General features: G+C 42.3%; 2 protein-coding genes across 3 annotated transcripts; both read right to left on the reverse strand.

Moving 5' to 3' along the window:
- Positions 1-29,017: 29,017 nt before the first annotated feature.
- Positions 29,018-60,583, reverse strand: calcrla (calcitonin receptor-like a). The gene is made up of 13 exons (XM_030428706.1): positions 60,266-60,583; positions 42,004-42,112; positions 40,926-41,079; positions 40,359-40,469; positions 39,603-39,715; positions 38,184-38,275; positions 37,970-38,096; positions 37,565-37,718; positions 36,752-36,812; positions 36,466-36,532; positions 34,785-35,003; positions 34,019-34,060; positions 29,018-33,409 (listed from the first exon to the last, which is right to left on the reverse strand). Exons 2-13 carry the CDS (start codon positions 42,076-42,078, stop codon positions 33,191-33,193), a joined length of 1,434 nt encoding a protein of 477 aa, XP_030284566.1. The 5' UTR covers positions 42,079-42,112; positions 60,266-60,583; the 3' UTR covers positions 29,018-33,190.
- Positions 60,584-62,838: 2,255 nt separating this feature from the next.
- tfpia (tissue factor pathway inhibitor a) lies at positions 62,839-108,010 on the reverse strand. 2 transcript variants are annotated; one of them, XM_030427936.1, is made up of 8 exons: positions 107,829-108,010; positions 82,483-82,683; positions 70,758-70,934; positions 69,827-69,889; positions 68,940-69,002; positions 64,832-65,020; positions 63,591-63,693; positions 62,839-63,290 (listed from the first exon to the last, which is right to left on the reverse strand). In XM_030427936.1, the coding sequence occupies exons 1-7, from the start codon at positions 107,971-107,973 to the stop codon at positions 63,626-63,628; spliced, it is 906 nt and encodes a 301-aa protein (XP_030283796.1). In that variant the 5' UTR covers positions 107,974-108,010; the 3' UTR covers positions 62,839-63,290; positions 63,591-63,625. The 2 variants fall into 2 exon arrangements, with proteins under 2 accessions (XP_030283796.1, XP_030283795.1); XM_030427935.1 differs by having other exon boundaries at positions 62,839-63,693.
- Positions 108,011-140,856: the final 32,846 nt, after the last annotated feature.

A 140,856-nucleotide genomic window follows, 5' to 3' on the forward strand; every position in this document is an offset into this window, starting at 1 on the left:
AATAAGAAAAAAGAAAAAAAAGAAGAAGAAAAAAGAAAAAGAAGAAAAAAAAAAAAAAAAAAAGAAAGAAAGGAAGGAAGGAAGGAAGGGAGACAGAAAGAATGAAATGAAGAAAGAAATGAAGAAAGGAAGACAGAACGGAAGGAAGGAAGAAAGGCAGAAAGAAATAAAAGAAAAAAGGGAGGAAGGAAGACAAAAAGAAAGAAAAAAGGAAGAAGGATGACAGAAAGAAAGAAAGAAAGAAAGGAAGAAAGAAGAAAGAAGAAGAAAGACAAAAAGAAAGAGGAAGGAAGAAAAAAGAAAGAGGAAGGAAGGAAAAAAGAAAAACATGAAAGAAAGAAAGGATGGAAAAAGGGAGGAAGGAAGACAAAAAGAAGGAAAGAAGAATTTCCACTGTAATTGTTTGTTATATCGATGGAGGGAGGAATGTGATTCTGGATCTACTGTCTCTCGTCCTCATCAGATAAAACAACCACACAGGTCCTCGGTGTCGGCGAAGCAGCTTATTACGACCCATATCGTTAATTCTTGTTACATACCGCTACACCTCTACAGGCCGTAGTATTTATTACAGGTCTATCATGATTTCAGAATTTGAATCTTAAGAGCACTTCACGGGAAGATCTATGCTAACCTCTAACGGACTGCTGCAAGATGTCACAAGACATGGAGGAAATTATGGAAATGTCGCCAAAATAGAGGAAATGACATCATTCTTTGTTTTATCTCCACCGCTCACTGTCATTACGCCTGTGTTTTCTTCATTCATTCTACTCTTCCTTTGGTTTACTTTCATGCAGGACTGAGCATCAAGATGTTTTTTTTCTTAATGAGGGTTGTTTTTTTTACTTGACAGTTGGCAGGCCTGTAGCTTCATTTTTCAACAATTCAAAAACTGTAAAAACTCATTTTCACACACAGAATGTGATTAATCAACCGTGCGTCTGCAGAGAGACCTCACAATAGGCCTGATGAAGGGGCCACTGGCTGTGTCCACCTTGAAGAGGAGGGACCGACTGTACAATGACTTCCCCCTTGGCTCTTTATCTCCTGTTCCACTGCTAATTCCTGTGAGAAAGCATTCATTTCTTTTGTTACATGTGCCAAAGCCAGATCCTGTCTTCCCCTTTGACAGCTCACCAAAGAAACCTCCCTAATGATGCTGCTTTGTGCTTAAAAACCTTCCTCTTGATGCCGGTAAAGTCTCTCCGCACGACTCCCTTCATATTGTCAGCAACAGATATTTTAAGGGAAGCCCGGCGGGATGTAAACATTTCTGCAACCACAGATGGGTCCGAGGGTTGACATGTGTTAACAAACGTGGTATATCACGTTCACCAGGCTGCGTTACATCAGTGGGTCTTTTGAGGACACCTGAGGACATTTACAGCTGACGACCATAAACGGTTATTTTTCACAGGAAGGAAGTCGGATCATCTTCATCCGTGATCCTGGTGACCAAAACAGGCATTTTAAGCCAAACCATCATGTTTTTCTAACCCTAACCACATGTTTTTATGTGTATAGCTAGCCAGAGCATGAGCACTGCATCGTGAAACGAGATTTACTTTTCAGAACCTAAACAAATGTTAAGTTGCAGTATAAAGACATTTTTTTTTTTACTTATCTGTCATTTTGACAGATATGACTTTGGTAATATTTATTCTGGCAGTTGGGTCAGGAAGGTGAAGGATCCCTCTCTTTTATTCACATTTAAGGGCATTTAGCAGAAGCTTTTGTCCGAAGCGACTTGCAGTAATTCCTACACTGACGGCGATGGCTGCCATGCAAGGTGCCGACCAGCAGATCAGGAGCAGTTTGGGGTTCAGTATCTTGCCCAAGAACACGTCCACCCAGAGACCATGGAAATCGAACCAGTGACCTTCCGAGAACAAGACGCTGGCTCTACCCCTGAGCCACAGCCACCCACATTTCACATTTCAGATTTGTAGTAAGTTATTTGTCTAAAGTAAACGGTACATTTGGATGCTATAGTGTTTAAAGTTTCTATTTCTATTTTTTAATATGTGATGATCTGAAACCTAATGTCCCTAATAGATCTGTAAGATCATTACTGGGGCCAATTCGAGGCCCCTCGTTCATCATCATTCATCGATCGCTACAGAAACGACAGCATGTTCAAACAGTCCACTCATCCAACGGCAGCATGTGATGTTAAAGTCTAATCAAACTGCCTCGTGTCGGGCGAACTGCACTCGACCTTTAACGTAATTTTTTGGCATATCACTCAAAGTGAAATAAATTGAAAATGACACATCTGTCCAAAGTGGAAGCCAAGGCCTCATCTTAAAACAAGAGCACGAGCACCCAAAGTAAAGTCTGTTTAAGTAACCCGGACGGATACAGTAATGGTACTTGACATGAGCCCTGTAGGAGCTGAATGTGCTGAAGCAAAGTTGAAAAAAAAAAAAAAGAAGAAAAAAAAAAAAGTGTGTTCTTGTATTTGTGAAACTCCCAAACATTCAGTTCCCCAAAGACAAGAGGTGATGTGTGTTATTGGCTTGGCCACGCGGTTCATTTCGCAATCGGACTCTCCATCCTGTCTGGTATCATCACTGAAACACTCGGTGTAGAAACGGCCGTTCTTATGTAACGCTAACGTTAGCCAATGGTCCGTGGTCATAAAGCATGTCAGCCTCCCAATGATCTCATCCAGTCCTACCAGCCTTTCCCCTCGGTGCAGCGTGTAAGTGCAGTCGAGCAGAAACTGCCCCGTAATGCGAAAAGAACAACTTTGGGAGTGAAATTACAGCCACTTTTCTATACGCAGGTGAGCCAGCATAATGCAGAATATACATACAGATGAAACAGCAGCCGCTGATATGCTGATTGTGCTGCAGGGAAATTTTGCAACCCTGGACTTTTTGTCTCCCCCTCACCTCCCCTCTCCCCGTGACACCGCCATCTCCCAGACTGAACTGTACCACCGTTATCTCTAGACAGCAGGGGGCTGCTGGAGGGGTAGAAGGGAAAAAAAAAAAGATCAAATTTCAAACTTCAAGTTGAGCATTTTTTTATTGCCCTTTGGCTCTTTTTGTTTCCCTGCCAAAGCTGATTTTAGTTTTCTTTTTCAAATATCCACAGCTGTCTCGCTGAAGCCCCGCTGGATTTGGGACACATAATGCAGCAACAAAGAGAGATTTAGCTTTGTCACAAAATAATTCATTCTGCTTCAAACAAAGAGGAAAAAGGGGCTGTCTTTTTCTAATGAGACTTCAATGAGAATTCAGGCAGGTCGTCACCAAACGGCTCCATACAAAGCATTCTTTCACTGACGGCAGGTCTGAGAACAAACGCGAGCGTTTCAAAATGAATCTCCTGCTCGTTTCATCTTTTAGAAGACCGTCTGAAGTGAATTCATCTCCGTGTGATTAACTGTTTACAAATTGCCTGAAAATCAACAAAAGAAAACGCTCTGTTGGGTGTTGCCTCTGAATTTAATGAGAAGCATTTGATGTGTTCAGAGGTCGGCTAACGTAATGTGAAACACTAGCGTTCTCGCTCAGCCGCAACACAAAGCAACCGTCCTCTAGTTATTTGTGCAAATTAGACAGCTGTTGTGTTCTTGCAGTCCATGTGAACATATTCATCTCAAGCAGCCATTTGCACTGTTTGGTACTTCACTTAATAAGAACCTGCATCTCGTCGAAGCCGAGCCGAGCTGTGCAGACTTTAGCCGTAAGCTAGCTGACAGTGTGTCGGCGTGCGCAGCTTTTATGTTTGGATGGAAACATTTTAAATCAAGAACGTCTTCTCCTGAATTCCTGCAGCCTGTAGGGGAAATTTAACTGAAATAAAACTGACCAAACCCTGAAACAAGCTCCGGTTTGGTATCACAAGACAACGCTGTGTGTGTGTGTGTGTGTGTGTGTGTGTGTCAAGAAAGGCAGGTGCCACCATGAAAAAAATGACTGACTGCATGCATGATTGTGTCTAAGGGTTCAGAGCAATCAATCAATCAATCAGCTTCTACTTACAGTATCCCCAAGAGGTCATCGAGGGTTAACTCTTATTTACAACGACATCGAGTCGAACAAAACAAAAGAAAAGCGCTAATCAGGAGAAACTGACGTGCAAAAAGCCCCTCACCGTAAAACCAGTCGCTTTAGACTGGCTCATTTAATAAAGATTAAAATGACATTCTGTTATATAAAAGCCCCAAAACTGTCGGTGTACATCTGCTGTTAGAGATATCCTGTAAAATACAATGTTGGAAAAGCAAAGAAAGCCGCAGAAGGCAAACAGAGCTCACTGGTAGAGGCTGTCTTGGCACTGAGCTAACAAAAATCCAAAGATGCTCTACGATGTAATTTAGATTTAACCAAATTATTGTTTCCAGTGTGTGTGGCATAAACTCTTCTTCTCTCCCAGATTAACAGTAGTATTCTTTCTTGACCAGATTATCTCTCAAATGATTCAATTATGCAATAAAAACCAACAGAAAAAGTATAAAAACTTAACACACCTTCTCACATCTATTTGTGTTATTTACATCAGGATCATCAAAGCGAGCCCGGTGTTTCCGCAGGTTTGCTGCTGTGAAATGTCAACCGGGCCACGCGAGGCAGTAATCCTCACAGCAGTCCACCCCGACATTATCAGCGCCACTTTAGGTCTGAGTGTCGCACATCCCCGGTGTCTGAATTGATCAATAAACATGATTTCTTCAAAAAAAAAATCTCATCCTCATTGTCAGTGTGGCTGCAGTATGAATAAAACCAGCTGTATCTGAAGCCACTGAACCACCAACACAAAAGTGTATTTTCTGAATTCCGTAGTTTTTTGTTTTTTATGACAAATCATTAAGTCTAACTAAATACAAGTTTATGCTCAGTTTGACGTTTCCATCCTTTGGAGGGTTGCACACTGCCAAGCCAACCACGTCCCCGCCCTCCTCCTGCTACCATGTATTGATGTACGGCTAATTGTGCCTCGAGGTGGAGGCTATTATGTTTATTGATCTGCTGTGATGTCAGCCTGTCTGAACCCAGAGGACTGATCCGTGTTGCTGCATTTAAACATGGTAGCTTGTTATCCTGCGTGTTCCTAACGATGGCGATGATCCATGAGCGCCACGCTCGCACGAAGACGTCTCACCTCTTTAAGTTAAGATCATTCACTGCGCGTGATTGATGTTTTATAACCTTTGTCAGGCATTGTACATGTATATGGAGCATCATCACTGTGACTGAAATCAGTGTTACATATTATCTTTACATCTTTGCTTTAGCTACTTCTGAATAATGACAAATCTACGGTGGCCCCATAGGTCAAAATGCAACATTTCAAAAAACACGACATTGATCGATCGGATAATTGATTTGTAAAATGTTTTGTTTTCTGAAATGTTGTGTTTTACTAAATGGTGTTGTGTTTTTTACCATCAGGGCCACCATACTTACCAGTATCATCCTCACCTTGGATACCATCGACCCTTTAATTCATCCAAATCACCTGGACTGCAGTTTTCCCTGACGTGAATTCATGCTGCAGATATTCAGGTTTAATGGACACAGTGTTTTCTCATATTAATGTTTAATGCAACATCACTTCTGGTCACAGCGAAGTGTGCACATATGTGAGCGCTCGCAAAAAATCTCCATAGCCATTACGACTGTAAATCCTGTGCAGGACCTTTCCTTTTTTAGTACTGCGCAGGCCTTGCAGAACCTGCAGTGTGTGATAGGTTCCCTCCCGACCTGGCGGCCTCACAGGAAGAGGCACGACAAAGGTTCAAGCAACATATGCGAGCGGGTCACCAGTTGTCCTGGTAACTTTGCTCTGAGGCCGACGAGCTGAGCTTTTGGTTGTCAAGGTGCTGACATTTATTTTCATTCTGCGGATTTGCTCTCCGTTTTTTAGAAAATGTTTGCACTAATTCATTGTCATGTTTCACCCAAAAGGGCATCTATTATTTATTCTATGTCCCTATATGGTTTAGTTTGTTCCCCCTGTGACTGTTTCTTTATGTGAGAACTTTCTGGCGTAACATCTGGATGCCATTTCACGGAGCTCGGTTTTTGAAGACAGGACCTTCTGCCCTTTCCTGTAAAGATGGTGATGAGCAAAATTCTCTAGTGAAAGAACCAACCCGTGACAGAAGGGAACCATTTTTTTACAGCCTATACTGTATGACAGAAATGTTTTTGTAGCCGATGTATGTTTACATTTGGACCTTTTAAGGGAAACGAATGCCTTCAAATATTTATGCATGTTCAGGTGTTTGTGCAGAAGAACAGTTCAACAGTTTGGTGAATACATTTATTCAGTTTCTTGCAGGAAGTCGGCTGATGTGATGTCTGAGTGGCAAACGTGACACTGGAGTTTAGCTTAGCTTAGCTTAGCTTAGCACAAAGAGTGGAAACAGGGGAGAGCAGCTAGCCTGGCCTTGTCTAAAGCTAGCAAAAGTCCACCTACCACCACCTCTAAAGCTTTACTAACACATGGACACGTATGATTTGCAGAGGGTTATTTATCAGACTTTTTCTAGGGAGTTCCTGCTCCTGGCCAAGAACTAGTGTCTGCTGATTAGAGAGCTCTCTTTTCCTGTCTCAGGAAAGTTTGATTTCTACTGGAAACCTGTGAAGTTATTTTTACTAATTGGGCTTTTCACACTGCACTCAGCCCGCGGCTAAAAGCATTCTTTGAACCCAAAAAGTTCTCAGACTGGCAAAATCCTGGCACATTCGTTCGCTGGCCGTGCTTTGGAGCAGGGATTTCCTCTGAAAATAAATAACCGCGTGGCTAAAAGGTGCCATTGTGAAACGGGGCTCAAGCAAACGGAGCGGTCGCTCGTCATTGTCGAGTGCAAACATTTTATTCCAGTGGACATTTGACCCTGGGCTAGAAAGAAATGCAGCGTGACTCACATACATGTAGCCCTGGGCTTTACAGTGTGTATGTGTGAAAAGCGGGCAAGTTATCCCTGGGTCAACTCTTAGCCCAGGGTTATAGATTATTTTTTTTCATATGATATCATGTGATTAAAGTCTGGAATATGGACGGTATATGTTTAATCTGGCGAAAATGCTTATAGGACCTTGAATAGAAGATTGTATTGTAAACTCTTCAGCTCAAAAATATGGTGGGATGATGAAAAGCAACATGTTTTTCAGTTATATGAAGCCTTGTTTGTGTTTGACATGGTATCTTGCCTTGTGGACTTGTCAGCAGACAGTCGGCACCATGACCGCTTCCTTCCTCTATCGACTCCTTCCCTTTCTTCCGTCTCCTCACTGATGTCTGTCTGTCTGCAACATACATTAACAATGCAGTTTTTTTTCTTTCTTTCTTTTTTAAAACCGTCTTCAAAGTGGAAAACAAGCTGAAGCTCTGTCTGGCGGGCTGACACTGTCTTGCTAGCATCACCGCAAAAATGTACGAGCATTTCCTTCTTTTTTCTCTCGGTTTCCTGTGTTCTCAAAAGGACAGAGTGTGGGTCTTCAACCCCATTTCCCACTTTAAACAACAGACACACCCAGAGTTTCTGTCTAACACAGTTATTCCTGTTCTGCTGTTTGTCCCCTGCTGGTCTGAGAGACTAACGCACATACTTCTTCTATTGTTCTCTCTGGTTTTCCCTTTTTGGCTAGTCGGGGGACGAGCATGGTCATTCATAACACAAGCATCACCCCGAGCAGTCACGGCGCCGTCTTCTGCTGAGAAGGAACAGAACCAGCAGAATGTTTTAATGTCTGTGGGTCGGCCAGAACTGGGAGTGACTGCAATGGATGCCAGGCATTTTTGATTTAAGATTTTGGTGGCTACTTTCAGTGCCAGTCTTATAAACCTTAATGTACTCAGAAACAGTCGAAAGGCCAATATTTTAGTTTAGTTTAAAACATCTGAAAAAATTTAATAACTACCAACATTGCGCAGTAACAACTGTGTTGACATGTCAAAGACGTCTACATGCTGTGCTGCAGAGATATCTCATGAAATTAGCATTGCAGATTAGCCAGTTGCTTACAAAAACAAGTATATGACACCCACTACCCTTACTAAACAGAAAAAATACAATTGTACATTGTCTGAATTCAAAGATCTCTCTTTAAACAAATCAAGACAAGCTAAATTGCCTATTTCACTCAACGTTAAATAGCCTTGAAGGCTGCTGAGAGCATCTGAGCTGAGCCCCGTTGCCCACAGTGACTTCCCTTTGATCCTAGATTTAAATCAATACTCAAGTTAGCTAACTTTAGCTAGTTGCACAGCTAACTGAGCTAACCAATCCCCCAGGAAGACCGTCAGGCATTGAAGCCAATTTTCTAGAGGTCTTTGAAGTCTAGAAGATTTGCAAGATTAAAACATTATATCTTTATTCAAATCGAATAGAGATAAAATGTCAGTTTATAACTGGGAAGTGGAGCCATTTTGGCTTCATGTGCCACTGAGCAGCTTTCATAGGAATGAATGTGGCTCCATGTTCAACACTGTGTCCAGATTTTAATATAACATCCTTGGAGCTAACAACAGCTACTTACAGCCAGTGGCGGAGTTGGTAGTTGTGCTAGTGATATACTGCCCCCTAAAGTTTAAACCTGACACCCTTCATATTAGTATTTGAGAAACTATTTATGCTATGATTCTGATTTGAGTTTCGAGCATGCACAACAGAGCAATGAACATATGTTATTAAACCTGCTAACCATAGCCATACTATCTTTCTGTCTATGTTTGTAGTAACATTTCCCATCCCATGACTGAAAAAGTTCTATTTTAGGACTTTTCTGTTCCAAAATATTGCACTCGACATCTGTGTTTGGACTGAGGGTGGATGCACCTGTTGGTGTCTGAGGAAGTCGCTGTTGTAAAAAGATTTGCTGATATTAACAACTGAGCACCGATTGATTTATAAAGCCAAAGACAAGAAGTTATTTCCTCAAACCTTGGAACACTCGTCCGCTTGGGAAAAAAAATGGCTCTCTATTTTTATCAACATTTTGATGAAAACGTTTTTTTTTTTTTTTCAAAACAAAAATGATATCACAGCTGGGAGAAGGAGAGAAGTGCCAGTTTGGCCTTGGGAGACAAAAACAGATGGTCGAAGTGAACCGCAGCAACATGCCTGAGAAATGCAGTCATTAAGGCCCATTTCATTTTCTGAATGTTGAGCCTGAACAAGACCATTTCATCGCAAGAAGTATTTTAATATTCAACATCAACTAAATTGCCATTTCTTCTTCCAATTGCAGTCATCATACCTTTCATGACTGCATGTGGCGAACCATGCAAATCATCCAACACTACACAGATGAAATAAAAGACTTACAGGCCATTGGTTGAAGGGCTGTAACATGATCAAGTTCAGTTAACGCCAAGAAGTATTCTGAACAAGCTGCAGACAAGACACAGAGAAGCAATGGGTCTCAGCTGCAGAAAGCACAGCGTGTTGCTCAACCAGCGCCAAACTGCTCTTTATTACCCGAGAGACAAACAACAAATTTGTGGCTGTAATACTAAAGGCATCAGCTTTCATTCAGCCAGTACAGACGCTAAATGAGCATTAATGACAACAGAGAAAAGAAGAATCCAAATACTAATTACGTGAAGTCCCCTGATAGTCATTGTTGGGACTGTTCAGACAGTCTCGGATTCATATTGTGGATACGCAGATTATCATCTCCATCTACGTCTGTTTATCCGGGTAAGAGAAAAGGTGCATAATGGTCGGCGAGTGAGCAAAGATAGTTCTCAGCTCGGAGCTGGTCTGAAAACACTGACTGCATGTTATATAATAACTGGGAATTCATGCACGAGAAAGATTCCCATAAAAAATGGAATGTTATCACTCTGAGTATTTTTTTTTTCTCCCCACATCTTCTTGCTTAGTAAATGGACTAAAATTGACCACATCTGTTGGTGCTCATATCCAAGTTCATTAACTGGATTAAAACTGACCCACTTTCCTTTAAACGGAACGATACAGAGGAATCCTACCACTTTCTGAACAGCCAGTATGCTTCTGTAATGTAAATACATACATCGATCAACACAGCACTTCATTAAAACTGCTTCTGAAAATAGTGTGGGAAAGAAAAAGGGGAGGTCCCCAGGGTCAGAAAACCTCATGCCTCTTTTTTTTTCACATGACTGTACATTGAACCATGAGGTTGACTTGACCTCGCTGGATGTATATTCTCCTACTTGTTTTAAGGGGAGGGTAAAGTGAGGCGCATTCAGTTGGACGTAATCTGCAATCTCCCTGCTAGATGCCATTTAATCCAACACACCAGACCCTACAGTCACACCACAACAACATAAGCTGTTTGTTGAGGTTCTAATGAATCAACTAGTGGAATGCTACTTGCTTCAGCGTTGATGTTTCTACTGAGCTACTGAGGGACAATTGAGGGACATTAATTTGCATTTGCAGTCGTAAATAGCGCTAAAAATGTGTAACGGCCCCGGGATACAACAAGCAGTCCACCAACTCTAGACTGGCAGCTCCCAGTGAACATGACCAGTGATAGAACAACACAGAGGCCAGTTTTATGACATGGATTTCAGTTACAAGGTGGTTCTTTTTGGCAACCCGGGGGTTGAATCAGCAAATACGGCCGCTAACTAGCAGCTACTTTTTGCAGTTTGCGATCACTTTTGCAACAAAGCTAGCAGTAAGTTCATCATGAATCATCTCAGTACAGTAGCAGGCCTCCCTCGTTCTGCTGGTTAGCAGTAATGTAAGTTAGCAATTATTTTAGCAACAAGTAAAGCTATCTGTCCAGTTCGGGCCGAGGTGGGGCAGTCGGAGGACATTAAGCAAACTTACCGGAAACAATCCAAAAGATACAAAAAGACCACACCCACCCCAGCCAGAGTCTGTTCACCCTGCTGCCATCTGACAAAATATACAGAAGTATCTGCTGCCGTACCACCATACTACAGAGCAGCTTCTTTCCTCAGGCTGAGAAGCCTCAAAAGTTGTGTTTTTATACGAGTTGTTAAGTTGCATCTTTGTGCAGTCAGTCTGCAGAAACACTCTGCTCCTGCAGCATTATTCTCTTCATACATTTATGGCAATGTCATTATGTTTTACATTGTTGTGCATGGTTATGTATTGGTGAAATGTGGAGAAAGATGTGATTAAAAACTTAACACAATATTTAGTCTGCATGTACTTCAAGGTTAAAGTCATTAGGGTTCAGCTTGCCATTCAAAGACAGTCAAATTGCTGTCAAAAGTACAGTACATTGAAGCAGGTTGGAGAAATAAGACTGACACGTTCTTCTACATTTCGTTACGTTTTTTAAAACAGAGGTTCAGGAAAGCTAATGGGCAGTCAGTGTTCTATGAAAAGGAGGGTCAGGGTTGTCCAGTGTCACACCAGGTCCAAATCAAGGGCACGGGAACTTTTTCAGCACATGCAGGAAGTTTCCACAGGCTATACCCAGAGCAGTCACACCACTTAGGCTGTTAATTCCATTTAATACCACCACCAACTCCCATTTCCTTCCAACAGTTGCTGTGAGTTTGTTTAAGAGGTTGGGTTGGTTCGCTGTATCTTGTTTCACATGACACTCCACTCCGCTCAATGAGCACTCTGGGATGCAGTTAATCTCCGGGATGGATGTTGCGCAAAGTCCTCGAGTCCGGCTGAATGGAAGATAGCAGAACATTTTGCTTCAGTGCTGAATGTGAGAGGGGATCTTGTGTGGACCTGACAATTACACTGGCACACATTGTTGGGACCGCAAAATAAATGCTTTAAATTTCAAACAGGCGCAGGAGGACATTGAGAGTATTTTGCACAGCTTCCCGACACTGATACCTCGCTGCTATCCAAACAATGCACTACACAATGCATGCTGTGGGATGCAACAGGGTCAAGAAGGGTTTTCTGACACAGATTTAACCTCAGCATGGTGTTCACTTCGTTCTGTCAGTGTCCCCTCTCTCGTTTTTCTTGAGCTCCACCTCATCCTTCCTGCCCATCCTACCGAGCGCCTTGAGGACACAAAACGTTCTCATCTTCACTCACCACACCTACATTTCACGGCCAAAGTGCATTCATCCTTCACGAGTCTCTGTGCGGCGGCACTTTTAACATTTTTCCATTCCAGGCTCACCCATATCATCATTTTGATGGTTCGTGATTCTTTGACTTCCTCCTCGTTTTCGGCCTTGAAAGTTCACCAGCACAAAAGCTTGGATTCAAGATTTATTGACACGAAACTGAAAATCATCTAGTACCATAACAAAAGGAAAAATCTTATGTTATTTTGCCTGTCCTCTATTACACTATTAATAATACAGCAATGAGAATGGTACAGGAGACATTGATGTGTTTTATTCTACCAATTTCACCTGCACAGCAGCTCTCAATATGAAAGGCTTTGGTCTAAATCATACATCTACCATGCTGTGCATATACAGACTGACACAGTGTGGCTAGAATAAGCAGTGTGGCAGGTGGTGATTATGATGATTTACTGAATGGAAGGACATTTTGTACATTCAATAAGGTGGAGAGAGGCCTCACACTCACAAAATGCTACAAGAGATTGCGAAGAATATGCTGAGACTAATGTACAACACTGATAATTAGAAAATGCAAATATCAGACCCCAACAGCCCACATTTATTCTTCAATACAATCAAGATTGTCACAAGGTCAGCAAATCACAGAGGCAGGAAACAGATTGTGACAAACACAATGATGCTTACTGTAAATCTTATCGTGGCAGTTATTTGTGACAGAAAAGGGCATGAATAGCTGCATTGTCCCTTGTACAGGACTGAGTTTGGATGAACGTGACCTGCTCTGCCGCCAGGAACACAGTTGATTTAATATGTATTGACCTGTAGATGGTCGCAGACGCCGACACACCAAATGTCCTTCAGGGTTACAATAACCTCAACAAGTCGTCCTCGACGTAAGAATCTAGGTCTTTTGACCCATTGGACTCATTCCTTTGGGCATTTTGGAATATTCTAGAGAAAGACAGTTGATTTTTCATTCTCAGGTCATCAAATCCTGCTACTTTGGGTTGGCGTTGGACCTGAGCTGCCAACCTAGCCCCAACCGGGAATAAGGACTCAAGGGTTGGTAGTGTAGTCTCTTTGTTGGTAAGTCCACCACTTTGGTCCAAATGGAAGAAGCCCAACAAATATTGGAGGGACTACTTGTACCATTCACTACATTATGAATCCTAAATTCTTTGATGACCCCCTGCCCTAACCTAGTGCCACCATGTGGTTTACATTAATGGGTTTTTATGTTTCTACAAATATGGGATGGTTAACCATGATTTGCTGCAGACATACACACCCCTCTCAGGATACATTGCAAATGACTCTGGTGATCCATTAACTATTCATCTAGTACCACAGTCAGGTCAAAATGTGTCAAAAATCCGAATAGATTCAGCCAAATTTTGCATTTATTGCAAGTAGTTTGACGCTCAGGACCAGTAAACGAGACATGTTGGCCTAATTACAGCATAATACTCACTCTGTTAAAATCTAGAATATAACAAAACAGAAATTAAAGAGTTTACATTTTCACATCTGTTTTGTTGCCCGCTTGTGGCTGAGTGGCGCAAAGCAGACGCTAAATCCGCCAATTCCCCCCAGAGAAGCTCTGCACTTCCTTTTAAAGTTGAACACAGTGTAATCTGATGTGGCAGCTGTTTAAACTCCAGATGAGCCTGACTGTTGCCTCCAGGTCCTCAAGCAGTTTTTTGTTAACTGTTTTACTGGCTGTATATTAAAGAGAAATGATCTGGCCTTTGCCATCAGGGCCTGCCAAGATTAAAACAACTTGCAGGAGGAACTCTCTGTGTGTGTCCGTTTTGCAGTCTTTATAGTTTTTTCTATCTTACTTTTTCATATTTTATAATTCTGTCTTCGCCCTTGTTGCTTTAACTACTTTACTGATTTACATTTTCTATTGTTTCTGAAGCACCTTGTAGCTGTTTTGTAGAGTGCTCTGACATACAAAGACAACACAGCGATGATTGAGGTAATGGTTGCAATCGCAAATACATGCTAATACAGTATATTAAATGAAAAAAAAACAACATAAGTAAGCTATCGGTGAGCCAATATTTCATCAAGTAGAGGCATCAAAACAGTTGAACTACTCCATTATAATGACACACCACTTATTATTCCTCTCATCCAATTTTATTGTGTTACTGCTCGTTTCAGGAACCCCCCCGACTAGGATATCAACACATCAACTAACTTCGCAATGCAGAACTGATAAAGCACATCCTGCTGACAACATACACACAAATCAATTAGGGGACATGATTTCATATTTTGTGCATGAGCACTGAGGAGGGTGGTTGGCTGCACTATTCCTGAAACCCCATCAAAAAATCTGTGTGTTGAGTGCTCAAATTCGTGGGTGGGCTGCGGTACCTTTTTGTTTTTTTTTCACATAATGCAACACTGCGAGAGCAAATTCTATTTTCCGTGAGTTGACTGTCACTTAGAGTGGGCTCACAGGTCATGTTAGTCATTGTTGTGATGAGTCATTCATGCTGCAGTGCTGGAACTTACAGGACTAGAACACTGCGTCAGATGCAGAGTTTATTTTCATGCCAGCACTACAGTAGATATCTATTTCGGAAAACCATCTGTGAGTCTGACATTCATGGGCTCTAATGTACAGAGTAAATACATTCATTTAAATTTCACGAGACATGTGATACATCTTCCACGTAGAAACTTTTTCTGGAAGTTTCAGTTGTATCACATGGTCTTTATCAGGGGATTGAGTGTAATCAGTTGTGGTGGAGATGGATGAGTTTAGCAGCTGTAATTGTTTTATCCATGGAGCGGCTAGGACAGTTGGTGTTGCTCCTAGAACATCCCAATTAATGTTGTTCAACGACCATCATTTCTCCAGGACAGCTTTCAAGCAAGCTTTGGTGGCTTCATGGATTGAGTACTGGACTCTTGCACCCAGCAAGCAGGTTTATATTCCGATTGGATGTTTACATTTACATTTTAGGGCATTTAGCAGACACTTTTGTCCAAAGCGACTTACATTAATTCATACATACTTTCACACAATGGCGCTGGCTGACCAGCACCAACCAGCACATCAGTATCAGTATCTTGCCCAAGGACACTTCAACATGCAGGGGACCAGGGGAATCGAACCATCGCCCTTTCGATAACAAGACGCTGGCTCCACCCCTGAGCTGCAGCCGCTACAGTTACGATAATGTTTACTTATTCTTGTCAAACTAAGTTCTCTTGATATTTTCTGTTTCTTTTCAGTTTTCTGCTGCTGTGTCAATAGGTTTGGGCAACAAAATACAGGAAACATGCTTAGGTTAAGGTAACAACACTGCTTGGTTAGGTTGAGGAAACAAAAATATGTGGTTGGTTTAGGCAACAGAAATTCTTAGTTTTTTTCTGGCTAGGTTGAGGCAACAAAAGAACTTAAGTTAACGAAAAAAAAACTTCTTAGGTTTTCGCAAACAATATTTGGTTAGGTTTAGACAATTTTTAACACATTTGAGAGGATAATGTGTGTATTTTTCTGGTCCTTTTTCTCTGAGTAGTTTAAAGCTGTGACATTAAATAAAACCCTGATTGGTCAGTTTCAGTGATGGCCCTAGAGCAAAATTAATCACAATGTTACAGGAACAACAACCAACACAACAAGATCAGCCTGAGCTCAGTGGGATACTGCTGAGCGCTCCAGGAAAAAACTGGTGGGTGAACACCAACATGAACTTGTATGACAAGTTTTTTTTATTTTATTTTAAATTTTAAACACATAAATGGAATGAAGGGTAAAACACACTTGTTTTGGAGGATGTTGCACACTTGTTTATTACTAAATACATTTTTCTGATGGAATACACTCTCTCACCTCATAACCTGGAAGTGCAAATCCCAAACTTGTGTGATAAAAATGTGTTATATAATCACGTGTCTTCCTGATCTAAATAAGATGTTTTAAAGTTTCCTTAGAAGGGAAGACTACTTAGGATGAAAGCTGGTTTGACAGTAAGCAGCAACAAGGTGATTTATAAAGTAAGAAAGCTCCTTCAAGTACTTAAGACTAAAAAGCAGAGCTATTACAAGTTAAGTTATCTCGGTTGATGATGGAGGGTTCTTGTTTCTGTTTTGTGCGCTTACAGTCACTTAAGGCTAAGTGTTGAAGGGATTGAAACAGCAGAGTGTTAGGGTTGGGATTAGAGGAGGTTTTCCATGTAGTGCAGCACACCAAAGGCTTTTAAAGACGAGCGCTTTTCTGTGAATCCCTACCTGACACGTTTACATTCTTCAGTCTGCTCGACCCAAAGTGAGTCAGACCAGAACGACTTCTTTCCTGAGGTTTTGAGTGATGAACTTTTATTTTTATTTTTCAGTCTGTCCTCCAATACAAAGCCTGGCAGCCCTCCCACACTGAAGTCAACATTAATTCAATATCACTTCCTTAATTGCATTCAGTTACGAGCAAAGGGCAGAAGAGGGAGCGGAGATTTATGTAAACAATCCATCCTGTGTTTACAGCGGTTTCTTATCTGGGGTTGTGCAGGAGATTAAAATGACATTTTATTTGCTTTGTTTAGGACTGGAGGAGAGAAAAAAAAAAGGATTGCAAGTCACAAAATCAGAAGGGTTCAATCATAAACATGGGATTAAAAATGTGTTCTTCAAACAATTAAACCATGACAATAGTTCTGCAGCCATGACGACAATTTTTATAGTGTTTGCATTGTTTTGGGGTATGTTTTATTATAACTAATCCATCTTTAAAGTTATATTTAGCCTCACTTTTACATTTTTCATGTGTTGCTCTGCCTGTTACTCATCGGGTTCCCAAGCTGAGGGTCATGTGGTTGCAAGATAAATCTCAGGGGGTTGCAATAAAATAACAAGACTAAAGAAGAACACATAATTTATCAGGTTTCCCTCCTGGCTTCTCTCCATCTTTATTTTTTTTTTTTTAAGTTTTCTACAGTAAAACCTAAAAAGGGAAATAATCATAGAAGAAAAACACCCATATTCTGTGTCACAGACCACCTGGGATGAGGACTTGTGACATAAACGACCCGGCAAATTCTCTTTTTAGTTCCATGCTCTTCCTTCCTCGGACGCATTAATTCCTTTTTATGAAGACATTGGTTAATATTTCACTATTCCCAATTTCACTGCTTGTTATCCCAAAAAACTGTAAAATGTTCTGTATTTTAAAGAAGAAACGACAGTACATTGTATTATTCATTAAGTCAGAGTGCCTCTATTTGAGCTGAGCTTTGCGAGTGCACTCATGTGTACTACATGTTCCAAGGTGCGATGCTCATTCAGCCGATTTGCTGCGCACACCCATCACATTACATTACCATGACGCGGCAGCGTATAACCATGATCTGCTCTCACACTGGCTCTTACAAGTCCTGCAGCGCAATATCTGCTGCGTGGTAAGGTGATCTCTAACGCCGCTAGCTCACGCTGGTATGTTGCTTCTTTTCAACCTGCTCTCTTGCAGAGTGCCGCTGCTCTCTTGGGCTCAGACGCTTTGCTTTGAGGTTGAGATGAAGGATCTCCGAAGGCACTGCCATTCCTTTGTATCTAAATCCACTGCTTTTACATTCAAAATCCACTCATATTACTTTTGTCTTTGGTCATTTTGCAGCAAAATTGCACAGCGTTAAAGCAGCTACAAGGAACTTTCATTTTCTGTTGATTCTGGCGGCCCCTGTGGACAAAAGTGTCGTGTTTCGTTGTTCTGAAAGTGAATGAGAGAAAGAGGCGAGACATTTATAGCACTAAAGCTGTTTGCGGGATTCATGGTGATGCGGTGATCTGTCTTTTAATATCTGTAATATAATGATAGTAAAGCAAATAAACCTTTTTTTAGTGCCTTAGTTTACCGACAGAGCACAGAGGACAGAGTTTTTTTCCTCTGGCTGTGAGACTTCTCAAAACTTCGCCACGAAAATAGTTTTAATTTTATGACCTGAATAAGTCAGAATCCGACTTTGATAACACAGAAATAGCGAGCCGTCTCGCTGCTTATGTTCACATAAGGGCATCCCTATTTGAGCAGCACTTTCTGATAACCCTTTAAGAGTTCCTGGAAGTTCCAGAAAACAGACCAGAGACCCTGATTAGTTCAATTTTTTTCTGTTTGGGAACAGAAAGCAGTAAGTGTGTTTTGCTTTCCCCTAATGTATTTTTTCCCTTCAGTTACCACTGATCCACGCACCGGTATGTGTTACAACTGGGTGGGGAACCATAACTATCTTAATGGCAACAAGCGGAGAGAGAATACACACTTTCGAGGCAGAGGTTCCTCACAATCGCAGGAAGAGTCGTGAGTGCTCGCGGCCCTGACAGTGATCAGCAACCTGGGAAGTCATTTCCTTGTGAGATAGGAGGGCTACACACTCAGCGCGTCTCGTTAGCAGACGTCCTGAGCAGTCGGCTCCACAAACAAGCCACTTCTTTAAATTGTTAAACTATGGCTTGCTGAATGACAGACTGTCGTCGAGGAAACTTTGTTTTGTCTTCATGAGCAACCACTTAAGCCAATGTCAATGTGTTGGACCCTGATGACATCATCTGTACAGTCTAATGTATAAAGCTCTGTATACAATGAACAATAAACATGGGTTCACGTTGCTTTGACCTCATTTTAACTAAATTATCTGGTCCATACAACAAAATGATCATGCAACACAATATTGTCTTGCTACCCCTTTGTCTTTTATTCTATATCAGCAACATGTTGTCTACAGAGAAATCCAACAGAATGAATGTTTCCAATCCTTTTTTTTTTTTTTTAAATACTACACAGTCATAATGTCAACACAGAAACACAACTGATATGTGATGGTGCCGTGCCATCCCCAGAACCCTGCTGCTAACAAAACAAAACCTAGTGCTTGGTTACTGTTCTATCCCTACAAAACCACACCAGCAGTACCAAAGTGTGCATGCCTCTAGCTTAATATCTTGGCTCATTTGTTTTGCTGAATACATTTAAAACTTTACAACTGGAGCTCTTGCTGATGCTGGCGGTGTCAGTTGAGGTGCTGATCTCTTCCGGGTTCCAGGTGACAGATTTAGCATTGGAGTTAAATCTCCAGCCTCTGGTGTCAGATCCAAGGGCACATGGAAGCTCGTCCGGGTGTGTGTTTCATTGCCATGGACACAAATGCACAACATGCGTGGACTGCAGAATTGCACAATATGAAATTCTTCAGGAATAAACACTTCTCTCTGCGCCGCACAAACTCGCAGCATACACACAGTCTGCAATATGTAAAGTTTCATTCATGCAATTCATGCAGGACACACATATGCACTTATGCACATACAAAGCTATCAATACGCACTCACGCTAAAAGCTCCGTCCAAGCTTATCTTTCTATCCTCACTTTCAGCGGCGTCCGTGCCACTGTTAGGATACACCTGTCATCACACTCTCCGGCGTCAGCTGCCAAGCTGCTTTCTGGCTGATGTGCTGGAGCGACTTCCTGGAAGCTCTTCATGCTGGATATAGACGCACAGACATAGCACACTTTTTTTTTTTTTTTTTTAACACATTGACCAATAAAGCTGCCAGCTGCTGACAGGAGTTTTATTAAGAAAGACCAGAGTGGATGTTTAAATGAATCCTGTCCTGCGTTGGACACAACTGAAACTGAAATCAGAGCCTAAAGCATACCACTCACATCTCCCCAACTGTGCTATGCGGCGCTTTAAATGCAGAGGTGCAAAATTAATCCAGAAACGTATCTGCAGTCGATTAATCTGTCGGCATAAACTCACCTGGAAGTTAACAATGTTTGTGATACTTACACGTTTTGTTCAGCGAGATAATCTTCACAGATGAACACCAACTAACTTCTGTAGTCTCATCCAGCCAGATGTTGGCGACAGCCTTTTTTTAAAGACCAGTAAACACTTTATCACTCAAACATAAAGGGTCTTTTATGTCCTAGAACAAAATGTGCAGAGTAAAACTTTTGCACACCTGTGGATCAACAGGCACACAGGAGAACCAACACAATCAGGAAAAAAGCTCCTGCACACTGTTCACCTCATTTGCAATCAAGAAGCAATTTTATTAACATTTTGGTACAAAGAGACATTATGAAGGTCTTTGTACAAATCACTGTTATTACAATTCATTCTTGATTGCAAATAAGGTGAACAGCGTGCCCTGAGTTAGAGCAAAATGTGAAAATCTCTTATTAACAATAAGAACAAAGAACCCATAAAAAAAATAATCCAGTGACTTTGCGACAAGGGAACCGGAAGCTCGAAAATGCTAACTGATTTTCATGTGGCTCTCTATTAAGACCGATATTTACATTTCTGGATAGTTGGCAACCCTCTAGTGGCCATAGCAAGTATTACAACACTAAAGGAGGAAGTCAGGTGAAGTAATATAAAGAGTGACATCACGTTTATCACATAACACATAAAGGTATGTATGTAATATAGGTATGTTCGTTACTGGAGTCATGTTAGTAACGTAAAACAATTATGTTGTCCTAAACCTAACCAACCTAACAGCAAACCTACGTTAAAGGTCTGATACGCCTGTCGCTTGAACGCTGTTATGTCCATGTTGTTTTAGGAACGGTCTTTGGTGTCACTGGCAGTCCACCGATTCTGTCTCCTCGGTGTGAGCATGCGTTGAGATGCAACAGTATCCTCTAGGTCACATTCTCCTAAATCCCCCCCCAAAAAACAATCTCTGTTTCCGGATAAACATTTTACTGCTTGCTCTCACTCAACCCTCCTCTGACAAAAGAATTCAGTTCAGATTACTTCTCACCAACGGGCCAGCTCTCAGTAACACGTCCTCCTCTTCCCTTACTGGTCTCCTCCAGCGACGGGTCACATTAGCTGGCTCTAATCTCCTGCCAACACCGAGCGCTTGACCTGCTAGAAGCAGGGCTTTTTCCATTCCGTCTCAATATCTCTGAAAGTCTGTGCCCCCTGGAGACGTCTTAATTAACCAAGAATATGAACGTTATCCCCCTCTTTATCTCAACTTTATTTATTCATTATGTTATTTTTTTTTAAACTATCATCCGGCCGTAATTTGATTCCCTTGGAACAGAAAACACTGCACTGCCTCGCTGTTTCACGGCCTGTATATTTAAGCCTCCCGGGGTGTTTCCCAAGGAATGGGAAGGCTTGGTGAACCCCTCACCCCACACACAGTGAGAGGGAGAGAAGCAACAGCAGGACTCTCAGATATCTGCACCTGCCCAGGCTTTGATCCTAAGGAGGCCCCTGCTGGGAAGCTAAGTGTATAAAGTGAAGTTTGAGAGGGGTTCATTGAGAGATGCAGAGATGAGCAGAGAAAAAGATCCGGGAAGAGGTCAGACGGAGTCACTCTCAATTTCCTGGTACATTACTTTGCTCAAGTAATAACTCAAATTACCCAAATAGCCTGTCCTACAACCAGTCTGACTGTGGTGTACACCAGCCACTATGGTTTAAACACCATGTATTACTTTGATATTTCAAAACAGGAAAAGCCATCCAGATTATATGAAGAGAAACACAGACAACACAACTCAAAACAAATGTTGCCTCGAGCAAAGTTTCATAACCTCTTCCAGTGAATGTCAACCAGTCGTTACACAAACAGGATTTCTGGACATCAGAACTTGAGAGTTACTCATGTAGTGATGTTGATGCGACGACATGAGAACAGGGTATGAATCATGTAAACAGGTCTCACAGATGGCCGACCGAACAGGCTTTTAAGACAAGTAAGGCACTACGGTCACGCTAGCCTCTGACAGGCTGTACTTATTAAGCAGAGCACGCTTTCAGCTAAATGCTAACACAGCGAGCTAATGAAAAAAGCTGCCATGTTGATGTTTACTGTGTACGATGTTTACTAGACGCACTGTATTAATCTCGCGTGCTAGCATGCTATCATTTAATTATTAGCACTAAAGCAAAGTAAGGCTGACGCAGGTGTTTCTGTCACGTTATGCTATGCTCACAGACTTTTATCTGTTCACCTTGCATTTCCCTTCAGTTTTCTCTCCACCATTGGTGCCTGTATTGCACGAACACCGGCCATGTTGTTAATGACAGAGACAATAAAAACTATCCAAACTCATGTGGTACCAAACCAGGAGCACTAACAAATTGAAGGCCTGGACTGTACAGGGCTTGAGGAGAGGTGGCGTCACAATCAGTGGGAAATTCCAGGAGCTGTGTGATACCGTAAAAAGTCTTGAATCTAGCACATGGATGTGCAGAGTGAGGGTAGACTCCGCTTGATCACAGATCACCAATGGTGTCGTTCTCTCGGGATCATCCCTATGTTCCCCGCTTTGTGTGGAACCGGGGAACATAGGATCCTTTTTTTAAAAAAGGGTCCTATGTTCCCTGCTGTTCACCCAAAGGGTTAGGGTTAGGTTTAGGGTTAGGGTCCTATGTACCCCGCTGTTGCCGTTTGATGAACAAACCGGGGAACATAGGACTTTTTTTAAAAAAAAGGAACGTAGGGAACATAGGACCCGGGGAACATAGGTACGCTCCCGTTCTCTCACATGGGTAAAAAAGTAAAAATAAAGTAAAAGGATATGGCTCTCAAAATATACTTTAGCGGCTGTTTATACACATTGGTGACCCGCTCGAGTAAAGTCTACGTGTGGGAAACACTATGTCGTTGACCAACAAACAGACCAACTGCCATCCCTAAAGCTTTGCTGCTAGCTAAAAACAAGCTAGCACGATTATTATTATTATTCAATTTAACAGCTTAAATTTGCATGTTAAAATGGTTACATTACAATCTCAAGCCCAGTGCAGACCAGGCTTTGCCCTTAAGCAGACAAACAACAGTTGAAACTGACAAAATACGCTCATAAAAGAAAAAGCTAGAGCTGCGAGCCACGCTTAAAGATGACCTAAAGAAGTTATCATACAGAAGATAATGCCACATTCCCAAGTCAGTGACAAACATTCCCTTCAGTTACAAATTCCACTGAACAGCTCAAGATGGCACTTTAACAAGTAAGCATTATGTAGACACAAGCGTTATGGTCGTGTTTTATCATCAGACATATCATAGGTATTAGAAAATAACAAGAACTAGGACAAAACTAGAAGGAAGCCGCTGGGGAAAAGGATGTTTGGGTTGTTCTGCCATTTTGTTGGCAACATGACCCTGACCTGGAAAAGTGTCTCTTCAAAAAGTCTGAATGAATGGATGAACAGATGGATGGAAAGACAGATGGATAGACGATGATGATGATGATAATGATAATAATAATAATAATAGTACATCTAGGAAGCGGTTGAGTGTGGCCAAAAGGAGAATGAGACAAAAGGGAAAACCTGGAGGCAGAGACATTTTACAGATGGGGTCCATGTTTTCTCTTTGAAATAAGTGCAACGTTATCCACCCAAACATTCGTCGGACAAGATGATCTTGATTACAAAGATCCACGGAGTCACATTCAGTCTCGGTTCCCCCGACTCGGATCAGCCCTATCCTCAGGCTACATTCTTCTGAGCTCCGCCCCGTCTGACCTGTTGATAGTTAATTTCCGAGATTCCCCAAAAGGTAAACAATCTTGCCGAGCGTCTTTTCCAGTTAAACTGGCTGTTCTCCTACATATACACAACAGCAGCTATCAGCACAAGACAGGATAAATGTTTTCACTGAGCAAGAGGCCTCCCTTTGTACCCACTTCCTCTGCTGTCATGGAGGGGTGCTGGATGGGGTGATTAGATAGCGACAGGCACACTCGTTGGCGCCTTCTCATCCTGTGGAGCTGCCTCAGTGCGGTGCAGTGAAGGCTTCAGTCGACATGTTGCGTTGAAATAAATAAAGTCATTGCATTGTAAGGGAGGCACTTTTTTTTTTTTTGTCAATGGGAAACTCATGTGCTAACACTGTAACCCCTGGCACTGTGAGGAATGTAACCTCTCTTGTGGTTGCAGTGCATGTCGGTCTAATGACGTGCTGGCAGTTGCTCTCTTTCCACGTCTGGAATGCAGATTCCGATCATTTCTTTGAGCCACTCGCTGAAGTAATGGTTTCAGTCTTGATCTGCTCGTTTCATTGAGGATTTCAGTGAGATCACAGTGACAAAGATGACTGTGCTGCAAACATATTGTGCTTGTTTTTATATAATAAATGACACTTTCCCCCTTGTGCAGCAGAGAAAAATGTTCGAGGAATTCCACTTATGTTTACTGTGACTCACCAAACTCGCTGATGGAGGATCAAATGAAACAATCCACATGATTTAATGTAACAGGGATGCCACTCTGCACAAGTCGAATGATATATTCAAGAGCCGGTGATTGGGTGATATATTTTGTGATGTGTTGTTCTGGAAAAACAGAAGGACCCAAATCCAATTTAGATGGCGCAAATCGGGGTGACAACATCTGGGGAGGCAGAAAACGTCTTAAATTTAAAATATTCACATAAATATAGAAAAGACAGAAAGGGAGATCAAAATAATTGAAAGACAAGAAGGAGTCTGATCCGTCACATAACAAGACACTCAGGAGAATAAGCTTGAAAGCTGCTCAGTGGCACATGAAGTCGAAAAAATTTACATTTCTCGGGTACAAAATTACCCAAATCATCCGCATTGTGCAGCTGAAAGAGCGTGTATGCTAAAACCTTCCACCAGCCAAGAGACTAACATTCGGTTTATGCTCCATTAATGTGAATGGGTATAAAATTATCTAATCATGTACAGTAGCTCCTCCAGACTCTCCTAATGTCACTGGAGCAGATGATTCAGATCCTGTGGGGGTCGTGTCAAATGTATATCTACCATTTTACAGCCGCTTCTTTCACAATGTGACTTAAGGGAAAAAGCATTTTTTGGCCAGTGTACATCATTTGACTTTAACCCAATGTAAAATGGCATCAAAGCTGAGCGATGTGCCCGGGAGCGTGGTTGGGGATTACACTGCGAGCTAGCTATAGCTAACGTACAGCATGTACATCTGGAATATTAGCTGAATTAACACATGTGTGCTGATGCCAATTACCTAAATTACATTCCAATGTGTCCTTTCTAAACCAGCAATAATAATAACTGGGTAACATGGGGACCCCGGAAACAACTTGTGATCACAACATTCAGTGCGTTTACATGCACAGCTTAGTCAGATTACAGCCATAGTTCGACTATGCTACTCAATCGGACAACTGCAATTAACCGAGTATACATGCCGGTGAGAAAATCGAATTACTGGCCGAAAGCATGTCATACCCCGGTACGCTAGGTGGCGCTGTACCCATTTCAACTAGTGGTAACAGAAACACCTCCGGCTGACCTCTTTACGCCACCAGCTGCCTCGGCATTCAAGATAGATGGTGTACGAAGAGCGAGACGAAGCTACATCTTTGTACACTTCGTATATGGTGTACATGATAATTACACAAACTAGGTGCACTCTGACGCTCCATCTTGCGGTGATTTCGGAGGAAAGACGCCGCCGCCGCCGTCCATCTACTTCCGGCTCACGGCCCCGGGGAAAAATCTCGCGCCTGCGCAGAACGCAAAATCCGATCCGATCCGCTGGAAACGTATACATGCAGGAGTAATGCGACTTTCAATCGAATAATCTACGTGGTGTAATTCGACTATGAGAAATCCGATCCGGTCCGATTTTAGTCAGACTAAGGTGTATACATGCATCTTAAAAATCCGATCATAGTCAGACTAACGCAGTAATTGGGTTTTCTTGAGTGTCATGTAAACGCACTGATTGACACATCATCAGCTTTTCATGTGAATGTAAAGTTTCATTTTAGCTCTATTTTGGTCTCCACCAACTCCTAAGAGAAATACAGTATGTGGATGTTGTGCTGCATAATGATCCATTATGTTCACCAGCTGGTAATCAACAGTATTTTTTCTGCTGTTTGGTGCTGAGCAGGTTGTGTACGGTTGGTTTTAAGAGCCAAAAATGACTTAAAAAAGCGTTGAGATGGAACCAGAATGGTCGAGTTTGCTAGGAAGATCCATGAAGCTGAGGGGAGCTGCAGTGTGTAGGTTCATCAGAGCAACCCTTGACATTTGACACATTGTTATTATAAAAATCTCGATTGTAACGTGTTCAATAAAGCACAAATGTCTTGGCTATACATCCTTCGACTACAGCATGTAAGGGACAGGGTGGATCTTTTTATTTTGTTCAATGCTGCATCTGCAGCAGCATGTGTTGGATTCATTTCTGGTGCTTTAATCTATTATTTATTTATATATCAGTGTAAAAAAAAAACCCAACTATCTCACTCTCGTCCAAGAGTGTTAATGAGAGAACAATATAATGGTCCCTGTGTTGCACTTTGTGCACTGTACGAATGTATCACTGCTTTTGAGGCTAAGTGCAGGCGACAGCGCCCTGAAGCAGCCTCTCCTCGCTATTTACCAGCCAGTGGTGTGCAGCCTTAGTTATTCAGGTCACGTACGAGGGAGACGAGCCACCAGCAGAAAGAGAAAAAGACACGAAGATGTCTGTTCACGTAGAAACTACAGGAAGTGCCCCAAAACCCCTGATAAGGGTCATAAGAAATTCCGCATGTCAGCTCAGGCTGGTTAGAGTCAGTGGAGGGGAAACAACCGGTGCAGGGAGTTATAATTGGGATACAGAAGGGGGCTGTTGGTGGAAACATGTCTTTAGCCTCCCGGTGTTCTGCAGAGTACAGTTAGAGAGTCCAGGATGAACTTTTGAACTCGTTCCGAGAGCATTTTGTGAAATGACGGCATGGCATTCTTGTGGAGACTCAACAGCAAATAGGAGCTCCGCTGTCCTGCGCCGGTGGACGTCTTTGTTTTAAAGCAGATACTGGAACAAAAGACAATCACAACAAATCATCAGGATCTCTTTGTGAATGTGCATAAATGCCAAAGCCGAGAGTTTCTGGAGCATGTGGATGGAGCGCCCCCGGTGCTTAATGGAGCAGTCCCACTTTAATAGATCTCATGATTTCATAAATAATATGTAATCACTAAATATTCCATGAGGACCGGGCGAACTTCAACTCTTCATTAATAAATGATCATTTAAGAAGAGTATTTTATTTCATTAAGAGGATTATTGATGTACTTAATTATAAGCCCAACAGTGTGCGTTTAAATATAGATATATCTGAATTCTAATATACAGTGAGAGGAGATTCAGTGAGGTCTAGGACTCAAAGGGGAGTGCGAAGGTGTTATTATGTGAAGGTAAAGTGCAGCGGATATAGACAGATTTGTGACGATCATATGTAGAGTATTCAGAATTCACATGAAGGGGGTGAAAACGTGTACTTTTGGATATTTGTCCGGTTTAACATTTATTCCCTTAGACATGTGAGAAATTAACTATACGAGTCACACCACCAGATAAACGATAGAATAGGTGAGCATCACACCATAGTCATTTTATATCACAACCTGTGTGATGACCTTTTTGAAACTCTGTATAGTCACTGAAAATAAATATTTACTTTATACAATTAAAATTATGATGTAAAATGTGTCTTTTCACATGTTGTATCATATTTTCACAATTCAAAAAAGTAACATGGTGAAAGAAAATCATGTCTTTCGAACTGGAAATTTTTACAAGCTGTTGGCTTTTTCGAGTATGAATGAAAATGTTCTCATGTGAAAATATAAAAACCTCGTGTGGAAGATGTCACTGACTTTCATCACGTTTATCATTATTTCCATCAGACAGAATGGAAAAGGCCTTCTTCCGGATTTGATCAGGTGTTTATTTCAACCCGATCGCCAGAATAAATGTTGGCTAAGTAAGTATCTGCAGAACCACGGATAAGAACAAGATGTTTCTTTATGTTTTTTTGGTTTAATTTTTTTGATTCTCTCTTGTCACACCACTGTGTTTATGCTCTGGTTAGGTTTATACAAAAGAACACTTGGTTGGGGTTGGGAATACATCGTGGTTTGGTTTAAATAATTGATTCATAATCCTCTGGTGTCACATATCTTTTAAATAGATTTGTCTTTGAGTACTCTATGTAAAAGTGATTGGGGAACCTGAATGATGTCCTGCTGTGAATAGAGATTTCTCCAGATCTGGGTCCTCAGCTGAGTGTAATCAGTCCGCTGGGAGTTTATATAAAGGGGGGGGTTGGGTTGGGTCCCCCCCCCCCGCTCAGCATCCGAAGGCCAATTATGTCACGCATGATGGCTATCCCAATTCAAGGGCTCCTCCAAATGCAGCCTTCTTTTCCCTCTTTTTTGAGGACGCATCCTCACATATCCCAAGATTCTTTGCATGCCCGAAAAAGAAGAAAGAAAGGGAGAAAATGGCGACATCGCATGGCGTAGATCGCCACTTTTGCGGGCCTGGGCGGCAGAAATTGTAACGTAAGGGTAAAACATGACAGGAAATGCTCCAAAGGCTAGACCGTCCCATTTAACAACGGTTGACACAGTTAACAAGGTCCCTCCGAAGGACTCGCCTTCGAAAACTGCAGAGGCCGGGTCCTTCGAAGGATGCAGACCCTGAATTGAGACACAGCATGTGTGTGGCTGGTTTATCCCCACCACTACCTTTTAGACACCAAGGGGAACCATTTGTTTTGACCCTTCTTGTGATTTGTGCAGTGCTTTTGTTAGTTTCCCAACCTGCGACTCCCCCCACGTCCTTCAGGTTCTGCAACAATGAAAATAAAGAAAGGGTGTTAGTTCTTTTTAACAGTTACTGGTGGGACTCTCTGCCGTTAAAACACCCGACCTCAGAGCCGCAGAGGTGTCGAATCAGTTGCACTGTGTCCTTAATGATGTCAGTGAGACAAACATGAAGGATATAAATATATTTGCTTGTGTGGTTGAAGATTGAGAACAGATTGGACCTAAAATAACTAAATTAATTTGCGCTATTGGTCACTAATGCGGTAAATATTCACAAAAAACACATTTTTAAACATTAAACCATGAGAAATTCAGTATCCTTGGCCTCGACCAACCATTACATGAAGTCCAAAATGAAGAAAAAAAACATGTGTGACAATATAAACAAAATAATAAGTACTACACTTGACGGCTGGTGCGAAGCCATACTGTATTAATATGCAGATACACACTAGAAAGCATCGTCTTGAAATGATAGAAAGTAGACGTTGTACGTAAATATATACTGTATATATAATGTTTTTCACATCCAGAGAATAAAACACAACCAGTTACATTCAAACAGCAGTGTGGAGTCAATGTGTCAAGACTACCAAAGTTAAATACAGTACAGTATTAACAAAAACTACAGACATTGTCCATAACGCTTTGTGTCATACTTTACAACATGTCACATGAGAGTCATGAGAACATTTCACACATAAATACACAACTTAAATTGGTACGCAGGAGTTACTACATTTTGACAAAAAGAGGGCGTTTCCACCGTTACTGTAGCTTCATAAACGATTATGATGCGTCGCACAGTAAATGACTTTGTTTGCTTGATAACAGATCGATCACTGGCTGTAAATCTGCACGACGACAGTCATGAATGTAGGCCGAAGAGTTTATGATTTAAAATGGAGAAACTGTCCTGCAGATCTGACGTGAAGTACAAAGTGGAGGTGTGAGAACACGGAAACTGTGAGACTGTTCCTGTACCTCGAACATCGGCAGCCAACAAAACTGTCTCATAAAAAATTCCATATGTTTTTGAAAATATGTCCCTTTTTCTGTTTGTGTAGAATCGAACACTTGAAGTCATAACAGTTGCATTTAAAGACTGGTAGGTAAAACTGAGACAATCCAAAATAATCGTAACATATAAATAAGCAATGTGATAAATTTACTGACACTTTGTTGGAAGGTGGTTATTTTGGACTGTGTATCTGAAACTAACAGGGTATCGACCTCCACAGAAAAGGATTAGGGTTCAAATTCTGACTTTTTTACCCTCATAATTCTGACTTTGTTCTCCAGATTCAGACTTTTCCCCTCCAGATTTGAACTTTTCCCCTCCAGATTTGGACTTTTCCCCTCCAGATTTAGACTTTTGTCCTCTAGATTTAGACTTTTCCCCTCCAAATTTGAACTTTTCCCCTCCAGATTCGGACTTTTCCCCTCCAGATTTGAACTTTTCCCCTCCAGATTTGAACTTTTCCCCTCCAAATTTGCACTTTTCCCCTCCAGGTCCAAATTCAAAACTTCTTACATACAAATTCACACTTCTAGTTTCAAAAAAAGTGAAGAATTCTGGGAAAAAAACCTCTGAAAAAGTGGCCCAAATCCTCTTCTGTAGACCTCACAGTTTTAATGCTAAAAAGAACACACATTGAGAATTGTGTTTTTTGTTTGCAATAGTAAGAACACCTGCCCTTTGTAGGGTTGACTGTGAGCCTTCACACATCAGAAATACACCCATCAGTGTCAGGAAACATTTTTTATGTCTGTTCTGCTTATATGGCATCAATAACTCACACAGAGGGAACTTTTCGCTCCTTACTTTCGAACACAGGCAACAACAAAATAAAGATTCTAAAGGTGACGGCAAATTATACGGGCTGATGGACACAGCAGCCCCCAGTTCTTAACTCCGGCCCGTTTTCGACTCCTCCCTTTTTTAAAAACAGACGAAGAACAAACAACTTCTTTATAAACGTCCCACACCCTGTCACATACGACGGTTCATTCATGGTTCAACGCTTCAGAGTATAATGTACTCATAAATACTGTATATATAAATCATGCACACACACACACACACACACACACACGCGCGCTCACACATTCAGTTTATCCACTTTATCCAGAAATTTACAAAAATATTTACATCAGCTCATAGTGACTCACGTTCCCAGCATTGTGGACAATGTGTTGAAATGTTCGAAAAAAAGAAAGAAGAGAAAGTAAAAGTTTGGAGGTTCGGGCTGATGAATAATGACTGAATAATAAATGCTTCACAAAGAATGTTTTTGTTTTTTTGCAGTATTTCTTTTTTTTTTTTGCAGAGCTTCTTGTGAGACATGACAATATTATCACATGAATAAGGCGGCGTTCAGACTGACACAAGCTCTGTGTAAGAAAAAAGTGCAGCTCCCTCATTCGCAGTGAGGTCATTGCTTTTGTTGCAGCGGGCTCCAGCAAAAAAACAAAAAAAAAAAAAAAACGCAGGATAGTTTAAACCGGGCTCAACTGGACGCAAAGCAATCCAGCATCATCTGAATATACCCTGCATTGACTCATCAAATACAAGCTGACACTCCTCTTGACACGCTCTGATTGGCTGATACCTTCGTTGGTTTGGTTGGTCATACCTTTGCCGCAGATGAAAAGTCCAACATGGTATCCTTTCACAGGATTGGTCTGTATATTTTCCCATCAAAATAAAATACTAACATGGGTTAAGTTGAAGGTCGCTATAATTGTTCTTGCTCTCCAAACTCGCTGTGTAACAATCCCTTTGCAGCCCCAAAGCACATGGTGGGAACCAAATTTCACGTTCATGTCTTCAGCCGAAGCGAATTAGCCTTTAGCTACGTGAGTTAGCCAAATAGGGTGAGCATCTTCTCAAGTCATGGCCGTAGCATTCAGGGTTGTTCCAATACCAGTGTGGGAAACTCCTCAGATAGCGCCTAAAATTATAGAATCCCTAACGAGTACAGCAGTATGATACCACAGTGGCCATAAACAAATGTAAACAGTATATGAAGTTCAGTCCACAAGAACTGTATCAGAATTGTACTAGAAAGGAAAAAAATTTACCAGAATAAACTTAATTTTTGCTAGAAAATTCCCCCTTTTTATAATAAACACAAACACAACGAGCTAGCATGAAGATGCTCACTCGATTTGGCTGAATCTATTTTAATTTGTCTGAACTTTAAGAATGTATTTTTGCACGCAACAAGTCCATTTTTACTGTTTTTGCACTACAGAGGGATTTACAGCCAGCATGCTCAGAAGACGTCTTTACAGCCAGCTATGCTTCTTTCAATCACATGTGAGCAGTGTCTTAAAACAACTCTGCAAAATCCAAACCGATCTTTTTTAAAAAGTCATGGACGTATCCCTCAAACTGGCCTCGTATTTCATTTTCCACACCGACGGAGCCCCGTGCATTTCTAACACGGCGCTGTTTTCAGTCTGAACACCTGGAAATGCTTATGTATCGGCTAAATCTGCGTAATTTGAGGAGAGTAAGGCTGAAGACAGCAGTGTATGCGGAATGTGATGCATGCATGTATGTATGTATGTATGTATGTGATGCTCAGAGCCGGGTCTTTACGCGTCACTGTTACATTCGAGTGTAATGAGAAGATATCGGAGTACATGTAATTTCACGACGGCTTCACGGTGATAATATTGTGTTAAAGTTACATTACAGCCAACCAGGTGTTTTTTTTTTGTTTGTTTGTTTTTTTAAAGGATGCAGTAAGGGCCACTTTAACACGCTCCAAACGTTAGCATGACGACATCTCTATTTAAATCAAAGCCCGCAAGCTAACGGCGCGATCTTCAAATCATCCTCACACATAGAAACGAACAAGAAATACAGAGAAATGTGTACGTGAAGCTGGCAACAAGTCATATTGGTATTTTAAATGACTAAATTTGGAAACAAAAAAAGTAGCATGTCAAGTTTAATAAATACTGTATGGTATTTATTTCATTTCATAAACAAGAATACGTTTCAGATAAATTAAGTTTAACATGTGAAAGATATAATATAGCTTTTAATATATTATTACGCACCTGTTAGACATCCTATCTTCGTTCTGGTTCTGTACTGAAATATAAAAAAATAAATGAGGCAGGCGAGGACTTTCTTGGTTTGGCACTAACCATGTCAAAATCTTTTTTTTTTTTTTTTTTACAGTGTAACCAAAGGCTTTGTGTGCACAACATGACCCCCCCGAAGGAAAAAAAAAGGACAGTCGAGGAAGTAAATATTCATCCGTTAAAGACAAAAAAATCTGTCAGGCAGAGAGATCGCAACTACGGTGTGATTATCAGAATGCATCTTTGTCCGGGTGGAAGCAGTTCAGTTGCAAATTGTAGACAAAAAACAGCGCAGGATGAGTTGAGCTCACCGTACAGTCCTGTTAAAGGGCGCCTGTGTCCACATGACAGACAATATCCTTCATGTGGGTGAAAGCCTGGGTATAAAATCCTTTTCCCCGCTCATTCCTTTCCGACATTGTATCTACAGGAAGAGAGTTTCCCGCGGAGCTCCAAACATGCCGTAGTTTATAGGAGGGGGGGTGTCAGGCGAAGGGGCTGTCTGACTTTAGGATGGAGGCGTCTGCGTCGTGGCAGCCTTTGCCGTTCATGTGTTCCGAGTGGCCGTCGATGCTGTAGCAGCCCTGCACCTCGGTGATGGAGGAGGCCGTGTAGGAGGCGGAGCGCAGGGCGTCCGAGTGGTTCAAGCTGCTGCCGAACTGGATGTGATACTGGTTCCAGTGCCTCCTCAGGACTGCTTGGACCTGAGCAGAGAAACCACACATCCCATTAAGATAACGTTCATGTTTCTTTTTGTTTTTTTATTATTGAGATTTGAGAAAGAACTTCACTTCATGCATTTAAGGTACTTAATTCTCTCTGAAGCTCATTCTGACAACATGTTCTGATCAGAGGCCTACATACAGCACATACAGTACCTTATATGCGCCTACGTTTTCTATGTAGGCATCACAAAGTCACCGTTTCTTTGGGCGTATAATGAGCTCAGGATTATAAAAAGAGGTTTTATACAAACCTGAATCTAATAACATCAGATAGCAGTAAAGCTCCACTGTGCATTAACTCCTCTTCTTTATAGCACGGAGGAGGTTTCTAGTGGCTCCTGTAACACACTGACTCCAGGCAACGACAAGCTATTTTGTATGCAGATCAATCACCTGCATAATTTATGCCAATCGGTTTAAAGGGTTTGTTGCTGACAGTAAATAATGTTTAATCCCCTGCAGATCCCCGGAGGACTGAACCTGTCAAGACAGTTCGGCTGATCACACAGAGGAAGTGTTGACGGCTGTGTGTCTGTGCGCATGCAAAAACAAACTAAAACAAAGTGAAAGGGTGTGACCCCGTCTTACTTCTCCATTGAAAAAGCAGAAGATGGTGGCCACCAGCAGACCCTGCAATAGAGAAAAAAAAAGAAAAATATGAGAGAGAGAGCGAGAGAGAGAGATCATGTACATCTAAATAATAGATCTCAGGCACAACAATGAGAATATGTAGTAGTTGGGTCGCGATACGATACCATCACGATATTTTGCCCACGATAACGATAATGTCATGATACAGCGATTCTGCGATAATCGATATATTGCAAGAAATGTCATCGAGCTGTGAGTACATTGTAGTGAGCTTCGACCCCCCCCGACACTGAGATGGCTCAGGACGATAAGGATCAGATAACCAACTGATTTCAGCCCTTTTTAACTCAGATAATGTATGTCTTCCTTCCTGCTGCTCTTCCCTGCGCTACAGCATAAACAAAGTCAAGGGGCTGATGGGAATGGTTGGCTTTTACTGAAAGCCGGGGAAATAATGAGGTTAACATCCCGGCAACAGTTCGTTTTTAGTAAACCTAATGTCTCTGGCATCGGAGGGAGAGACAGCCACAAACATCAAGATCATCAAGATCCATAATAACTGACAAGGGGACTGCACATGCAACAGACAGTAAACTGTGAATACCAGACTAAAAATACACCCCGGGCGTGACATAATGTACAGCTGTTTATGTGTCTTCAATGGAAATGTTCCAGGAAGTTGGAAACAATCACTCAGCCACGACTCGAGCACCTGTCAAATCACACAAAATATACAGAGTGCAACTCAAACCATCGCACCGACCTGGAAATGCATCAGTATGTGCATGATGTAGTCGTATATTTCCGAGGAGACCCGTCCCTCCGGCTTGTAGGGAAGCAGGACGTACTGAATTCCCAGAAGAGGCACCAGGATGAGGGTGGCTCTCACGGCTTTCATGTAGAGACTCGACTCCGCCTGATGGGTCACCTTCAGCTTGGTGATGAGCACTCGCACGATGTTCAGGAGAAAGAACAGATTGACCTGAGGGGGACAAACAAGAGGACGTCAGCAAATCAGCGCAATAACTTCGGTAATAGCTGCTTTTATCAGGTGAAATGCTTCTTAAGACTGAGATATAAATTAATCCTAAGTGCCATTTTTCCAATAATTTTCAGGTTCCTTTTTATTTTTGGTGTCTTCTAGACATGAAGCTATGTTTCCATGCTTTAATGTTCAAGATGTTCACCCTAAGTCTGAACACTCCATTTCAGTGCCTGTCTCTTTAAAAGTGCTTAAATATTATCATCAGAATGTGAGAAACAAAAGACTTAACATTCACGATGTCTATGTACTGTGTAACAGAGATATCTACTGAAGACAGCAAGCTAACCAGCTAGAGCCGATCAGTTCCAGTCCAATGTTGCCTCGCTGCTCGCGGCTGCTCGGAGCTGTACTGCTAACTGAGCTAAACGGCTAACAGCAGCTACAGTTAGCAGTTACGCTGGTGAAACGCTGCTCTGAGTCTGAATTCGGCACATGGCTATTTCTTACATCCTGCACCCCAAGTACGCTCTGATTGGCCAGCTCTCACAGGCCTGAACAGGCATTACCCAACATGTTTCTGCCTCAGATCTGCCACCGTTGTGCAATAAAGTCAAGTTGGATGCATATAGTTGTGACATCACAACCTCATGGAAGTCCTGACTGCTCATTTAAAGATGCAGCTTCTGAATACAGGCTGTGTGGATTGATTGAGCTTATTGGTACTATAATAGTATTCATAAAGCAGCTAGACATGCTTTTACAAACAAAGACATGAAAATCTCGTTTTCTACAATAAAGGATCTTTAATTTCGCAAAGATATTTGCCAGGACAGTTTTTTATGATGGTTACGATTTCTTTAGAAACACATTTTCAATCCTGAGTGTTTTGCTCTGATGATTTTGGAACACCTGACTATTTTGACATGAAACAGAAAAAGTGATGTGCCACATAATTGCACATCTAGACTCTCCAGTGTGACGAAAGTTTAAACAAAAAAATCCATTACGAGGAAACGAAACCGAGACGTTTCCTGGGCTCTGAAACCCGAACAAATCCCTGTAAAAAAGCTTGTTTTAAGTGCTGAACATTTAGTCCTACAGGAGACTTGAGGGACCAGTTTTCTCTGAAGCGTGCCCGGCTGTGCTGATTAGGTGAATTCCTAGAATGCAACATGTTCCTGGGGACCAGTGGGTGGATCGTCAGAGGGGCAGATGCATTGATTTCGTAAGATAAACACAATTATGCGTGCTATCAAACTGTGTCCTGCTTTCAGGCCCCCCGCAGTGTCGACTCCGAACCAGACTCCCTTTTTTTTTTTTTTTTCTTTTCTTTCCATCATTGCACAATAAAACCAGTCAACCAAGAGAAATATGGAACAGATCAGCTCAGTAAATAGACACGATTATGATTTACGTTGCTGTAATTGATCGGTGTTGGGAATAGGCTGAAACTTCTTACCAACAGAGCAGCACAGATGGGACCGTGGATGATGTAGAGTAGCGACGTTTTGGAGCTAATCCAACAGCTGCAGCAGAGAAAAGAGGACGGCAGTTAGTCTGAGCTAACACAACAGCAGCTGAAGCAACAACAATAGAATTCTGTTAGCAAAATCAGCTGCATCTCACTTTTTTTTTGTCTATTCAAAAAGTTTTGTTGTTGTTGTTCGACTGTCATTTAACGCACTTAATTTCAATCACATGAGCTGCGACACGTTCTCTAACAGATCGTGCACGTGAATGCTTACTTGTCGTTGTAGTAGTAACTTCGAGCGACAGCGTGTATGGAAGCAGGGATGAGAGGAAATCCTGCAAACAAACAAACATTTATCATAATTACAGTTACCGTTTAAAGCCCCCGTCCAGTCAGCCTCCTACAGTCGAATGCTTGAGCTTAAGTTTAAAAAAATTTTTGTGACATCACAGATTGTTTGGAAGCCAATCCTGGTCCAATGTTCAGAATGTGTACTGTGGAAACTCGAAGCCTCCAGTGTCTGCAAAGTCTGACTGATAATATTTTTATGTAGACGATGTCGTTTTGTATATCTCTGTGCAGGAAGTCGGCCCCAGCTTCTAATAAGGTTTGTCGTGATATCTCTGTGCAGGAAGTCGGTCCCAGCTTCTAATAAGGTTTGCCAGCCAATAATGTCAAGTGTATCGGTATCGTGAGTGTTGGTTGTTGCTAGTTTGTGGAAATTTTTTTTAAAATGGCTTAGTTCTTTAGTGTGCGCACGTTAGCTAGTTAACGTTAGCAAAGTTAGGTATTGCAAGAAACTGGCAACCACTTGAGGCGGCAAATGAGTCAAACAACAGCGGCGTTGTGGTGTCGATGCAGTGGAAGGGGAGATGGAACGACACAGGTAGTGGCTGAACGTTATCAATAACACTTTTTTTTAAGCATTTGCAAAATCATATCTTTTTAGGATATTGAAGAACTACCAATTAAATTTGAATTAAATGCCATAAGAACGTATACCAGAATTTATACAGAATTTAGAGAGTCCAACATCGCCCTAAACAAATGACTGACGGCATCGACTGAACACGCGATCCTGACTTACCCCAGCCTAAAAGGTAGTACCACATCAGGTGCTGCTTCTCAGCGAACACAGCCACCACGATGAGCGTGTGCAGGTAGATCCCCTCGCACAGCATCCAGAAGTAATTGCATCCAAACAGGTACAGATGGATGAACTGGGACACTTTACAGCTCGTCTGGGGGAAAACACACACACAGACACATAATGAACCTGGTTGGTGACGGTTACATGGTTTTACTCTGCCTCCTGTTATTTCCCCGTGCAGTACTTTTCACAGTTATTACAAAGTGGTGATTCATTTTAGCGATAACAAAAAATGAAAACTTAAACCCTGGTGCAGCTTTTACGGTACACATAACCGCAATTTTTGTTTGAATAGAGAAACTATTATTACAAAAGAAAATTAATAAATCTAGATGAGCTCACTGGATTCCTCTGCACCAGCTCCTGGTTGTTTGCCACGGCCGTCAGCCAGATGATGGTGACCACGGAGTTCAGAACAAAAGAAAAGAAGAGGTTTTTGTGGAGGGTGATCCTTTGGCAGCTTAAACTCCTGCAAGAAGAGAAAAGAGCGACATTACATCAACGAATGAGAATGATCCGTCTGTCAAGCATGTCGCGGCGAGGTCGGTCCACTCACTTGAAGTGGAAGAATATTCCGAGGGAGACAAAGAGGGAGGTCAGGGACAGCCCGTGTCCGATGAGCGCCAAATAAAACAGATTCATCGCCGTCTGGAAGGAAGAAAACGAGACACAAATGAGATCCTGTCGACCTCGTAATGACCGCTCATCTTGACAGACAATCTAAAAAACGCTCTTGAAGAAGAATCATATCAAATAATGACATTTAAATCATGTCAAAGGGTATTTTAAGTTGTACACATGCACACTTTTAACCCTGCTAAATCAGCGTTTTAGTAGATTTCAGCCAAGATGGGCATGAAATGTGTGTACAACTGAGTTATTCAGTTAAATATACAATATGTATAATAAATAACTGTGTGGTGCCTTCACATAATGATGCATGTGATGTGCACATAAATGACATTTAACTCTCGGTCTCTCATCACTGCAGATGTATCGTAACTGTCCAGAGGTTTATTAAAAGGTCGGTGCTAACCGTGACTCACTTCTTAAAGGGATATTCCGGTGTAAATTTAATCCATGGTCTAAATCACCATGAAACTGTGTTAGACTCCCTCTCAAGAGATAAAGTTAGCAGACCGCTTATTTACGGAGTTTTATCAACCTCAGAAACGACCGCATGACAGCAATACATTGCAGTAAATGGATCCAAATATAAACCGCCACCAAAAAGCCACAAATAATGCTCAGAACAGCACCAAACTTCAGCAACAGTAGAAATAAAGTCTCAACACATAGTCCGGGGCATCTAACCTCCGCTAGCTTAGCTGGATTTCTACTGAAAAGCTGACTAAATTTACCACTCTTCTGCAGCAGCTTCCTGTTGACGGGAAGTCCCGACGAGTCGATAACCGAGTGCAGTAGAGTTCCGCGGCTCATGGATGAAAATGTATGATTATGACTCCATGGAAAAGCAATCAAAGTTCATATGTGTCTTACCTGCCAGTTTATAACAGTTATTATCGAGAGCGGACAGGGAAAAGAACGGAATTGAGCATTTCTAACCGCACTCGGTAATCGTCGCGTCGGGACTTCCCGTCAACAGGAAGCTGCTGCAGAAGAGTGGTAAATTTAGTCAGCTTTTCAGTAGAAATCCAGCTAAGCTAGCGGAGGTTAGAGTCCCTGGACTATGTGCTGAGACACTATTTGTACTCTTGCTGACGTTTGGTGCTGTTCTGAGCATTATTTGTGGCTTTTTGGTGGCGGTTTATATTTGGATCCATTTACTGCAGTGTATTGTTGTCGTGCGGTCGTTTCTGAGGTTGATAAAAAATCCGTAAATTAGCGGTCTGCTAACTTGATCTCTCGGGAGGGAGTCTAACACAGTTTCACAGTTATTTAGACCATGGATTAAATTTACACCGGAATATCCCTTTAATATGTGCATTTAATGCCATTTACAGAAGCGACGTACCATTCTGCCTTCACTGGTGTGTAGGCTGCAGCGGGTGTAGTTGGTCCACGTCCGGTTGCTCTCCGGATGCAGGAACCAGTGACCGGTGTCGGTGCAGATCTTTGTAACCATCTCTGCAGGTAAAACACGACACACGGATACAAATATTTAAACCCCGTGGAGTCTCCGAGGACGTCTCTTTTGTATTTATTATATGAGGGTAGATAAACAAAACCCAGGGGCCAAACAAGTAGAGATTGAAATCAAAAGGCAGCGCGCTCAAATAAAGTCAGGAAGTTTCCTTCTGGCAGATAGACTGCCGAAGAAGAGGAAGAAATTCAATAGCTGTCCCCCGTAGCCCCTAAGTTAAAATAATGCTCTGAAACTCGAACAAACAAACGCATTAATCCACATGAAACGATTGAGAGCAGTGATTAGAGCGACTGAATCTAATTATTCGTCTGCGTATCCTGTTGAAGGATGTGTTGCACTCAAGCTTTGGCTCCGAATCTCCCAGCACTTAAAACTAATTTACTGTTTACGTATTCATGCAGAAAACACGACTGCACACATGGAAACAAATGAATAAATACCCATGAACACAAAGAGCTCGTTGCCATGCCAGTTTTGAGGGGCACTTCACCAATTTCACACATGGAGATCAGTTTATTCCCACGTCATGATGATATTCTACCACTACAAGCCTGCAGTGTGGCGTTTAGGGTCCAATAAAATGTATGCTTGGTGCAGATACGCCTCTGGAGCCGCAGATCTTACCCGAAGGATCAAAATCCTGGAAGTAGTCCGGGCAGTGCTGCTCGGTGACGACTCCGGACTTTGTGTCGTCCCAACACAGCCAGCCGTCCCACGTACGATTACACATGGGCTCTAGAACCACAGAAGAAGAGGTATAGGATATGTTACACATGGTGGGACTAAACAGAGTAGAAGATGTTGAGGGCACGAATGAGAGGCAAAACCAGTTGTTTTTCAGCTGTCAGTTAATCCGAAGAAGAAGAAGAAGAAGAAGAAACAGAACCAGTCGCCATCTACAAAGTAATACAGCACTTAATCTGCAAATGGAAGTTTCGAGGGGCGGAAACAGCTGATAAATTGTGAGTCTTACGTTTACTACAACAGAACTTATTCAGAAAAGTTGTTCCAATCTCATTAAGCGCCCATTAAACACTAAACACCCACAAAACCACTTAAAGCGAAAAACTAATGAAGATATTTTAAATCATCCTCTTTCCATCAACCGTCTCCTGTGCAATACTTCAAAACGTGGATGGAAACAAAGTCGCGATCGCTGCCGCTAAGTTGACGTGAAACACAACAAGCTACCGTCTCTGTTGTTGGTGTTGTCCTTCATTAGCTTCTGATAGCACTCGAACTGTGCCGTGACGATCTTGTTCCTGGTGAGCCCCATGTCGTGGTAGCCGCTGTTCAGATTCTGCTGGTGGGTTTCGTTCACCTCCAGGCTCGCCTTCACGAAAATCTGCGAGGAAGGAGAGAAGCGGTGGGTTTTTTGTTTGTTTTTTGTTATCAAAAGAAGTTCTGGCTAATTTCTCATGGAAGACGTTTCTAAATCTTCCCAATCTCTGTGTACATTAAAGATGGAGGACATTTATTTTCAAGATAAAACAGACAAAAATCCCCTTTTTTTTAGGACCAAATACTGACGGTGAGACGGTCCTAACAGCCTACTTACAATGCCAGCAAAAGGGAGTCTCCATTAAAGACTCCATTAAACCCATTAGCTCCATGGAAAACATGACATCTATGCAGAAACACTGCCAACCAGATATGTCCAGCTTTTTATTTATTACACAGCAGACGCCGACCAGAAGCTGCTTTTTTAATCCTTGAAAAGCCGTCCAACATAAACAGACGAAAACAAGTCTGAGCAGGTCGAACGAAGCCACGGCTGAAGAGTAAACTAAAGTCTTTCTAACATTTTCCTCACGCAACATCACATAATCTGTCATGTTTCCACAGCACTACCAAATACAGACAAAACTACAGAGTCCTGAAAAGGCCATAAAGAGAGAAAATACGTATGAAACAAGGCCACATTTTACTGCGTTGATCATTCGATTTGCTATTGCATGCACACAAGATACAACTCAAGTTTTGGTTAATTTATGTGCACAAAATAATTGCATATCCAGCACAATGGGATGTTGTGCATCGTTTTCTAACTGTTTACGATGAAACCTCGCCAACTGCCAAATAATTAAAGTTTGGAAAATAGCAATTTGGTCCAGAAACAAGAAACAAGAAACAAGGCCTGATGAGTCTTTCTGGCTGTCAAACCTCACTGACTACGCTACAAAATGCACACTTCTATGATTCCATTTACTGATTTCTGAATCTGATTTCTCCAATATTTGCCTGTTTGGTTGGTTGCCGGCTGTCCTACCTTTGATAGATTACACAGCAGTATGAGTGCCACCACCCCGCTCCGCCCGATGATATCCATCTTCCTTTTGGCCATGTCAGACCCGGTTGATGATGGACCAGCTGCAGATCTGGAAAGAAGAAGAAGAAGAAGAAACTATGAAGTCCTGTCGTTGACTTCTCCCAGCGCCTTTAATCAAATTAAATGTCGCTACTGCATCACTGTCAATTTAAAAATGAGAATGGATCCAAAGGCCCATTTACAACAACATACTGTAGACAACTATTTGAGTCATTACCCCTGAGAGGTGTGTAAGATTAAAAACATTTGACTTTAAAATTCTCTAGAAATCCCTGCCCTCACTGGTCATTTCCACTCGCATGATTAACTCATAAATGAGATGGAAACAGGAAGTCGTTCTCACTGAGCACACGCAGACAACACACTTAAAGCCAGTGAGAGGACGAGTGGAGGCAACCCAACTGTACGTGACCGCACCAACGACAGACGGATAAAGTGGGAGTAACAGTAGAAGGGAGAGGTAAACAATGGGGAGTGGGAGCAACAGCAATGAAGTGCGGTGACTAGATTCTGTTTGTAAATCAAACATGTACAGATTTAGAATTCCAGCAGCTTATGTACGAGCGATATTTACGTCTGTAGAGGGCAGCAACCTCTAGTGGTCGTAGTAATCGAAGGAGAAAGTCCGGTGAAGAAGTATAAAGAGAAAGGAAGTCTGAACATGCAGGTGGATCAAAAAGACGACCCTCCACATAATTAGGGCTGCAACCAGTGCTTATTTCATTGATCATCTGCAGATTATTTTCACGATCTGTTGATTAATCGTCTATAAAATGTCTTCAGATTAATAGTTTTGCACAACCAACAGTCTAAAACCCGAAGACTCTTCATTCACTAACAGAAAGGACAAAGAAAAGCAGCAAATCTTTTCATATCAGAAGCTGGAACCTGCAAAACGTTTCACTTTTTTTCTTGAAAAAATAACTCAAAACTATCAACCTGTTCTGTTTTAGGTTTGAGGACGTGTTGCCTTAACAGTAAACTTTTAACTGTGTATGTTGAGTCAGTTTGAGTTAAGGTAATTTGGCTTCACGATCAAAGGAACGACAACACAGCTGACAAAATAAGCAGCCGGAACAAAACCGCATCAATCCAACAAGGTTCTGGTTCCCTGACAAAAGACGTGTAAGCACAGCTGAGACCCGAGTCCTCTCACCGCTGCCGTGTGTTTCATCGGCTGTATCTCCTCTGCAATCTATCCTAACAATTCTCCAATGTGACAGCAGTTTTAAATGAGTTATCGGAGGTGTTACTCGTTTCATTTTTATTTTTATTTTTTTAAAGGTGCTGTTTGTATCTCGTCAGAGCAGAATCCCAGACAGGTGTTTTGCGGCGAAGCTGCAGGCCACTGGGATTTCATGTCGCTGCTGCTGCATAACAGATGAGACGAAATCCAAACGGAAGCGTTTCCCCGAGGTTGCACAAATCCGCTTTGCAAAACGTCGAGTGTGCTCAGGTAGATTTAGATAAATCCAGCCTGCCTGCTACAGCTAATGTTAACTATCAAAGAGTGACAGGGCTGCGTCTTCATCACGTCTTTCTCTCTGTGTGCTACTAGACAAAGACAACTTTTGGTTTGTATTTCGATGCCAGTAGTTGCTCTGCAGCTTGTCTGCAGATCTGTTTCCTTCTTTTATTGTGTTATTTTCGTCATGAGTGCTCCTCAGCACGGGCCGACAGCTTCACACTGCCAACCAAGCGTAACCAGAAACAGGTTGTGAGCATTGTTAGAATACCTGACACAAATCTAGGTTCTCGTAGCGGCATCGCTTTCAGTGTGAAACTATTTAACAAGCATTTCTTTTTTTTACACCTCACAGCTGCGAAGTAAAGAGACAGGAAAGATGGGACGGAGAGAGAACCTGAACCCAGGATGACACATGGAGGTGCACGGTATCAGGAGTAGATTACATCCCATTCAGAGGTGCAGTGTAATAACGTCTGTCATACCCCGAAGGAACCAGGTCAACATTTGTATTTGTATCATCTCAAGTCTTCTTAAAATTGGTGGAATGGAAGAGCTTAACCGACACTGCGGCAGCACAACAGTGTCAATACAAGGTCTGTTTGAGCTACAGGTGGTTTCTGTTCAATGAAGCTCGCAAGAAAATTAGTGTTCATCATACGAATTTGATCATGTTATAAAGTTGTTTCTGCGTCCACGGCTAGCAGACGAATCAACGTTCAATATTAGCGATGCTTTTAGCTCCGACACTTGTGACGAGATCAATATGAAGAGCTGTTTTTCTGCCGTAAGCTGTATAAATGAATGAATGAATGAAGGAAAGGGAAGTACATGCACGTTCGTCAGTGATTCAGACACGAGTCGTTTAGTCTCACTAACCGAAGTTGACCTCATGTCGTCAGTGTTGGTGTTGCAACTGCTGCGAGCGCAGATTTCTCCATAAACTTCCATGAGTCACGGGGGATCCGACCGACGTCACGCAACATACGACTGGTAGATACGTTTGGGAGAACATGAGCACGATGCTTTTCTTCCCCTTAACACTGTAAAACATCAGCGAATGAGCTCTAATGACATTGTGTCAACGTGGTTCTTATCCTCAATAGGTTTTAATAACTGGAAACCTGTGCATCATCAAACTGTTATCAATCATCTGGTTTGGAGCATTTTTACCTTCAAATTAATACCAAAACAAAAAGGTTTATTCCCCCTAACTTGCTTTACATGAGCAGTTCATCTGCTGTAAATACTTTAGATGCAGCAAATGATTAACATAAAGCTTCGGACTTTTCTGCGAGCGAGAACATGAACCGTTTCGTAGCCAAAACAAACTCCTCTCACTGACGAAAACAACAGTCTTGCGACACACTGTGAGACGAGCGGAGGGAGGCGATGCGGGGGGTCGTCGCTCAGCACATCACTCTCAGATTTGACCCAGTCGGCGTCGTCTCCCCGCAGCTCTGTGACGGAGGCGACTGGCCCCGCGCCTCGGCGAGTCTGCTCGGCGTTAAACGCGCAGCACACTGGGGAGAGGAGGGTCTTACTGAGAGCGGGGATTGTAAAACATTATGGCGACGTGCAAATTAGAAACAGCCAGGGAGAGATCAGCTGCTCTGTCGCACACATGCATGCGTGCGAACACACACAGATGCACACACACGCACACACACGGCGACCTACTTTGCCAAGTTCCCGAGCTGTTTTCTTGGCAAAGGCTACGTTTCGTACATTAGCAAGAGAGATACAGAGGATGTATTTTGTCATATGGAAACACGGAACAGAGCTTCACACGGAGCTTTCACAATAGCTGCCTGAATGTTGCTTAAAGCTAGTCGGGATGTGTTTCTTAATCCAGCTTTTTTTTTTTTTTTTTTTTTTTTTTGGCTGCTGCCTCTTATTTTTTTTCGTGGTCAAAAAGCAACATTCTCCTCATCCTAAAGGCGGTGATGCACGAGAAAAAAGCTCCGACCTCCTCCCGTCTCAGTGGAATCCAGTCATCACGGGAATTTCCATCATGACATTTCGTTCACCTCGGCCTTGATTACCTTCGGTTTATGACGGAAACAATATAAATGACTTACAGTAACTGATAGTGGCTTCACGGTGATTAGAGGTGACATTTAAAAGCCAACGAGGACGAGCCTGATCCGGCCGGCTCTCTTTGAATAACGACATGTTTTTGTAATGATTGTGATCAAAAGACTGAAGAGTGGATGCTCATAAGTACCTCCTGCTCCAATCAATCTCTTTCGGTTCAATACACGGAGAATATGGTTTCAATTCTTTGTGTCCCAAAGCAACCTCGTCCCGCGCTGACAACCGGTACGGAACTCATTTATAATCATTTATGTTCACTGGAAATGTTTAGTTCTGGTACATCGGGCCACGAGATGTCTCAGCTTGAAAATGGATACTTTTTAACATCACTTTAAAGCTGCTTTTGAAGTCGTTTTGGCCACTGGGGGCAGCGCAAGCTCTAAAACCAGCTGACAGACATACAGGCCTGATATCTGATCACGTTATAAAATGTTTACTGCATCCACAGCTCTGTTCCTGGCAGCCAGACCAATCAACATTCAATATTAACGGTGCTTTTAGCTCTGGTGCTTTTGGCTCCGACCCTTATGACGAGATCGATATGAAGTTCTGTTCTTCTGCCATGAGCTGTATGAATGAATGAAAAGGACGAAGGTCGTGGGTGGAAAAATGTTCAATATCCCAAGAAAGAAGCCTCCTCTTCAGCTCAGAGAGCAGAACTGACTCTCGCTTGCCTCGAGGGATCTGGTTGGCGCTCTGAATGTTCGTCTGGCACAGAAGCCGGTGTGGACGAAATGCATCTTTTTTAAGATAAGACAACGCCGGCGGTGACTGCGTGTTTATGACTGTTCCTGGCCACCAGACAAAGCAACGTTGAGTATTAACAGGACATTTAGCTCCGATTCAGTCTCCATGACCTTCTGAGAAAAGTGCAGTTTATCTGTCTCTGAAACATTTTGCATGTTTAGACTGAACCTGTCTGTCACGGGGAATGTTTCACAGACGTATTCTTAATGAGACAGGTATTTCTTTAAAAGGAATATACAACTTGCGAGTATAAAATGAAGCTGTTTCCGTTAACTCTGGAGGCCAGAGCAAGATTTCCATTGTCTCTTCAGGATCTGTAGTCATCCTGGATTTCCTGGCCAGTGTCACGTGTCATTTTTCAAATAAAAGTTTTAGAAATTATACAGCCGAGTCCGCCGCTGTACCAAAACAGGATATTTCGCGAACCCTAACCAAGTTGTTACTGTGTTTAAACCCAGCAAGATTGCTTTGTCACAATATTGAAAAGTGAACATCGGTATCTGTGGTTCATAGAGACGTACGTGGCCATCATTTACTCTGCCGAGTGGACGGACACAACACCACTGTGTCCTTGTCAAACATTGAAGTTAGCAAATGTCGTTGCTGAAGTACACAACCGACGAGATGTTATCTGCTGCCTCTACTGCTGACCAGATTCTTGAAGATGACGTAGAAATCGATGCAGAGATCCTTTTAGACGACTCATCATCTCTTCTATTATTAACAGTATTCTGAAGTCAAAGACTATTTGAATATCTCGGGTCGTATGTCAGGTAGAAAATGACAAAGCCACTGAGAGAAACGAGCTTTCCTCCAAACCACTCCGCTCCTCCATGCAGGCAGACATTAGCAGCGAAGTGACAGAATCCGTGACGAACACACGCCAAACCCAAAAAAAAAACTCTATAAAAATAATGAAAATGACGAAATAAAAAAATCTCATCCTGCATGAATATTCTTTGCTAATTCCAGCTGAGAGCTGAGAGAACAACAATTGATTATTGGTGTGTTTGGGTCACCTCCATCCAACCGCAGAGCGGCGTGACCTGTGGGTGGTCCACTATTATCTGTAGCACCGCCGAGGGTTTCACAGAAGTGGTTAGTCATGTTCAATTTGCACAAGAGCTGACGTCACCTGTTACATCGGCCAGCGTGCGGAAAGATACCTGAGAGAGGGGGAAAAAAAAAAACAGCCTTTGCATGACAGCTGTTGTCTTCTCGCGCCATGCCGGAGCTGGACTCCCTTCTCTGTCCACGCGGAGATGTTGTGCTGCGCTGTAAACATCCTTCTGCACTCACAGGACGTTTCGGCGCCCCGCGCTCCGAGTTCCGCTCAGTGGCATTCGGATGTCCATTAGGCTGTTGACAGCCTATAACATCATTACCGCCTCTCTTCTATGGCACAATGCAGGCTTAACTAGCGAGGGAAGCAGCCATGAGCGCTGATGAAGCTCTGGCAATCAGTACGTCAAGTGTTTGCCGTTTCTGCTCCGTGTCTCTCTTATTACCGTTCATCTTATCAGTTCTCCTTCTCACAAGCACCACCGTGACATAGTTCGGCAGTTTGACAGTGAAATAGATGCCACGGTGACTTTCATTTTAAACATGTTTATTATCCATGGTCTATCATTTTAAGATTGTGGCACTTCAACAAGTAAAACAACCCGATAAACCCTCTAAAGGAATATTTTTTTTCTCGGCACACATGAATGAAAATGCTCCTTTTCACCCAAAAACTCAGACAATCTAAACCGATACTACACACGTCCAGCAGCATCTGGTGATCAGGCGAAAAACAAACACTGAACTGTTTGCTCGAGTCAGTTATCAGTCTCCGAAAGCCAAACACAAAACTGGTCACTGGGGTAAGTTTCTCGTGCGTGCGGTAAACAAAAAAAGACAAGAAAACTAGCCAGCACGGGAAATAGCACAGTCGTGCCTTCTGGATCTGATTACAAATGACCTGCAGGCTTATATCATCTCGATAAACAGTGGGAGTCAGAGAACCTTTGGTTCTGGGTCATGTTCCAAGCACAGATAGATTTATACAAGCATATAAATATAGTATTCATGTTTCCAGCACAGACTGCGCCCTCCAGGAGAATTCAGGATGTATCAGATGTATATTTCATTGTCAAATAGAAAAAGAGAATTGGTCGCCAACAATATTGTGACAACCTATTCATCGTTTCAGTCATTGTTCAAGCAGAGATGATAAACGTGGCTCGCCAAGTCTCTTAAACGTGACGATTTGCTGCTTCTCTTTGTCGTTGTTGACAGTAAATGAAGAGTCATTGTTCTGTTTATTATTGTTTTCTGGTTTCCTCTATGACAGTGAACTGGATTTCTTTTGGTCACGGATGAGCTTTCACCATTTTCTGACAATCTATAGACCAAACAACAAACAGATTAAACATTCGTCAGATGAATCAACAGAAATCGTTAGTTGAGCTGTTCGGTAATAGTTCAGAGGTCTACAGCTGGTGGATTAAACGAGGGGGGGGGGGCGTGGATGGTGTTGGGATAATATCCGAGTCGAGATGGAGCACGGGTTCATGACAGAGGTCGCATTCCACACGAGACCAAAAGCATGACTGCAACATTTCTCCTGAAACATGAAGCGACTGAAAGACGCGATGCTTGGAAATAAAAAAGCTAATTTGTGGTTAAGGAACTACGATCCACTGGATAAAATGTGCTGATGTCAGAATGTACACCACCCATTACGTATGGGTGTATGCTCCCACTGAGACATTTCAACACTCTCTGCATATGTGTGCTGCATCCCATCACGCGGACTCTTTTCTCTCAGCGTTGACACTCATCGTCAGCCCCACGTCCACAACATAAAGACGGCTTCTGACCTCCGAAACACCCCGGAGGTGATACGCGTCGGATCAGATGTGACCACACCAACGCCTATCCACTGTTTCTCACCATTTTCTGTACCGTGATGCGTTTACTTGACACCGACAGCCCAGGTTCACTTTACATGCGGCTGCACGTGCAACACGCGTCGCAGGTTGGCGTCCGTGTCGGACGGGCTTGCGTTACCTGAACCGCAGCGTTTGTTGGGAAACAGCTCGAGGAGTGCAGGTGTGAGAGAAGCACATCATCCGAATCTAATGAGCAAAACCACATCTTGCATCCAGCTGGATCCGTCTGAGGATACATGTGTTCGCTTTTAAAATCGCATCATTGCAGATAATAGGACTATATTTATAACCTCTCTTTGATTCCGTCAGCGGCTGCAGAACTTAGAGAGGACAGTGCAAATCATTTAAACACTAGCTGTTTTAAACTGTAGTGCCCTGGACAGGATTTTAAACAAGGCCTGATAATATAAACCTTGTGATGCTTCACACTGTTTTTTTGTTTTGTTTTTTACTGTGTTCTCTTGCTTGTATTAATTATTGTCTGATAAAAGGTTCCATCTGTATATCCAGGCTGTTCTCACTCCCCGTGCATCGAATCCAGCAGCCTGGTCAGTGAACCTATGCTTCAAAGTGAGTTACATAAATGACACAACTGACATCACTAACATTACATGATGCAGGTTTTAGGGCTGGGTATCGGGGAAAAGATTTGATACGGATACCTTGATTTCAACACTGGTTCCTGAATGATACAGATTTTATGATCTGTTTTAACCAATCATTAGCGCATTCATGCGGTCCGCCCACCTCTGACTGCAAAATAGCGTTTTTTCCTGCAAGCCAGTAGACAGCAAATCACCGGCAGTGTCAGATATTTGCACGACGAGCTACACGCTTATTACCTCACTGACGCTGGTGAGTTTAACTACGTATTGAAATGTTGTATGAAACGACACAACATCTTAAGATACTTGATAGCATCGAATGTATTAGTAAAATGTATAAAGTAAAATGTATTAGTTCTAACTTGACCACGGGCTCCTTCAAGAATGTGTCGGCGTATAGAGTCAATTTTCGGTTTCGAGAAATTGTGAGTGATTCTGACAAGGAAGTCTTGACCTGGACGGGGAGGAAGGAACGGGTTCAGCTTCCAGCAAGCACCGGTCTCCCGCTGTTGTCCGTCATTTCGTGAGCACAATGAGAGCTGATGATTGAGGAGAGCGGATAGAAAAGGGTTCGTGAAACAGGAAGTTCTCCGACAACCCCCCCCCCCCCCACCCCAAAAAAAAGGCCTAGCTGTCTGCAGGAGGTGCTGGGCACGGGAATACAAGAAACAGGAGGAGAAGCTTTTAAGAACGGCGTGGAAGCAATCTCAGAGCTTCCTCTCTCAATCAGCAACACCAAATATAGCTTGTGGTCTTTTTTTTCCCTCACGGGCTCAGCTTTACATTCAGATAATCTCTCCCATGTGATTGAAGAAAAAAACTGAATCAGACTTTTAACATCTCAGCCTGTGATGTTACCGAGCCCTGGACGTGAGAGCAGACCTCATGCGAGCCCTCCGAGTTGCCAAGGGCACCGCCAGATGTCAGGGAAAACAATAACAATCCCACACAGATGTGAGGGAGGAGTCCTCCTTGTTGCATGAAAAGACCTCCTCGACGCTCCGTCCAACCCGCCCTGACTGATGCACGCCATATTCTTTGCATTAACATGGCAAGGGAGGGAGGGTTGTCCTCCGGCGCGGACAACAACCCAGATGCCGAAGTGTTCATGTCACTGCATTCACGCCCTCATTGCCAGCATGCCAACGCTCTCAGGGAAGAGCACACGGATCCGCTTACAAGCATGGTGCTGAAACGGAGGGAAAAGACTGCGTCCAAACACCAAATGTAGCTCGTGAAAGTAAGAAAGGAGACGCTCGTGCTAAAATACTGTTTGGCGATGTCAGAGGTAGAGCCGTTCACAGCGGTCATTCGAGCCCTGGAGGCAGCACGGCTAAAGGACAGATGATGCAGCGCAGTATCCTCGAGGACTTATGAATATTGAAAGAATCTGTCGTGCACGATCTTCCTCCAATGCCAAAGTTCAGCGCCGGTACAGAACATGTTGTGTGCCCTTTTTTATAGTGAGACGGATAGAAAACGCGTGGGGATGGGCTGGTGGGTGGAGGTGCGGTGCGTCCAGTGGAGTTCTCCTTCCTTTAGACGCCAATCATTAATATGAGAATTACATTTCAAACAGCACAGGCCGTCTTTCCATCACAATAATCGTGCTTTAATCATACTCTATCTGATTTGCACAGGTAGGGTACTGTAGGATTATCATTTAGGGTAAATGCATGCAAACTGTGGTTCAGAATCATCAGGGATTAATGCTCCGTCGATGAATACAAATGCAATCCTTCTGAAATATCAGTCGCTCTGTTTGAATCTGCCTGGATCTGTGTGGCTGTCTTTGCCGTTAACTTTAAAGCTGCTCACATGTTTTTCAAGCCACTTGGGGACAATGTTGACGTGTCGCCATCTCAAGTTGGTGTTAAAGTTGATGTCTTGGCAGCACAGCTTTCAGTTTCCACGTCCGGCAGACGCAGAGCAACACCAGCGTTCATTTGGAGTCTTTATGAATCGAACATTCACTTTCCTGTAGATGAGATTGATATCTGACTGTTTAGCTGCTTAAAACTCCACCGCGCTCACGAGCCAGTTGCCGTTTTTGTCGGTCTGATGTTCAACGCTGGTCAGGGTACAGTGGTACAGTGAGTTGCCTGCTGTAGCTTGAAATAAGGTTATTGGTGGCAGAAATCGCAAGGCCGAAATCAAAAACAGTGAGCTGAAAGACGCCAAGATGTTGATCACCATCTGTGGGTTCATCACTAGCAGCAATATCTTTCTCATGACACAGCTTCACTGGAGCGTTAACACTGAAACTAAGCATTATCATGTCAAAAAAATGCTCAACAGAGTTTCTGAATTTACTTCTTTCTGTCAAACCAACAATCCAAAAACCCAAAGACTCTTCATTTACTGACACGAATGACAAAAAGGCAGCAAATCCCCCATTTAGGGAGCTGGAACCAGCAAACGTTTGACACTTTTGCTTTAAAAAAAATGACTGAAACAATTCACCGATTACCGAGGTAGTTGTATTAACAAAACGAAAAATCAGTCAATCGATTAATCGCTGCAGCTCTATTTCCAACTACAATCGACTTGAATGAATCAAGAATACATTACTCCTAAACTGTTACGAAGTCTCGATTCATGAAAGCCAATTAATGTGTTTAAAAATATTTTGGCAGTTTACAGTGAGAGGTTTTTCCATAAGGAGTCTCTGTTACGTCTGTTAGCAATCAGGGAAATACTGAATACTGAGAGGAAAAATGTTTTGAAATCAGTTAAACAAGCTAAAAAAAAGACTCATCCCAGGGGAACAATGTGCTCTAAATATTGCTCCTGTCGAACATGAGCACAGAGTTTCACGTTGGTCCTCCAGGATGTGGTTTCACATCCTTATTAGCACCGTACAGTACAGCATGTTCAAGATGAGCAAACACTCAAACAAGCACCCATGAAAAAAACAAAAACAGCCTGCAACACAGGTGAGTCATGCTGCGCTGAATGTCAAGTACGTGTCGGCTTTTTAAAAAGGTCCGTCAGTTTTAACGCGAGTTGTGAAAACATTATCAAGCAGCTAACAAATTACCAACGATGCCAAATGTTCAGCGGCTGAACTCCGCAGTCGGCTGCATGAGTCACAAAGCAATTTTCGCGTACCGCGGGGAAGGTTTCTGGAAAAAACATCCAAACACGGCGGCGGCATTATCAACGCGGAGCGGAGGGCACCAGCCGCGGGGCTCAGGGGCGGACGCAGACGCACTGTTATTGTATCAGGGCCGCTTAACATCACAGAACCAACGTCCTCAGAGCTGGACACAGAATTAAATGAACGCCTGCTGTGAGTTCTGTAAAATGCTCATCAAAAAGAGCCCCCGTAAAGCCAGATTTGAGCTCATAAAACAGCGGGGAGTCGAGGGGCCCTTGTCACAGGTTTCAGATGTTAAATTAATCAGATGGCTTCATTATAAAAACAGCGTGAGGCCAGGAAGAACAACAAGTACACCTGCGATGCATGACTGACTTGCAGCGGAGTGTTTTTTAAGAAAAGTTGTGCTTCGTTTCACCACCGTCCGTTCTGAACAAAGACAACAAAATATTCCAACCAGCACCTATTAAACACATTAACACGTTATATCCAAGTTTTTAAATCCATACAAAACCACACATATAACCGCATGTAACCCAGTCACGCTAAAACTTGATGTTTTGACATTTTGGACTTTGCACGAATTGAATAAACTGAATGTGACGCGTTAATTTAGGAGCATTAGAAGTGCTGGTGGGTGGATTATCTTTCTGTATCTTGCAAAATCACGCGATTGTGTAATCGTATGAATCCAACATGCCAGGCTATAAGTTAAGCGCTCATGTCTGAACCAAAGTGGTTCCGACCAATCGGCATCCTGTGAGGAACAACTGGCAGCTACAGAGGTGGATTACGTTTGACGACCAGCTAAAGAAACGACAACGGCGGCTCTTCAGGAGGTGAACACAGATGCTGCTGTAGCATCAGGTAAATCAGAAATGGTGTACACGTCATTGAAAGAAAGGCAAAGAACGCCACTGAAAGCTTCTCATGGTGGAAGGATATTTTTGCTTTTCTGCAGTTCGAATTAATAGCAGTGCTCTCCAACAATATACGATGAGAGACAGACGGTCCATCCAATCACCTGCCGAATACTTTTTGAGAGCGTGCGCCCTTTTCTAGGGGCGACAACCATCTGACGCGAAAGATTACATGGTACTTTACCTCTGATTGAGTAGCACTCTTTCCATTTTCAGTCTTAGTGCTACGCTAAGCTAATGGTCTCCTAGGCTGTACAGACGTGCGTACAAACAAGAGACTGACACACAAGATCAAACTACAGTTGGGAGTCCAAAAACGATGAGCGCCGTGTCAAATGGAAATAAAATCAAGATGCAAACAAACTTGTTTCTGAGCCCACAAAAGCCTTTTTCTTGGATGCCCTTCTTATAACCAATCATGATACTGTCACTGTTACCAGTTCATCACCTGTTGCACAACTTTCAGTCTTTCGATGCCCCTTTCCCAACTTTTTTGAAAAATGTTGCTGCCATCGAACTCAGAATAAGCGTCGATCTACAAAAATCAATGAAGCTAACAAAGTAGGAGGATTAGTCACGAGTAACTGACACATTCAGTTTAGTTTATGCTTCACACAGCTTCCCAAGAACCAGCACCGTCTTTACCATACAGACACGGGAGTGACATGAACCTCGTGTATTTCCCATAATGTCAAACTACTTGTAAAACCGGACACACTACACTACAAACACTACAAGTCTCACCGTGGAGAAGGGATCCGTTTCCAGAGGCCTCCGGTCTACGCAAAGGAAAAAATAGCACAAATACCGACGTAAAAATACACTGCTTAAAAATAAAGCGGGCTCCTCTGTGCATTGCACCTGCATAGCTGCTAGTTATTCTCCTTGGTGTCAGTGTAAATGTTTTGATGCGGCTTTAGCTCCTGTGGTTCTTTAAATAGCCTAACCTGCTGAGCATGTGCGCGCTGCTTTAACCTGAGGCATCACAGTGGAGTCTGGTGGGAAAGTGGTTAATTCTGCCAATTCTTTCCACTACACGGAACCCAATTTTTCACAGGTCACTCGACTTTCCCTGTCAAGTGCATTAAGTGCACCGGCAGGCTGACGGCTTCACACAACAGCTCAGGCTTTCAGCGCAGGGTTTTCTGTTCCCTTTTCTGTGTGATATTTCCTAACTGGTTGTTGCTTTTTTTCGCAGATTTTCTAGTTTCGTGGCTGTGTTTGTTGCAGCGATTAGCAGTCATTACGCTGGCATACAGCCGGAAGGGGATTATCAGGCCAAGAAAACTGCCGAGAGACTTTAAATGGGTGTTCTTTCAGATTTTATCCTGGCATGGGGGGGGGGGGATGGTTCTTCGTATCAGAGGATTTCATCAACAGCGCTTCAACTCAATTATCAGCCGTTTTTTTCCCGCCGGCCGCGGACACATGATGAACCTGGAAAGATGCCCTGTTGCGATCCCTCTGCAGGCGAGTCGAGCGCCACGCACCGATCCTCCAATTGTCAGCGTCATTCCATCCAATCCGAACATTTCCAAACGCGCCACGCTCACATTCTGTGTCAGCCAGAAAAGGAAATTCCCAGGTTCCCAAGGTGAGATACTGGACACGCTTCGATAAAGACACCGAACCAATAAACAACAACAACAACACGGAAGTGCTGTCAAACAAAAGAGCCGGTGAAATAAATGATATTCTTGATGGATGAACGACGCAGGCTGCGAGCAGGGGCCCTGCGAGTGGTTCCCCCGGAGGTATTGCCGCGGCAAAAATAAACCTGGCCCTCGGTCAAACTCACTTTTAAAAACAGCCCCAAGGATGTCAAGGAATATCCTCCGTGTGCCTGCTGTGGGCCCTAGACTTGACCTCCAGGGGAGCTATTCACGTCATCACTAACCAGGCTCGGGTTTCTCCGTGTGCCTGCAGGATGGTGTGACAAAATGCTTTCACTGCGAACACGAGTGTGCTACGATGAAAACTGAGTTTCCGGATCTTTAACTCTCAAATACTGTATGAGAGGAAATTCGGGAAACCTGTTGATAACATGCCACCTGTAGAAACGTCCTTAAAGACCAATCGAACAGATACCACGTGCTCCGAGCTTATACATTTGCAAAAAATAACCTTCTGCTGGAGCTTTTTGGTTGAACTAAAAACAACGAGACGCCCCCCCAAGCTAGTCCATGTTCAGTTTTTTTTCATCAAGGTCGGTCTACGAGCTTGTGGTCATGACTAGTATAAAGAGTACGGACGATGGCACGCTGCAATATGGGACTTCTATTAACCTCTGAAACCAATTAATTGCAATGATGTCGAGCGGTTTCTGGCACAGCTCACGGCCGCCTGGGTTTGACAATAATAATAGTCACATTTTCACAGTAGAGTAGGTTAGCTAATTGGGGATGCAGCAGAAAAAAACGTCTGCAACGGACGTTTGCTCATGACGCAGGGTGGATGAGAGGTCCGAAGCGGTGTGTATATATATATATATTGGGCTGGAGCAGGAAGCGATTTGGCATTTGAATGTGTCAGTGCTGTTGCAGGAATTAAAAAAAAAAAAAAAGAGGCACTGCAGGTTCACCTTTGGAAGACAAACAGGCTGACAAACACAGCTTCCCAGGGGCCATTTCCTCTATTCCATATGCCAGAAGCCCCCTCCCACACAGTAAATCAGGAAGCCTGCGTGTCACTGACGGTTTGTTTAGCTCGCACAAACATGGAACACCCTTAGAAACCGCACAGCCTCTGTCCACTGTCCCTCTCTTGCAGCCCACACTGCCAGCCGCTGCACTCAGACAAAAGCTCGCAGATGCTGCCTGCGAGGACATTAGGCACCGTGACAGGTCTCGTCCGGCACCATGTGGGCTGAAATGAAAACTGGGAGGGAAGAAAAATGACCCTCCATAATGTATGAGCGGAAAAATTACCTTCAAAAGGTCTCACATCCCGGAAACCGAATCCAGAACCTGAGGGGAGCGCTTTGAGGCCGGAGTGCTTTATGTGCATCACTGTGCTTTTGTGTAATGCGATAAGATCAGCCGGGGGTGCACCGGCAGGAAAAAACATATAATGTACACCTGGGTCGCTGATTTGATCCGGGCTGAAACACAATGAAGGTTCGGCCCGAATGAGCTTGAAGGACAGTAAAAGATGCTGAAAGACGACCAAATTGGCTCACGCATCCTTCAATAAATACGTGTGAGCGCTCCGCAACGGGGACAAGGGACATAGGAGGTAAATCAATAAGAAGCAGAGTGCAGGAGCCAAGTGTGCCACGATGATTTACGAGGGGTGAAGTTTCACGAGCGCCGTCATTACTCTTGTGCCTGCGAATCGGCCAGCCTTTTGCTCTCATCGGAGCCGCTCGCCAGCAGTGTTGTGCAGGATCGCGGATCAGTTAAAGACGCATGTAATCGCCGCACAGCCATTTTAATATCACGGCAACTGCCCCTAAATGAAAGGCAAGAGGGGAAAAAAAAAAATAAAAAATCACACCTTTTTAACGCTTCCCTGCGGAAACACGATCCTAAACCCAACCCTGAACGAACAACGGAGCTACTGTGCAGCAGTATCAGCTACAGTGTGAATGAGATTCCACTGGCACGACCTTCCAAATGCCATCGCTTCAGGAACACGTCCATCAGGCCGCGGAGATGGCGAGGGCTTTGGGAGCTACGCTGCCAAGACCTTTTGTCTCACCCACGTTTTTAATAGCCGTTTTTCTGGGCACAGGCGGCGAACGCTCTGCGGGATGGTTCGGGGGGTTGAAATCTGATGGGCTGCATGACGTTTCCCCCGCTTCACAATCAGCTCATGTATTTGGTGTAAGCCGCGGGCGTTTGGAGATGTCAGAGGAAAAAAAAAGAAAAAAAGAAAAAAAAGGCCTCACAGACTCATCACACGGCGCTGCCAACTGGCAGCTCCGACACGATCGCAGTCCAAAGAGTCCTGATGACGGACAGTGACGTGAGAACTGTCTGACTCGGCTTTGCTTTTGTGACAATTTCCAAATCACGATCAAGTGTAGTAACTCAGAAAATGAATTTCATGAGTCACATTTATTCCCTTCCAACACGTTGTGTCAGTGAAGCGGCATGACATTCACACTGCACGGAGAGGAGTAAAGGTGGAGGGTCGTGTTGGAGGTCGTGTGATGATCAACAAGTCGTGCCGAACACATGATTTAGCCTCTAAAAACTATTTCAATGAAAGTGCAAAACTCACGCCACCCGTTCGCCAAAACAAATGTTTGTACGTCTGTTCAATTCATGTTTCTGGAAAGCCACGGATATGTTGTAAACTTAACATTCCTTTTTGCTGCGACTTGTTGCTTCTTTCGGTTCAATCATTTGTTTTATCCCGTGCTCACACTCTGGTTGGATTGAGCCATAAACACCACGTTGTTAGGGTTAGGAAACCATCGTGTTTTGGCTCGAAGAACCTGTTCTGGTGGCCAAAACACAGCTGCAGACATTACAAGGTCTCCTTAAGAAAAAAAATAATAATTAAAAAATCTGGTTTTGTTGCCACAAACACAGCCGTGGGTGTCCCAACTTCCTGTCCCGAATATCTGCTTTTTGTCACCACAAACACAGCTGGAGACGGTTCCAGGATTCTCTCAAAAGCAGCCAGTGGCGTGCTCACATGTTGAAACACTGTGAAAACTATGAGTCAGATCAAAATGAATGACGGTGGTGGGGCTGTTCTGCTGAGTCGCCTGGCTACTGTCAGTCAAAAACGGGTCCAACCACACCCACACAGTCGTGATGAAGCAGATGAGATGTTTTGAGGACTGGAACCAAGAAAACTTTGAACTTGATGGTTGTCAGTAGGATTACAGAGAAACCAATCCTGCAGAATGTTTAACCTGTCAGGTCCAACAGTTGCCTTTTTTCCTTAGAAACGACCCCGAATCTTTCTTTATCTTCACCATGCATGTCTTTTTCTTCAGTTGCAAGAGCAGATATTGCAGTAGAAGAAGAAAAAAATACTATTTCACATGCAAAACGATTCAAACCAGAGTCTAAAGGCACGGCGGCATATACAAATAGGACAGGGGGGGGGGGAAAAAAACAAAAACCTGTTGTCTTTTAAATTGACTCTTGATTGCTGTGTTTTCCTTTTCAACACAATGGGCTTAATCAAACTGCAATTACTTCACATAAACGGCTGCCTGGGAACAATTCATCCCTGCAGAATCCGGGAGAAATCAACAGCCTGCTGCACAATTTTCTATCAGGTGACAGAAGAAGTCCACAACTCTCCTGCTCCTCCACCCCTCACCCCTACACCAGTGCGTCTGTCCTCAGCCTGGCATCCTGTGCCAACTGTGGCCACCGTTATCACCTCCTCCTCCTACGCATCATCATCATCATCACCATCACCATCGTTCTTTTCGCCTTTCGCTGTCCAGCCCACAAACTTCCAGCACGTCCAAATCTGCCGCTTATGTAACCATGCAGATGATTTTAGCGAGCAGCGAGCATCAGCGCCTCGACGCCGAGCAGAGCAGGAATACGGTTCACCTGCCTGTGATCGATCCCCTTCACACACTTTTAACGGTGATAATCTTGATCTATAGAGCGGATGCGTGGCCGGTTTGTGCGGTGAGCGACCCGTGCCACCGCAGCCCAGTGAGCCGCGCAAATGCGAGCCGATGTTAACAGTCGACCCTTGAAGTTCAGCCGTCAACAAAAGAGCCACTCTGCAAAACAAAAAAAAACAAAAAAAACACGCTGCGTAATTTTAAATTCCGATTTAACGGCTTTTACGCATTACGCATGATCGCACTACAGTGAACTCTCGGCGCACACCCTCACACATCGTGATAAAAAAAGAAAAAACAATCCAATATAAAGCTGATAAAGGTGAGCGCAGATGTCTCATGAGAGCTATGGATTATGGATTGGATGTAAATGTTCGAGCACGACGCGCACGGATGGCCTAATTTGTGTCCACGACAGCTGCTCCACTGTATTCTCCAATCACATCCATATTTCTCACTTGGCAGAAGGACAATGCAGATTAACCGGAGCCCAGTTTTGGATGCTCGTGCAGCACACACATATATATATATCTATATATCTATATCCCCATAATGGATTCAGGGCATGACAGCAGCATAACCCGCTCATGCACGTGTCTCGACTCTGTAATCCACGCACACACAGTTGGAAAATGACCTCGATAAACACAAAGCGATGAACGAAAACACGCATCAGCAGCCCTGCATTCATTTTTCTGCACGACATGACTGAACAGAAAACATGGAACACACACACACACGCACACACACGCGCGTAGCACACGTTCACAGTGTCAGCGCGTCTTACCGGAGAATAAAATCCAACAGCAGCGCAGAGGTTTGAACCGCAGCTCTCTCTCTCTCACACACACACACACAGACACACACACACGGTCAAGGCAATCCCCCAAAAGTGTCTTCGGTCCTCGGGCGCGGAGGAGCGACCAGACGCGGCGGATCTCCGGCTCTGAATGAGCGCAGCCGGAGCGGCTGTCAGGTTGACGTTGGAAGGCAACCCACTACTTCCTGTTACATCATCGCACTGTAGCCCACAGCTGAGGAGCAGCGGCGCGTTATTCACAGCGCAGCATGGACCGACGCTGAACTCCCACTCTCTGATGCACACTTGTACACTAAGAGTTGTTGCGGTGTGCTTCGTTGCAGTCGTTCCTCCGCGCAGTCTGCACGGCCTCCATGCAGCTGGTGGGGATGAGGAGCGTGTTACTAACAGGGTACATTTTTTCACGGTCTTGTCATTTTTCCAGCTGCTGGCCCACATTAGTGTTGCTGTAGTGGGTGATGGAGAAAAAGCAGGGCCGTAGCCAGAAAGCCGAGGGCACGTTTGAGGTCCCCCCCCTCCACCTTCTTACAACATGATTAAAGGGATATTCCGGTGTAAATTCAATCCATGGTCTAACACACCGTGAAACTGTGTTAGACTCCCTCTCGAGAGATAAAATTTGCAGACCGCTAGCTAACGTAGTTTTAGCATCCTCAGAAACGACCGCACGGCACAATACATTGCAGTAAATGGGTCCAAATATGAAACCGCCATCAAAAAGCCACAAATAATGCTCAGAACAGCACCAAACTTCAGCAACATTAGAAATAGGGTCCCAGCACATATTTTGAGGCATCAAGCATTTGATATAGTTGCCGTATTTGTCGGAAAATATAAAAGAAACTCACCACCCGAGAAGCCTTCCTTGTTGCGGGGAAGCCCTGTGAGTCGATTACCGAGTGCAGTAGAGTCCCGCAGTAATGATCATCATTGAGCTGCGGAACTCTACTGCACTCGGTAATCGACTCACAGGGCTTCCCCGCAACAAGGAAGGCTTCTCGGTTGGTGAGATTTGTTCATCTATTCCGACAAATCCGGCAATGATATCAAATGATCGAATCGAAAAAAGTGCTGGGACCCTGTTGCTGAAGTTTGGTGCTGTTCTGAGCATTATTTGTGGCTTTTTGATGGCGGTTTTATATTTGGACCCATTTACTGCAGTGTATTGTTGTCGTGCCGTCGTTTCTGAGGTTGATAAAACTACATTAGCTAGCGGTCTGCGAACTTTATCTCTCGAGAGGGAGTCTAACACAGTTTCACGGTGTGTTAGACCATGGATTAAACTTACACCGGAATATCCCTTTAAGACTTTTAGTTTGGGGATTTTTGTTTGTTTGTTTGCTTTGTAATGAAAGCGGAGAGATTTATGCCAATCCACCAGGAGGAGCGGCGGGCGCTGAAGTCAACCTCTGAAGTGGACGTTAGGTTAAAACCTGGAGACGGAGCTCGGCCATTCCTCTGAAAACAACCTGAAAACCCTGACGCTGTTCCTGGCGGCCTGGGAGAAACCGTGTAATTGCAACGGCACATGATGCGCCATCGCAATCCGAGCGATTCGGTCCAATAACAATTTGGAAAGTCTAGAGGAGCCGCGGGATTAAATCATCTTATTTCCATTCAAGTTAGCTGGGCGCTAGTTAGCTTGGCTCGCTCGGCGGAAGTCTCACTGGAACAACAATCGCATTCAACCGGAGTCGTGTTTCCCTCCAGCCGACGAGCGCGTCCACATACACCCCTCCTGTTAACCGCCATCGTCTCCTGGGGGAAGTGTGTGGCTGCTAAACGCTCCACCACGTCCAGATGTTAACTCCGTCCGTCTGCTGCGCGCTTGCCAGATCGTCTTCGCCGAGAAAAATAAAGCTGCGGTCCAGGAAAAAAAAAGAAACTAAGCAATGAGCTGAGAGACGCTTAACATGTCGACTCGGTGGAGTTGAGGAGAGCTGCAGAGTCGTGTCATGTCATAACTCTCTGAAGGTTTGTGACCCCTTCGCACATCGCCAGAAGTTGAACAGCAGGGGACGGATGAGTAGCTTACTTTTTAAAAAATGTATCAGATGGAAGTAATTCATATTTCAGAACATCGAGTCTTCAAAAAATACTGGAATCACAGAGTATGTGCTCAGTGTAACTGCACAGGTAAGTTTTAGGGATGCTCGACACAGTTGGGTTTCATTTATTGACATTTTAACAAATGAATTATTAAGAGAAATTGTTTATCTTTCCAATTTCCATCGATTGTTGTTGTTGTGAAGCTGCTCATCTGTCTCGCTGTTGGTGGAGGAGGGGTTCGGTCTGGCGTGGGATGTGTTTGACGCTCTGGTGACCGTTTCCCCTGTGATGAATACGTAATGAAAACGCTTTGAATAATTAATAACGGCCTGTAGAAACTATGGGATCTCTCTTATCATATCATTCCAATGTCTTTTACTGTCAATCATCTTTTTTTCCCCTTCATTTTTTGTGCTTTTTTACTGTGAAAAACCTTCAACGTGTCACATATATCACAAAGACCGGTGGGAAATAAAACACCAGAGGAAGGAGACGGATGTCGTTAAACTTTATTATATAAACTCTTACAGTCCGGCACATTACAAGCATGGTTATAAACAACGAGACAGTAAAGCTGATACTGAGCAGCCGAGCAGGACTGAACTCTTTCTTTGCACAACACCGCCTCCTGCTGTTCCTCCTCGCTAACAACACCTGCAGGGCTGCAACTGGGATTTTACAAAAAACAGGCATAACATTGATTCAAATAAAACAAGTGTTCATGTTTAATCTGACAAGAATAAATCAGTCGTTATCTGGTTCACATTGATTTTACAGCTGTGAGGTCATGTTGATTAATGCGTTTGCTTGGAGAAGATTCTGATTCCGTCGTCGGTGAGCCGAGAATACGGATCGTCCTCCGGTTTAATCTGCTAATGCTATCGTTCACGTTGATTAACAGCGGTGGAGCGATACCAGAAGCATTGTAGAGAAGCATCTGTTACTGTACACACACACACACACACACACACGGTAAATATGCAGCGATAAGTATATAAAAAATTACAGTGGAATGTTCATACGCAGCAGCATCAGCGTGACGATCTGCCGTACGAGACATCAGCCAAACAAGTGTGTTTTTTGTCAGTGAGATAAATTGAAATAACGTGATTATAATTGCTTTCAGTCACAACAGAGATAATTCAGGCACACTTTACGAAAATGATTATTTTACAAGTACTCTAGCGCTAAAAAAAACAGTAGATATGAGTTGAGCATTAAAATAAAATATGGACATAAATACATTCAGCTCCACAGGTCTGACGCGGGAGCGAGTATTCAGACTGAGCGACTGACGATGTTGTCGATGTTTTTCTTCCTTATTCGGATCATCCTCTTCCCGTGAGCTGCAACACAACGGAGCGACACAACGTCGTCATTTTAGAAAGCTACAATTAAAACTGTTTTAAGCAAAATGATCGCACCCGTACAGACTCTCTGCAAGTACCAGCTCAGTCACAGGAAAGTCAAATGTCGGCACTTTACGTTTCTGCAGAACACGGATATGTTCAAACTTGTGCGCCTCGTACGTACCATGTTGAACATGTGTACGATACGTGTCGTTAGGAGGTGTAAGTGCTGGTGGTGGTGTTAAAGCTGGACGACACGGCCGCCAAGCCAGAGGTCAAAGTTCAAGACTGCATTTGAACATTTGTAAGTTTGAAAGCACTGGGTGTTTTCAGGGAGACACTTTGTTGTGGCAAATAGAAAACAGTTATTTTAAGGCAAAACCAGCCTGTTCTCACTCCCAGCGTGTAAAAACCGGCTGCCTGGTCATTAGTCCAACACGTCCAGGTCAGGAGGGACTCAGAGTCGTTAGGTGGGTCATTCACAGACCAGGGTGAGCATCCTGTTTGTGACCACGAAATAAGTGAACATACGTAAATCTGGCCATACGTCACTTATGAAACTTATGTTCTGTCCAAAATATGATCTTCTGATAACTCTTGCCAAGTATTTTTCTACCAAGATCTCGCAAAACCAGTCCAAACATCATACACCATACAATATTTCATACTGTTTGAACTGTAAACAGCTTGCTTTATTTTGAAAGTATAACCGAGCCTTGTAGAATGGCGCCTTTTATTTTGAAAGTCTACACGGATGTTGCATATACGTTATTGGTAACTTGACTGTGGAGACTTTGGTAGGTGAGGCGTTATAGTTTGGAGCTTCAGGACTCCTGACTGAGCTGCTGTGTTTGGACTGAGACCATGTGGGTATAAATATAATAATTTCTAAAACTAGCTGAGCGGCTCTCGTGTCTAAATCTGGACAGTGGAGAAGTTCAATGTCACAACAACCTAAAATTTAAACGTAAAGAAACACAAAGCTTCAACATAGCCATGGTTTGCAGAAACACACCAACATTTATTCCGACGATTGAGCTGGCAACTAAACAATTCTACCAGTGAATACTAACTTTATTTATTCAGTCACCACGATGGACACATGCATTTTAAGAAATGATTATCACAGCCGTACCCTTTCTCCGTCCGATGCACTTCATGATGCAGGCCTTCCGGTGTGTGAAGTTGTTGTCGTTGCCCCCGCAGCCGCTGTACACGAACGCCTGGCACCTCTTGGTCTTGGGGTTGAAAGCGAACCTCCTCTCCGAACCGCGACAGGTTCCCCGTTCCACAGGACTGAAGCACACATTGGCAGGAATCAACTCTGTAAAACACAGTTAGTTTCATTATCACTCAGTGATGTATAGGATCATTTTAACCCATCCTTTACACGATGTTCCCATTTCAGAGGATGACACAGCGAGAAGAGAGTCACATGGCCTGTTTGCTTTCCGTCAACATCTTTCTTAGCTTTTACACTCCACATGGGTTCATATCCTCAGACGGTTATGCTTCAAGTCTGACTTCGGAATAGATTGCGTCCAGTGTCTGCAGGCTATCACACTTAAATTGACAGATTTGAAGAAGAGAGAGCTGTAGCCGCGGCCTCCCGCAGGGCCCCGCCAGCTCTCCGCTTTGAATTATTCCACAGTTTTTCTTCGAGTTGGAGGGAAAGATTGTTAGCGATCGCGACTGATCTTTCCCACACTGATTTCAAACAGCGTGACTCCAATATTTACCTCATTATTACTTCATTTGTTGGGGGTCAAACAGGGCAAAGGGACGGATTAAATGTGATGAAGTTGTCGATAAATACTGATAGGGGTGATTTTACTGTCAATAGTGATAAATTATGACTTTACAGATGTGATAAATCCCTTTTAAATGACTTTTCTCTGCAGTTTAAGAATTATACAAAACAAAAAACACCATCAGTCTCTACTGTCAAACTATGTTGGGCATTTTTTACACAAACTTTAATTCACACTTATTTTGAGTATTAACTTACAATTAAATGCTTCATAATCCATTTATTTAGCAACTGTTTATTGTGAAGTTGGAGCTGAGGTTTATAATAATTAATGAATAACGTGCCTAAATAATCTATAATTATTTGGATGGCCATTGCAAAGTGTTGTCTGATCTTTATGAACACCAACAGTTGCTTGATAAATGGTAAAAGTATTTTAGTAACAGTGAAAAAACTATTAATTAAAATGTAAGTTCACCATTTATCAGTGATGGTTATTAAAGGTGTTGCTGGTGATCTTATAGACCATGATGCATTGCTGTAGATTAAACTAGTTAACAGCTCAATCTTAAACATCTACAGCCCGTAAAATGACACATTCGTACCAATGCAGCAGGAATATTGATCAATAAAATCATCAGATATCATTGTAAAACACTGACGGGGAACATTTTACTGCACTTTGAGTACATTTTGCTGACAATACCTATATTTTGCCATTTTTTAAGTATGGTTTTGAATGCAGGTCTGACTTGCAGTTGAGTATTTTCACAATATGGTATTAATACTCTTACTGAAGTATCCGCCGTTAACTCATTGCTGTTTTATTGTGTTGGCATGTTTGGATTAATGCTCCTCTGTTCAGACACGTCACAGCACCGCCCACTCTGAGTGCACATCGTCATCTAACCACAAGATGTCACTCTTTGGTTTCTGTACTGCAACATAAGCTCGGTAAAATGATGCACGGCAATCTTTAAAAAAAAATGCTTTTGTGACTTTCCAAATGCTCCCATCATCACTGAGAGCCGTTTCTCACCTCGTATTTATACCTCCCATGAATCATGACTATACATCCTCCTCAAAATCTGTCCAGTCTAACATCTGAATAATGGATTGTTGCTCTAAGGAGTTCCACTTTGACGCCACTGAGAGATATTCACGCCACATGCTATAGATCTGATCGCAGAAATACTTTTTTAAAGAAGGAGATTTATGAGAAGGCGGTGCCGGTGAGGCTCACTCATCCTGAGATCTCTCCCTCTCTGTGTTTTCTGACAAGAGTGAAATTGAATTCTCGAAATTATACCTCCTTGAATGAGTTTTGGGAAGCAGGCCAGGGTCTCCGGCTGCAGCACAAAAGAGCCTCGGTACACGGCGACCGTGATATATGCCCCCCTCGCTCCTAATACACATAAAATTAGTAATTGGGAATACGTGACAAATGGGCTGTGAGAAGGAGCCACTCGGTTTCTGCACTTTGCCTTCCACAACAGAGGCGATTCTGCGAGGCTGTCCAGCGTCGATGCATCACCGCACCTCGGACGTTGTGTTTTCATTTTATTACAGTTGCATTATTGGCAGCTTACGCAGATTTAATAAATGAACTGGATTTGCTTACTTTGAGGTTTTAAGAGGAATTCATAATTCAGCGTGCACTGGTCTCCACTCCGAGGACAGGCTGATTGATTTAATTACAACAGTTAATCTATCCCAAACGTCTGGGGCTCTGTGATGTCTGCGATGAATCAACTTCCTCAGGCTTTGTGCCTCGCTGTCTGCGTTTATGTGAGCTGTTTTCTCATCTTGAAAGAGAAAACAATATCACTCGCGATGTATTTTCCTCGCTGATGAAGATTTCTGAACGAGGCAGTCTCTGAAAAAGTTCCTTTTGTAGTTTGTTCAGACGGATCGCAAAGCTCAGTTTTGTCTTGCGTCATCACAGGAATGTCTGTACTGTCTGTATGTCTGTACTGTGATTTGTTAGAAGCAGCTAATGTTCCAACTGTACAGATGTTAGCTGTTAGCTAGCAAATACTATAATTACTGACCGTGTGTGTGGTCAGTGTGGCAGCTCAGCTCAGCGGCTGAGGCTCAGGGGTAGAGCCAGCGTCTTATTATCCGAAGGTCGCTTGTTCGATTCCCCTGCTCGCATGTCAAAGTGTCCCTGGGCCAGATACTGAACCTCAAACTGCTCCAGATGTGCTGGTCGGCACCGTGCATGGCAGCCACCGCCATTGAATGTATGTATGAATTACTGTAAGTCGCTTTTTGGACAGAAGTGTCTGCTAAATGCCCTAAATGTAAAATGTAGAGCTCAGAGATCATCACCTGCATATCACCCATCGAGCTTGGTAGTCGCCATAATAAAGTGTTTGCAATTAATGTTTCTATAAACCACTGATTTATAAACCTCACTGTTATATCAGGAGGTGGAGGCGATGGTGATGATAGAGACTTTTAAGCCATAATATGTTCTTTTCCTAATCTTAACCAGGTTGGTTTTTGTGCCTAAACCTAACCTAATGGTAAGCACAGTGTCGTCACGAGAGACAATTTGTTCAAGAACGGATTTATCTTGGTCAAAAAAGATCATATTGCGTGGGTATCGCCCCTGTACCGGTCTCTAGTCATTGGCTACCACTGAAATACAGGATTGATTTTCATTTTTTAAATTTGTTTTTAAAGCACTGCATAGACTGGCATGGACTAACCCTAACCCAGGAGGTGGAGGCGATTGTGGTGATGGAGACTTTTAAGCCATAATATGTTCTTTTCCTAATCTTAACCAGGTTGGTTTTTGTGCCTAAACCTAACCTAATGGTAAGCACAGTGTCGTCACGAGAGACAATTTGAAAAGTTCAAGAACGGATTTATCTTGGCTAAAAAAGATCATATTGAGCTGTAGTGAGTGCAAGAAGATCTGCTGCCCCCTGCTCTTCTTTCATTGCACCCAAGCACCCAATTAAAAAACCAAAGATGATGGAGCATTTTCAGTGATTGGCCCTCAGCTGTGTAACAGTTTCTCACAAACAACTCAATCACCCCCCTTTTCATACTTACCGCCTAAAAACCCATCTTCCTTCCTTATAGCCGACGCAGTAGTCACCATGAAGAAGCCTCGGCGCTCTTTGGTTTTATAGGTAGATAATACATGACAGCTGGGTCGTTATCCTCCAGAAACAGCAGCGCTGACCCAGAATGCACTGTGATTTCCCATTCCCCACTGATCTCAGAACACACTGAGCCCTTCTGTTGTTTATGTTCTCTTTCCTCCAACCTCTCCCTGGTTTCCACTCGTCTCCGTACAAGTGTCACTACATTCATAAAGCCTTGGGATATGCAAAAAACATGTCAACTCGTGTTGTCTCAAGTGTCTCCACCTGAGAAATATGTGTTTATTCTCGTCCACTTGTGTTTTTCCCTTTACTTTACTTTGAATGCAATCATGCCACATCGCTGTCTGAACACAGTGTAAGTTATACTGGCTTACCTTTCGGTTGATTAGTGTCATTGGTTTGCACCTGAGGTTGACTCAGGCTTACAGTCTGTTCTCCTGAGAAACAAACACATACACCAAGAGATCAGTCATCTTAAAGAGCAGCTCAACATCTTTGGTCATTGCTTTCTTTCCAAGGGTGAAATTAAAAGATCAAAACCACTAACTTTCTGTACCTTTGTCGTAGGAACAGAACTGGAACATGGAGGTGATTAGCTTAGCTTAGCATAAAGACTGAGAGCAGAGGGAAAGAGCTAGCCTGGATATTTCTGAAGTTCAAAAAATCTGACCTACAGCACCTGTGAGGTTTATGAATCAACATGATGTTTTACATTTGTTTGAGTCGGACACAAACACATCCATTCCAGTAATTTTGTGCACTTTCTCCACAGAGTTTCCTGACAATGTTTTACGTTCCTCTTCCTATCTTTGTCTGTTTCCCCGCTATTATTTCGGTGTTCACCTGTGTTTAATTTGTTCATTTGCTCTTGTGTACTATTAAAGTCTGTGTTTTCCCCCTTACTCTTCTTCGGCTTGTATGTTTTTGTCCTGTGTCTGTTCCGCAGACCTCACGTGTTCCCTGTGTTCCCTGATTTGTTCCCTGTGGTTCTGCGGTGTTGTCAAATGTATTTTTGGCGCTTTGAGCACCACGAGCAGAGATCCATCTAGTTCCATTATTCCATTATACAGCTGATACCTCAGAAACGTAGAAACTCACGCCAAATTTTTGGAAGTAAAACAAGTAATATTTCCCAAAATGTTGAACCATTCCACACAAACTTTCTGTCTAATGAGTGATTTTAAGATAACAACGATAACAGAACATTAACATATTTATCAAACTCGAAGTACAGGTAGAGTGAGGATGCATTCAGTCTTACCGTTGATGATGGTGGGCTGCACAGCGGACTGTGTGTGGACTTCTGGCGCCCTCGTTGGTTTTGCTATTTTGACAAAAGGATAAACAGAAACATGAGATCAGAGCGTCTCCAGCTGTCCGGCGCACACTTTCACGTCAGCCTATATTTAGAAGGGATCTCATTAAATCCCAGTCATCAGTCTTAATTATTTTCAGATTAATTTCATTAGTGTTGGACTGTAAAGGGCGTTGGTCTGCAAACAGATATAATCCAGTAATAAGAGCAGACAGAGTCATCTATCTGAAACTGTTATCCATTAATAAAAGCTTTTCCAATTGATTTTTTCAGCACAACACGGGCTGTTGGCAGAATTGGTCACGGTCGAGGCACTCGCTCGTTATTTTCCTTGACAATTTCAATAACTAAATGACTTCTAAGTTCTGCCTAAGTCTAGCGTAATTGAGTGTGCTTTGGTCACTTATAAACGATTTAAATGCTAAATCAAGGCGGAGCGTGATTTCACGGTCAACCAGAATTCATCAGAAAGTTTAATTTTCGGAGCTAGAACTATTTTGATTTTTGTCGCCGTGGCTGAAATGAGTTTTCATTTGTCGCGCGCCAGCTGTGATCTGCTGCACCTCGACTGTCTGTGAACCCAGAGTTATGTAAATTATACCTTGCTTTGAGGTCAAAGCCAAGAAAAGTAATTATTTCAGTCTGGGCCGAATTAGAGAAGCTCACAATGAAATGTCACGCGACAGATTTGTGGACCCTTTCGTGGCCTGAGCGGCTTTTTTTCCGTCAGTTTCCCATCAAATGACGGCATCTTAGGAGGATCCACATCTGCAGAACACAGTACACCCACCCAGACTTAATTTGTAGCTTTGAATAGAGCTGCTTGGCTGTCACTCTTTACTGGGAAAAAAAGAACAAAAGTTCAACCGGGCCCCACCTGGGTTCAGACACTTGGCCTGGCACTCCGCCATGCTCCTGAAATTGTTGGCATTGCCGAAGCAGCCGCCGTAAAAGAAGTGCCTGCACTGCTGGCTCCTGCTGTCGAAGAGGTAGCGCGTCACCAGCCCTCGACAGGGACCCGGAGCTTCGTCTAGATGACACGGGTTCTTGTCCTCTGGGAAAGTGAGAGGGAGAAACAAAGAAACAACAAAGACAGAGACAACTCTTCGTTATTTGAATTTCTCTTTCCATATGAGATTTGTCATATATTCAATGAAATATCACATTTATTCCTGACTTTCGCAACTGAGGCACCGAACATAAAGATGCGTCTTTCTTTAATGCTTTGCTTCATCTTCACTCTCTTCGCATTGACCCGCGTTACTTTTCACTTTCAATCCGAACACGAAGCTCCAGCGATTTTCTAAAAATCAATTTCCTGTAGGAGAGTGAAGTGAAAACAAGAGAGGAACAAAAAAAAAAAAATGAGATACTTCACTGCCTCAATTGACTTTTTAGTTTTGCTTTGACAGCATTTAAAAATGCCTGGAAAAGAGTTTGCATTTCTGCACTTTCAGTTTCTCTGTCTTGAAGTCAGGGGTTCAAGGTGATTTTAAACGTCATGACACAACACAGAGCTGCAGAGCGAAAAGAGAGTTTGTAATTCTGCAATGCCACAGACACGCATGTGTATATATATAATTATTTCTCAACATATGCATCAGCACATATGCACACAGGAAATAAATCTGTACTGCATGTTTTAAATGTGAGTGAACGCTAACAGCAGCAACAAGGTGGTGATGATAATGTGGTCTGCATCTTCATATATCATATATATATCAGATAAACAGTGTCCGTCAACTGTGTTTGAGCACCAAGCATCAATGACGTAAACACAGAGTCCATCACTCCTTGTCCTGCTGTAGTGCTGCGCTCAAAACGCAGTCCGGCATGTTGTGGTGGAGACAGGTCCCTGTAAAGATGTGTACACAACAGTCATGGCCTTCCCATTTCGTCAATTTAATTTCCCTGCGACCAGACACGAGCCAGGAGCAGCCCTTTTTAATCTGAGCTGGATTAGTCTTTTATCCTCTCCTGCTGAGGGTGATCCGGCCGGTCAGGTCGGAAGGTCATTTAGATGCCGTGAGCAGCGATTGTCTCAAAGTCTGCTGCTCTGAATCCAAAACCTGTGCTCTCTTTCCAAAACTGATAAAACCTTTTAAGGCAATACGTGCATCAACAACAAAGCTGGGAACATACTGGGAGCTACTGGTCACTGCATCTACTTACGCCACTCCCATGACCATCACAAAGGGTTGTTGTTTTTTTTACAAAGGTTTCTGGTAAAATGCCGGAAATAGTGTCTGTAGCTGACACAAGCACTTCGTGTTTTGTTCTACCACATATCATACGTAAGTCAATGTCCTATGTCGTAAAAGAGGCGGTTGTTGACGGGTGACTGAATGAGACTCCTGAGGTTGTCGGGGGGGCATTAAACAACATCACGCCAAACACACAAACTCAACTAAGTCCGTCTTCATAGTGCGATGTTAGCTTGCAAAAATTCGAAACTTTCCAAACTTGTAGAAGGAAGTCTAGCAGAGGTCACACTGAGGTCATTCTACAGTGGGGTAGTTTATTTATGCGCTAACGTTAGCTTTTTTTTCTTCTGGCGTTTGCATTAACTTGTTTCCAAACACATAAATTTGGTAATCAAGAGCTCCTTGCTGAACTAAACATGTAAAAATCATGAGCGTTCGTCCGTCACAGGGGTTATTTTCTGCATTAATCCAAAATGAAATTGGCTTTTTTTGCCAAGGGAACCAGGTTGATGGTAACTTTTGGGCAAAACTGCCCAAAAGTTACCAGCACTCTATTGTACTGATAAAGGATAATGAAATTGCTTTTTTTTAACTACGAGGACAAAACGATGATTTCATTGCTCGTGACATATTTTGTAAGGGAACACTGAATCCACTGAAACACGTCTTTTAAAAGGAAAAGCCGGGGAAATGACACGATAACAAAGACGGACAGAGGAGAGAGCTATTCAAAGCCTGTGGAGAGTACGAGGTCCAATAAATGAACTGCAGGTCATCTTCACAGCGAGCACACTTCCCGTCTCCCCAGCAGCAGGGTGACATTTCGACTCCGGTCAGGTTTCACATTCACTCCCCATCTTTTTTTTCTGCGAGCCGAAAAGTCAACACTTCCTGCAAGAACATCCTTATGTTCCCTTCTCCCCTGTGGATCTCCTCTGCCATATCTTTCTTCTCTGCTTTCTTCTTCTGTCTTATCTCCTCTGCCTCTTACCTCAGCTCTCACTTCCTGCTTCTTAGCACTCGTTGCATACATTATCAGCCCCGGGGTCTTGGAGATGTGGGGATCGGGGCGTTATAGCTCGGAGCTACAGTTTGATGATCATCTAAATTCTGCATCTTCCACCCCGTGAGGTTGATGTAAGGCTGTTGTCACTGAACATTTTTGTCTCCAGTTTGTCTGCTTCTCCTTCCTGCCTTCAGCTTTCATACGTGGCGATGCAACTTTTATGCTTTTGTAAGTGAAATGTTAAAAAGCTACGGGATTATTCGCGTTTGAAATCTTTCTTACAGACTGCATTCGGATTCTCTTCAATCTGAAATCTGTAACTTTAAACGTTTGGCGCACAGAGGACTGTCGGGGGTTGTCAGGAGCCCTGCTGATTGTTTGAATAAGCCGTCACTACACCCTAAAATATTCACACTCCAGTGACAGGCTCATGCTTGATTTGAGTCTGTAACACAATCACAGCCGCGGTGTCAAACGAATAATTTCCAGTAGACTTGCTCAGTTTCCTGCAAACTTCAGTGGCGACGTCAAGCCAGACAGGTGCAACCTGGCAGGCCGTGATCAGCATTTCTCAGCAGCAGTCGGGAGAGCGCGTCTGATCGCGGCAGGTGAGCTGCGTTGGGCGGTCCGACACCCTGATGGTTGATGATCCATTTGTCAAAAAACATTTTCAATTGTATATCCAGAGATTATTCTTTTACAGGTGAGTTGGCTAATTCTCAAACTGAACCCTATTCTCCCATGTTTTGCATCTAAGTGACTAATAGAGACACATTTTTTTGCTACCGCACCTGGCAGCTGCAAAACAGACTTCAGTGTAATCACAATCTCTTTAACTCTCCAGCTGTCTTCACATTCTGTCCTCCCACCCTCACCGAAGATCTAAAATAAAGCAATTTCATTTCATTTTAAATGCCAAATCTGTTTCTGCATGAAGAAACAACCTGTCATTCATCAGAAACTGTGTGAATATCAGTTTTGCCTTTTAACAGTGCAGACAGATATTCTGCATTAATTCAGTGGCACCACTTGTTTTTATTTCAACACAGCTGTCATATATGTTTTCTTTACTAAAGTACATTTTTATTATTACTATTATTTGTTAAGGGACTGCGAAGGTGGTAAACTATTTTTTTTAATCAAGAACTAGTACTTGTTTAGCCCAAGAAAGTATCACAAATGCGCAGAAAGTAGGTTTGAATGCAATTTACTGAAGGCACTTCCAATAATACTCAAATGTGAATAATATAAAGCAACTAGGCGACCTGAGAGGGCGACCACGACCACGACAGGAGAACCAGCAGCTGCTTCACCCGCTGGTCCCAGACCTGTGTTCTGCAGCTTTGTACCCAAGTGGTGTTCAGCTTCCATGGAAATACGAATAAAGGCAATATTTCCCAATTTTTCTAATGTTGGGGTCACTTAAGGAAAAGTCATAACATTTCAAGTTGAAAAAACGACATTTAATGTGTTTTCTCTGCTGTTTAACACAGTTTTGGATGATTTTTGACCCAAAGACAATAGGAGGGTAAAGTGCTTGTTTTTGCCTATCTGACAGACTCAGCTTTTTGTTTTTCTAAAAGTCTATAGACATGATTGAAATGATTCCTGCAGGGACAGACCTTTTGTTTAAGAATAAGATCCTTTTGTACAACCAGAAACAGCCGAAGCCACCAAACTCCATATCCAGGAACGGTTATTTTGTACAAACTTCATTAAAACTTGACAGAAAAATGAAGCAAAACTCACCAAATACATTTTGGTCTGTCTTCCGACGATCACCAAGTGTGGTTTGTTCGAAATAAACCCTCAATTTGACGCATTAAATGTGACAAATATTCTGGCTCTACATGCTGGTGATTACTTTTTAAATGCTTCTCTCTTGTGTCGGCCTCACTCTTGCTCCTTTCCTGATGTTTTACATTCAGATTCCGTCAGATAATCACCATTGTCTGTTGGCTTCACACCTGGACTTCCCCCATTAACTTTCTGAACCACATTCCCTTTTTACACCGTGAGAATCGCCCCCCCTGCTGGTACCACCTCTTCATACAAACGTGAGCTGAGCAGACGGTGTGATTTACTGCCTGAGAAGCATCAAACACAAGCTCAGTCACATTTATCAGGAGCTACATTAGGATTCAACCGAGTCCCTCCGCCTCCTTACCTGTCTAAACCGAATGTGTCCCAGCAGATGAGGGCTTCTAATGCGGCTCCCGGAGGTCGTAAAACGCTAAACACACACTCTATTTGGTTTATCTGTGAAGCCTTTGAATAACAGCACTCCTGTGAAGGGCGACCGATGATTAAGAGGCTACCGTTGAAAGATCCAAACACATTTCACGAGGTGACTTTGAGTTAAAAGCGTATGTAAAGAGACAAGAGTCAAAGGGTAGTCTAGCACGCTCTCTGGAGCAACGCGGCGATGAATAATTCAGAAACAAAAAATTCTCTATCAAAGCCGTGAAGGTGGAAGAGGTGATTTGTGTTTTGAGGAGAATTATGGGTCAGCTTCTTTTTTTTTTTTTTTCCAAGTGCAAGATGTGAACTATTCCGTTTGTCGCTCCGGAGAGTTTTGGCTGCTCTCCAAACAGAAACCTCAATAATTCAGCGAAACAGACTTCAACATTTAGGACCGGCTCGTCTTCATGTTTTGGATTTTTTCCCCCCCTATTTTCCTATTTTTCCCCTCTTAAAATGTCAAAGCCAGAAGAGAGATGATCTGAAAACAAAGTGTACAATTGATCCGCTGAACACTCCCGATGTTTACAGGAACTTTGCATCGCCGTCCCTCCATTACCGCTCCACTTGCTTCGATTGATTTTCCCTCCGTTTCCGCCAGTCGCTTCAATTCATTTCAGCATATTTTTGAAAGCGTGTTGTTGTTTGCTTCTAAAAATGCTGACACAACCTTTTGGCCAGACGTCCCGCGGTCCAAAATAATAAAAAAAAAAAAATATGGCTGATCTGTGATGGAAGAGAAATGTAAGCAAAATAAATGAACTCTGGTGTGAGAACAGCAGCCGCCACTGGATGGAGACAGATGTGATCCGATCGCATAGACAGACACTGACGTCAGCTTCCATCACCACTGTCCAAAAATGGGATACTTTTGATTACTATTTTATGATACAAAGTCCTTCGTTAATCTGGAAGAATTGAAGGTCCAATACTCAATGAGGGTTAAAGGTGAATGTTTGAAGACTGAGCTCTACGAAGAGAAATGCAAAAAAAAAAAAAAAAAAAAAAATGCTTTCTTTGTCCATTTAACAGCCTCAAACCCACCAAATTGTCAATTTATACCAAATAAAACAGCAAATCCCACAGCTGCAGAGCTCCAACTTTAGGGACTTGCTTGAAAAGAAGACAATAAATTATCAGAGTCGCTTCATATTTTCCCCGTCCAGATTTCCCTGAACAATCTGCCCAGTTCTGCCGCCTCCGGCAGCATCACATTGTTTGTTCTCTTGGCTTTTCTGCTCCCTTCTTTTCCCTCTTCTTGCTTTTGTTATTTTCTTTCTTAACAATGCCTCCGCTCACACACTGAGATAAGGACACACGAAAAAAAAAAAAAAAAAGAAAGTACGACTGTCACACAGGAACACTGTGTTTGTGTCTCTGACCTCTTCGAGCCGAGCTGTAAAAAAGGGGGGACGTCAGACCGAAGGAAGAGTTTGGGACAAAATGGTTATGACTTATTGGGGTTTCAGTAAAACATCACGGCTGAGGAGAAAAATGCTTTTTCCTGGCGCGGAGATAAAGAAAAAGAAGGATGGGTAAGCCGGGATGTTCCTCGCATCGGTTTGTGACCTTTACGCGAACGGTCTTTTCAGCTGTCTGGGAATGCGTCATCATGTGTAAAAATATGGTTCAACGGGAGGTAAACTGATCGCCGGAGCGATTCTGAGGGTTGAATGTTTTTTGCAGTGTGTTCTCTTTGTGGGGATTAAACATGTCATAGATTCGGTGATAACAGAACGGCTGCAGAAGACGTGAGGCTTCGAGTGATTCTTTTTTGCGCGTCACAAATGAGGTGACATTTCCCGATGTCTGCTGCTGTTAAATAAAATGCTTCTTTAAAAAGTCACCGTCCTGTTAGTGTGACTCCACTGAATCACACGTCAATGAAGGAATCCAACGCGTTTCTGTGTTATTGTTCAGACTCGTGCTGATAATACTAATGGGTAGTGGTAGTACTGATCAGTGGAAATGAATAGACCTATGTTCATTTTGAATTCATTTACAAACGCATCAGACTTAATTAGCCAATAATAATGACAAGATCATTAATTTGACTGCAGTGGAGCTCAAGGCGACCTCATTTTCTCACTAATGGCTTCAGTTGTTTACAGCGATCACACTCGTGTCTGATGCTGGTTGAGTTATACACAGTAATACACAGTAATATACAGTTTTTGCAGTCAGTTTCCAAGAAGTGAACATATTTCAAAGAGTACGGACAAGTACGCCAAGGATAAACCAGCCCAGTGGCCAGAATAAAATGTTAGCATCCATTGACCACTGGTCAAGACGGAGTTTTATTTGTTCGTGTGAAACCACAGGATATTTTTTTAGGAGATTTCGAGTTTGTGGTGACAACAATCTGATATTTATGATGAGGACATCTTTAATTCCTGTTTGTTGAGTCAAAATGTGTTTTTTTCTAACGAGACCGCAAAACAAAGCAGCTCTTTTAAGCTAAAACCTGATGTTTTCCAGTTGAACTTTACAAATATTTTCTCCCTTATCTTTCAGTAGCTGTATCACCTACTATTAAGGCGATGTGGATAATATGTTAATAGATGGCTCCCCGTTAATTCGTACGCAGCCCGGGTGCCAGAACAAAAAGTCGACCTCTCTGCATCGCACTGATCTCAGACCACCAACATGGCTGCCAAGTGATTGACCACAGTTTTAGACAGTGTTTTAATATTTTTAAACCTGAAAGCAGGGGATATTTTTATATCTAATATTAATGAGCCATTGGGACATTTTCCTGCTGTGTTAGTGGTGACAGAACCAGGTTAGCCAAAATCTTTTCTGAACCCTGAGCAAGTGTTTTTGTGCCCAAATCTGACACGTTGCAACAACAGAAATGTAAAGTTTCAACTTCTGTATAGTTTTCTGCAACATTTTCCTGGCAATTGAGTTCTCACAACAGTTGCTCTATGAGCTAATGAAATGCTTCCTCGCGCTCCTGCGTGTTGGATCCACGGAGCATGTCTTCCTCCAGCTGAGCCAACAGAGAGTGTTCACGCCCCGGAGTTCCTCTCAGCCTCTGAGCCGGTTGGCATCCTCTTGGCTCCACGCACACAGATGGGATAAGACAATCGAATCAAGTGGCTCTTGTAGACTGTCCAAATGTGATTGGCTGAGATGGATTAAATCAAAAGTGAAAGTTTGATAATAGAGAGAGTCGTTTGGGGGCGTTCGTGACACGCAGCTGCTCCTTTTCCGGTGATTGTTTGTGAGAAGAATCATCTTTGGGGCTGCAGGTGACACCTGATGATCTGGACGGCAGCAGGCCAAAAAAAACCTCCTTTTTCAATGCGAATGAAAACCCACTGAGCATCAGGACCGACTTGGGTTTAGCTTTGACTTTGTAAGACAAAGTCACCACCCAGTGCAGTAAAATGATCCCACACAAGGAAGCGTGCGTCAGTGTGGGTAAAATCGACCGCAACTGCGTAACATTGTTATGCAACGAGTCATTTTTTGTGAGCCAATAAAAACAGGCGTGAAGCTGCCCTTTTGAAACGCCGTGATACAAATGTTGTACGTCTTAAAGCTTACTCATAGTTTGCTCATGAGACCAGCCCGATGTCACCTTCACACTTCTGTCCAGCTGTTTTACTGAATGTCACCTCTGGATCGGACACTCCCCCCCATGATCGCACCTGTCTTCACGGTGTTGATGTTTTTGTATGGAGACAGATGGGGGGGGGCGGTGTCACACAATGGCGTCATGGCAGTCGGAGACAGGAGCATCACGGAGGAATTTGCATCCGGCGGGCGGCACCATGTGCAGTTTATCCCGTGGCACGCAATAAGAAAGTTGAAGGTCATTCTTTGCCGGTTGGGAGAAAGCACTTTGTCACGGCGCAGAATAACATGCCATCGGAAAGAAAAAAAAAACACTTTGATAGATGTGTTATTGTCGTGCCACCGAGGGCATATTTCATGTTGACCAGAATAGCTTTAGCATTAAAGATGTATCGTGTTTCCTGCTGCAGATGGCAGATACACTTTACATACCGCGCGTCCCTCTGCCATCCTTCAGCTTCCTTTTACGTGGAAGCATGACGACGACCCCTCCGCTCACATGAAGTGCTTCTGATCCAGCAGATTGTCTCACCGTGGATGACTTCAACTCCCGGGAGTAAAAACGTCTTAATGGGAGAGCGAGAGCGGCGTTATTACTGACGTCCCACTTAACAAACAGCTAAGTGCAGACACGAGGTGACATCATGCTTTTTTACCAACAACTGATTAAGGAAGATGGAGCAAAGGTCAGCGAACGCCTCTCTTGCTAATAGCCATTCACATTCGCGGTGACCTTTAACCTTCTTGTTTTTAGTCCTCCTCGGGTGCTTTTTATAAAAATCTCAGATCTCGTGTCGCTCAGGGTTTGGCGCTTCTTCTGTGTGTATTCACCACAGAGCAACGCGACAGGAAAACCTTCAGCAGCTGCCACATAACACGCTCGAGGTGTTGCTCAGCCGTGTTCTGTATGACGGAGAAGAGAACCGAAGCAAGGCTGATGGTCAAGTACACGTTCCCCAGGCAGAAGAACACACTTACGTGCCTCTTTTAAAAAAACTATTGGTCTCTCACAGTCGGTAGCAGCTGGTTTTATTTATTTCGCACATCAGCTCGTGATGACAATCTACGCAGCTGATGTGACAAGAAGCAAAAAAAACGACACACTTATCCCGACTCCCCGCTACAAACGTCTGCTTTCATCTGCGTTGTTTTGAACGCGGCACATACCTGCAAACCCTGCCAGAGCTCCATTCACAATCCGGTGGGGAAAAGAAAGTATTTTTAGCTACATTTTACATTTCACTCCCATTGAACTATAAAAAAAAACCACACACACGGTTGTATAATAAAACACCATTTCCTGCACAGGTACAGATGAATAAAGAGAAACACGCAGGGCAGATGATCTCAGCATTTACATCATCTGTTTATCATGCTGTCCTCAGATTTATCGCTTTCTTTGTGTACGTGATTGATGTAATTATCTTCCACTGATAACTTTTATCTAATTTAATTGCATGATTAAATGTTATATTGCCTCTCCTGTGCAGGGCGTGAGCATGTTGACGCGGGCAGTCACCGTCCTGTCACCGTCTACACTGTGAAGTGCTGACTGAACTGTTTTCTGCGCTGAGAGAGAAAAACACTACGTCAACAATATCGCCGCTGTATGATCGACACGACCACGATACAGTTTACTATACGTTTGTTTGTTATTTGACATCAGGACACCATGGGAAGGAGGAAGTGGGTGCAGGACAAGATCCACAGGGGACAGAAATACCAGCACCTTTCTGAAAAGTTGATTTAAACTCAAAGCACTCAGAGCGGCTGCACAGAAAAAGGCGGAGCGCTTGGAAAAGACACTGGCACTCAGCAAAAAAACGCTACGTGGACAAACAGCCTTCAAGCTGTTTTTTGTCTAAAACACTTGAATCTAACGTAGCAAAACATCTTGATAAAGAATGAAAAATGACATGTTTATTTTATTATTATTTCTCAATATTAAAGCAACATTATGTATTTTATGTGATTTGGCGCCAGTGCAATAACACTGTGCAGTAAACACAAATCCCAGGTTTCTGTAACACTGACATCACATGCGATATCAGATGAGCTAACGAGCAAGGGGCAGTCACAGCTAGCAGCAGTTAGCGGTTGCTATAGCAACAGGTAAAGCTACCTGTCTCTCAGAGGGAACCTCGAGGCAGAGCAGCAGAAAACATTTTCCATAAATTTGACTCACTTTCACTGACACGGTTGATTCTGTGTGACACCGCGTCATAAAACACCGGCCCGCCCACGTCACGGAGTGCAGATACAAGTGATGGAGGCACCGAGTGGGACTGATGGAGACTCACTGGACCATAAACGATTTTAAAGCTTTTAAGAGGTAAAATGGTTAAATAAATGTCGCCTTAATAATAAAACATAAATCTAACACACATGTGGCTCGCAACACAAGACCAATGCTGCTCAGTTATTTCCAGTAGGACCGCTGACTTTAAACCTGCGACCTGCAAACAGTAGATTCAGTTATCATGTTACCATGAAGCACACACTAAAGAACATCAATTCTAAAAATAAACTGAATTACCAGGATTCTCATTTTCCGAAACAAAATCCTCTGAAAATGTGATTTAAAAACTCCGTCCAGCTCTAAACGTTAAGTTCATCCGTCGATTAAAGCTTCACGCAGAAGGCGTCGCCTCAGCTCCTGAAAAATATAAACGTGCTTTTTGTCCGCTTCTCGCTGAAGTCAAGGCAATTCCACAACCATCAAAAAAAATCCATCACCTATGTCATTGTTATTCGCATCACGTGACACTAGAATTCTAAACCTGACACTGCACAGCAACAGGAGCTAAGAGAGGCAGGGCTTGGCAGCTGGAAGCGAGGAGATAATCAGCATCTGACGCATGGTAGCAGTGGCTGGCCTCGATATACTGCAGGACCCGCGAGCTCGGCCTCTCCAACCAGCTGGCCTCTTTTTTTTCTTTCACACCGTCGATGATTATCAGATAACAGTTTCCACGAGAAGCATCTGTTCTGAGATGTTCAAGGGTTAGGAATTTTACATGATAGATAATCGTGGTGGGAAATACAAAAAAAATTAATCTACAGACTGAGACATCAGTCGGGAAGTCGAACAGATTTTCATTATTAGTTTTCGACACTTAATTCTACCTTAATTTGTCATCAATTTAGCACGTGTAACGTATGAATAATACAACACCGGCCTCTTAAAAAGTGCCCATATTTTTCATTAAACAGATGCCTCCAGGAAAACTGTTCGGAATTAATGTGCTGGCAACGTTCCATTTGAGCCGCGCACCAACAAAATGACTTTGTAATAAGATTTTATGCCCAAGGTGCCAATAAAAGTCTAATGAGAAACACAAGTCCTTGACAACAAAACTGATCATTTGCTAACAACAACAAAACAATGCAAAAAACTATAATACATCCCCCGTATGAAAAATGATCCATTTGTATAAATGACGATGGGGTCCGTGTTACTGTTACTGGTGACTTTTCTAAAGTTAGAGTTTAGATTTGTTCAAGGTGAATCTCTGGAAGCCGTTTCGTGAAAAACTGATTTTTAATGTGCTCTTGAGGGCAAAACCCACCTGAGACGACGCACGTTTCCTCACAAGCTTCCAAGGTCTCAAAATTATTGGCGTTCCCACCGCAGCCTCCGTACTCGAACAGCTCGCAGCGTCCCGTGTCCACGTTGAAGAAGAATCGGTCCTTGATGGCCTTGCAGTGCCCCGGATCGTCCTTCAGGGCGCACAGCTCGTTGAAGATGAAGAGCTCGGGCAGTGCTCCATCTAAAAGAGGAGGGTAGAAATTCAACTTTTAGTGCTCTGCCTCTTTGTGGCACTGCGTGAAAAGGGCTTTTGTTGTGTGTGCGTGTGTGGATGGGGAGGAAATTAGGTCACAGCATCAAACTCTAACCCCGGGCTTTGAGATAAGGTAAAGTTGCATGCCACTGTAATTTTCTAAAAGACTTGAGTTCACGGTTTGACAGCCAACTGTCTTCAGATCCTCTGCTGCAGAGGGAGGCTGTGTGAAAGATTTGCTGAAGGCGAAACATGGCACGCTGTGTGACCTGACACAACATTTAGACACAATAAAAGTCTGCAGAATTCATCGAAATACCATCGAAATCACATTATGGCCGAGTGCAAATAACCAAATCGCAGAAGGTGCAATTTTTTTTTCACATTAGGCGACTCGACATGCGTCTCGGGTGACCGGATCTCACTTCCTCACTCTGTGTGAAAAGAGATGGACACTGAATAAACAGACACCAGCAGAGTTTCACAAAGTTTATAAAGTTTTCTCCCAACCCAACTCACAAAATTGTGCGATTCTATAGTGGAGCCTGGGGAGTTTCCCTTTCCCCTCCAGCTATTCCATCTACTAAGACTTTCTCAAATTGTTGGAAATTGTTGTTAAAGGGGCATTGTGTAGTTTTTGGAGAAGATATTCAAACTCAGAATTTTACTATTTACAATACAAAGCAGGCAATAAAACTAAAATATATATTCATTTTTTCCATAAGTGAATAGACAAGCTGTCCTCAGAGGAAAATAGGGTCCCGGAACACTGTTTGAGGCTAAAAAGATGGCAGGGTCCGCCACATACAAACAAAGTCAAACAGTACGAAATTGTAACTTTAAAGTCAGTTTGTTTATTAAGTCATGAAATAAAGATAGTTTTTTCAAACATTTAGTTTGTTTAGGCTTAAAAACATTTTTCTGCTGATTAGAATTTCTTCCCTAAAACTACATAGTGCACATTTAAAACTATTAAAGATAAGTTATTTGGGTCATTCGAATTAATAGAGAAAATGCAAGACAGGCACATTTTACGGTGGCGTCATTGTATCGACTGACCCCTCAGCACCCCCAACTGTGATTGACTTCCAACATCTCTGGTTGAAGTGCCTCCGTTACGTACCGTTTACATAAGTCCATTTGGTATTTGAATGTTTCTACCCCTTAATACCAGCATTAGCCCCAAACATCCAGCATTGGTCGGGTTCTACTCAAGATGGAAGCAAACATGTTTGTTAGTTCAGCCCCGTGATTATCGTGATTATTTTAAATATTTCAGTGAAAATTTTAAAAATCATCTGAGCGCTTGAAGAAATAATTCAAAACACATCTGTTTTAGGTTTCGAGCCTGCAGATGTTCTTTCGTTTATTTAACTTGCAGTGAGAATTAGGAGCCATCAGGGAGCACCTGGATCTCCCCAGTAAACAAAAAAGCAGATCGAGGCAGGTGGCAGCGGAGAGGAGAGGCGCTGAGCGAAGGCAGGATGATTGGAGTGTCTTTACGTTGACCTGCCCTGCTGTGGAGCGAGTGTTTGATCGATGTATGCAGGTTGACTACTCTGCTGGACAAAGACCGAGCTCACATTATTCGTAATTGCCACGATCGGATACAGTTGTGGACGATGAATTAGCTCTGCATAGACACACTTCTCCTCTGTCGTTATAATGTGTAAAGAACTGGCTCTGTCAGATCCGGGAAATAGGCGACATAAAAACCCTTTGAGCTCTTCCAGCCACTGTTGCAAATGTTAAATTACTATCTCAGTGTGCTGCTGGGAAATGATTTTCTCTGCCCTCATCCCTGCTGTTTGTAGGTCAGGTCTCTGTTATGCCCGCCTGTAGCTGTGCCGCTACTTCAAAACACACGGAGAAGAGAGGGATGTCCGTCTAAAAAGGGATCCGCAGACACCGAGGCTTTGAGTGACGGCGTTTTAAAATGTCTTTCTGCGATGCACATGTTAATTTGCAATAACCTTGATGTTACCTGATCTCTCATTGAATGTTTTAAAGATCTACTTCAAATGCACTTTTCATCACATTGGCACAATATGGAGGGAGACGTATAAGCGGAGAATAGAACAAACAAGCTGGAATTGTTGATATTTTACATTTCTCCAAAATGTAAAATATCAACATTTGACCAGACATTAGAATGGAGGGGATGCTGTTTGAGACGATGTTTCAACATTTATAAGAGTGTTAAGGAGATGTTGAACCCCTTTCCTGACATGTTTGCAGCAACATGATGACATATTTTTAGACGAGATGTTTTGACAATTTCTTGCCACGCCTGTGGCGATACAATCCAAAACCTGATCTTTTCCCTTAACCTAACCAAATTGTAAACAGGTCGTTAAGCCAATTTTTGATTTTGACTGGCAACAAGAATGTAGCCCTTCCTCATCAGAAAAACGACAGGTCAACCGTGAAAGCAGCTTATTATGACCCATATTCACGTTTCTTGATAGGCGGTGACCTCTGGTGGCAGTTATTATTATTACAGCCACAAAGGAGGAAGTCAGGAAAAAGTTGTATAAAGAGCAAGTGTTTTTTGTGGCGAAAACTAACATTTCCACGAGCACAGATTTGTCAAAACATAGCACTGCAATTCAGAAAGAGACGTAAAGATACAACAACGTAGCTGAGGTGTGCAGACATGCACGTCGCCAACATTTATCCTGGCGGTTTGGTTGAGCACAGCCTCACAGAGCTGCTGGAGTTGCTCTAAAGTCTGTTTTTTTTTGGATGCCAAAACATGTTGTTGATTCTATTCAATCATTTACCTCATCTGTGGTTTGATCATCCAATTCTACTTCTTTTTCTGGTGGGACGGGAAAGCTTGGAAAACAAACACTAAACTCTCTTTCCAGTAAGGTACAAAGTTCTATCACAGCACATCCTCTAATGGGATCCACACCGCCCCGTCCTATCAGCACAGCAGTCAACAAACAGTCCCCGTGCCAGGCGAGGTAATGAGGGCAACCGCTCAGCACTACAGCCTGCCTCCCGTCTTCACGCGTCCAATTCTAACTTATTACCGGGGATCGGGGAAACCAATCAAACACTCCAAATCTCCTTTCCTTCCGCCCGACCTGCGGTGCTGCTACGACACGTGGGAGGTGGGGTGATGGCAGCGAGGCTTCCCCGCAGAGACGTGTGGTATTTTTTATTTACGTTCTTCTCGTCGTGTCTGATAAGCAGCACAAGATTGGATCGTCTAGCAGGGAGAGGAAAAATCACACAGCAACACGGAATCTGTCTATCCAACCACATTTTGGCTATTCAAACACAACGTCACTGCTGAACCTCACTGAACAAACTTTACAGAGACGTAATGACAAGTCGAGACTGTTTGCCCTCAGTGGATGCCTCAGGCTGCCATGGTTACAACAGAAGAATTCCTTTTTGGAGAAAACAGACAGAAACGGTGCAGACTGGTGTTTTGTAGATTTAAAAAAAAAATAAGAGTGCTCAATAAGCCAGACTTTGGCCATCCAAAGAGAGGGGAGAAAACATCCTTCCTATTGATTTCTGTCTCGTCTGAGACAGACCAAAGTACAATAAGCAGTGTGTTCTTCAATCACTCGTGTCCAGTGTCTAGACAGAGATATTATGAGGCAGTCCAACAGAGAAACAACCGAAGTTAGTAAAACAGAAGTGGTCCTCAAAGAATATACAGACGCATGCATGCTTAGTCAATGTTTAAAAGCAAACTTTTAAAATGAGTGCAGAATGCACTTAGGGTAAAAGTGTATTCCCATTGAAGTGCACCGTCAAATAGAGCCATTGCACAAACCACAGCACAGCATAAAGTCACAGATTTTTATTCTTACAATCTCAAAGCTGAGTTGGAACTTAACCTGTGTCAACTCCACTCTTATTGACACCCAAGTCATTAAAATCCTGACAATATAGTGCAGCAGGGGTGACATATTTTGGTCGGTTAACCCAGAGGTTAGCATCGCCCCGGTTACCTCACAGTAAAGCAAATGGGAATTTGGATGACTGCAAAAACATAAAACACCTTTTTTTTCATATTAGCAAGATAATGTTCGCAGATGAATACCAATTTCTGGCGATTCGCAGAAATAAAAACGTTAAGGCTTCACCATCACCAACACTGAGCTTCCTATGACACTATACTGGGCACATTTTACTAAAAATTGTTCAGTCTGTGAGTCATAAAGTTTGAGTTTTAATAGCTTGCAACTAGAGTGTAAAGACGGACCGGTGAGTAGATGAGCCTCCGTGTTCGGTGATGAAGTTTCTGGTCTCATAAAGCCACCTGTGAGTCTTGATAATCGCCTTTTTTTAAGACAAACATTATAATTTATGGGATGTATTTTATGCTGTAGACAAGACGTGAAAATCTCTTAAGATCGTGTAAACTACAGACCATATTTCAGACATCTAACAAACCCATAACTGACTTTGAGGTGCAATAAACTATTGTTTTGTGATAGATTTAAGACTCATCCCTGCAGCAGTCTATACCCGTCCCTATTATCATGACGGCTTTATAACGCACGTAGCTACTCTACTTCCAGTTCCAGTCGTCTGATGCAGTTTCATGCATAGATAGCTGAAGAAGGGCTACATAGTGTTTGGAAATTAATACATAGGAAAATGTACAGCATTGCTTTCCGTTCGAATGCTGAACCAGTCGCAGTCTTGCAGGCTAGTATTTGTTTTCGCTGATGACTTTAGGAACCGCTTGTGCGATAGGAAGTATTTTAAATTAATAAAAAAACAAGAAGAAATGAATGTTTCAGGTGAACTTGGTTTTTGCACGCCGCTTGCAACGGCTCTTTCTGTTCAGTCCTCCCAAAGCTGCAGATCTGTTATCAGCAGTCCTCCATATTGTTGAACAGAAAGTACATAAATATAGTCCAACTCACACAATGCATCAGCAAAACCCTTGGACGCCAACCAACAAATCAGCCAGCTCCTTGAAATACGGGCCGTGCTGAATAGGAAAACAGATTTTAGATGCGTCAAATTTCCATTGGCAGCCGGTCTCCTGAGCGCTGCTGACAGGCTCAGCTCGGCCAAGATCTGCACACACACTCACACATTTGGATAAAGATCTGAGTTGCTCAACATGTGCACGCTGCCAAGCACCTCTGTAATTCCTGATATGGGCAGGTTGAGTCTGTTTGAGGCCCAGTCCCGGCTTGTTTAGTATACCGGAGGATTATCCCATTCCTCCATTTCTGGGTCTTTTTTTTTCTGCAAAGGGGGACTCAAGCTCAAACTTTACAGCAGCCATGGAGCAAAAAAACATAACACTTGTCTATTATTGATGACTCAGCGGCAACACCAAAGAGCACAGGCTGTTATTAGGATGACAGTAAAATATGATCAACTAATAAAACAGCCTGAGAAAGTGAGACAGACGTCGACAGCATCAGAGGGAAAGAGCAGAGCGATGCCAAAGTTCTGACAGCTCCCAGTGGTTTCTTTCCTCAACTGCAGCACTAACTATACCACTCCACACTCCATGAGAGGAAATAGTTTCTAAGCTTTCTTACGGGTATCTTCCTCAACATTTCCCATGCTGTGCAATTCGAGAAAGGAAACTTGGAAAGAAAAAAAAAGTGGAAAACGTCAAGCGTATGCAGGAAATCATTTGCTGAATAAGGATTTTTTTAAAAAGTAACCAAGTTCGGAGACCTTTGTACCGACGCAAAGACAATAAAGACAACAGAAATGGAGTGCGAGGAAAACAAGAATACCAATACAGATACAATTCAGTCATTCACGGTTGCAGCACAGACAGCGCTGAGGTGTTTATTGTGTGTGATTGGGCGCTAATCTATACACCGTTAATAAGGAGTCCTGGTGTTTCTCTGTAAGTTGTCAAAGTGCCAATGCTGAACCAAAAGAAGGCAGAACACAGCACAGAGCACAGAGGGAAGGCAAACAGGCCTCAGACGAAATCAGACAACAGAGAACGTTCCACAGCAGCAGAGGCTGTGCTGTTGTGTGAATTTGTGGTTTTTAACATCACGATATGCACAAGAATTATGGCAAACACTGTCCAGAGTACAGAGGGATTGTAAACAGGTCGTTAAGCCAATTTTTTATTTTGATTGGCAACAAGAATTTGGCCCGTCCTCATCAGAAAAATTACAGGTCAACTGTGAAAGCAGCTTATTATGACCAATATTCACGTTTCTTGATAGGTGGTGACCTCTGGTGGCAGTTATTATTATTACAGCCACAAAGGAGGAAGTCAGGAAAAAGCAATATAAAAAGCAAAAAGTACAGGTTGGATGGACCGACGGACAGCTGTGAGTCATTTTAAGCGAAATGAGGTTATGTGCTTAACGTAGGTATGTTTTCAACCAGAGTTACATAAGTAAAGTAGCTATTTTAACCCAAATCATGATGTTTTTATAAACCTAACTAAGTAGTTTTAGTGCCTAAAACTTAACAAACTGTGAGGCCTGTCGATGGTTTGTAACGGTCATGTCATCTTGGGAGTCACTGGCAATTTAACTGGTCAGTCGTTTAAATATGAGGAAGCATTGATTGTGCGACAAGTTATGATATAATAAGCGAAACAAAAATATATTTTCGTTTTATTAACTGGATGAACCCTTTGGGAATAAAGCATGTGTGCAAATTGGTGCACGAAAAACTTCAGGAGACTTTAAATCCGCTTCATTCATCAGTAAAGCATCCGAGGGCAAATCTCTGCGATCAATGACATCATCACAGCGATGAACAGAAACTAGAAGTGACATTTGTTGATGTCACTGAAAGAGGAGAACAACCGAGGGGAGCATCACCTGGAACTGACTCTGAGCTGAACTCTCCTGTGTATAAATAGTAAAGTTAGTCAGCACTGTTGGAACAATCATCTCTTCAGTGACTCACTTCGTTAAATGGTTCATGAGGCTGGTTGAGTACAAACATCAGTAAATAAAGGTACGCTGGATTGCAACACTCGGTCACAGCGGTACGCCTTAGTGAGGAAACCAACAGGGTGCACGGTGTGGTATCAGAGTCGATCGGCCTGCAGTGTGGGAGCTGCTGTCAGTGTTTATCAGAGCCGAGCCCTGAGGCGAGTGGACAAAGAGCTGAGGGTGAGTCACGGCCCGTCCCAAGGTTTTTTACAGCTGGACTCAAAAACAAAAGCGGCTGCCCTCATTATATGTATTTGTCTCAAGGGCGTCTTTTGGTTTTGAAGCTCTGAATGGATTGCGGCTCTACCTTCTCTTAGAAAAACAACTGCTTTTTTTAAATTTGTTTTGTCGTTTCGTGGAAAGTATTAATCTCATGGACTAGAAATGTATCTTTTCAAAGCAGTAGTTTATGTTTCTGTTAATGGAGAAAGTACTCAGAGCTACAGAGTGAAGCTTTTACTTTGAAAGAGTGATGCATCATGGGTTTTAATAGTTGTAATGTCTATATAATGCCTAAAAATGGTAAAGAATGTGGATGGATGTTTGCTAAATCCCAATTTGCCATCCTACATCCTCTTTTTTTTTGGTCCATTACCCCAAGATATCAAGTTTACTGTCACAGAGGAGTAGAAACCAGAACATTTCCACATTTACGGAGCTGGAGTCACATCATTTTCAACTGTTATTCTTAAAATGTGACCTACTAACAAGTGCAAAGTGTCTCCCAACTGAGGCTATTAACCGCAGATATCTGCTGGACACAGTCACCTGTCAAATGCCCGGGTCACGTAGTGTCTCTGTATGTCATGTCAGAAGATGGCGAGCCCACAAAGTTAGTCTGAGAAGTGTTTAACTGTCAGAGAAAATATTTCCCCGCTCCCAGAAAGACTATTTTCCGATAGTGTGACAGGAGATTGCGTTGAGTATGTGACGGAGCGCATGCAGCCGTTGCTCGGTCCCATTTCCGGAGCCTTGGGAAAAAAAAAAAAAAAAGTTGACGCCACACATCCACCCGCTGATGTCTGCGCTACCTGCTCGCTCTGCGTCTCAAGGTGACGCGAGCAGATCATTTGACTGTTATGTGCTATTAAAAAATAAACACCCGCTCTGCCTTTTATGGATATGAGACACGGCCCACTGCTCCAATGATACACGTCTCAACCAAACCATCTTCGGCCAGGCGTAAATAATACAGACACCGGCACGCAGAGGGAATATCAACCAGGGGAGTGCCAATCTTTCCTTTTATTGTCGTTTTGCAACAGAGTGAATTAGCTGCAGCTGAGGAAAAATGCTGGCGACAGTCATTAAAGCTCCCGAAAACAACAGTTGCTCGTTCAAACTTTCATTTGCGGCTTTTTAAAACAGTTGACTATGTTCAAAAGTTATAAATATTTATAACTCTGGCTCTTGAATTAAATAAACAAGAATTACTCTTCATTTTTATTTAAGCTTATATAGCTTTTCACAATTGAAGTCATTAAAAACTGTATTAATATTTTTTTCCTTGTTTTTTTTTTTTTTTTATTGATTTGCTGCATTTTGGCCTATATTTAGAAAATAATAAATCTGGATTATATGACCACATTCTTTTGGTCCTTGACTATTTGGTCTCTTTTTATTCTTAATACTGCTATTCCTTTTTTTTAACTTCTATCTTTTTTAGTCCTGTATATGAATATATCTGTATCAAAAGTCACATCAGGGTCGGAGACACAGTCCACACATGTATCCGAGCGCAAATGACAACTCCTGACAACCTCCTGCTCCCGAGAAGAGAAGCAGTGATGACGGATCATAGATATCCTAGTGGACATGTTCTGCTAGAACTTTTTTAAAACTGCTGAAAAAGAGTTTTTGAGTGGAAGTGGATCCAAAAGAAGGACACAGCCTTCTCCTGTTGTTTCATGCAGTGGTGTGCATGCGGGGTGCAACGCTCAGGCTGCAGCTCACACTCAGATTACAGATTGTCAGGTGACTGTCAACCAGAACATACAACCAGAACCAGACAATGTGCAAAGTTGTTCTCCAGTAATTTATTGGAAGGTGTTTTTTTGCCAAAACTCCTTCTGCTTGTCGGACATCCACATGTCTTTGGCCACACGGTTAAGAAACCATCACCAGTGTTATGTTCCCCTCATACAAAATACCACCTGGACATTAGATGCATGTGATGCCATGCTGATAAACCGGTCTCTGTTACTCTTAGTTAAACATAAGGGGCTCTCTTTCAAAACAAAACACACAACGAGACATTTGCAGAGTGTTTTGTGGGGAGGAGCCGCTGACAGAGTGCAATCAGTCTGCAGAGTTTGTGGCAAAGATGAGATGCGGCAGCGCTTCCTTTACAGGCTGAACGCTCGAGCCTGTAGCTGACGGTTCGCCTTTCAAAATAAGGTGAGGCAGAACTAGTTGGAACCTGCTCTGTCGTACAGGCCGTACACAAGATTGCACAAGGGTCAGCTTGAGCCCATACAGGCAATACAAAGGTTACACAAAGTTGTCAAGGTGTCAAAGTGTCAAACTGCACTACAACAAAAAATGTCCATTCCAGGCTTTAAGAAATAAACAGTCACATGAATCCGCTCTGATCTGGAGCCGTTTACTGACAGGAGGAGGAGCTCAGTGATCGTTTTTATCTTCAGTCCGGTTTATCAACCTGACTGAAGCGGTGATCTGAGGAGGAAACCAGGAAATATACTTGATCTAATATAGACATTAGAGAGAGGAGCGGGGGAAATAAGACTGAGAACGAGATGAATGCATAGCCACTGCTGACTAACGTTAGCTCGCGGCTAATGCAGTACAGTAATCTGTCTGTTTGCGACGGAGAACCACTGCATGAGTGAGGCGAATTAACACATATGATGCTGCGGTCAGGCTCGCTTTGCTGGTGGTTAATACACCATTAAACAACCACCACTGCTGATGTAAATCTAGCTGACGTGACTCAGGCACAGATCTTCACACATGAGCAAACGTTTTAAAGTGTTGACCTACAATTCTGTCTCCATCGCCGACTTCCCTTTCGCTGAAGCAGCTCGAGGGAATTTCAGTATTTCTCGCACAAGTGCACAAATCAACAAGACGTGCAACAAAGGAGTTTTGGGACATTTTAATACAGAATTTCTAAATCTTTATAGACAAAGCTTCATGAACGATGATCGCGTCTATGAAGCCACGGAATATTGAGTGGAATCAAACTGGTGAGTGTGCTGGTTCACTTTCGTTTATTTATTTCTTTATCGCGCAGAACTTTGGTTTCACTTAAGATTCTCGATAAGAGGCTCCGTCAGGCCGGATAGGATTCAAGTAGAGCAGAGCTCCTTTCACAACACTTAAATCAAGTGTGGAGATTGCTACTTAATGTGCATGACTCCCAGGCTTCTAGCAGCAAAATAAGGGCTCAGCTCGATAATAGTGAACCTGAGAAAAGAGGGAAACCAGAGAGACAATGAACCTGCGGATCATTTCAAATTCAGCTCATTAAGGTAATAGACCTCGGCCTTTTAGCCGCTGCAGAGAGATGACCTCATTCCTGCAGCGATCTCGCAAACAGGCAGAACGCTTCCTGTGGCGCCTCGTGTTGGGAGATCAAAGTGGGCCTCGAGCACCTTCTGAAGCACCATCTCCCGCGGATCAAAGGATTCCCCGGGTAACACGGACACGCTCGCGCCTCCGGGAGAGATCTGTTGCCGTTTCTGCGAACAATTAGAGCTTTGAGAGCTCACGTTGTGTGGTCGAGGGAACAGACCGGGGGCTACCCCGAAGACTGACTGCCTGGTGAACCTACAGGCCCGGTCCTGCACAGCTCAGCGCACGGAGCGTGACGAACGCAGGCAAGATTGGTGGGTTGATTGTTGCCAGAGAAGTGGAAAAAAGCTGTGCCCTCATGACTCAGTCCAGAAGAAGTATCGCATAATACCTTTCACCGGAGCCATTACTGTATGCGTTGTGTCTGTTTTCTCCTGCGCTCTAACGAGAAGCACTGCAGGGAAACCTCCTTAATTATCCAAAGGCTTGTGAGACCCATGCATTTTTAATCAGCGCCTGCATGTTGGTGTGGCAGGTGGCGAGGGAGGAGGAGGAGGGATGCAATGAGCGAGTTAATTGTCGCGGCACAACTCGATAGCGTTTGTCGACCTATTTGTCCGCGCCGAGGCAGCTTTAACATTCATCTCAGTTTCCAACAGCAACTTCTAAAGTTTTTTCTTTTTTTTTTTTATCCTGCTCTTTCAAACAGAAGACTGGACAGATAAACAAAAAAAAAAAAAAAAACTTTCAGTCTTCCTTTTCACGGCTCTGACTCCCTTCCCAATGTCTAACAGCTGCAAAGTTGAATAGCTGTTTTTATCAACTGACTTTTTCTCCGATGTCAGCTCAGTGGTGTAAATCTTCTTCGGCGGCATTATCTATTCCTTGCAGTATCTAAGTTGAGCCCCTACCTGTTTCCCACGTGTACCGGATAACAAAACAATAGTGAGAACCCAAAATCCCTCTCGCTTCAGCGATCCTGCCAAATCCGCGCGCTGACATTTGCAAAGTCTGGGCGCCGACGAACCGAACAATCCCACTCAATGCCAATTAAAGTTTGTCTCGGTCGCTTCTCAGCCAATCAATTGGACAAAGTGCAGTGCCTGGGATGTACTCTGACAGCGGCGTGTATGATTAGCTGAGCTGCAGCTCGGTGACACAAATCCTCACGGCGCTCACGCCTTGTGCGAGAAATCAAGCATTGCATCTGTGGGAGCAAAATGGTGTCCGGGGCCCGGTGGCGACTTCTCCGTCCAGAAGGAGCATATGGCGAACAATGATGCGAGCATAAGTTTGCCATAAGTTGCACAAGCCTGTAGGGTAGAAAGTGCCACGGCACCATCTGCCAAATTGGGAGGGTCCCAACTTACAAAACACTCAGTGAATTATTCAGCACATCACGCGCTATAACAACCAAATGAAAACAGTAATAGAAAATGTTCAAAGATGAATAAAATGAAAGGCTTTCAATACAAAGAGCAACAGCATTCTAGAATTTGATTAGATTAAAGTTGCCGCCGCTGCCTGAAGCGAAACACGGGCTCGGAGCGACCGCGATTTTTAATTAAGAAATCTACATTCTATAAAGTGTTAACTACATCATTTCATTCTCACACGATGGGGAAAGTAACAGTTTGTCGCGCGGCTGCCTATTTGTGAGCCAGTATAGTATAATCATTATCATAATGCTGCTCCCACAAAAGCCCACAGAATTATTTCAAATGACACAAAAGAGAGCTGCGAGGAAGAAACAGTGGAGAGGAAAAAAAGCCACAGTGGGATTCAGTACCGGGCCAGCTTCGACCCACAGTAGGAGAATTTTTTAACATCTACTTTAAACACACAGGCAAGTAAAAAAAATCTTTGACAGTCTCTGAAATGTTTTACTTGAGTTTTCTCACGGGGTTTATGAGGCTTCCCGGCGATACCTGCTTTAATTGTGTCCCGGGCGCTGCTCTGGTTTCTTCTTCTCCCAGCTCACGTACCGAATCATTCGCTCGTCTCAGATCTTTGAACATGTAAGGGCTTAATTCACACTAAGCTGCTTGTTAATTGAAGATAAACAAGTTCAGATGATCTCAACCAGAGATGCGAAGAAGAGCTCCATCACATGTAGTTACACCGTGATGTGGAGGGGAAGCGTGAACGGGCGTCTGGTTTCTGTTTTCTCTGCGTAATGGGGGTCCAGCTGAGCGTAAGGCCAGGCAGGTGGCTCACCTCTGTGCAGCCCGGTGCCGTCGTCTTACCAGGAGCCACCGGGAGGGTCGTGCCCACTTATTCTCTCCCACACATCAGGGATCAGATGCAGCGGAGGGAACACGCAGAGGTTTCTTATCCAAGACAAACCAGGCAGCACAGAGAGCTCAGTTTAAACACAGTGATCTGCTGTGTGGCAGCTACAGTCACGTCTCCCGTGTATTTTAATGTATTGGTTTTATTTTACAGTATAAGAGCGTGTTAGACAGATAACGCCTGCATGAAGACGACTGACTTTGCAGGCACCGTTGTTACCGCAGTGCACACAAAGTGAAATTACGCTTTATCATTTAGATTGCAACATTGTGCATCGCTCCCTTGGGGGAAAAAGAACTTCTATAGGGCCTCGTGTAGCTGTTGATGAGCTCTAATTATAATAAGCCATGTAAGTTAATATACAACATTAACAAATGACACACACGATAAAGAAGTGCATGAGCCCATAAAGACACACACTCAAATATTCCCTCTCTGTTACAGCGACCCATTTTTGGACATTAGTACCAAGTTATATAAAAGAAAGAGAGCTTCAGCTTCAGTGATGGCAACTTAAAGAAGTCGTAACTAAAATCAACCCAATTATGTCCCGTCACGCATTAACACAACCACCCGCGTAAACTCTGGTTGTTACTGCTGTTGTGTCATAATGTTTCGTTGTTGTTGTTGATCAAATATTGTCTCTTTTTTTTTTATACAGTTATTTTATTTTCTTAACAGAGACTTTGCCTACAAATGTAAATTAGCGCATGGCTAACTCTGGCGCAGCTAAGAGGCTGTGCACTGTCAGATAAACAAATAAATAATATATTTAATATGAAAAAATATGTAATTATTCAATATAATAAAGAATATAAAGTTATCTTCTCTATATATTGGCAAAAATACCAGTTATTGCCATTTTCCCTATCCTGCTAAACACAAATTAGCCTAACACAACCACCCGCGTAAACTCTGGTTGTTACTGCTGTTGTGTCATAATGTTTTGAAATCTTATCGCTGTTGTTGTGATCAAATATTGTCTCTTTTTTTTATACAGTTATGTTTATTTTCTTAACAGACACTTTGCCTACAGATGTTAACTGGCGCATGGCTAACTCTGGCGCAGCTAAGAGGCTGTGCACTGTCAAACAAATGAATAATATATTATATAAAAAATATATATATATATATATATATATATATATTGTTGTATATTCTCTATATATTGGCAAACACACCAATTATTTCAATTATTTCCTTATCCTGCTAAACACAAATTACCATTTGTTTTTCAAAAATATATAATTTGGTTTATATATAATGTTTATTTATATAATAATGTACATTGATTTCATTTGATAATATATTCCAGAAGCAGAATTGCAACATATTGGAATGTAGAGGCAAATACATGTACTTCTTCATATGTTTTAATTTGTTAGATTCTATTTTATTAATATTATATGTCATTATATGCTTGTTCAGTAAGGGAAGATGAATGTTTGTAGCAGCTTAGTTTAAACTATAGGAGCCTTAATGTGAAGGTAAAAGCTAAGTATTGACTGCTCAAACAGCACAGTGCCTACAGAGATGGATAATCCGTGACTACTATCATTCATTCAATGCGGCACTAGATTAATGATTTGGTATTCGAGCTGTTCAGACAAATTAAACTGACAGTGTCATGTGTTGTCTTAGTATTGGCTCTGTTCAATCCGTTGGGATTCAATACTCACATACAAGCATCAAAAGCTAAAGTTTATGTAAAGATAAGAATCTCAGCTCCTCACACTCGAACACAGTCGACCTTCTGCCACTGATAACAGCTTGAGCAAACTCCACAACAGGCACGACGCAGCCTGCAGGAAGATGCGGCGTGAAGTGTTGCTGACCTGCGAGTGAAGCATCAGCAGTCATTTAAAACATGAATTTAAAAAACACTCATATCGCAGCCTCTGCAATACTGAGATATCGTGTTATCTCGCTGCAAGGTCATGAATTATATATGAATTAAATATAAGCCTGTTCACTATCAACACCATCGCAGTGCTGTGATGTGTGCGAGCGGCGCGGGGAGAGTGTCTTGTTTGCCGCAGGGCAACATTATTTGCTGACAGAAATCAGAAAAAGACAACACTTTAGCGGGTCAATAACTCCCACAGGATGGGGCCACGCAGCGGGTTATTGACTCACCACTGATGGCTTCCACTGCATGAAAGTAATGACAGTTAAAGCAGTCTGTTTTTCTAAATGCATCTTCAATATGCCCCATACAATGAAGCCATCATTTGTCAGACATTAAATGGGAACCCTCGAGGACTCTGCAGGCTGCCGCCGTGGATGTTTGTGCCTCAGCCTCCTCACCTCTGACGCGGATGCGATTGCACAGCTGAATCAATGAGACGGCCAGACCGCGAGAGCAAGTGGCTCGTTCCCCGCCTGTGCAAATGTCATCCTCGACTGATTGTACTGTAGATGCACTCTTGATTAGAGGAGAGGATCGATGCAGCGGTCCTTTTCTGCAACGCAGGTTATCATTCAAACAATACAAATGAGGAAAAAAAAAAGGGAATGTTTCTCCTATCGGCAATCGGTGAGCTTTAGTGAGAGTGGGAGTTTAGTCTGAAAGCACGGTTTCCTGAGAGGGATCGACTGCTGCTGCTGCGGCTGCTGGGAGGACAACCAAGCTACAAATTATCACACATGCAAATACACTTCAGCAAATCCAGCTGAGCTCCCACACTGTTTGTGTTTTTATCTAAATTTCTGTCCAGATTGTCTGTCCTCTTTGACATCACCACTGTGTCCTCGTTATTATTGGAGACATCTCAACAGAAAAGATGGGCACAGTTTACTCCAGCATGCACGCAAATTCCTCTCAAGAGTCGCCAATTTCACAAAAAAAGCCGGAGAGGTACACCTGATCATTTCTTTTATTTAAGCTGAGCTTGAGCTAACTCTCTCTACGTAAGATGGAAACTACTAAAACCAATAGCTAGCTTATGGCTAACGTCTGTTCAGCAGGCATGTTTTAAGCCGAGGATGGAAAAGGCACGACCCGCCCAGCTCTGCCTCTGATTGGCTCCCCCCAAAAGTTAATGAAAGAGCTTGTTTACATGTTTTGCATTCTCTTGTTATCTTGTTGCTCGTTGGACCTCGGTCACGTTGCTCCGTTTAAATGTCTGGTTTGACTGATAGGATCGCCCGGATGAAGGGATCACAGCTGAAAAATTAAATAAACCTCGGTGGGCTGGAGAGGAGTTGAGCAATGTCTTCTCATTATGATGGACCTGCACTGAACCAAAGACAGATGCCGTGCCGTGTTTGCCTTTTAAACGTGATACACTGCAGGGCAGATCCAAACACATTCCCACAACCTCGACACAGCCTGTCAACCTTCCCACACTACATTGTAGCCCTTCATTTACCCACATTCACTTGATACACTGACGCTGAGCAGCTCTGGAGTGTGAAAGTTGAGAAATCTCCCTTTCGATGGCAATCGGCATTAACAAGTCGAAAAGAAAGAAGCCCATCGACCGCTCCCGTCTTGTCTGAACTGGCACAGAGCGAAGGCGAAGTGATCACTCTTTCATCGCGTTTTTTCTCTGAGTGCTACCTCAACAAGTTCAGACCGAGTTCAACTCTATCTTTTATCTTTCGCACGCTTCACTGACAATCTGGTTGCTACCGTTGAGTGCAAAGCTCCCAATTGCTCTTTACAAAATCTTATGATGAGAGTTTTTTTTTTTTTCTGCTATCGTAGACGTACTGGGCTGGATTTTTGTTTCAACGTGACTTCAAAAATATTCCAATAACACGAGCAATTGAACACCGTATGTACATTTCTGGCATGTACATCGCTCTTTCCAAGGGACTCAGAACAATTGTTATCTCCCACAAGTTCAGTATCCTTTACGACACATCACTTCCTGAAACTCTGCGCCTTAAATAAAGCTTACAATTATTGTCTTGCGACTCATGCAGGAAACTCCAGTATAACCTTATCCGTCTGCCAGTTGAAACTTTCCAGTCTCGGAAAAGATAGCACTATCTTTTGGAACAAAATGAGTCATGAAGACATGAGAAGAGCAGGACAACGTCCCTAATTAGTATCCTTGCGGGTGTCATTCTGCCCCCCCGTGCAAAATGGAAAATATTTATCCAATAATGTGTCAACATTCGAGAGATTAAAGCTTCCTGTGAGCCCGAGAGACACACTAATAATGTATCCCCAGCTGCAGACACTGTTGTTCACACACTGCTCTTAGAGATACAACACACTGTGCACGCAGACAGCTGAGAGCTGAGAGGACGTTGAAAACAAAAGGCTTACTTCTGTCCATTTCTGCTCCTCCAGTAATTAAGTAAAATATACAACAACAGAAAGTGTACAAATTATGCAAGCGCCACACGAGCCAACTCTTAACCGACCGCCAGAACAGCAGTGGTTCCAGTTTATTAATACATGACCGATGGAAGAAGGGCAGCGGGGCTTTGTTAGCAGAAATCTAGAGTTTAAGAAGAGTTTAAAGCATTACGTTTCTCAAACTGTATCCTGAGACTGAGAGTGAGCGTCCTTTCTGAAGTATAAAATTGGAGCTCAAACAATTTAACCCTATTATACAGAAACCAAAATGAATCGGAGTTGAAAGTAAAATCCTAGAAAGTGACTGCTAGAGAATGTAAAGTGGGAATGACGGAGCAATTCTGCAAAAAATCAAGACATTGCAAGAGAACCATCTAATGATACGTCATCAAACCCCAATACACGCCTCGCCCATATCACTTAGCCCTAGCTCTGGTCATGTTTAGGGGTAGAGGGTCCCGTTACTTGTTGGGATAGAGGGATAAGGAGGAAAACTTCAAGCTGAGGGTTAATAATAACTGTCTGCCATTTCAATGTATTACAGCCATCTTATTTATAGCAAGCATAAATAATTGGGACCAGATGCTGATGTCTCCATAGCTACAAACATTGATGTTGCTGATTTGTGCATCACAGTCTCGTATTTCAATGTTGCATTCCCCCCATGCAGTCCATCAGTTGAGTTGCACTTGGTACCACTCCTCTGATATCAGTGCTTGAAGGGTAAGAGCACAGTTTGGTAGATGTTATACCATGAAATGCTGCTAATGTTAGCATGTGTTCTGTTTTATTTGATGGCTGGATTAATAATGTGAAGTTGTGAGCAAACAGTAAGCATCCACGCTTTCCTATCCCCATAAAAAATGACGATAAATGGCATTGTGATAATACAGGGATTGCCACAGTAACACGTGAAATGTCTGGTCATATAAGTGTCTTGAGGGGTTGTCCCATTTCACACGGGGAGAGTTCCTCAAAAACGAGGGGTAGGGTTCACACTTTGAAATGGGATTGGGCCAATATCTCTCAAACAGAAGAATACAAAACATCCCTAAAAAGGTTAATTGCAGGAATTATGCATTTATTCACTGCATTGTGGTGTCAGCTTCACAGAATTTGCATGAGTCAGCCTCTTCATAAAACCGGCCATTTATAATTTGAAACTCTAACTCGCACCTCGAGGCACAAAACACCCACATTTCCATACGGAATACAAGACATACTCGCTGATAACCATTTACCATTTACCATTTAAAATGTACAACTAACGAGAGCTAGTGGTGGAGAAGCTGAATGTTTCAGTCCGCCATATATTTTCCAACAGCAACATTACATCGTAAAACTCATTTTTATCCATTTGGTGGGTTGCATCGGTATCAGCTGATTGCCCGTGAGCTGTGCTTTCTTATCCTGCTGGTGAGCAAACAAGATGGCAGAAAGATTTCTCGGTTGTCAGGTCTGGTAAAGATTCTTCTCTAGACTTGTCATCGGGTGTGAGGCTACCCCGCTGTAACCATCTTCTCAAGTTAGTGGAGAAATGACCGAGGAGATAGCGCATTCCATCTAAATATAGAGTCGAGCCAGTATCCTTCGCCAATTTCTACAGGCGACAGCGCACGGGACACTCAGATTAACCTGTGGCTCATGCTCCACGGAGTACATTTGTCTTCTCCACTGCGGTGTCAACCTCGAGTTGACAGGCATTTTCTCATACAGGACACATATCTCCACCTTAGTGCAATGTAGTCAGCCCCTTTTTATGTGGAAGTGGGTTAAAAGTGACTCAAAGGTTTGGCGCTCAGGACCAATTTCCCCGGGGCAAAGTCTTTTGGTTGAACATCTGTGTTCTACATATGACAAATCGCATGTGAAACAGCCTATTGTTAAATGTGCATTGTTCAGAATAATCGCCTGGAGTTCACTGACCAACTCAGGGGACAGAGCATCGCCTTTGTTTTCTTGTATTTGTTTCATTGTGTCCACTCATGCGCAGAAAACAGAGTCAACCGGGGTTCATGTTGGACAGAAAAGGTGTCCCTTTATTTTATATTCTGCAGCTGATGATTCAGGAAGGGCATCTGAACTTCAGGCGCACTCTGTGGTTGTGTAAGTCAAACAAAACTGCAAGTTATTCCAAGTCAATTATATTATACAAGTGTCATCATGAGTTCACGACTCCCACTCAGCTGGGGGGCATCCTTACTTAGTTGTGTGTTCAAAGACTGTATCATAATACAAATTAAACATCAACCACGTTGGAATATGCCCACTGTTATTTTATCGAGAGAGGAAAAGACAGACAAACAGATGATAACTACAGCAGTCAACCAGCGTACTAGCTGGAGGTGTCACTTGGAGCAGAACTGAGCCCTCTGCCTCTGATAAGTACAGTAATCTACACTGATGCTGCCGGGAACAAGCTGGGAATGTCAATACTAGGCCACATCCACGAGTAGGATTCAATCAAGTCTGTTTTTCTGTTTTAAAAATAACGTCACACATTGAGATTCTCGGTAACACGCGTGGCTGAAGTGATCAAGAATGTTAAAAATGGCCATGAAAATTGCTTAGTTACAACAAAGATGGCTTATTTCTTGCTGTTACTATGAGTCCCAAAATTGATTTCCACCCCTGATCATTATTATTTCTTTTCATTCTGCAACGAAGAAAGCAGGCTTCTTCAAAAATCTTCTGACAGCAATAGACATGCTGGGATAATGAGGGAAAGTCTACATGCTCCAGCCCAGCTTTCAAGAGATTACATGCAGAGGTGTTTTTTAAGGATTTACTTCCTATTATTCATTGCATAGCTACATAGAGCGCACAACTCAAGTCCTGAGTATTTAGAGGGTAGTCTTTTTGAAGAAAGTGAAGTCCAGATCATATTTCATGTCTTAAGAGGTCGAGGTAGATGTCAAACGTTCAAGTCTTTGGAGGACAGGTGCAAGTCAAATCTCAGATCTTTAGACGGCAAGTTCAAGTCAAGTCTCAAGTCTTTAGAGAGCAAGTTCAAGTCAAGTCTCAAGTCTTTAGAGAGCAAGATCAAGTCAAAGCACGTCAGATCAAGTCTCAAGTATTTATAGGTCCAAGGCATAACATAGGTCTTGTGAGGGTCGGTTCAAGTCAGGTCTTAAATCTTTGGAGGGCAAGTACGAGTCCAACTTCAAGAATTTAGAGGTAGAAACCAAGACATGTCTCAGGTCCGTAGGGCAAGGTAGGTTCGGGACATGTCTTAAGTCTTTGAACATCAAGTTCAAGTCAAGTCTTTCATAGAAAATCCAAGTAGTATCTTGACCTTTAGATGGTCTCAAGGTCATCAAATCTCAAATCTTCAAACAGCAAGCAAGTACAAGTAAAGTCTTCAGTCATATCTTGGACCTTTAGAGGAGAAGTTCAGGTAAAATCTCACATCTTTGAGAGCAAAACTTCATATGACAAAACTTAAACAATAGTTGTGGACTCACTATGAGTCACCCTCATCTAATAAACAAATAAACAGTACTGGTTTAGCTACTTTCAGATTTTAAGGCAGGCTGGTGACTCATACTTTAATGCTGAAACAACTTGGTGCTCAAAGTCTAATTACTTAAAAGCCTTTTTCATTTTGTTTTTCCACAGTGTTCTGTCGAGTGTTGTCCATTCTCGAAGCTCGATTTAGAGTTTTAATTTTGTGCAACCTCCAAAAACTGAACGTTTGTACTGGGTCGCAAAGCTGTTGTGTGCATACTCATTATATCATCAATCATAAAGGGCAGTTAGCTTTCCAAAGGACAAAACAAAAACCAGTTGAGCATTTCTCAATATTCACGGGTCACCAAGTCCAGTCTTGTCAGCACTTTTGCCTTGAAGTCTCAAATCAAGTCGAGTCCTCAGGCGATCAAGTCTCAAGCAAGTCCAGCCTCACAGCAGAGAAGTAGTTTCAAGTCTACAGCTCTAATTAAAGGTAAACACTAGGATGGATTACTTGGGGACAACACAGACTGTATGAGTCGGCCATTAAAAAACAAACAAAGAAGAGTGAAATGAGTTGGCATGACAAACACAACTTCTGATGTGCAAACCTATAAATTAGAACTGAAAATAGACTGGACTCAAATAGACAGTGAACGTGTGCAGGCGGGCACAAACAGAGAACGGGAAGAGAATGGTGGATTGCATAATTCACAAAAAAAAAAAACCTGCCGTTTGATTCATGAATAATCTGTATTCTAATTCTGGTGCTGGTCCCAGAAACAGCTGCTGCTTCTGCTGCAGTGAAACCGCTTCAAGGTGAGATTCGTGTTGAGACACAACAGAGGTTTTCTGATTAAAAATACTAAAGGCCTGCATCCTGGTAAGTGCAGAAGACATTAGACAACACCGAATTGGCAAGTCGGTGAAGTGTCTATGCTTTCCAGTTATAGGTGTATTCATGTAATGGACTCAAACGGTTTTTACTGACAGTTTAGGCGAGTACTTTTCTGAAGTCTACTCCTTATTGCAAGCGCTAATTAAGATGGCACATGCTCCACAGTTTCCTCTCAGTCTATGGCCCGGGGCTCCCTAATAAAAGGACCACTTCAAACAGCAAGTGAGCATCTAATTAAATTTCTCCACAAATTAATGAGACACAATGTTTACGCCTCCGTGAGACGATTAGTGAAGCTACCAAGACCGTGCGCCATTGATACTGATGTTTAATTTCAAAGGGGCTCGCTGTGTCCCTCATTGTTTTACCTCTCGGGAGCACCGAAATGATATGCAAATAGTAAAAAACTAATGCTCCTCTATGGACAAAAACCTTGTTGAAGCCCACTGTAATGTGAGTAGCCCAAAAGGCCTCTCTGCGTTTACCTCACCATGAGTCGCATTCATATCTGCGATGGATGCAGAGTATAATTGCCGGATGGTAATGTGTTTCTGTAATACTGCCCGGAGGCGCGTTTTTGGTTTTTGGAATATTTTTTTACACTCAGCATATTTGTCCTTACGCTTTAAGGTGAAAATGCTAAACGTGTGTTGCTTGCAAATGGGAGGCATTAATTAATGTCAGCTGATGGCTTGTGGGAAACCGGAGCCTATTAAAGGGTTACTCCGACAGTTTTACACATTAAAGTGGGTTAACAGCTGTTGGGGCAAATGCAAAGAAACAGTATAAATCATTTTGTGGCTCAAGAGGAAGCTGCTGCAAGTGATGTCACTCAGTGGCTAAATTGCATTGTGGGTAATGTAGGCGCCAGATCTTGACAAGAAAGAAGAATGTGCGTATTAAAAAGAGGTGATATCTCTGGTTCTGCTGTGTCGATTGTGATCATTTCTTTGTAAACTGTCCATAATGTGTCCAACAGTGTTATTGGAGTGTTATTTCAAAGCTGCCACCTGGATTACCCACAATGCAACTTGAAAGACCACCACTGAAAGCCACTGAATGAGAAGAATATTAAGTGCTGGCTAAAGGAAAGGGTACAAGAATATTTAACATCGTCATGAATAAAGCTCAAATACATTTAAAATCAAATATATTCAGAGTATACCAAACATGTGATGTTGTGCTCTTACAACACAATAACATCACACTGTTGCACCAATTAGTCTGAGATTTATTATTGGTTCAAGGTACAAGTCCAAAGTATGTCTATCTGGAAAACCGCTCAAATCTGATCTGATTCTGGGGGATTTCAGGATCCCGTCCAAACTGGTGTATATTTCATATATACGCAATAAAATACATTCTTGGCCAGTTCAGTGCCCTCTGAGGCCGCCCTGCTACAACCTTATTTGGTCTGGAATGGCTGAAGTCTAAGCAGCTAGCTAATGTGATAATGAGGTCCATTTCCACCAAAATACAGCCACTCTTTTGCATAACGTCAGCCCCCCAAAAATGTTTGTGTTATTTTTGACTCTGGCTTGAGCCTGAAGCAACATAAAAAGGAAAGAGCCCTGGTGTTATCAGCTGAGGAATATCTTCAAAGTTAGATCAAATCTTTCACTTTGAAGAATACTATGCATCACGTCTTGTATTTTCACCTTGATTATTAAAATACTTCGCTCACTTGCCTGAAGCTGTGCCGTCACTCCACATTCAAAACACAGCAGCGGCGCTTCGGACCAGAACAAACACACTTATCTTGCTTTCACTGCGCTGGCCTCCAAACTCTTGTAGGTGTCATTTTAAAGGATTATTAATCACATACGAGGATTTGTATAGCTTAGAAGTGTTGAACTTCTAACCCCTGTATTTCCCTAACTCTGTGCTTCTTGCTTGAAAAGTGCTCCATCAACCACCACAATTGTCATTATTATATCTTTAACCTTGCAGTGTCCAAGCTTCACTGCTTGGCTATTACTTTGTGGTATTTTGATTAATATTATAGTCAATTCAGTATTCCAGGAGTCGGGCTGGTTTTCTCAAGTGTTGTAAAAAGTACCCAAAAGTCCTACTTGAGGAAAAGTAAGCCAAACAATTAGAACTTGAGAAACAGTCCTTAAATAAATGATACTTCAATGTACTTCAGTATAATTGGTATAACTCCACTTTGCTCCAATATGTTCTTCACCACAGTTTGTTTGATGTGTTGAATGTCGCGGTGTGAATCGATTTTTTTTTTTCGACTTTTGTGAACAGATTCTGAATTGTGGGAGACGAGAATGGCGCTTTTTATGTGAATTAACTTTTTTTATAACCCATCCCTAAAAAGTACCTCAAAATATCACTTTTGTAAAGTGCTTTGTGTAAATGTATGTTGTTAGGCTCCGTCACTGCTGCCACATTGTGTCTGCATTGTGCACTGTACCACATGGGTACTTAAAAACAACAGGATACATACACCATGCACTCAGGGAGGGAAGAGCCGAGGGTGTCAAAGGGGCCCGGAGCCCGATTTTGCCCAAAGGCTCACAGGGAAGTAAAGCCGGCACTGGCCGAGTTGACCAAAATGTAACAGAGCATGATTGTGCAATCAGAAATAAGTTACTTCTAAACATTAATCTATTAATAAAATGTTAATGGACAACTACATGTATTTGCTATCATCTAGAAACTCATTTATAAGAAGTAGGTTGGCTCTATATAGTCTTCGACCTTGTACATTATTTCTAAAGATGACAAAATGTAACATTTTTCTCTCCGTAAGAAAGTCTCCAGCCTTGGTGCTGCTCACAGACTGTAAATGTTCTATCCAGGCAGGGAAATGATGCATAAACCCGTCTGTGTGTCCCTGAGAGATAAGAGAAGCTGACTTATACAGACACTAAAGTCTTACAGTGAATCACCAAACTCCCCAACTGCCTTCAGCCAATAACTAACCCTACCACACTTGACATGACCTCTCTGTCCTGCCCAGCTCAGCGTTTTTTCCTCCAGGAGCAGGAGGAGTAGAGGAGGACTATCACAGCTCCTTCTCTCAGCTTGTTGACTATCTGACATCCAATCCCAGCAGCCTCATTAGCGCCTGCCAGGCTGCCGTTGCGACATGACGGGGCAGGAGGAGGTGCCAGGTGGTTCAGGTGTGGGTCGTGGCCGCCCTGGGAGCTGCTGTCGGGGTTGGACTTTGGTCCAACCTGACGCCAATACGAGCTTAAGAATGGACTCCAGCACAACAACACAAACCCCGGAGTGCGTCAAATGTGCAAAGCACTGGTTTGGATCGTGTATTACAGTATAAGTATACAGAGTTGTATCATAAACTTGTATGTGTTCTTGAGCAAAACTACAAGATACAGTAGCCAAGTTATTTTGTAAAAGTAACCCAGTTTATGGAGACACTCTGAGGCGCTAATATTTCGTTTGAACGCGAGTTTATGCTTTTAATTTGAAAAACACATATCGTATGTGAATATTATAGCAACGTGACAGCAACGATAACACGTAGTGAAAGGTTACACATCATGTGAAAAGTTTAAACAACAATAAACTGAAGCCAGGAGTGTAAATATGTGCGAACTTCGGACTAAACTCCCTAAATTTACGCACGAGTTTCTGGACAGAAACTTTCCTCTGCGCTGCCCGCGCATCAGCTCGCGAGCTGTGGACGCGGTGAAAAACAGCTGAAATAACTATATTCACATAAAAACTTTATAATTTTTTTTCTTTTCAATCGTCTTACCTTCTCTGTTTCTTCTACAAGACCCGAGGCGGGCGACGCAGCAGAGCGAGACGGCGCACAAAACCCACCACTTGTTGGATGAAGCCATGCTGCTGACCAGGGAGGCTGATCCGCGCTGAATGTAAAGTCTGGAGGAGAACTTCATCAAGTTGTAGGGCTGAAGTGAAGTGTGCGAGTGTGTATGAGTGTGTGTGCTTATGTGTATGTGTGTGTGTGTGTGTGTGTGTGGGTGCGTACTTCCGCTTGATAACACTTTACCAGCCTGCAGGCTCTGTGAAAGTGAATTTCTCAGTTATTTCCAGGAGGGACGCGTCAATTCAGCCAAAATAAAATATTCCCCTTTAACTGGTTACGTTTTCTGGGGAATTTCAAAAAAAGAAAATCCAATGGGGATTTCTTTAAAAAATACTTCCTCTTATCATATTATCCGTATCAGTTTTGCCATATAAGGAGTGTGGCATCATCAACTTGGCTTCTCAGCAGAAAACTCCATATTCTCTCTCTCTCTGTGTGTGTGTGTGTGTGTCTGCTGGGAGCTGATGAACTGCTGGAAGAGGAGCCCCGAGTTGCATCTCTTCAACCCCTCAACAACACTTTAATCCACAGCAGTTCATCTCAGAGTGATGAGAAATTTTCATCTGCAGCCTATTACCCAGCCCCGGCTGTCTGCTTCGCTCAGGACATTTGGACCTGAGCCGCGGCCTTTGGAGAGGTTCTGAAACCCCTCGCAGCTCCTCCAGGCCTCCGCTGGTGACACATACTATAATTGAGCTTCAATCTGACACATATATATGCTTAAATTATAGTCTGCCAGCCCACTTTGTACCCCATGTTCTCCTAACTTGAGTGATTCCATTACGCCGTGTTAAATACCACATTGGATTTATGTAGAATAGCGCGTTAAATACCAACGGCTGCATTGCTGCCAAGGATGGAGATTTGATACACAGTTGGGGGTCGCTGTGAACAAAAAGTCTGGCTGTTCACTTTACAAAGATGGGTGTCATCTGCGGTACAGATGGAAAAACCCCTCTGGGACTAATGTGAGATTGTCAGATATGTGATAAAAATTGATTTGACAAACGTTAAGATGAGAGGAAAAGCAATCCCACATAGCAAAACGTACCACACACCACATGTAATGATGGCACCAGGGAAGATCCAAGCCCACCAGAATAGAACGAGCTGTGGCCCGTGTCGCCCAAATGCCATCATTCCATGTTGTATGTGGGCCGGATGAATTTGTCTAGTTCAGTTCAGATCTGGGAACGGCATTCTGTAGTTTAATCTGTCGTAAACTGAGTTTACAACAGTTGTAAAAAAATTGAAACCTCAATGTTTAAACAAAAGTATTTGAATAACAGAAAGACGTATAAAAATGTATAATAAACTCATGTTTCTATAGCGTCTTTAAAAACCAGAGTTACAAGGCGCTTCATGAAATACAATACCGTACAATATAGATGCAAAGATGGCAAATCATAGAGAAATCAAACTAAATAAAATACTTGTAGAACAAGCACTTCCAAGAGCGATAAAGATAAATATCAAAGAACATTAAAACATTTGAACAGACGTGATAAAAAGGGAGTTGTTGGAAGCTTTGGAGAAAAAACAATAAAAGCAGGATCCCCCTTTCTTCTGTCTGAGTCGGGACTGGTGTAAGTTTTAAGAGCGTTTGATTCTCTGATCTGAGCGGTCTCGGAGCAGAATGAGGGGTGAGGAGTTCTGAGATGTAAAGGGAAGCCAGACTGTGTGGGGATGTAAAAAGTAATCAATACGAAATCTTCAAATTAATTCTCAAAACTTCCGCACACAGACACTTCTGTGTCTTAATTCAGGGTCTGCATCCTTCGGAGGAGCATTTGAAGGCCGATTACGTCATAACACCACACAAAAAATCGAAAAGCTCCTCCAAATGCAGCCGACATATTCAGCCTTCTTTTCCCTGTTTTTGGAGGATGCATCGCTACGATCCTTCATGGCCTCATGTATCCCAAGATTCTTTGCGCGCCAAAAAAAGAAGAAAGTAAGAGAGAAAATGGTGACATCGCGTGGCGTAGATCGTCACTTTCGCGTGCCTGGGTGGCTGAAATCGTGGGTTAAACATCTGATGACGCCACCAGGAAATGCTCCAAAGGCTAGACCGTCCCATTTAGCAACAGCTGACGTGACTAACAAGATCTCTCCGAAGGACTCGCCTTCGAAGACAGCAAAGGCCGGGTCTTTCGAAGGATGCAGACCTTGAATTGAGACACAGCAACTCTATCATCTCAGTGCTTAAATGTTGTAGACTGGATCAGGTGACCGAGCTCAGCCCACAGGCTACAATCAGTTTCACATTACATGTTTATGACCTGAGTGTCCTGTCGGGAGTGGAGGAGAATACAGTAAAGAAGGCTGCTAAGCCAGTGACCACAGTTCTGGACTGTGTTTCAACATTTCAGTATTTCTAAGAAGACTTGAGGATAATTTTCCAAGATTCTCAGCACAAGGTCCAATTCATTTATTAAACTTTCATTTTTGGGTGAGGGTTAACCCTAACCCTTGTCCTTTAAGTAGTTTTGGCTTATTGATAAATAGTTGATAAAGAGTTGTTCATCAGATCCGTACTGAACTGTTCTCCTGTCGTGTTCTTAACTCAAATTGCTGTAAAGATATACAACCAAAGTGAAAGATATTAAAACAAAGAAAATCTATGAATTGCATAAACTCAAAGTGTTCGAGCTGTCCTCAGACGGTGCCACATGGGCGCCGACGTGCTGTCTTTCTGGACAGGACTGAGACAAGAAGTCCTGGCCCAATTCCCCGAAACAGCTGGGAAAATCTGTGCGGGGAAAGCTAATATTTGCTTCCTCTTCCTGAGGGTGCGCCGAGGTGCCTTCCAAGTACACCTCCGAATACCCCAACTGCTCTCATGGAGCTCGTAAACAGCCAGCAGCAGAAGACAGTGGTCATATCGGTCAGCTCCCAGGAGTGACTGGGTCTACAGCTCCAGGTTATAAAAAGATAATAACAAAAACATTAAAAAGAGTCATTAAGATAATCGACTGTGATACTCCAATGGAAATTTTATTAACTAAATGAGTCAGTTGAATGACATCATCCCACCCTGAGCACACTATGACTGTTTTATTTCGTACAAGGCCGATATCTACCTGAGCAATGCTTTTCTTGTGAAACAGTGTGTCATCAATGATAAAGGTTTCACCAACTTAAGTGTGCAGAGCAGTCAGCTCTATTCAGATTTAAAGCACAGTGCACATGTGGCTCCGGCAGCTGTCTCTTATTAATTACATTCATTTCTATTCCCAAATAGGAAATTAATATGTCTTTAATGGCAACATTGCCAGTGCAGGAAGTAGTTCAACACAATCTCATACTGTTGTTTGCATGTGGCGGACCCTGCCACCTTTCTAGCTTCAAACAGTGTTCTGGTACCTTACTTTCCTCTGAGAACAGGTACTTTATTCACTTATAGAAACAATTAATATATCTGAATTTGTCTTATCACAGTTCTGAGTTTGAATTTTTTCTCCAAATCTACATAGTGTCTCGACAGTGACTATTTTGCAGATGCAATATAAACCCACGATACAAAGCTTCTGTATAAGTTCAAGATCAGTGTAACCAAGCCATTATTGGGTTTCCATCAAAATGCATTGTATTTCCCCGAATAAGCCCCATAATCTCTCTGATGCTATTGTTTCAGAAAATCGACTTTGTTCTGGATTACCTTTATATCCAGACTACGGAACTGTACAGCCGTTATAACATTATTTGTAGCAGTAGAAAATGTATGGCGAAGATGTTAAAAGAAATAAATGTACAATCAAATAAAATTCTGTGTCTGATTCCTGAGGAAGCTGCACTGGGAACAACCTGAATCATCTCAATCCACTGATAGAGTCATTTATTGTTTTTGAGCTTTCAAGTCTGAAAACGGGGCAGACTCTCTAGTTTACAGTTTACAGCCTGGGCACATTGTGAGTGTTTGCATGCTCAGTTGCACATTTATGCACATGTGTGGGATGTCAGTGGACAAGAATGTGCCTGTCTGTGAGACTAATCAGTTCAGTGCCATTACTCACTCTGTTCAGGGAAACAGTGCCGCTGTGGTCCCACACGTTCAGCTCGGAAACTCTTAGAGGGAGAGAAAGTAAAAGTCACATGGGCAAATCTGCTGCAAAGCTTCGATGGAATTTCCTGTGTGCTAATTTTCCCACGATTTAATGACCTCAATATTTCTCGCTTAAAGACGATGTGTAGGAGGAGAACACTGCCGACACTTTGTGGCTTGTTTGAAATGATGTCACTGACCGCCGTCTGTCTCAAGGAGCCCCAGAATGAAGTTCCTAGAAATGCAGAGGCAAAAAGAAAACAATACATTTTTACAAATATATTGTTCATTGTTATGTTCGGCTTGATTACATTTTCAAAAGGGAGGTGAATTAAAATCCCGAGCTCCCAAAAGCTTCTTTATTTCTATATGTTTTACAGAAACAAGCCACAATTTAACATTCACTTCTCTACGATTCCTTTTAGGATCTCATTTTAGCTGGCAGGTGGTTGTAAAAGCCCCCAAATATGCATACAAAAAGCAGCTGTAACTTTTATGCCCTGCAGCTGTTTTAACTCTAACAATCGTAGCAGCTAATATTTTCATGTCTTTTAGGCTAGTTTCCAGCCTGGAGGTTTGGATCCCCCTAAGGGGACACAAAATACATCAGAGAGATCCTGAGACGATGAACGAGTTAAGGTATTTTTTCTTGTGGATTGCTGGAGAGTCGTTACTTTTAAAATGAAACACTCTTAGAAACAAAACATCACTCTTTGGTTGTACATGTATCTCGCGAGTCATAAACAGAAGCAACCCGTGAGGTAAAATGGTAAATGTTCTGCATTTTTACAGCGCTTTTCCAGTCTTAACGACAGCCCAAAGCGCTGTACAATACATGCCACATTCACCCATTCACAAACACATTCATACACTGATGACCGAGGCTGCCATGCAAAGGCGCCAACTGCTCATCAGGAGCAATTTGGGGTTCAGTATCTTGCTCAAGGACACTTCGACATGCAACTAGGGGGAGCCGGGATTCGTACTCTTGACCTTCCAATCACTAGACGACCCGCTCTACCCACTGAGCCACAGCCGTGAAAAGAAAATATGGCATCACGACTGAAGGTCAAAGCGCAAAAGCATGATCCGTTAACATTTGTACATATCATAGGCCAACGTACGTAAGACGACTACCAAGCCAGTGACCGCAGTTCAAGACTGTGTTTCAACATTTGTAATGGTGGCAACACTGTATATTTGAAAGGAAACCATGAGACAAATAAAAAAAAAAACCTAAAAAGATATTCTTGACATGTCTTTGGATCATTACTAGCCATGTTCTTGGTGACAGAACGAGACATCGGGACATTTCCAGCTGTGTGAGTTTCAACCAAAGCATGTATTTTAAGCCAAAACGTGATCTTTTCCTGACCCTATCCAATGTTTTCTGTGACTAAACCTAACAATACCACAAGCACAGCATTGTCACAAAGTAAAACTGAACCTCAAGAAACTAAAGCTTTCAACATATCTGTGGTTTGCAAGAACATACATCGCCCATCATTTATTCTGCTGACTTAATTGGTGACATCAACAAGTCTACATCTAGTACACAATGACCAAACAGCTCCCTCATGTGGAGAATCAGCAGGCTACTAAATATTTAGTTTTGGGATTATGAGAGAGTGAAAAACCACTTCAGTCAAGTTTTTGCACCTTAAAGGAAAGGAACAAAAGCAAAGTTCTTGTTTCCCAATTACATACATACATACAGACATGTAAGTCTGCAAACAGAAGTTCGCCCACTTTCCAATATGTCTTGGTCTTTTTATAGATTGAAGTTTTGGTCTTCAAAGCCATCATTCTCTGTCCTGTTGCTGCTTTCCCCAAAAGACTTGGATTAAGCCGCCCCCCCTCCGCTCAAGACTACTTCATTCTGTCATACCCTGTTTGGCTCAGATAACACTTGCAGCGCGATAGCTCCATTAGAAATCCTCTGCTGCAGCCAAACATGTCGCAAGTTTTAATGAAAAGAAGTTTGAAAATAGTCAAGTGATGTTAGTGAGACATCAGTATGAATGATTTAGCAAGCGGAATAATGAAGTTTATTGTTTTGCGCCAAGGGCTTGACACAAATAACACCCCACCATTCATACGAGTCCAACTTTAAATGAGTGCTCCTTCACATTCTTTAACAAAGCAGCCAAGAATGTACTCCACAGCGAGTTAACCTCCAGATTAGTAATCAATTTAATGAGTCAGAAGAAGTCAGGCTCTGACAAAGGACAGTTCTGTTGGTGGTGGATGAGAAAGCACACACTTCAGCGGAGGCTCGCTGTGTGGATTGAAATATGAGGACACTTATAAATCAAGGTACGGAGCATGAGTCACAGCTTCAACACCTGCTGGCTTTAATGTGAAACTCCCCTGCTGGATTCTGTAGCCACCTGGTGAACTTCATTATTTGTCTCAGTATAATCTTTGCGGCCTCTTGGGGCTCGAGGGCCGGTGAATAAGCAGCTCTCTTTGATGTAAAATGGTGCCACGGTTACGGTCCAAACAATTTATATCACCTACTGCAGCGTTGCAAAATGTCCGAACAGTCCATTCTTTCACAGCGGGCGACCCCACCTACTGATATGTTTGAAGCTTGGAATCGGTTGTCAACAGTGACACAGAGAATCATACAAAAGCTCTCTCACCTGGGGCTGAATTACAAGCTGCAGTTTCTTCAGTGTGAAGAGGATATAGCACAATATCATGCATTCAATAAGCTTCCGTCCAACAACTGTTCCCTGAGCACCAATCTGAACCCTGGGTGAATTAACCTCAAGTTAAAAATATGAGATGCTTCAGAGGCATCTTAACAGGATGGTGAGTCATTTTGCATGAGGAGGCAGTTAATATTATATTTTACACTCCTGAATATGTATACATGTTAAAAAAAAAGAAAAATCTGTTGACGCTTGCCAAGCTAAATGTCACAAGTTAGGGCCGCAACAGATTAAAGTGCCTTGATGGATAAGTGCGTTTTAATTGGATTTTCTTTCCTCTCCGCAATTAGCATTTAAGTGATGCCAGTGAAAACGGGTAGAATTAAACACCATTAAGTATGACATCCTCGCTGCCATCGAGTATCACAGTCATATAGATGCATCCGCCATCTGGTGAAGGACTGTAATTGGAAAGCAGTTTATAAAGGGCTATTTGGCTTGATAGTTATTCAAACCCAAAAGAAAACAGTCAGATGAAGTTTCCCATGAGAACCTGTCCTTGAAATAAGAAGTTGTCTCTTTAACAGTGGGTCCCAAACATTTTGAATGAGATAAGGAAGTGGGTTTAATGTCATAGGCTACAATCAAAATTTTTATATATCAGTCAGTTTGGTTATGTTAAGCTAGTAATATTTATCCATTAGCCTAAATAGCTAGTTATGTTTATCCATTAGCCTATGTTTAGCTAGTTCACCTACGTTTATCCATTATGTTTAAGTGTTTAGCTAGTTATATTTATCCATTACGCTGGTTGTTTTTATCCATCAGCCTATATGGCTAGCTATGTTTATCCATAAGCCTGAGTTTAGCTAGTTTTCTTATATCTATCCATTGTTTAGCTAGTTATATTTATCCAGATTGTTGTGTCCATCCATAAAGTGTAACAAGTTAAGGTGTCTATGTTTAGCTAGTCATGTTTATACAGTAGGTTTAGCAAGTTTATCTATTCTTATCTATATTTTGGGGTAATTATGTATAAACTGTTAGCCATTAGGCTAAACCAGACACAACCCATCAACACCACACAACCACTGAACATAGAGTACATTTAGGAACCAACAATAGCTAGCTAATTCTTGTATCTGTTCTTCTATCTTGACCTCCCTCCTTCTGGTTGCCCAGTAGACTACAAGGCATCTAGGAGATGTGCATACACTAGAGGACAGCTGAGAAGAGGCACTTAGCCTTGGACACTGGTTCCTGCTGATCTCCCTCCTTCCTCCTACTACCAGGGCAACAAAAATTAAATCAAATCATAATTTATTTTCACTTTCCGTAGTAGTTGAGCCACTGGCAAATGCAGAAGTAGTTCTTGGGAAATTCTGCTCTAAATCATTTCACCGAGTGCACATTTTGCATCTGTTGTTCCATCTAGACCGAGTTCAAAGAGAAACTATTTCCCCTTTGTCATTAAAACATATCTCATTTTCAACATGAAGAAATCAGATTGCATGCACACATTAAAAGGGCAAGTCCACCAGAACTTGATTAAAATGGATTTACGTACAAGGCTAATTTCAAACAAAGGAGCCTCGGGGAGTTTCCAGCCCAGACAATTACTTCATACAGATATAGGAGTAAGCTTTTCTCTGCAATTAAGGCCTTGTACTATCCCGAGTTATTCTTATCTGATTGTGGTCACAGGCAAAACTGAAAAGAAGGAAATTGAAAATCAGACAAAATAAAGGCACTCATGAAGTCAGTAGATGTTACGCTTGTTCTGAGTTTTCAGATGACACGGCGGTCTCACTTTTGAAGAAACTGTCAATTTGAAAGCATAGACAGTTATAAGCTTCCTAACTGGATCACAGACACACACACACACACACACACACATGCTACAACTGTTTACTTTGTGCTTGCAGGCATCTGAGTCTTGAAAGTAAGAAAAGCTTTTGCTGTTGTTTTTATCCTGAGAGGCTGAGAAAACCTTGTCGACACACCGTCTTGAGATCAAACATCAAGCTACATTCAAGGAACAAGAAATGTGCTCAAATTCAATTATATTCTCCTCACACTCCGTTCGCATAACTGATAATTAACCACAAGTGCATTACGATGGAGTACAAAGAAAATTCATTTTCTCGTGACTCCAGGTCTGATAAGTGGCCAACAAATCATTATGGGCCTGCAGCGGTGAGAACACCGCCACAGAGACAAGTCCTTCAGTTGATGTGAATAATATAATCCCCCAGAGTTCTGAGGAAAATTTTGTTTACCCATTAGAAAAGTGTAGAATAAACACAGGTTTCAGCCGGCGAGGATTATTGATAATCCTCTACAACCACAAAAGACACAATTTGAGGTGAATTGTGATTGTTGGAAAAAAGATGTGCTTAACAGTTACTATGGTTCAGTCTGAGACGTTCAGACAGTAAATTCTTGTCCCATTCTCTGGTGGTTGATGGTTTCATGGTGAGCTATCCACCAAAATTAATTTAAGCCAAACAACAAGTTAACCCAAACCTAACCAAGTAGTTTTCCTGCCTGAAACGGTAAGTGTATGAGAATAGATTTGACATAAGATGTATTGGGAGTCACTAGCAATCAACCTATACAGTCACGTAGATATGAGGATGTGGTGGTACCGGTTCTGAATCCTCATACATTAACATGCATGTTGGATCAGACAGGCCAGAAAGAGCTTTATCACTGCACTCTTTTCATCTCATAATGTTGTTAATCAGCGTGGTATATTATTTCCATGTTGTTTAATTTGCTCTGGCAGCTAAATGACTGTAAAAACAGGTTGTGCTTGTAGTAATCACAAAACCTTTTAATGTAATGTTTGCAGATGATTTTGTTGCATTGTCTGAAGGGACATCTACAACAGCTGTTGTGCCATTTCGAGGTCTTTATTGGCAATTCAGCTCTTTGAATAAAGAGCAAAAACCTTGACTACATCTGGTGGTTTAACGTTAGAAGCTGCTGGTGTGCAATATCCTTCCCATCTTAGAGATGATGAGCTAGATGCCCGAGAGGGAACATTAACCAGTCTGTCCTTCACTCAGGAGGGACACACTGAGAAGGCTATGCTGAAATAATTACATTACAGGGTGAAATTACCGGCCATCCTCTCGACAAATTTTGTCAAATGGCAGCAATTTCCCTTTGCAAACTATTCTGCTCCGCTGCACAAATAATAGGCTTCTTCTGAGGTGATGCAATCACATCATGCAATGCAAAGCCAACTCTCCCAACCTGTTTTAATTATTTCCCCCTAGATCGTCTAAGCTTTGTCATTACGGATCCAAAGTTAGGAGATGAAATGGGCTGTGACCCATCTACAGGATAGATTCACACCCTAAATGATAAGTTCAATATTATTATGCATACCATCTCCTTCGGTAGCAGTCTTATAGGTGGAGCACTTTACAGTAAAAGCATTTGTACTATTGATGGCTTCAGTGTGAGTTTCACCTCTAATTCTGGCAAACTGTACACTTGTGTGCTCTCCAAACCCAGCAGTGTCTTGAAATGCCAGTTGAAATGTCCCCATTGGACAATCAGTGCTGACAAAACTCCTCACTAATTGTATGCGTTGCAAAGCATTTCAGAAAGCCAGATATTTCTCTACACTGAGCTCAAAGAAGCAGCCCCTCCTTTTGCATTTCCTCACAAAATGTTTTGTGTTCCCTAGCATTACTTTTTTGTTCAGTCCCAAAAAGTTTTGTGTTCTCTCTCAATGCCTTTTTTTTCCCTTTCATTCTTTCTGAGTTATTATGTATCAAAGACATCGACATCATTGGCCTCTCCCACGTTTCTCTTCTGCTTCTTGTTACCGCATCAGTAAATGTCTTTTTCACAATGAGCACAACATACACTATATTGCCAAAAGTATTCACTCACCCATCCAAATAATTAAAATCAAGTGTTCCAATCACCTCCATGGCCACAGGTGAATAAAAGCGAGCACCTAGGCATGCAGACTGTATCTACAAACATTTGTGAAGAATGGGTCGCTCTCAGGAGCTCAGTGAATTCCAGCGTGGTACTCTGATAGGATGCCACCTGTGCAACAAGTCCAGTTGTGAAATTTCCTCGCTCCTAAATATTCCACAGTCAACTGTCAGTGGTATTATAATGACATGGAAGTGATTTAATTGGGAATGACAGCCAAGTAAAATGATGGATCAGGGTCAGCGGATGCTGAGGCACATAGTGTGCAGAGGTCGCCAACTTTCTGCTGAGTCAATCGCTACAGACCTCCAAACTTCATGTGGCCTTCAGATTAGCTCAAGAACAGTGTGAGCTTCATGGAATGGGTTTCCGTGGTCAAGCCATACATCAGCAAATGCAATGCAGATGGATGCAGTGGTGTAAAGCACGCCGCCACTGAACTCTAGAGCAGTGGAGACGCGTTCTCTGGAGTTATGATTCGCGCTTCATCTGAAAATCTGATGGACGACTCTGGGTTTGGCAGTTGCAATGAGAACAGTGCTTGTCTGACTGCATTGTGCCAAGTGTAGAGTTTGGTGGAGGGGGGATTATGGTGTGGGGTTGTTTTTCAGGAGCTGGGCTCGGCCCCTTAGTTCCAGTGAAAGGAACTCTGAATGCTTTACAACCAAGAGATGTTGGACAATTCCACACTCCCAACTTTGTGGGAACAGTTTGGGTATGACCCCTTCCTGTTCCAACATGAATGTGCACCAGTGCACATAGCAAGGTCCATAAAGACATGCATGAGAGAGTTTGGTGTGGATGAACTTGACTGGCCTGCACAGAGTCCTGACCTCAACCCGATAGAACACTTTTGGGATGAATTAGAGAGCCAGGCCTTCCCGTCCAACATCAGTGTGTGACCTCACAAATGTGCTTCTGGAAGAATAGTCAGAAATTCCCATAAACACACTCCTGAACCTTGTGGAAGCCTTCCCAGAAGAGTTGAAGCTGTTAAAGCTGCAAAGGTTGGACCGACATCATATTAAACCCTATGGATTAAGAATGGGATGTCACTTAAATTCATATGCCAGTCAAGGCAGGTGAGCGAATACTTTTGGCAGTATAGTGTAGCTGATGTTTCAATGCATCTGGAATCTGTCAGGTTGCCCTTTTTTAATCAATACTTCTCCCTCATGTTACTCTATGACACAGGCAGCACAGACAAAGCAAATCGATCATACGCTCCATCCGGCCTCATAGGTGACCTCGCTGAGAAAAGAAAATCTGATATTGCATGGAGAGCACTCATATGCAGGACTTGTCATTGAAAGATAACGCTTTTCCTCAAGAGGGTGTGTGTGTGATCAGGAAGAAACATTACATGGTGCCGTAGTGTGGACTTTGCCTGTGAGGGCTATCTTTTATTAAATCAAACAAGACATCCAATACTTGTATCTGATGCAGCTACACACAGTAATCTCCTGGTACGCTACAAATAATAAGTGCCGCTCCCCGCAGACGGAATGAGGGTACAGTTCATACCGGTGGGAGGTGTGAAACAAATAAACGCAGTGTGTGAGGAGGAAACATACTGAAGGGTTGAGACGGTTTAGGAAAATGACAGTAGGAGACATGATGTAAACGGAGGCAAGACAACGAAAATATTTAGTTAATAATTAAGCAGTGCCTAATTCCTGATGTATCAAGTCTTCCTTATTACTGATGGTTGCAACATACTTGTAGCTCTTACAGTATACAGATTCGAATCCTCAAGCATCACTATGAATCATGTATATCTGTCTGGGGCTGCATCCTCTTTTTTGTTTTGTCCTGTTTGTCGTGTCTGAAAAGGATCCTGGTGGGACTTTGTGTATACGCGTCGTCAATACTTATCTAAATCCTTCATTTGCTACCTGTCAGGCTTGCATAACATGACTAATGTAGTAAATAAATAAATCTCTGCCCTCCTCTTTTAAGCTCCCTCTGCACCCCACCTCCCCCCGTCCTTTCAACTAGATGAAAAGCTGCTCGGCTGCCGTGAGATCTATTTGGGGGTTACACTTCCTTAATGCATCTGCCAAGCCTCATCAAGAAGCATTAAGCAATGGCAGCGTGAGAGAGAAGGGGGAAAAAAATATCTCTCGTAATCAATGGAGTGTGTGCCTCATACCTTAGTTATGGGATAATGTTTGAGCACAAACACACCTGGCTGAACTAAACGTATCCAGACAGAACCAGCGGGGGAAGCAGTCACGTCGTGATGTTTATCAGACCTACAGAAATTGGAAATCTTTGATGATTTTCACGCAGCAATAATCAGCTAGGATCAGAACGGCCCAGTCACCGGGAAACAATGTTGGCAGTCAACGCCTCTGCAAAACACTGATCTGTATCTGCACATGTCTTACTCATATTATCATTTCTGACCGGACGTTCATGTCATAAGGTCGCAGGGATGGTGGCGGCGGTAGTGACTGTAGTTCAAGAAGGTGTTTCAACAAGTCATAGCATGAATACTCATCCTAAATATCCTGTGGTGTTCCCGACACATCACGTCCAACCAAACAGGTTGATTGCCAGTCAGTCCAAAAATGACATAAATCACTGCTCCCAAAACATTACTGGTGCAGCGACAGGTGTATCAGAACATCTTTGTGCATTCACTGTTGGGTTAGGGGTTAGGGTTAGCCAAGAACACTACTTGGTTAGCTTAAGAAAAACTTTGTGACTACGTTTAAGAAGAACTTGCTGTTTCCTTTTTGGTTTCAAACTGCACACGAACAACAGCTTTCTCCCTCTGCAGACTTTCTTGCTCTTTAAACTACTTTGGCTGACTTCCCTCGGTGACCAAAAAAGGTATTTTAAGATCTTTTAAGATCTTAACCTAACCAAGTGGTGGTTTCTGTGCTTGTGTGTAAATGTGAATATGTGACACTGACCAGTTCATTGCCCGTCATGGCATGGCCCTCATTTTTCTGAACCCTTGCTGGTCAAGTTTAAAACATCTGTGGTTTGCAGAGACGTACATTGCCAACATTTACTACGTGGTGATTGGATTGGATTCGACACACATTCTAAAGAACAGTTTCACACCTCCAGACAATTTTACGACTGCCGGTTCATCTAACTTGCATGTCTTTGAATTGAGAAAACCAGGCATGTATAAGTAAATCCTGAAAAATCCACAGAAAGACATCAGCCTTTGCTTTGCCTCAACCACCCACTGAGCTACCATGTCGCCCACTCAACCTTTTCGCATACTCAATTTGCATATCAATACTTCTACACCAGAATCTGAATTTGCCAAAGCAGGTTGCTGCTCACATTTGACTCTGTTCATGAAAATGTCCTCAGACCAGGTTGTTGAATAAAGGTCCAGATGCTGCATTTCTTATGCAGGGTTTTATTCCTTGCTGCTCACATGACAACTTTCGTCAAACATGTGCTGAAATTCTAATAATTAGTGAAGAGTATGAGCTGAAGAGTTCGAGTCACGTTTGTTGTGTGTTTCAGTCGGCGGCAGCAGAATCGTCCCACGGTCTCTTTCCTGTAGACATTTCTTCTGTTTTTAGACTTCAGTTTTTGGACACAATTAAAAACACACACACACACAAAGATCTTACATGTTAATTAGTGAGCCTTAAATGTGCTTGTAAGTGGATTTGATCACTATTGCAAAGGTCCAGGCTAATTGCTTCCCCTAGTTTTACTTTCATTATCGATCCTCTGATCTGTAAAAGCTAGAGGCTCGGTTTTTTTTCTTCCTTCACGTCTATCGAGACAAAAGATAGCAGGATATAGTTCACATTAGAGACAATGGTGGAAAGTCATAACATTCACTCAAGAACAGTATGTAAACATATTTTAGCTGCACTTTTACTTAATTTTTTTTTGGGTTTTTTTTAATTGTAAGTAGGGGAGACATTTGACCTTATTGTACATATTTCCTTCATGAGTTGATTCATGTTTGTCTGCTTATTTGTAAGATTTGTCTCGTAATCATGTGAGCTATACTTTATTTCAGTTAATGTGTCACTCTACTACATCTTTGAGGCAAATACTGTACTCTTTACTCCATTACTTTTATTCTATAACTTTAGTCACCAGTTCTCTACATCAGAGCCAAAGTAGTCCCGTCCTAAATGAATTCATTTTATCACAATCTGATAAAAAAAAAAAAAAAAAAAACACACTGTCATGATAATCAGAAAAATGCTGAATTCATATATGGGTAGTTTACTTTTACTCGTTCTTTTGATACTTAAGTACATTTCATAATAAATACTTTTAAGACTTTTACCAGGGTACCATTCGTGTGGGTTACTTTGACTTTGAAAGTAATATTTTAACACAGTATCTTTACTTTACTCGAGTTTGATGTTTGGGTACTTTATACAACCCTGCGATATGTCTGCCAGTCAAATGTTAGAACCAGCTGGAGCAGTGATAAGGCTCCTCTGTAGGTGTGTGTGTGTGTGTGTGTGTGTGTGTGTGTGTGTGTGTGTGTGAGAGTGTGTGTGTGTGTGTGTGTGTGGCAGGGTGCTATTTGAAGATGGCCAATTGGAGCGATACAGCCGTGGACCGAAGCCCGGGTTTGGATGAGGAAAGGAGGAATAAAAGCTAGATGATAAATGTGCATCTGCTTTAGAATGGCTGTATGCAGCTGAGGAGTTTTCTCTCTGTGAAAATGAAGACAAAAAACACGTGTTAATCTAAATGTATCACATATTTATAATCAATCAAATGTGAGTTGACGATTAGAACAGGTGACAAAAGGGTAAAACCGTCGGGGTCACTGTGACCTGGTTACTGTTAGAAAAGGAAGTACTAGAGACAGCAGGATTAAAAAATAAGTAAATAATGTGTAAATTCCTTCTTGCTGCTGACCGACACACAAACCTTCCAGTGTGTGGAAACCACATGGCCACTGAGCTGGAGGCTCACCTCATTAACATATTTGACGGAGTGGTCTTGCAAAGGTCCAAATCGGGGAACGTGTTCAACGTGACAACTTTAACCGATTTAGGAGAGAAGACGGTGTCTGCTGGCCCCGAGGGTGAAGCTGTGTTTTCACATCAAGGACAAAAAGACACATCGATTTTGACAGCGGCTGCAGGATTCTATAGAAACAACTTTCATCAAGCCGCAGATTAATACGATTCTGCATCTAACGTCGACATGTGTTTAAAATAAATGCATTATTGATTTGTGCTGACTGACAGGCAAAACCCAATAAACCATAAAATCCATTAAAAGTCAACATGTTGTTAGTTGTGTTTGCTGAATAAGAAGGGCAAGTACGACTTTCAACTGCAAAAAGATGCACGTACGTCTGGATGAAACCTACTAGTGCTTCTTAAATAGAATTAATTCCAGTTAATCAACAGTTTTCAGAAAATAAATGTAGTTCGCTTCAGTAAAACTGTAAACGCTGTACAGAAAAATCATTTGTTAGTGAGTGTTACTTTTTCCAGCACCACCGAGCGGTGTGAAAAATGAAGTTGGATAAAAAACCTTCAGGAGCCTGTAGATAAATGTATTCGGTATCAGAGTGTAATGGGAGCGTCACTGCTGTTTACCTTGTGGTGAAGGATGGAGGATGGAGGAGGCGCCTCTCTGGCTCCTGTTTATAGACGATATAAAACTTTATAAAGACTGAACGCAAGAAGCCATCAGAGTGTTTTTAGAGAGTGTGTTTTCACCTAATAACAGTGAATTGTACTGCTATATTCATTCATTCACTACAAAAGAGTTGACACATTTAAAGCCCAGTTTCATTTGTTTTCATGTCCTTGTTCTTGTTCAGTGGTGGTCTAAGTTTTAGGGGTGTGGAGATTAACTGACACACAGTAGAAAACCAAGACAAGAGTTGGATCAAAACACAACTAAACCCACGCTAGTGGCGACAAAGTCCGCCTGTTGTGTTGCCTCTCATCAGTAATCACTGTTATATCATGCGTCTCCTCCCCCTGCAAAAGCAGTAACAACGTCTAGAAGTCAGACAGCGGAGCGGCATACTGCATCTGGTGCTGACTATTAACAACAAAACACACTTAAAACAAATAAATAAGTAAAAGATTTAACTACGTAGCCTGCTCAACCACAGTAGACACACACAAATCACACAAATCAAGGAGAAATTAAGAAAATAAACACAATCTGAGGAAGTCAACGACATCAGGCCGGCATGATGCTCTCGTAAGAGAGCTAACAGAGACGTGCCCAGTGGAATCAAAGGGGTTAGCTACTAATTCCAGTTTTCTCACTGACCTCTTATACAACAAAACATGAAGAAACACCAGAAGAAGATAAAGAGGCAAAGAGGGCGGCCTTGAAAATAAAATGAAAAGGAATCATTCAAGTGTGGTGACGGAGAGAGGAGGGAATGGACTGCTAACTGCCAAACGGACAGGAAGTTAGCAGCTTTAAGGACCGAAGGCTCGAGACTCCATCATCCTCTTCATGATCCTCAACTGTTAAAGACACAAACAGAGAACCAATAATATCAGATGGATCAGTAACAGGAAGAGAGGAAAGAAAGCAAATTTTTTTTGAATGACCAGACTTTTGGCTTCACCTCCTGTGCACTCTGGATGCGACTGATCCTTTTGTTTGTATGTGCGTACAGATTTAGACTTCCAAGCAATTTACATCTGAAAATGAAAGAGGCACATTTTCGTTTCAGATAGGTTTGTTCTTCATGACGTGAGAAGCACACCAGACCCGTCAAGTATTAACATCAAACAGCCGTTGAAACTGTGAACTTGATTGAATTGTGCCATTTGCCGGAGCTTTTTTTTGTTCCTGCTAATTAGCAGCCCGGGTTTCCCTACATTATCACATGCATTCACATTTCCCCAGCAACTTGAGAATACGACACAATGCACCATTTTCATTTTTTTTTTTTTTTTTACATTTTCTCCATCGGTACGCTTTTGCAAACACATTAACTAAAACTAAAAAGCAATTGGCCATTTGCAAAGGAATTCCTTTCATCTTTTTAACACAGTGATATCCCCAAGGACAGCTCACATAATACCCCGTACATCTAATTCTCTCCATCACTATCTCACCGTATAACTCTCACACACTCACACACACACACACACACACACACACACACAAGGGCCCAGCGCCTGAGGTTGGTAGTCGTGCACGAGCTGGAGCAGACAGTTGAGATGCTGCTCGTGGGGGCCAGCGGTTGGCATAGGTAATAGATGCAGCAGGCCTGCAGTTTGCTGGCTCACACCCACCTTACTCTGTCCCAGTGGCACTGAGGATTAACCCGAGCCCTCCTGCTCTGCCACCGCTTCTCTCAAGTCAAGCTGCTCTCCGGCAAGCAGGCAAACAAAAACGAGGCAAACACCTGGTTGAGGGGAAACGAATTCCACTCAAATATTTATGCACTTTGAAGGAAAAGTGTGAAGATACGCCGTTTTACTCTCTGCTGAAAAACTTTAAGAATATTAATTTATGTGTTGACGCGTTTCATCTCCTTGACTGAGATGCATTTTTGATGCTATTGTGCTGCATAGAAGATAGTTAGCTTGCTAGCAATGCTGTGGTTCATTTCCACGTCTTCATGGATCATGAACTTGTGAGGATGTATGTATAGACCAGTTTACAGGCTCTGTTTAAAAACATAGTCAAATAATATATCAAATCCAAAGAGGTAACATTACAGCTGATTAAATCTGCTAGCATAGTTGTGATTGCAGCTGGCAGAATTTATAGCTGCGAAATGTTCAGCCTCTGACTAAACTAAGTCCTCACCGAAGACCACGGTTCTCTTTCTCTTTTATTATTGTTTTCTAGCTTTTATTAGTTGTGGGGTGTTTACTCCTCCAGAAGCCTCAGCTCCGCCCAATGCTTTCTCCTCCAGAGCTCCCCAGCACTTATACCATTCTGCAAACTTTCAAGCTGGAGGTCGCACATTCATTGATGTATCCAAGAAATTCTGAAGAAAGGAGAACTCACCTAAATCTCTGATGCAACCAAGAAAATTGAGCACGCATTGTCACTTGCTAAAAAAGGTTTGTAAAGTACTACCTGTGAAAACACAAATACAGACTCTGCTGTTGCTCAACGGGAATCTAAAAGATACATGAAGCCGTGGGTACTCATTAATTGTTTGACTCGGGATTAAATTGGCTACACAGCACAGGAAGACAAAGATATCATCAAGCTGAAGAAAAGATGTACAAAAAGTAACACGGAACTGCCTCACAACACGACAACATTTCTCAAATTATAGAGGGACTAGGGAGACTATTGATCCTGGGAAGAAGAGTGAGCCCTCTGAAAAAAGATGGATTATGTCCAACCCCACTGTGTCATTCAAGCTGTCAGGTAGGTGGCTTTGTTTGATGAAAAGAAGAACAAGTATAAGGAACCCAACCCAGCCTCAAAGTTAGAGCAAAGCATTGAGACATCATGGAGGATGAAGCTCTTTAATCCCGGAACAATGAAAGAAGCAGCTTATCCAAGAGTTTAGATGCGTTTACAGTCTCACCTGAACATGAACGTGACTGAAATGCAGAAACAACACACAGACAAGTTGTTGGATGGGAAAACCAAAAATTATTGGAGCAATCATGTACAATTATGCATTACTGATTTCTCATCAGCCTTCTAATCCATGCAGCCCCATATTCTAGCTCACAGGCTTTCTAAAATACAATAAAATATTGACCATGGCACTTTATGATGGCTGGTCGACTTCCTGGCGATGAGGTCACAGAGAACCCATTTTAACGACGCTCTGTCTGAGGCCCTGCCCCCAAATGGTGTAATGACTTACACTTGCAACTTTTTTGTCTCTAGGACAAAAGAGAGTCTTATTGATTTTCATTAAAACTCTCTTGTCACTGCACCGACTTTTATCAATGGCATAGCTGTGGAGATAGAAAGCCAATATAGGTACCTGGGCACCATCCTGGATGATAAAAACGACCTTTGGCGCCAACGCTGACTCCATCTGCTAAAATTCCAGTCAGAGACTGTTCTACTTGTGAAAGTTGAGGGGTTTTAAGATTGAGAAATGGCTCACAGGAAATTCAGCAGAACTCTGCAGATAAAATTTTATCACGTCAATCCTAACTTTCGCAATCATTTGTTAGTTTGGTAACCACAGCATGGTTAACTAAAGCAGGAAAATGTTGCTAAGTAAACACTGGCACTCAACTGAATCATCTTGGTTTGTGTTCATTACCTCCAATCATCCTCTCCATGCAAGTTTCGACTCGTGCCATCAGGGAGAAGGTTTCATTTCCTTGGAAGGACCAAATCTAACAGATAATTGAGATGATTTTTTCAGCTGTAGGATTTTTAAACAAGCAGTAGGCCTTAGTTACTATTGCACTAAACAAAGGCCTGATGTACTCATCTAGCTGTATTTCTTTTTTTTACCGTAGTATCATTATGATGACCTCCTGAATGTTATCTATATAATGTCCATATTTATTGTTTATTTCGCTGCGATGTGTGGTTATGGCGACTACTGTTGCAAACCGAATTGCCTCTGGGGGATATTAAAGCCTTTACAATCCAATTCCAACCTAATCATGCAGAAGCGATACGGGCACAGATTATCCTTTTCAACCGAAGAAGCGAAGGCGAGGTCTCACTGATTTATTTGGAGGCATTCGTCACCAGGGAAAACTCCCCACCTAATGAAGATATTGCAAAAAGCGCTATCAGAGTCGGAGAACTCAGAGTGTGGAAATTCTGGGAAAGTGTGGCAGGAAGGTGCCAGTCATCCTTACTCCAGCACTGGTGCAATCTCTGGAGATACTTCTGAAGGAGAAAAGCTAATGTGGACTGGGTGAAAAGCCCTACTTTTGACACAAGACTGACGTGATCTCTGTCGGTTGTCTACGTACATTATCCCAAATGTTTCTAAAAATGTCTAAACCCAGAGAAATCCACAAGACACAGGACTAAACTTAATGTAAATAAAAATGGACATTGTCTACGAACATTTGTGCCTGAGTCCCGTCAGATTTTTATCAACAGCTGTTGTTGTATAATGGTATATACACCACCAGCAAAGTATGTTTGACAGCAGGATCATTTATATTTATTTACATTACTCTTAGAAGTGTTTATCATAGCAAAAAGCCAAACTTTAGCCTTCAGATAGTGGGCAACAACACACATTAAGGCTGTGTATGTCTGTGTGTTTTCATTCAGGTCAACTCTCAATGAAATCAGCACTCACTAGAGACTCCGGTTCTCTTTCCTTTTTCCCTCTCTTCTCTGCAACATTGCGTTGATGAAGTAAATTTAATTTACCCTCCACCTGCAGTCAGCAGTCAGCATTGCAGGACACAAACATCCGCAAATCACTGCAAGAGTCAGGTTGATAAATGGGAGTGAGGATAAATCTTTTCAATCCTAAAAGTTAAAACATAATCCCAAAGCTCTCCTCTGATCAGTAAATGGCTCCTGCTCAGACCAGAACTCGATGTGACTCTGGGTGTTTATTCCTTCAGGAGTTCTGGCTTTGCACCTGACTGTCTCCTCCTGAGCTAACCGCGGCTATAAAGGCTACGTTAGAAAAATTACATATTGTGCACTGAACAACTGGGAAGGTGTGCTGCATTTGTCTTAATATTAAAGCAGAAGGGACACTGAATTGGCAACACAGTCTTAATTTGAAAACCATGATATTGCACTTGAATCCAGCAGCTCAAACCTCAGTGCACTGTGGGTGTCAGCTAATGAATTATTCTAAAAATTACCATTAAATCATGAAAGATCATATCAAAATGCTCCAAGGGTTCCAACAAAATTCAATTTATTAAAGGTTTTTTGCTATATCTAAAAAATAATTGCCTTCACACAAATTAACAGGCATGCAAAAAATATTTAATTGCTTTTCTGTATTAATAGCACAGAAGTAACATCCCATACATAACACTATATTAAGCGACTTACAATAAGCACAATACAATCATGTAAATACCGCCCAACTATTGCAAGAATCATGCAAGAATCATCAAGTTCATCAAATATGCTGAATTACTCCAAGTATTATATTTAGAAATAAATTATTCATTATCTGGGTCACAGTGAGAAAAACATTTTCCTCTAATGATGTTGTGCAACTCAGTACATCTTCCTCAACAGTGCATCTTCACGTTATTAACGATCGCACCTTGATGTCTCTCCGGCTGACGGATCCCCCTCTGCTTCTCTTTGCCAACGGAGACGAAAGTTTCATCTCCGATGAGTGGGCGAGTTCGTGTATCGGCGAAGCCACGAGGCAGCGTGCGTCGCCCTGTAACTCAATTAAGCGAGATCGTCCCTCAAAACCTGAGGAATCAATTTTCTAAGTCAGCCGGGTTTTAATTGGCGGCGGTGGATTCTGCAGTGTCAGTGGGTGAGGCGCCGTTACTCACAACACCTGAGGGAAGTGACAGCGGATGTAATGAGATTCCCAGCACCGTGTCTCTCATACACATCAGCAACACTAAATAGCATGAAGGCAGCCGGGGATTATGTTTATGAATGTTCTGTGCATGGCAGCCTGAAGAAAATGGGGCCTGTAAGTAGCGTTGGTTCTGTCTCCCATCCTTCATTTTCTCCCCAAGTTGTGATTGCGTCATTAAAAACATGCCCACGATTTATGGTGAGTAAGAGTTTTGCCCATAAATTAAATAGAAAAATGTAGCTAGTGGATACGTCGATCCAGTATGACTAAAAGTAGAAGGAGTGCATACATTTTGTTGGCTGGGAAAGGTGTTATGTCAGATGGTGGGTTGGTTGGTTTAAAGGTATGTGCAATGCTAGGAACCACATTTACCTTCTGCAAAGGAGTTTTCATAATTTTGCCTTGAACATATTTCTTCAATTGTAGCATTGAATTGTCTTTTATAGTTTGCTTTTTCATTTTTTCTGAAGGAATACTGAGAGTAAGGAGCAATTATCTTCAATTCGAAACAAAAACCACACTTTCCAAGTTGAACTTCACAATCTTTGAAATTCAATTACTTTTAAGCGGTGCTATGCGGTTCACATCACAATTATGTTGTATAATTCCACTCAGTGTTTCACCTGGAATACCACCGCAGCTCTAAAAGGTCTTTTTTTGTCTTCACTATCAGCAATCCTGCAGTCTTCACAGAGCACTGTACCCTTGAAGCTGAGGTATTTTTGACAATGCACACATCGGCGTGCCAGCAAACGAACTGACAGTGTTTTCGAGAATGCGGTGTATTTGTGTGTAACATTGAAACTCTATTAGTCGGCCTGACTCAACCGGATGTATACTGTTGGTATAAGTCTCCCATTAGCCAACTACTTTAGCTGGCATTCTTGTCCCTTCTGCTGTCTTTGTGTTGTCGAAATCCTCACCACTACAGGAAAAGACAACCTCTGAGCTTCGGCCTACATGCAAACAATTGCAAAGTTGGCCTAAGCCTAACATCGCTGCCAATGGTGAAGTACCTAAACAGGCTAGCATGTGTTGCTTTGTCCATTGATAGGACAATCAGAACGCCAGAGCGTTGTTTTAGCCAGAAAAAAGCAGCAGGGATGACGTATATTTGTAGGCTAACCCAGCAGTTAGCATCGCTGTGGTTCCCTCTACACAAAGGCTTTGGGATCTGTCAATTGGATTATGAAATATTGCAGAAAATGAGCTCTGTGGTAAACACAAGTTTATAGTAGTAGTTTTTAGTTTATTTTTAAAGGATAAAAGTGAAATTGATTTATCTTTGGTTTTGCAGAAAACTTACTTAACATTTTATTCTGGCTGTTGGAATTGGCCCAAACCCAACAAACCATAAATGACCAAATGCCGGCAGTAGCACTAAAAATGAATTAATTCCATAAATCTTCAACAGAGTTTTCATTCTGCACAGTAAAGTATTTCATGAGATATACTACTTGTTGACAAAGAACAATATCCTCCTGGCAAAGAAAATGAGTTTCTCTGGGGGGAAACTGGATGCTGCAAAGCTAGAAGTAGAGCCGAAAGGAACTTAAGTAGAAATGTCACCTCAGGGTAAAATAAGAGTAATTTTCTGATTTGATCCGGCTTCTTGTTTATGGAGTTTGTCCTTGAGCTGACCAGAAGATTTCCATCATCTAAACACACAGGAAAAACTTCTGCGTGGTGAAAATCCATTTATCTCCCCTGAATGGGATGTCTCATCTGACATCTGAGCCTCCTGTTTATGTCTTCCTCCGTGTCAGAGGCCATTTTAAATCGAGACTTATTTAAAGAAATAATGAAATAAAAAGCAGAAGAGGGACACCGGCCCCAAACGCAAACACAGATAGAGATTCACAAACAGAGAGAGAGAGAAAGAGAGAGAGAGGTGCAGTCTGGGAGATAGTATCATCTGTCCAAAATGATTAGCAACGCTCCCTTCTGGTGTCGGTTCAGTGTGAACGCAGCGTGGAGAGAATTCAGGTGGGACTGTTTTGGTTGTTTTCCGTGAAACACATGTTAAGATAAAAGTGTGCTTAGTGTTGTTAGAAAGTATGATGAAATACGGCCTATCAGGATGCACCGCAACCTGCGCTTACTCTGGGGACGGAGGAGAGTTTTATCTTTAACAATGTGGTAATATGAATCAAATATATACTAGATGCGAATAGAAATATCCACAGGATTGGTGCAGATTTAATATCTTAGATAGAGCAATTCCTCATGTGAGATGTTGGCATGTGAATATCTACCATAAAGGTTTGAAATCCAGGAAAAAACGTGAATAATGTAACAGCAACAAAGTGCCGAGTTTTACAGGCTGTGTCTTTTATGCAGCCTACACGTTGCTCTCGCCTCAGGTTTGGGTCTCAGTGAAGTCAAACACTTGTGAAGTTAATTTCAGAGGGAGAAGTAGATCCAGGGCTTCTTATTTAGGGACTTAATCAGCACATCTGTTCTCTTTTTCCCAGAGGAATCATTTCCTTTGTCAATAGGATCTTGCTTTTCTAATTACAGGAGTTTGCTACTTTGTAGTTTCACTTTTAGGTTGAACTTTAAACAGAAACTTCTTCTACACACTGAGCTACTGAGCTTAGAAATGGTCTTAAAAGCAAGATATCCTGATATTAAGGCTTACCCACCTTCTCTGTATGTGTTCTACAGTAATCCGAACATTTTTCTTCTCCACATACTCTGTTTCCATAAAGTTTTTGACTGGTGTGTTTTTCACAAGAGGCAAACTGATTAAATAGAATTGATTGGAAGTACATAAACTTTAACCTTATTTTCCAATGGCTGGTCTTTTCAAATCTATTAGAGAACTGCTGTATGCCCTGGATGGATTTACAGAAATTGCTTTAGCCTAAAACATTCAAGACCAACTGACTTCAACCTGAATGACAAAATAATTAATTTGGCAGTGAAATCCAAAAACACCCACTGATCCAGCTGCTTGGTTAAGGTCACGATTAAATAAAGCAAACATTGACGTTTCTTCTCTTTCAGGAAAATGAGCACTCACATAGATTGATGAAAGCACATCACTGTGACCTGGATTGACATTTATTTATTGGCAATGACCTTTAGTAATTATTACAGCAGCACAGGAGGAAGTGAGGAGAAAGTCCCTGTAGTGTGGAGGGTGGGATGAAAGGCCCGGTTAAACAAACGCAGGACTTAAATTCAGGAGATCGCTGTTTGAGTTCAGTTGTTTTAACATATTAATGTAATAAAGTTATGTCTCCTAATGTAACTGAAGTTATTGAGGTAACAAAGTTATTTAAACCCAAAGCATGATGCTTTCCTAAACCTAACCGAACTGCGAGCATACAGCAACAGTCATGTTGTTTAGGGAAAGATGATATATGATGTTTTGGTGGTTAGTGACAATCGACCTATTCAGCTGGGTTTAGTCAAAGAAAAAACACTTGAACCATTTATTCATGTCACAGTTGACTTTTTAAAATGTAACTAAGACTGCTCTATTCTCCTTGACTGACAGTAAAAACATGTAACAGACCTTTATTGTACAGTACGCTTAAAGTTTGGTTAGATTTAAGCAAGAAAACTATTTGGATAGGTTTAGGAAAACATCATGGTTTGGGTTTAAATAACTACATTACTATTGCAGTAACTTAATTAAAGTTGACCCAACTGTCTGTCCCTGGCTCCTCCCTGTACAGACATTTTGTCATTGTTTTACTTCCTCCTTTGCTGCCGTAGTAAGTACTACGACCACTAGAGGTCGCCGCATAACAAGATATGGGCTGTATTTATCTGCTTTCACAGCCGACCCATATAGTCATTTTACTAATGAGGACAGGCTGGGTTCTCTGATCAGCTGATTTACATTGACGGTGAGAACTTGAACAGTGACATGTCCCGACAATTTGTCTTTAGTTTCACTTTCAGTAAAATAAGAGCATTTTGGCGCTCCCACCAGTTTAGTGTGAGCAGACACAACACAAGGTCGCTTAATGTGAAAACACATTAAAAGTCATCTTCAGCGTTTTAATGATCGATGCTGTCTGCTGAGGAAAGTCTCCATTAGAATAAAGAATGATCAACCATACTTGCAGATTATTAAAGCAGGTGGATAAACAATGTGATGCCGTGCATTAATTAGTTTCTTCCCTGCACTGATTGCATTTTGCTATTGATTCGGTTCCCCGGTTCATGGGTATTCACATCACCTGAAGTCCAGCCAGGATAATTTGCTCTGTGTGGCCTTTCCCTGCCTGACCTTTCCATGATTAATGCAGGGCCAGTGCCTCTGTGTTAACCTCCCAACCCCAGCGACACATGCGCCCCTCTGCTGCTGCCTCGCACACAACCTGACATCAGAGTCCAGATGCTGAGGCGAGAGGGGCTGGAACATTTTGTGGGCTGCGTGTAATTAATGTGTTTGACAGCTCATTACATCTCGACCGCTTAAAGACTCTTAACAGCTCTCCGAGGAAAACATGCTCATGGTGCCACGTCACCTGCAGAGGATCTTCACGCTGCTTTCAGCACACTAGCGCTCTGTTCCCGACATCTGCAACTTATATTCAGCCATTGTCTTTTGTTTCTGAAGTGTGTTTTTGATTCTTACATAAATGCATCCCCAGTGAGGCCGCATGTTAGTCAAAATGTCAAAGGACCTATTTGTAAGCAAACTAAATCCTTGAGTGTCATTCCCAACGCGTCAAATAAAGACACGACAAGTTTGCCATCCCAAAGAGTTTGGTTTGAACTAATTATTTGACAAGTTGGAAATGAGAATTTACACAAGTAGTTATGTTAACCAAAACCACAATGTTTTTTTCTAAACCAACCAAGTAGTTTTCTTGCCTAACTCTAACGAGCTGCAAGCAAACAAAACACTGCCTGTTGCTGTTATGTTGCAACAGTCTTCTTCTTTTAGGAACAGTATGTAGTTTTGGGAGTCACTTGCAAACAACCCACTTAGTCGTTTAGAGGAGGAGGTTGTTATGCATGAATCTCTCACAACTTCCTTGTCAGTGCAAAATATTTAAATTGGATGTAAAGCATGAGGCAAGCAAACCTCCAACATGGACTTCATTTCTAGGGTTACTAAAGTAAACTATGAGTTAAAATGTATTCTTCAAAGTACATCTACTTAAAGTGAAACATAGGAGGCGCAATCGAGCTCCCTAATCACAAGAATGTACCCCACAAACTCTCATAATCAGAGGTCAGAAAATAGAAACACAACACCATGTAGCTCAAGAGGTAGAGCAGGTTGTCTAGTAATCGGGAGGTTTCTGGTTCAAATCCCCAAGTTGCATGACGAAGTATCCTTGAGGTAGATAGTAAAGCGCTATAGAATAGCAAGTCCAGTCCGTTTATTAGGTTCTGACAACAACTACTTTTAGATAGAAAATGCGATACTTTATCTCTGAACAAACTACTTAATCAAATTTCTGTCAGTCTGTTAAAGCTGAATCTATCTAAAAAAACAGTTTCTTCTGCTTGAACCGAGAAAATACAGTGTCTGAATAACAAATTGTTTCAGGATACATGTCCACAATGAATCACGTCGACCCTATCATAACAAGTCGGACACAAATTCCTTTAACTTCACCACGTAATTGTTGAGGCTCTTTAGGTCACCGGCCATTGTAATTTTGAAACTACTGGAGTGTGAGGATGAAATGAATCACACTTTTTGTCCCCGTTAAGATTCAATCAGACGTGTCCGACTGAATGCAAATGGCCCATGAGGAAACTAATGACCAGAATAGCTCGTCGAACATGTGCAATGGGTTTCATCAAAGTCTGGTCAGCGGCGTCTGAGATAATGCGTGTGATTACCACATGAGCAGACGGACCTGATCTATACTACAGCCATCTCCCTGATTTCGAATAACTGACGAGATGATGGGACAAAAGCCCTAGTTAGATGAGAATTATGGGATGTGTCACATGTGGTTAATTAAATTACCTTGCACAAGGTATGAGAGGAAATCTTTGGAAAGTTTTAGACCCATCCTTTATGTCCCGGGGTCCCTATTATACAAGTTATGGGTATGACGCCTCAGCATTAAAGGAACAATATGTAAGATGTGGTTAGAATATTAGTTTTAGAGTCTGAATATACAACAGTGTTGACGTTATGTCAAAGACGTGTATGTACTGTGTTGCAGACATGTCTACGGAAGTATGTTGTAAATCACCTCTGTACTGTATCCCCCATCTCTAACTGCTATCCGCTGTTCTTCAAGGCCGTGTTGGGACCCAGTTTGGTGTCCAACCAAGTTTACTCTTACAGGCTGGACACACAGGGAGTGTCTTCAGCATCCATGTTCACAGGTAATACCAGACACACTGGACGCATGAGTCCTGCTTCTCAAGCAAATGTCAAGCGTGGCTGCTGCGTCGCTTCATCTCGAGATTCTTGGCAGAAATAGTCCTGAAAACGACAGTCATATTGACATCATACTAGCGTTTCAAGACAGTTTTAATATTTGTATATGCAGAATATGTCACAAATACAAAGAGAATACACACAACCGGTGAAGGGTAGTTTTTTTTTTTCCTGTGAACTCCCTTTTACTTTCTTTCCTTCCCTCCCGCTTTCTCACTTTTTCAACGGGGGTAAAGGTTGAGCTGTGAACCGTCGCCTGAGGTGACTCCTTCCACCCATGATCCAAGGTTTTGGCAAGCTCTTGTTCAACTCACTCCGTGATTAACTGAGCCACGAGCTAATTAGGAGACGGCAACAAGCTACAACCAAGGAAAGCTAATGACGAGCATCAGTTGTGAGTTACTCTGGTGAGATGCCAGAGAGATGAAAAATGTCAGCAGATGAAAAGATAAGATCAAATGCCACATTTCCATCACGATATCCACATCGTTGTCTCTGTTTAAGGTTTGACTGCTGATCTTTTAATAACATCATCTCACTCCTTTGCAAAGGTGTAATGGCTCTCATTAGCACCAGCAGCTGTTTATCTGATAGAAGTGAATGTTCTTGTTTTCGTAACATGTGGATGGAAACCTGACGACTGTGATCTTCGGATTTAATATTTCACCTCCCACCTACTGATGTTTCTTTGCAACCGCCTATTACAAATCTTCATGGCCTTACTGTATATTTAATGAAGATGCTTCCCTGGACTGAATTGCTGAAATCTTTCCTTCAAAATCTCAACAAATATATGCATGAATTTCCAGTGTAAAGATGTTTGATTGAAAGGATTTCTTGGCTTTGTCAAAACACTTCAAAGTACTCACCATCGTTCATTCCGTAGAAAGCCACAGTGGTAAAACATACAGACTCAGACATAAAACAAGATGTTTATTAAACTTTTTTTTTGCTAAATCTGGAATTAACCCACACAGAATACTTTGGAGAAGCACATTTAATCAAAGTTGCAGAGAAATTTAAATTAATTTGCATACATTTGCTGAATTTGTTCCCTCTGTTTCTTGTTGTTCAAGGAGATCGTAAATTACTAATGCAGGGTTTGTTCTTGGCAAAGAATGCATTCAGTATTGTTTTATGCCATGAGTATTACATTAGCCTTGAGTTATTGCAGTGGAGCCATGTGCTTCTTAACATCACAGATATGCTGCAACCCCACATGACAGGGAATAAATGAAATAAAACCCCTTTGTTGCTTTTAGTGTCATGCTGAGTGTCGGATTTGGCAGGCAGATGCAGACCCGTTTCACATCTGTATCCAATAGTGTACTTCCTTTGAATAACAAGTGAGCGCCAGCTTCCTGCCGTACATACGATTGTTGATGGCAGCTGTTGAAAAGGCTTTCTCTTCATTATGTAAATCACCGGGGTCACGGCATATTTGCTCTGGCCTTTCTAACTGAGGCCAAGTCATACTTACATCTGAAGTTTTTTTTGTAGAAAAAGGTTGCATCACAGCACTGTGCAAAATGAAGAGCAACACGGGTTGACCTTCTTCAAACAGGAACAACAAGTGCAAGTTCATCTAGCTTTTAATAAAGCATGACTGAATGTTTTACATAATATAATAAAGGTTTTTTTTTGTTTGTTTTTACATAACAGACACCATTGTCGCTATTTCTCATTAGATAGTAGCTTACTGTATACGACACACATACAAAACACCAATACAAACAAGAATATCAGGATAAAAACACAGTAAAGAAGATTGACATGAGCAGGTGTTAAATACCAACATGTTCGTAATTTTCTTTGAAATAACCCCCCTCTGCTATTTTCCAACAAGCAGTAAATAAACAGTTGGTAATTTCTTTAATACATTTCCAGGAAACTTCCAACTGATTTCTTCTGCTGCTGAAAATGCCATTTTGACTTCCAGCCAGTTTCTGCTCAGCAGGCGGCTAAAGTCAAGTGAGCTGTTGCAGCTTGATTTCCGATTAGTTCCTGCTCAACTTCTGCAGGTCAGGAACTTCAGGTATAACTGTTATAGCAGAACATTATTATCGTTGGGTTAATTTTCAATCAATCTGAGTTCATTACTGTGGTGAATATATGTTTTCTTTACTAAAGCAGATTTTTATTATTATTATTATTATTATTATTATTATTATTATTATCATCATCATCATCATCATCATCATCATCATCATCATCATCATCATTATTGTTGTTGTTGTTGTTGTTGTTGTTATTATTAATTCTTAAGGGACTGCGAAGGTGGTAATCAACATTTTCTTTTTCTTTTTCAATATCAAGAAATAGTACTTCTTTAGCCGAAGAAAGTATCACAAATGCACAGAAAGTACTTTTGAATGCAATTTACTGAAGGCACTTCCAATAGGTGGAAAGGTGACAGTACACCTGCACGAGAAGTTTTAGTTCTGTCTGAGATCAATCAGCACTGTGTGTGTGTGAGTGTGTTTGTAGGACTCAGTGGCTAAGTTGCATTGTGGGTAATGTAGGCTCCATCTTTTGAAATGCAGTCCACTAGTCTGGCATTTCACTCGTACAACCAGAGATATCACCTTTTTTTAGTCCACACCCTTTTCTTCCTTTTCAAAATCTGGAGACTACATTACCCACAATCCAGCTCCAGCCACTGAGTGACATCACTGGAGGCAATTCATCAGATTACATGCAGCTTCCCCCGAAGCCACTTTATACAACGTTCCTCTCATAAACAGTACCACCTTTGCAAGACCTGTAAAAATTGGTGGATTGAATAAGGTATTGCAAAAGTGAGGTGATTAAAAACAAAAAAAGTGCAAGAATAATAATTATTCTGGATGATATAAAGTTAAGATAAATATATATTAACCAACAGCCTATTAAGCAGATTCTGCATGAGGCTGGAAGGATTTGAAAAGCTGTGTGGCCTTGGGAACAAAAGACTTGACACTACTTATTATGTATTATTCAAGATATTCATCACTTTCATGTGTGCGCTGTATATCTGAGTGATAGAAATAAAAGTAATTATTATTAGATATCATAAGATATATACAGTGCATATCAGGAACCATACAGTTACCTCTGGTATGTAAATGGAGACCTTTTTATCGCATCAGCATGAGGCAGCATCTCACTCGTATTGATTTCCTATATGTACAGCACTACCCTGAACTCATTCTGTTCCCTGAGGAAAGAACACCATCTGTATGCATGGAAACGCTGTTCCATATGTATGACTTCAGTCAGAACAATCTGCAGCCAACACCTTTTTTTTATGGTAAAATATACAATTCCTAAAATTGATATTTTATTGCTGCTTTATGAGACAAATACAAAAAACAAAACCTTTTCATTGTGTGGATATTTTTTGTCAGTTTTGCATCTTTATGGCACCGCGCCTGTAGTGCTGTAGTCCTGTCTCACTTGCTCTGGAGTGAGTGTGTTTTCTTTATGTTTGTGTGTGTGTGGTTGTGTGTGTGTGTGTGTGTGTGTGTCTGATGACTTGCGGGCAGCACAGTGTGATTGGCTGTTTCGAGTGATTGCAGACGTGTCTCACCTGTTGATTGGCGACTGTTACCACAGGTTGGCTTCACTCTCACTCAGCTCAAGGCGACTTCACCGGCAGCTTGTCGGCATCATTGTGATCCGTCCTGACAGAGAGTCTTTCACTTGTGTCAAGATAACTGACAGCTCGGAGCCGACGTTGTAAAAAAACTGTTTTTGTGGATAGACAATAGTCAGTTTTAACTCTGGGGCTTAATAAATACTAAATATTTGAAGACTTTATGTAAAAAACCAAAAAAAAAAAACAGAGTGTAACTAATAATGTTTATATGTACACTCAAAAATAAAGCGTTTAATGTCCTGCTGTGTTGTTTCACTGCTCACAGGCACACCTGAATTAAAAATAGAGCCATCGTTAATGTCATTAGTTCCACCTGTGTTTCCTGCGACAGGTCAGACTACTGTGAAAAAGTTCCATACTCAAGTAGTGCAAATTAACCATATTTAATAAGCAAATAAGCAGGACATATGATACAAAAGCTATACAAGACAAAGACAAAACAACGGAATAATAAACGAGATTATGCAGCAGAAATTAATGTTAAAACGGAGCAGCGCTGCGAGCAAAACAAAAATGATGACAAACAAGAAGCAGATTAAACAAATGTTAAACTGTTTTTTTATGCCGATAATTAAGTTTGACAATATTCATTCACTCCTATAAAATGACTTTTGCTACTGGAGTACATTTAATTATATGTATATATGTATATTTCAGATACATACCACACTTTTACTTAAGAAGGACTTACACATTACAAAAGTCATATTCTAACACAATATCTTTATTTTTAATCAAGCGTGAGTTTTTGGTCATTCATTCACCAACTTTTGTCACAACTCACAATTCTAGAATCTTTCTATTGTTGCAGCACGGATGCATTGCTGAGTACAGCTTGTACTTAGAAATGGACTCAAACCAACAA

The sequence above is a fragment of the Sparus aurata genome, chromosome 9 (genome assembly GCF_900880675.1).
Source record: "Sparus aurata chromosome 9, fSpaAur1.1, whole genome shotgun sequence".
NCBI classification, from domain to species: domain Eukaryota; kingdom Metazoa; phylum Chordata; class Actinopteri; order Spariformes; family Sparidae; genus Sparus; species Sparus aurata.

Bases quoted from the DNA above. Each gene is read 5' to 3' on its own strand.
- calcrla (XM_030428706.1), bottom strand. From the start codon at position 42,078: ATGGCCAAAAGGAAGATGGATATCATCGGGCGGAGCGGGGTGGTGGCA. The intron at 41,080-42,003 runs GTAGGACAGCCG...CCTTCCTCGCAG, and splicing joins TGCTGTGTAATCTATCAAAG to ATTTTCGTGAAGGCGAGCCT. The intron at 33,410-34,018 runs GTAAGACGGGGT...TTCTCTGCTCAG, and splicing joins TCTGCTTTTTCAATGGAGAA to GTCCAAGCAGTCCTGAGGAG.
- tfpia (XM_030427936.1), bottom strand. From the start codon at position 107,973: ATGAAGTTCTCCTCCAGACTTTACATTCAGCGCGGATCAGCCTCCCTG. The intron at 82,684-107,828 runs GTAAGACGATTG...CTCCTCTTTTAG, and splicing joins TTGTAGAAGAAACAGAGAAG to ATGGAGCACTGCCCGAGCTC. The intron at 69,890-70,757 runs GTGGGGCCCGGT...TTGTCAAAATAG, and splicing joins GGCCAAGTGTCTGAACCCAG to CAAAACCAACGAGGGCGCCA.